The following is a 144,179-nucleotide window of genomic DNA, read 5'->3' on the forward strand; positions in this document are numbered from 1 at the left end:
AATAGGCCCCCAACACAAACATCATGACTCACCCTCAAGTCACTTAGCAGGCACGAATATCTTTGCACGAAGCCCTTCCATCTCGAACCGTATGACTACAATGTCAGCCGTGCACTAAGCTTCCACCTGCTTCGTGTCTTCCACTGTCCGCTCGGTCACTACTCTTTCATTATCAGCCTGAAGCTTTTGTTGCATTTATTGCAGAGTCGCAAGCTTGCTTTTGATATTCCTGTCACTGCGTAAGCCTCATTCAGTTAGGGCTTTAGTCTTGCCTTCAGCACTGCTTCCTTGTATAATGATGCATCCACCTATTCCTTTAGCTGCTTGGCCTCCTACAGCTTGGCTACTCTTTGTGTCAGTGCGACGATTCGCACTGTGCCCTTAACCTCATCGTAGTGCTGTTGTAGCTCCCGCACTTCCGTCTCTAGCCTCTGTACATTGGGGTCCTCATACAAGTTGTTCAGGACCTCAAATGACTATTCAAACAACTACATGCAGTCTGCTACTACATTGTCCACCTCCTCGACTGCTTTCTGTGACAGCAATCGCTCATTGTTCCTTTACTTCTGGCGGAGTTGAAGGACGGGCCCTCAACTATAACTCTGTAATTTGCAGGTTCAACTCCAACTGAACCTGCGCCATCTTAGTCTGAGTGTCACGCAGCCCTGTGGCCAACTTGCGGATGTGTACCTCAATTGGCTCCTCCTCCAAAATGGCCAACTCTGGGACCATTTGGTAGGCCTCCTCAACGATCTGCAAAATCCGTTTGCTCTGATTGGTTGCCTCAGTTTTAGTGGCGATGGTAGCATTTATCTATAGGGCCATCTATTAATTTTTGATTCGTTGTTCACTGATCACTTGGAGGGCGCGGTGCTCTCGGGCCCTTAGCTCTACAATTACTCCATCCTGCAAGAGGTGGAGTGCTTCACATAGGAGCGCTGCTAGGTTCAACCCAACTCCCTTTAAGGCGTTGATAGTGGGCCTGTCAGCCTCATTCTTTGTGGTCATTGCTCCATCCCAAAGCACTATCGCACTGGAAGTCTTCATGCATAGCATATTGGTAGCCTCTGAAGTGTCGATATCCAGGTTGGTAGACATTGTGCTAGCCTGCAATGCGTGGGTCTGCGTATATAGCATATCCATGTGGCTTATTCACTGGATATAGCATATCCACGCAGCTTCTTCACTGGATATAGTGTATCCGCATGGCTTCTTCACTGGATATAGCGTATCCGCGCAACTTCTTCACTGGATATAGAATATCCACACGGCTTCTTCACCAGTTTAAATTTTTCTTTCATTGATTCTGCAAGAGCCTGCTCGCCACCTTTTCCACCAAAGATCATGGCTGGATTCTCTCCTGTATATGGCAATCGCGTTATCTAGTGAATCAACCTATCCATGAAGGGTATTAACTCCTCCAGCCAGAAACACCCATCATGCACCAAGCACATCAGCTGCTTGATGACCAAAACTGTCACTGGTGTATGGTTGTAGTGCGACACCCAGAGTAGGTTGAGCAACCCTGCCTTTTCTACTCCCTTGAGCCACCTCCGCGGCTCCAATGCGGTCATTCCCAAATTCGTGTCAATGATGCGGCACATCAGTTGCTCGGTCGCCAGGTGTGGGAACTTCTCATGGTCCACTAAGTCCCAATCTTCAAGTTTCAGCAGCAGCACTCATGCCAAGCGCGGAGTGTTAAAAACAATGTCGTTTGGCAACAGAGGGGTTAGCAGGGGAGTCTTACTCTCATCAATGTCCTTTAGCACCTTGGACTTAGGCTTGCACAGAGGGACATACTTCAGTAATCGAGTAATAGGGTCCGCACCCTAGCCTTCAACCTCCTCCACTTCAGCTCCCACATCCTCATCGTCCATCGAGATGTCTTCAATGTCTTCCTCCTTTGGTTCTAAGTTTATGGCCTTGCCTTTCTTTTGTGCAATAGGCTTCGGTGGGTTTCTTCTTGGTGATGTGCACACCGGTATGGCAAGCTGCTTGCCCTTCTTATTCTTCGTGGTTTCCTTGGTTTGGGTTGTCTTTGGTCAAGGCATCCCCGACGATTTAGGGACCTCCGCCAATACTTCAACCACTTCCGGAGAAGCTACTTCTACCTATATTTCCATTTCCTGTGTCGGCTCCTCTACTACTTCCTCAGTATTTATAACTTCTGCGAGTGCTGACATAACACTTTCTAACAGTGCTTGTGTCGTCTCTAGCAAGTTTGAAAATGGGGGAGTCTCTTTGAAAGTCTCAATGAATTCTCAGTTGATGGGTGCCTGAGAGCTCAACAACTCAATTCTTAAAATGCCAAGTGTTTTTCGCTGGATAGCCACTTGTAATTTATAGGGAATTTTGAATTCAAATCTGACCATTCCCCCCAAATTCAGTCCATTAATGCTGAATTGGCAACAAATTTTCAAGGATTTGAGCCATAAATTTCATCTTAAAGGCTGGCGGCCCACTCCATTTGGCCGCATTTCAACCGTAAAATCATGAACAATGACCTTAACGGTCACTTTCTGGCCGACCTGCGTGATTTCTCCTTGGGTAGCGCATCTCCCTCCGTGCTACCGTAGACCCTGTGACACTTCCTTACTTCACACCTTCCTCTAATTGCGCAGCTCCCCAACCAGGGTAGTTTATTTTATAGTCCCACGCCTCCTTTCAGATGCCTAGAGCACTAAGACTATGCTACCTGCATCTAGTCACATGGTTAGACCGCTGGTGTATGGATTCAATCAACTGCCATTCACCTTTCCTGGGAAGGGATCTCCATTTAATTTGACCAACTATACCACTCCTCTGTCATTAATCTCCTTAATGACATAAGGCCCTAACCAGTGCATCTTGAACTTCTCTGGAAATTTATCAAACTTACTATCATATAACAAAACCAGGTCATTTACCTTAAAGGTGCACAGTTTAATATGTCGACAAGCCATGCCTTTTTGCGCTGCTTTTGGACCTGCTAGTGAAATCCAGCTAGAAATCTCTCTTCCTCAAGCTCATACATCTGTGTGAGCCTCTCCTCTAGGGCTCTGTGATCTGTCATACCTGTGAGCATTGCTATGCGTAGGCTAGGCATAATATATTCCATAGGAATTACTACTTCAACACCATAGACAAGCCTAAAGGGGGTTTGTCTAGTCAACTTCTTGCATGTAGTTTGATAAGGCCATAGTACTGTAGGTATGCGTAGGTCCCAATCACTTCACTAAGCATTGTAGACCTTGGTCAGCACGTTTTCTAGCACTTTATTGAATGTTTCCACCGCCCCGTTAGCCTGCAGGTGATAAGGTGTGGTCTTCTAGTGATATACCTGAAATTCTTCCATTAGCGCGCTAATCGTCTCATTCAGAAAGTGTGTATCGCGATCACTCATCAAGATCTTTGGACAACCAAATCACATTAGTACATGCTCAAAGAGGAACTTTGCAGCGATCGCACCTGTGCAATCCTTCATAGGTTGTGCCTCCACCCAATGAGTCAAATACTCCATCATAGTGATAATGTACCTTGCTCCCGTATTTCCTTGGGGCTGAATGGGTCCCACAAAATCTATTGTCCATTTATCAAATGGTTGCAACATCATCTATGGATTCAAAGGTATCTCATCCCTTCGTGATGGCCTGCCAGTCCTTTGACCTACGTCACACACCTTGCAATACACTTTTGAGTCCTAATGGAGGGTTGGCCACCACAACCCTGTGCGTAGAATCTTTTGCACAGTTGCTCTCCCTACATAATGTCCTCTCGTGGCGCCCCCATGAGCATCTGTGAGGATGTTGCTTCTTTCAAACTCAGGTACATATCGTCGTAATATCTCATCAGACCCCATTTTGTATAGATGCTTGACAATGACAGAGAAATATTCCATGTGCACAACTAATAGGAGCGATGATCTGGGCATAGCCTTTGATAAAATTTATGTAATACCTCGTATGTCCTAAGGTAGCGCACAACTGCTTCACACTCCTTGGCACCTCCAAGTTCAGTATCACCGCAATCTTCATTGGGTCTGCCATCAGCCCCTATCTACAAAACACACGACCCAACAGGGTCCTAAAGGGAACAAAAAATAGACACTTCTTTAGGTTGAGTGCGATCTAGTATCTTCGACAGGTATCCAACATCAGGTGCAGGCTTGCTACATGGCATTTCACTAGCCCAAACATAGTCCAATCATCAAAGTATACTTCCAGGAACTTATGAATAAACTCCTTGAACGCAGCAACAACTATGCGCGAGAAAATCGCAAGCGCATTCTTTAATCCTAATGAAATTACAGTGTACTGGAAACAACCCCACACAGTCACGAAGGTCATCTTGCTCCTATCTTCCGGCGCGATTTTGATTTGGTGGTACCCCAAGAACCTGTCAGTAAAGGAATATGCTTCTTGACCACCTACATTTTCCAACACTTCATCAGTGAATGGAGTTGGGAAATGATCTTGTACGCAAGAATCATTCAGCTTTCTGAGATCCACACATATCCTTATTTCATCCTTCTGCTTCTTCTCCTGTACCACCATAGGGCTTACCCAGTTAGATTCTTCCACAGGCTCAATGATGCCTGCCGCAAGCATCTTGTATAGCTCTAAGCAGACCTTTTCCTTATACTTTGGATTGAGATGGTAAGGTCTTTACTTAACTGGCTTCGCGTCGGGCTTCAATGTGATTTTCATAATGCCTAGGTCCCCAATTATCCCTTTTAGATCCATAAACTTGGTAGGGAATAAATCCTGGTATTCACGGAGCAATTCAATGACCTTATCCACCATCACATCATCCCAGTAATCTCCAATCTTCACGAATTTGGGCTCTGCCTCCGTACCAATGTTCACTTGTTTCGTTTTCAGCGGTGCGGTTATATCCGGATTCTCAACCTGCAGTCCTTTAACCTCATTGTGACCTTCTGTTTCAGGGATGTTAATCTTTTGAGGATCCTCCTCCTCTTCTTCAGCAGTTACGTTATAACATTCTGGTGCGTGGCTTAGCTGAGTAGCCCATTTAGGCTGAATCAGGTCTAAAGGATCCTGTGGTATCCTAAAGATTGCTGCTTTCACCTCTTGTAGCACTTCATCAATACTGTCAACCCCGTCTTCAAAATTGAATGTCATCATGAATCCTTCACGCAGGATATTCCATTCACTTGTCCCATGGCAGAGATCTATTTCTACATATCAGTTCATCAGGATAATATCCAGGGTATGATAGAAAAAGTGCACCCATTCAAGTTGGGGCTTCTCTCCATAAGCCTAGGCCCATTTGGCCAAGTGTGCGTGTGGATCATCCTACCCATCATACTTGTCTATCATTCGCATATTCGGCTTCCCAAAGAGAGTTATCATCATTCTCCTACATTCGCGCCAATCATCAAAGCTTCCCTTGTGCATACCCCACCACCTTGAGGGCGTAGTGCGTAGTGCCCAGTCAAATGCCTGGAAGCGCTACCTTTCTGGTACCTCCCTCTCAAATGAATCTAGAAAAATATCTACATCATTCAGGTCATCATAAGTAGGCATATTTCTTACCTCTGACGACACATAGTATAATGACTGGGTTGTCATGTTATAGCTCAGCGTAGTTACTTCGTGTAACCGATTCTTCCAGTGCTCTAGTTCTTCATCAGAGTCCGAGGTGCATGAACTCTTGTGATCCCATGTAATTCATCCATCCGTTGTTGGATTCACCTAGTCTTGGTTTCACGCTGTTATCTTATAGATACAGTCCAGATCGTCATTGCACTCATAATCACGGATTGGTTCAGTATAGTGCGATCCCTCAGAAGGGTCTAGGGGTACTATTACGCGTAGTGATTTCTTCTCAAACATCATATTTTGCTTCTTTATATTGATTACCTTGTTCATATCAGTAGCCCAATCAATTCCAAGGAGAACAGGATATGGGTTGATGTCGTCCACAATTTCTATTACTTCAAAGTTAACTAGCGTGCTCACACCTTCAATATCCATAGTCACCCCTTGTAGCCGCCCTATGGGGATGATCTTCTACTAATTCGCCATCCTTATCTTAATTAGAGACCATTGTAGCATGGGTCTTCCCATCCGTTCCCAAGTCTGTTTAGGTAGGACGTTTACATTTGACCCCAAGTTCAAGATAACCTGATCCATCTTATACTCTCTGATATGCACGGTCAGTCTCATCTCTCATCCCGTCCTTGTTTTATGCTTACCTATCTTTCGCACTATGCGTGGCTCACTTGGGGTGTTTCCAACGCATCTATTTATAAGCTCTTATAACCCCTTCACATCCTTACTATCGTGCAGAAACTTCATACAGGTCTCCAGGAAAGTTGTAAGAATAGAAGGGTCCATCTCCTTATTATGCTTATCCTTGCTTCTCGAGGTGGAGGCCTCAACGAAGCTCTTCTTCGCTTCCATGAAGGTTTCACATGCGCACTCCAAATCAAACTCAGTTTCCTTTGCTAGAGCTTTGTGAACCCATGTACTATCTTTTGGATGTTTCCCCTTGTCATCTCCTATTGTGATTTCTCTCTGTAGCACTATATTCATGTTTGGATCCTCTTCATGCGGCTCAGACCTCATCATCTACAAGTTCTGAGTTGACGGAGGTGGTAGCACCCCTTTGTCATGTATCCTAGCTATCAACATAGGATAGTATTCCATTTCATGATCAAACGGAGTGCAATACTTGCACGACGAACGTGTTGGGTTAGTGTAATCATTGACATAGTAGTTCAGTCCATGGGGCTAATGGAGTCAAAGAAGATGGTTTTCTAGATTTGGTTTCTTAACAGAGGATGGTTTCATAGAGCAAGGTAGTCTAACAGGGAACAAATAAAAGACTTGAAACAGATGGAATGGACTCAAATAGGGTGAAGGGCAGTTAAGAATCCTTCAGCCTATTTAAAGAGGGAAATTGGATGATTACTGATAAGGAGCAGTTAAGTATTCTTTAGCAAATAATCAGCATGAAATAATTAGGAAAGAGGAGCAATTAAGGTTTCACTGCTTATCCAAATTCTGAAGAAAACACAGAGAACAATAATGACTAAAAACAGAGTGCAATCAAGCATATTCTACAATTAAACCTTTTCTTTATCATTCATATTGTGAAACACAGATGATATAATAAACTAAGAAAACTTTAAAACACAAGATATAGAGGACTTATTGATCCAGTGGTTGATTCAAGAAATCTGTGACAAGTCCTTTGTTTCAATTCTTCATCTAATAGGCCGTGCAACAATTGATTCCAACAGCTCTTTATTCCAAAAATCAATATTACAGTGAAGTCTAGGAATCCACCCTCAATACTCCAATGGAGGGGGTATTTATGCTCAAAATTGTAAAAAAAATATCTCAGTGAGATAATATCTAGGGTGACTAATTAATAGTTTACAAGTACATAGAAACAACTAGTCTTGAAAATAGAAAAAGATAATTGATGTTGTGCTAGTCCAGTTTTTGTTGAATGTGCTGGAGGCAGGCCTTAGGATTCGGCTTGCAGCTGTCTTCTTCAGTAACTTTGCACTGGTTTCCTGTCTTAACTGCTACTCTTTAATTCTGATCTGCTACTCTTTAATTCTGCTCTGACACCTTTATTTACCTTACTGTGCTTAATTTCCCAAATTTCTCCTTTTACCCACGGTAACTGCGCAATAGGATGAATACTTGTTGTTGGGACATTGGAGGTTGTTCTGCGCCTTCTAATTCATAACATTTAGATCTTTCTGTGGAGATTGCGTTAATTGGTGTACAAATTTCTGGCCTCTGAGATAGCTGAAAAGGTACCTGTAATTGAGGAGGAAAATTGTATACTGCGGGTTGCATGGTCGGCTCAGAGTTCATCGCTATAGCTTTTTCTGGTCAGGTAGTGGCTAAAAAACTAGAGCAGGACGCTGCTTTGCATGGGAGCTCGGGGCGCAGTGTATAACAGAGAAAATACAGTTTTGCCCGTTTTATTTGACAAAACGAAGGTCGGTGGGACTTTTTGATTTGATTGTATGGATGATGTAAGTGGTACGGATGATGTCAGAAAAAGGATGGATGACATCAGCAAAGGGTGACGTGGCAGGTGACGTCAGCAAAGGACAGATGACGTCAGTAGAGGGCGGTAAGCAGTTTTTCCCGCACCGCTTTTGGGGCTGAGAAATTTCTGTCTGGGAGGGAGCGATCATACTGGCAGTGCGACGCGTGGCAGAGGTACGGGGGAAAACTGCCCTGTGATCGCGAGTTAAAAAGAGGTCAAAAGGTGGTCGCAATATTGATCTTCGACCGTTGGATGTAGCGACGGAGATCGGACGACTGACGGGTTTTGAACTTGGCGGAGAGTTAAGCAGCGGGGCCGGCATAATAAAATATGTTTTTTAATATATCGGGCACGTTTTGATTGGTTTGGGGCTTGGTTTTAATGGTCGGGGTAATGGTTATTAATCAACCCAAATGGTTGATTAATCCCTTATAGCGCGGCGGGGAAGGTTTTAAATGAATTTCAAACAAATTCATTAATCTTTTTTTTAAATGGTGTTTATGGTCGTATTCGACCGGGGGCGGGAATACATAATATTTGGTTTTTTTTTATGTATTTACATAATACGGGAAGGGAAATGACTTTTTATTTAGGATTTATATAATAAGTGTTAATCGTTAATATGAAATTGAAATGAAAGCGCTAAGTATAAAAACAATTTGATTTTTGTAGTTTAAACTTAGGCTCAGGATGACAAAGGGTTTTTATGAGGAATTTTTGCCATTTTCCTAAGTAAAATAGGGTTTTACTTAGGCAATGTTTATGAAATGAGATGAGTGGTTTATGAATGATATTAAGAACAGATCTTAATATTTTAGGGGGGAAATTAGTAAATGATTAGGGAAAAGTATGAAGGGGAGTTAGTTATGTAACCTTGCCTCGCTTGAGCTGCATCAAGTAAAATATCTGCCTGGCACTTGTGATAGAGATAAAGATTAACACATTTTTAGAGATATAATCTATCACAAGTATCATTCTGCAACACCAATCTACCTACCCTGCCTACTTGGCCTAGCATTTTTTCTTCTTTATTCGGGTGCACTTAGACTGGCAAACCCTCATCAACTTTTATTTTCTTTGCATAGTAAGCCTATCTAAGTCTGCACTTATTACATCCAAGGGCTCAGATTTAACTGTTGAGCTCCTTTTTATTTACTCTATCTATCTACTTATCTGCCAAGATTAAACAGTTTGGTCAGATTTTTATTCTCTATCTCTAAAATAGGAAATTCAAATATGAACTAGCCAAGATTACATTGTTTGGCCATTCATCAATTGTGGCATAAATTAACAAGCTGCACACAATGCTTATTGCAGAAAATGAGAAAGTAGTGGCATTTTGGACTTGCACACTTTCTTGGTATATTTTTGTTTGGGCTTCACTTCTTTCACTTTTTTGACCATTTTATTTATTTTTACCCTTTGATTTTTCTTTTAGGGCATACCCTCTTTACATTTTTTACACTTTTTGATTTTTTGATAATATGGAAAACCTTTGCAACAAGGAAAGGGATGAACATATTACAGAGCTCATCAAGTCAATCATGAAATATGACACCTATTGGTATAGGAGCATAACAAAGTCTTTGTGAGCATGCACATGAGTTGTCCCACTGATTGGGGAATTTATCCTTAATTTCCTCCACTGATTGAGGTAATAAGTATTAAGTTCTATAATGAGAGAATCAGTTGACTTAGTTCTAACTAGTCAAGTCCAGTTAGATTATTTTAACAAGTTGTTAAAATAATAAAATATAGTTTGTTAATGCTTGCATGCATGTGACAACTATTATTTTAGATAACTGAGGATTCACTCATGGATAACTGTTGCATGTCAGTTCTGTCAGAGACCCAGTTGAGATCAGATGTGGGACAGTGTACTATCAGATGCTTGGATATTTCTAGTAAGTATTCCTTGCATGGAGAAGGATCTATTATAGGAGATTGGAGGACTTGTGGCCTATATATTGAGGCCTAGGTAGTCCATGATTTTCATCTTCTGATTGAAGATCATCAGAGTACAGAGAGAGCAGGATAGCTATTGAGCTGATTCTTTTTGTATGTTGAAGAGGATTTCCACTTGATTGATAATACATGGTTGGGGTTTTATGCTGGTGCTTTCCCCTGGATATATCTTGTGTTATGTGTGATTATTTCTCTTGATCAGTTATGCATGTTTCTACTTGATGTTGCTCATGAATTCGATTATGCTTCCGCTTAATGCTTTGTAGAAGTAGAACAAGAATTATGCTTTAGGAAATTGCATATATCGGTTTGTTCTACGGGTGGGTAATTTCTACATGGTGTCAAAGCTAGCTAAATTGTAGAAATTCTACAAAATTCTACATATCCTTTTATGAACCTAGCTACCTATTCTTGCATCTTGGGCCAATACACACACCTTTGCAAGTTAGCCACTATCTTCCATACACCAAAGTTCCCTTCAACCTTGGAGGTCTAAGCCTCTTTATTCAGCTACAATTATTCACCTTTAGGAACACGTAACCTATCCATGTTGTAGAGTAACTTGTCCTTGAGATGGTATTCAATTGTGTTATCACCATCGTGCACATGACTTTGGCTCTACAACTACTGAAACACCTCTTGAAGTCCTCATTCTTTGAATATGCCTCTTTGTATGCATCATGCATGAATGACTCCATGTGCATCAAATTTCCTAAAGTTGTGATCTTTGTGGGTGGCCTTGAAATCATGTCATCCAACTTATTTTTGTTTCCCTTCTTATACTTGATCATTAAATGAAACTGTTGTAAAAACCCCATCCACTTGTATTGCCTAGTTTTTTGTAGCTTACCATAGGCTTGCAGGTACTGAGTGATTTGTGATCTATGTGAATTACCATCTCCTTTCGAATCAAATAGTGCTTCCACTTCTTCACAGTAACTGATAGATTATATAAGTATAATTTTTGTAAAAACATAGCAAAATTATATATTGGAGTTTGTAGTGCCAACTTTTCCCAAAAATTTCCTATAGAGAGCCTTAATTTGACATGTTTTCTTATTCAAGACCCAAAAACAAAATAACATGGAGGTTAATATGTGTACTTTCTGTAGAAATAATCCTTGTATTTATAATATTTTGACTTCATATCATACCATTAAACTATGTGAATGTCATTAAAAGAGTTAATCATATCTATGTTTTCTAGGGATGCTATTGCATTGAAGTTGGGCAAAGCCACAAGAGAAGAAAAAATTGATTTTACCAAAGATGTTGTGGACATGCCTAGGAAAACCTCCTTCTTCTATAGATATTCTATTTGACTTATTAGGCTATCAATTTAATCCACTTGCCTCTAGATTAGATGTTGGTTTTTAATCACTATTTTCATGGTTGTTGTGAGTTGGGTATCCAAATACAAATATCCAAAGTCAATAAGTGGTCTTGGAATTCAGTTACATTAATGATAGATGTTGGGGTAGTCATTCTTTGATTTCTTTGTCATGTTCCATGTTTATAGCTAGTTGAATGTTCCATCTCCAACCCATTTCTTTTTGCTAGCTCCATCCAAATTCATTTTCTTATAGCAATGTTTGATATTTGCCTCTTTAGTTACCATGATTGGAATGTGCAATGGATATAAGTGAAGAGGTCATATCAAGGGAAGGATTTCATTTCCGAACATTCCTTGAATTCAATTTCTTGGCATGTGAGCTAGGATAGATTATCATGAGGTTCGCATGGTTATGAATATACTACCCAACTAACTTCATGCTTATGAGATGAAATTGATAACCTATATGATCTTATTTCATATGGATTGTTTTTTTTATTCCATGTGGTTGTGATTGGATGATTCTCCATGCAGTTACAAGTGATTACCGTGTGCGATAACTAAATGACCTATATGACATTATTTTATATGGAATGTTGTCATTATTCCATGTGGTTGTGGTTAAATGATATTAGGTTTGATGTTTCAATGTGTCTCATTATTATTCACAAACACAAGTACACAAGAGAGGGGAAGGCCTACCAAGTGAGAATGATTAACTTATAACCATCAACATAATTTTATTAGGGTAGTTGGTAACTATGTTAATGCACCCACGAGCATAAGGATCAAAGGATATCAATGTGATATCCCCTAACTTGGAGTTTATATTGTAAACGTGTATATGTTGTATGTTTATTGTCTAACTTTAAAGGACCTATTTGAAAAATAGTTTATCAATGTTGTATCACTGATAAATATTTAATGTAGATATGTGATATTATGTTGTTAATAAAAATAAAAGAATCTGGAAATTAATGTTGAAGACACACTTAATTGAAAGAGACGAGGCCTCAAGTTAATGATGGAAAGTGATTACCCCTATTTATTAAGACCTAGTAATCTAATTTGAGGATTAGATTATTATTGATAATGGAAATTATTAATCAATAACTTCCCTTAAAGACAAGACATTGTCTTTGAGAGTGGGGAAGTGGACCTCATTAATGAATCATTAACCACCTATTGCCTGGTGGATGAGGTGGGGATAATTACCCAAATACCAACTGATTTGGAAGAGAAGGGGGATGTTTTTGTCTTTTGTGGTTGGAATGATTCACACATTGCAAAACTAGGTGAGAGGTAAAAGGAACAAAACAAGAAAAAGAAAAAGGACTCGCAAACTTGAGAGATTAGGGGAACTCTTTGCTGAAAGAAGTCACAGTTGGGTGGAGCCTAGTAGCTCTAGTTTTAATTTCTAATTCACTATTTTCAAGGCAGTAATTTGAATACCTTGATCTGTTATTATTTTATGAATTTAAGTTGTAATATGTTTTGTATCTAAACTCCGTACAATGAAAAAAATCTCAGAAAATAGGCTGGTAAAAAGGAAAACATTTTGAAATTATTTTATTAGAATAGTTGCATTAATTTAAGATATTTTAAATGGTCAGCACAATGAAATTATAAGGTAGTTGTTAGAGTAAAAGTTGAATTTATTTGTAATTTATTAAAAACTTATTATATGTTATGGATGCAGTGAATGAATATTTTCCAGAAGACAAAGTGTAAGTATGATAAATAGAGCTTAATGAGATGTTGATAATAAAAAATGGCTAGCTTATATTACTTTTCTTTCTTCTATGTCTAAGTCAATTATATAATTATATGACCATAACAAAAAAAGACATAGCAATATAATTATATAACCATAACAAACAAAGACATAGCAAAATCTAATTAATAGTAGTTTATTTGGGTAACGCATTAGTCTGAATGCCTTTTTGAATACAAGATACTAGACTAAAAAATAGTTATTTCTGAGATAGTCTAATGAAATATTGAGTTATGTTTAAGAAAAACTTTATCGTACAAGTAATGTATAGGAGGTCAAAAGGACCTGAAGAATTAGTAATAATTAAGGAACGAAGAGTAATTAATATCTAAATGTATAACCCATAGGATAAATAATCCTTACAACGGGTATAAAATAATCCTATAATCAATTTCTAGAAAAGATAGTAGAAATGTATACATTAAACATTTCACAACAATGTGTAGAAGATTTTCTGAACATAAAATATAAAGGCAGAAGCATAAGAATTTTTGAGGTAAACATATATAGTCATTAAATTAAAAGATCATCACATAAAGTGTTCAACAAATGTTTACATTGCTAAGATTGCAGCATCAGTGAGAGATGACCATAATAACAACAAATAACTATAATTGATGAATGTTTTTGGGTTTAGGTTACCCTTAACATATTACATGCCATGCATAAAAGCTTATAAATAAAAACTTCCTAACAAGGAGTAATTATAAGAACATTCTATTAACTAAGTATCAAAAGATAAGAACCCTGTTATCTTGTCCTCAATGAAAGAGTCGCACACAGGTAAAGTAACATCCAGGAGTTCAAGGACATATGACCTAGACAAAAGAAGTCATGATTCTCGTATGCATTAGAAAAGATCCAAATTATCTTATTAAAGGAAAATGTTTCAAAAATTTCTCGAGGGTTTTAATTTGACCCGCAAGTGTTCTAGGAGCGAATTCTTAGTTAGAGACTTGTAGAAAATAAGAAGTCGAAATTGAATAATGAAAAATAAACAGAAGACCGAGTATCCAAAATTACCTAGACAAGCAAACGTTTAAGGACACCATGCATTATCCCTGCAATTAAACCATAATTTTATGTTAAAAAACGAATTGCAGTAGAAGGAATTATAACTATCATAAAATAAAACTTTGAATGAGAGATAAGCGACTAATATGAAAAGAAGAAATACATATATTATCGTAGGGTTAAAACCATAAAGAAGATTCAACAGATTTTATATAATATATACTCCAAACAAAATATTTTATGGTCATTCTAGGGTAATTACACTAATGGTTGAGGCAAAAATTTAGTGTCAAATAACTTTATAATTAAATAAAAACCCATGGAGGGTTAGAGTTATCATTTTTAGAAACCCCATATATGATATCTCAGAATAATAGACAATGAAACCTGAAAGGAAGAATCTAAAAGTTTAAATAAATCACCATAAAAGTTATGGAAATGACCAGGAAAATCTTTAATACCCTGCATTGAATTGTCAGGGTTTATTATTTGATAATTCAAACCTATAAAAGAAAAACATTAATTCAATGTTATGATTTGAAGTTACTTAAAAAAATGTGAATGTGAAACAAGCATCGCATTGCTAATGGAAAATAAATCCAAAATAAATCCATTAAATCATTGGTAAGGTAATTTTGGCCAAAAGATGAAGCTGAAGCTGAAAAGGAACTCATAACCAAGATAGGAACCTTCTCATTAAACCTAGAAAACATGAAGGATTAATGGTTAAATTAGTATAGAAAATTACAGATTTAAAAGTATAGAAAGATTTATCAGATATGACTAAATTCCTCTAAAGAAAAATAGAAATACCTCTGTTGGACTTCCAAAAATGAATTGATGCATTCGGCATAACATTTTCCACTCTACAGATTGACGAAAGGAGATTCGTAAAACCTAGAGTCCTCTATTATCAAATGTGTAGTAAGCGCAGAAGGTTAAGGTAAAATTAGTTGTAGAGTGAGAAGAGCTCTGTCCAAAAGCTAATGAATAGACAAAGAGGCACACTAGATAAACATTGCAAACAATTGAAAAAACCTTCAAATGTTAATTGAACAAGAACACATCGTAGTTGTTGAAATTAGGGCTACACACACATCAACGTTATTCCACGTGAAGGCAGGTGGTATTCACCATCAAAGCCTAATGTTAAAGCTCCACATTTACCAAGTATTAGAAACTCATGTCACCACATTAATCATATAGTTCAATATCAAACATACATGAAATATATGTATATAAAAAGAAACAAAGACTTAATTCTTAGGAGACCAAAAAAATATTCAAGGAAAGAAGTATAATAACCAAACATCATGTTTATATGAAGTATATGCATAGACACTTAGGTGGGTAGGTGTGAATTAAATAGTTTGATAGCATGCACATTTAGCAAGTGTATCACGGGGATTAGAAGATCATTGGTAGAAAAATAAACCTTTAAAAAAACAAAGTATAACCACAATGTAGATTAAATTTTTGAGGTTTGGTCTTTTGAGGCTTTTTATATATATATAATTATAATAACCACAATGTAGATTAAATTTTTGAGGTTTGGTCTTTTGAGGCTTTTTATATATATATATATATATATATATAATTATAATAAAGCACTTAAGAATAATTTAAGCTCAGCTAACAAGAATACTTCCATAGTAAAGTGGTGAAATTGAGTGAGACAATAGCTTTTTTTATGAGTAGATTATTATATGTAACCTCAACATTGTAACAAATGATTACATTATTAAAGAAAGGTAAAGGAGTAAAATTACGTGGAATAAAACAAAGTCTTTATCTACAACATCCGAGGTTAGTTTGTAATGGTGTACTGTGATCAAAATCTATCAATAGTAAAGAGGAAAATAAGGGTAAAGTATTGTAGTATAAATGTAAACGATTATTATCTGAGTATTTCACTTTAATTAAAAAAAATATTATGGTGTTTGGTGAGGTTCATTATAATGTAGACTTATTTGGTTGGGTGGACTAATCCTTAGAACTATTGTGGGATGGAGGGAAAGATATTTTATATTCATAAAAGTTATTTTACAATGCAACAAGATAGGTCTATGCCATTGTTATCATCCCTAATATTATTTATGCATACAATAGACATAAAGGAAGAACGGGGAGGCCAAGCAAACAAGCCACAACTAATCAACTATTGTGTTAATTAGGAGGCCATATATTTTATGGCACTCTTGTTGGCAATAATCATCATGATATATTAGGACTTAAAAGGCATCTACGTATATATAACCACATTTCAACCTATAGGCAAATGTTTTTTATGGTAGTATTGATACGAATAATACTTGCTAACTCATGAAAGAAATTTAACTTTGTAAGCCAACATTAGTAAACCCATCAAATTAATGATATTAATTTTTAATATTATTATTATTATTAATTTAATATTATTAGCATTATTATTTTTTAATTTTAATTTCATTTTAAATAATTTGACTGAGTCAACATAACATTATATTACATAATATTGTACTCGGCGCAATGATTCATATATATATATATATATATATATATATATATCAAGTAGTTAAAATGTGTAATTTTGAATGTGGTAAAAAAACCTAATTTATCATATAAAAGATTTTACTTCCTTTCACTACAACTTTATTTAGCTATAACCATAATCAATAATATTATCTAAAGATAAAGTTTAAAATATAGATTTGCTTTTGCTACAATTTTATCTAATTATAGCTTACATGTATAGGGTGTCAGGGAAGGGATAGGTGGGGGAGGGCATGACCGGCATCCCACCAGGAATAAATGTGGTGGATATGGCCAACCCTCCACCAAGGTTTTAATTGCAAGCAAGTGTGGAGGTTGACGAACATGGTAAATGAGTACAATACTCTGTATAATGCATTGCGATTTGTTTAGTTTGTAGCCCATGACATTCATGCCAAGGCATCAAAGCAAAGGAGAAGGGCTCATGATGAGACTTGTGTATCATTACTAGCCTGACATGCCATATTAATTTTCATTCCAAGAAGTGGAATGTCTACGTTTGGGATGTCAATCATCCTTGGCACACTTCAAGTTCGAATTCCTGAGTTGGGATCTATTATGGCACTCCATTATTTTTTATTATGATTGTGAGGTCTTGGTTTTGGGCTTTGTTGGAGGATAATCATAGGTTCGACTATAAATTTAGTGGAAAACGCAACCCCTCTCTATTAACTAGTTGTTTCCATTTGGATCATGGTTCCACTCAGGCCTTTCTATTGATTTTATTCTCTCTCCCTTCCAGCTTTAGAGCTTGACTCTCACCTAAGATTCCTCTACTCTTGGACAATAGATTTTATTTTATGGTTTGGTATCCCCCCTACTTGCTCTCTCATCCCTTCTTCTCATGCCTCAACATTCCTCTATGTGAGTGGAATTGATGTTTCAGGAGTTTTATATAATGAACACAAGGGCTCTTACAATGTTCCCATGACCTTCACCTCTCTCAAATTTGTCCTCTCCATCTCATGCTAGAGGATATCCTTCTCACCCTGTTAGGGTCCAACCCTAACCCCATTATTTATGTAATAGGGTAGAGTCATAGTTGTAGTTAGTTAAAGAGTCAATAAAGCCCATATTAATAATTGTAAGTGGTTGACCCACATTTAAAGAAAGGGACCACAGTTAGTTGCAAATGGGCCATGGTATTAGATAGATGGTATTAAGAGAACAATGGTACTAACCCATGGTATTGCATGTATGAATCCTATATAAAGGATAGAGACTCCCCATTGAGGAGCGTCGGTCTTATTTTGTAATCGAGCCCTGCTCTATTAGAGGTTGCCCCCTCGAAGAGGCAAGTGAGCATTGCTTTCATCTCTGAATAATAAAATACCTATTGTTATTTCTCATTTTGTTCTGTGTTATGGGTTGTGTTTCTTCGTATATTTGGTATTCTGGCATCTTCTTGTAGGTCAAGAGCATAACACACCCTCAAGCTCACCATTTAAGGTCTTAGCCTATGATTCCCACTCTTTCTTTACCTCTCTAAGATTAAGTTTTGACCCAAGCATTATGTGGAAGCCCAACATGCCAAGAGAAAGAGTAAGGCCACATCGGAGAGCTACATACTCTTGAGAAATGAGCTCCCATGCCTGGTGTTTTGTGGAGGCTTCAACACGTCACTACAAAGACCTTACCCTACCTCAGATTTTGGAAGAGATAGCTGAGGTAGAGTAGGGAATCACTATGGAGATGGACTGTCTATCATACCTTTAGATTTCACGTGACTTTACTGAGTGGATACTAGATGTTGGCACATGAGGGGATGGATTAATCAACACATGCACACTATTCACATCTACTGGCACATGAAAATTTTTCTAGGGATGGTTTTCCTCAACAGAATTTGTTGGGTCCCTATAATACTAGTGATTACCCCATTACTATTATATTTGTATCCCTTATTAATATTGTTGTACCCTTATTGTCCCCATATTGTTATTACTGTGCCCCATAGAATCCCTCTATTGTTATTTTTGTGGCTTTATATTATTATTGTTAGGTTGACTAGGTTATATTATGACTCTTTAGACTCCTATATATAGAAAGGAGGTTTTGTCATTTGAATCATCCAGGAATTGTTCATTTATGTAATGTAAAGGAGGTTTCCCCCTCGAAGAGGTTGAATTCTAAGGCGTTGATCTATCTTTTCTATCTTTTTCATGAGTTGGTTTCATAACATTTGGTAACAGAGCATTGGATTCTAGGGTTTCGCTGCTCCAAACAGGTCATCGTGGCATTTTTTCTATATTTTTTTTTATGCAAAATTTCAGAAGCTAAAAAAAACCCATTTGAGAAGAAATTTCGCTGAATCTGGGGTCTGAATTTCAAAGCTTTTCATGCTATAATTGCGGAGATATGATCTGAGGAAGTTGGTCTTTTTGCAGACTCCTGAATTACATTCCAAACAGGTGACCTAGGGAAAATCGTCATAACTTTCTCTCTGAGCATTGGATTGAAATTTCATAAGAAGGTACAGAAAGAGGACAGACTGTAGTTTCTTGTATATATTTTTCAGAGCCAAAGGTCAAAACAGTGACTCGTGGCATGTCGTACAAGTTCGCTCTACTGAACTAGTCTATAATCAGGTCACTGTGGGAGATTTCACATAACTCTTCCTTGGAGAATCCAATTTGGATCACACTGGTGGCATTGGAAAGAGGACATAGAGGGCTACTGCAGGTCGCAATTTCAGAACTAGATGATCCGAAAGTACAGAGATACATCAGAGGCAATATCGAGCTCCTACAAAGTGAAAAAAGATGTGTAGATTTTTTTAAATTTTTGCTTAAGCTTGGTTTGAAAATTTATTTTGAAGGAATTCAAAGGGCATAGTAGAGCATTATTATCGGTAATTGATGCCCCAAGGAAAGAAAATGCAAACACCTAGTAAGAAACCTGAAATCTCTAGCATGACTCATGAAGAAGAGGAAGAAATGCTACATGATATATCAAAATTACAAGACCAAGTGCAACAAATGTCACACTCACAAAAGCTAATAGAAGCTAAGATAAAGGGCATGGAAGCTAAGATGGATGATTTGAGGATAGATTTGAAGACAGATTTGAAGAGAGACATGGCAGATTTGAAGACAAATTTGAAAAATTTTCTACAAGAAATACTTACTAATGGTGAAAATGTAGTAAAGAAAACTCATGATGTGAACAAAAGAAATGTTAATCATGATTTCATAAACTCTAATGTGGGATCTAAGACCCACCATATTCCAAAAATCGATATGAGGAAGTTTGATGGCAAGGATCCTGCAACATGGATATTATAAATGGAGCAATTTTTCGATCTCAATAACGTGCAAAACACACAAAAGGTACGTATTGCTTCTTTATATTTGGAACCAAATCAGTTTGTATGATATCAATGGCTTTGCTCTCGTAAACAAATTATCACTTGGGCAATTTTTATGGAAGAATTGACAGCACATTATGAGGATACAAAAAGCAACATTTTTTTAGCCAATTGATAAGTCTCAAACAAAAGGGTTCAATAATGGAGCACATTGAGGAGTTCTAAAAATTGAACATAAGGGTAAAAAATATTCCAGAGGAGCATAGGATTGATGTGTTCATAGGGACTTTAAAGGATAATATCCAACATGATGTTCACCTTTGGGAACCTGATTCATTAGAGAAGGCATTCACTTTAGCAAGAAAAATGGAAAGAAAAATTATGGCAACCAGGAAGCATACCACTCACAACTATAAAGATGGAAGTGTTGTTGCCCCTAGTCTTCCACAACCTATAAGGTTGACACCACAACAATTGGAAGAAAAAAGAGCAAAAGGGCTTTGTTACAGTTGTGATAACAAATACACTAAAGGTCATAAGTGTGTTGAGAGGAAATTATTCTACATAGATTGTTAAGAGGAAGAAGAAAAGGAGCAAGAAAGGTCAAAAGAAGAGGATATACTCTAGGAACAAAGTCTAGATAAAGAAGAAATGAATCCGACCATATCTTGTAATGCATTGGCGGGAATTACCACTCCTCAAACCATCAAGATAGAAGGACAAATCAGGAAGAAAAAAGTAATAGTGTTGATTGATTCAGGAAGTACCCACAATTTTATTCATTGTAAGGTAGCAAAATAATTGAATTGCTTCTTATATCCAGCACCAGAGTGTCAAGTGATGGTTGCAAATGGAGGAACAATAAATTGCTTTGGAAAGTGCCATAATATCAAGCTATCCATGGGAGAATATGTATTGACTAGCCCAATGCTTTCCATTCCAATGGGAGGTGTTGAAGTTGTACTAGGAGTCCAATGGCTACAATCCTTGGGTACAATAGCTTTTAATTTTCAAGAACTTTTCATGAAATTTTCTGTGGAAGGAAAGGAAGTTGAATTAAGGGGTATTGCAGGGAAACCAAGAAAGATAATCAGCTCTAACAGTATGACAAAGCTTCTAAAAAAGGAACAAAGAGGTGTAATTGCACAATTATGTTCGCTAGATGTTTCCACATTAGAATCATCTATTTCTCCAGATCTCCAAAAAGTCTTGAACAATCATTCTAAAGTATTTGAGACTCCCAAAGGTCTCCCACCTATTCGTGATCACGATCATGCTATTCATCTGATTCTAGGAAGTGTTCCTCCAAACATCAGGCGGTACAGATATCCCTATGCCAAAAAGAGTGAAATTGAACGAATGGTTGCAGAAATGCTAGAGGCTGGTATAATTCAACCGAGTCAAAGTTCTTTCTCTACTCCAGTAGTATTGGTTCAAAAGAAGGATGGATCATGGCGCATGTGTACAGATTATAGGGAGCTCAACAAGCTCACTATTAAAGATAAGTTTCCCATTCCTGTCATTGATGAATTACTGGATGAATTGCATGGATCAATTTACTTCACCAAGTTGGATCTTCGTTTAGGATATCATCAAATCAGAATGAATATTGAAGACATTCTAAAAACAACATTTAGAACTCATGAGGGTCATTATGAATTTTTGGTCATGCCTTTTGGCCTTACCAATGCACCTTCAACATTTCAAGGTTTGATGAATTCTATTTTCAAACCATTCCTTAGAAAATTTGTGTTTGTATTTTTTGATGATATACTAATCTACAACAAGTCTTGGAAGGATCATGTTGAACATGTTGACAGGGTGCTACAACTATTGGAGGAGAAACAATTATATGCAAAAAGATCCAAATGTTTCTTTGGAGTACAAGAGGTGGAATATCTGGGTCATATTGTATCTCATGAAGGAGTTAAGGTAGACCCTAGCAAAATTAAAGCCATTAAGTGTTGAAAATGCAACAAGATGATGGAGCTTAGTGGAAAGGAGTTGCCTTCACTAAGTGGGTCCGCAGGCTATTTTTGGCGCAAAGTCTATTTTTAGAATATGTCTCTTTTTAGACATATGGATCATGGTCTATGAGTTGCAGGATGCTATTTGTGGATGATTGGTCATGTTGGTAAAAATAGATGGACTTCTATTTTTAGACATATGGGTGGAGTCTATTTTTAGACTGTCAGGCTAAAAATAGAACAGTCGAATATTATTAGCTCATAATAATATTTGAACTATAAACATTATCTTATCCTCTTGGAGCACTTCAGTTTGAGCTACGGATGTAGCACATGCAGTTGTCAGAAGGAAATACGCTTTTCTTATGAGTCAGTTGAGCTATTGCATGATGGACTTCAGTTAGAACTCAAGTGGTTGAGTTTGGTGGAGTTGATTGAGGAGTTGATGGAGTTGTGTTCAGTTTGACTTGTTTAAACTAGTTGTATTTAGTCTAACTGCAAATACACTAGTGATGAGTGATGTGAATAAATTGTTAAATTAATTCACTAAATATTAACTCATAAAGCAACTAAAGAATACATCAGTTAACTTAGTGCATGGACAGTTCAGTGGAGATAGGTGTTAGAGGTGAGTGAAAGGGCAAGACAGTTGTCAGTTGTGACTATAGTTGTGCATGAGATTTGCACAATCAATGGATTGAGTAATGCCAATGAGGATTGCATGGTTCAGCCAAGGAAATACGAGTTTGGATCAACCATTCATCATTATTCTCATGCATGATTGCACAATGGAGGCAAGCAAGCAGCGGAGGAGATTTGAACCTGTGATTGATTCAGATCTGAGCTAGTTTGTGTGTAACATGTGGAGATAGTACTGAGTACTTGTGAGGAGTATTGTACTATGTATTGTTACATGTTATCAATCATTATAATATACAGATAGTGAGGGGTTTTCAGTTGTATGCTTTCCCCGGGTTACATACTGTGTTAATGTGTGCATGTGATTGATGTTTCATTGTTTTTGATGCTGCTAAATTGATGATCAAGGTAGAGGAGGTTATGTTTTATGCATGCATTCCACAATAGTGTATAATCGAAATAATCTCTGTGAATAAGTGTCATATTATTCAAAATTTCTACATGGTATCAGAGCTATTGATCATCCGATCTATTATTCAGAAAGTGGTTACATTTTATTTCTTCAGGTAGAGTCTGTAATCGGGCCAGCTAGCCTCTGGATTCATCCTTCCTTTGGAAGGTGAGATATTCGGTAAAAGCCCATACAGTCAATCTCTGTACGAGAAATACTTTGTTCTCATGAATTTTAGATCAGAAGCGGTTGAGTTTTGAGCTGGTGGAATTCGAATTTGCAGCAGTGTTTTCTTGGTGTCAACGTTGCAATGTCTTTCAACGGATTGCGATTGGAGTATGCTCTTGAAGGCAGCTCGAATTATATTGCATGGAAAGACAGGATGGAGGTGGTGTTAGATGACAATGGGCTGAAGGAGTTCATAGATGTTGAGGTCCCAAAGCCTACTGATGCTGCTGAAGTTGTGGTTTGGCAAAAGAAGACAATAAATGTCAAAGGATTTTGTTGGAGGGCGTGAAGGATCATTGTATCAAGCCTGCATGGAAAGGATTCTCCATACTTGATGTGGAAAGTATTGACAGATTTATTCCAAAGCAAGAGCGACCAGAGGAAGTTGGCGCTCAAGGATAAACTCAGAAACATTAAGTGTGAGAATGGAGACAGTATGCCCGAGTATCTCACGAAGTTCACCCAATGCTGGGATGAGCTGGGAAGTGTGGGGGTGACTATCGATGATGAGGACTTGGTGAGCTTGGCTCTACTTGGTCTTCCGAAGAGTTGGCATTCCTATCAGGACTCTATCAATGGTCAAGAGAAATTGCCAAGATGGGAGAGACTTTGGTTGGATCTTGTGCAAGAGGAGATCAGGCGGAATACAGGGACGGATCTTCATCAAGGGCAACTGATGAAGAAAATTGCGCTTTGGATGCCAAAGCAAAGAAGGGGAAGGAGAAGGGTTCTCTTTCCGAATCCAGTTCTTCCAATGATGGGAAGAAGGTTGACAAATCGAAAGTGAGATGCTTTCGTTGTCATGAGTTGGGCCATTATGCTACTAATTGCCCAAAGAAGAAATCCAAGAAGGGATCCGGGGAAGGATCTGAAGGTGAGGCACTTGCTTCACAGTTTGAGTTGGATTTCACACTCTTCGCATGCATGGTTTCATCCATGGTGGGAAGTGGTTGGTTTCTTGACAGTGGAGCTTCTTTCCACATGACTGGTGACAAGAGTTTGTTCAGTACTTTGGAGGAGAAATATCTCCAGATACTCATAGCGATGGGTAATGATGAGAAGTAAAGTGTCTCAGGTGTAGGCATGGTTATTTTTCAAAGGGAGCATGGAGCTCACCTTACCTTGACCGATGTCAAGTATGTACCAGGACTGGAGAGAAACTTGGTGTCGATCACGATGCTAGAAGACAGAGGCTATGATGTAGTCTTCAGTAAGGGAAAGGTTTTCCTTAGACACATCATCACTAGACAGGTGAAGCAGATTGGTTCACGGGTCAAGAACCTGTATGCTCTTGAGGTTTAAGATGCATGCAAAGCCTTGAGCAACGAGGCAACTGATGGAGACTTGGTGGTTGAGAGGGAGCGTATATTACCTCTCAACATGTAGAGCTAGAAGAAGTCTCAAACGATTGTGGAGGAGCCACGATTGGTGCAACAGCTTCAGGAGGTTGTGGAGCAGCCACAACAAGGGAAGCTGAGAGGAGATCGAGTAGAGACATCTACTCATGCAGAGACCTCCAGTAGGGGGAAACTTCGAGCCAGGTGGACTAAGGGATCGCATGCAGCCATACCTCCAGGTAGGAGGTGGGGTGATGTGGATTGATCGTCCCAAGGAGGAGGGGCAGGATCCTTGAGGTACCCAACCTCTTGGATGAGACCTTGCTACGGGAGCCCTGATGTGGAGTAGCAGGAACTGATTGATTGGGTAGAGACAGATGCAGGTGGAGCGGTAGAGAGAGTGACAGTGTAGGGAATCCCAGGACAGCGCATAGCTAGCAGGCTGTAGCAATGCGAGAGGCACAAGTGTTTTGCACAGTGCTAGGTGGCACAGAGAAGTGTGCAATGGTGCAAGATGCATGGAGATGTTGCAGTAGTGCAGATGTCAGAGAGGGAGCACTTGTGAGCAGTAGGTAGAGCTTCAACATCAGAGTATATTCCTAGCCCAAGAGAGTGGTCAGTTGGGAGTGTTTTTGTTCCAAGTGTTGTTGGAGCAAGTGGACTGGGCAAATGTGTTGCATGCAGAACATTCCAGAGTTGCAGGATAGGGGTTGCTGATAATCCATATCTTGTTGAGAGGGAGTGTTGAAAATGCAACAAGATGATGGAGCTTAGTGGAAAGGAGTCGCCTTCACTAAGTGGGCCTGCAGGCTATTTTTGGCGCAAAGTCTATTTTTAGACTATGTCTCTTTTTAGACATATGGATCATGGTCTATGAGTTGCAGGATGCTATTTGTGGATGATTGGTCATGTTGGTAAAAATAGATGGACTTCTATTTTTAGACATATGGGCGGAGTCTATTTTTAGACTGCCAGGCTAAAAATAGAACAGTCGAATATTATTAGCTCATAATAATATTTGGACTATAAACATTATCTTATCCTCTTGGAGCACTTCAGTTCGAGCTACAGATGTGGTACATGCAACTGTTAGAAGGAAATACGCTTTTCGTATGAGTCAGTTGAGCTATTGCATGATGGACTTCAGTTAGAACTCAAGTGGTTGAGTTTGGTAGAGTTGATTAAGGAGTGGATGGAGTTGTGTTCAGTTTGACTTGGTTAAACTAGTTGTATTTAGTCTAACTGCAAATACACTAGTGATGAGTGATGTGAATAAATTGTTAAATTAATTCACTAATTATTAACTCATAAAGCAACTAAAGAATACATCAGTTAACTCAGTGCATGGACAGTTCAGTGGAGATAGGTGTTAGAGGTGAGTGAAAGGGCAAGACCACTGTCAGTTGTGATATAGTTGTGCATGAGATTTGCACAATCAATGGATTGAGTAATGCCAATGAGGATTGCGTGGTTCAGCCAAGGAAATACGAGTTTGGATCAGCCAGTCATCATTATTCTCATGTAGGATTGTGTAGTGGAGGCAGGGAAGCAGCGGAGGAGATTTGAACCTGTGATTGATTCAGATCTGAGCTAGTTTGTGTGTAACAGGTGGAGATAGTACTGAGTACTTGTGAGGAGTATTGTACTATGTATTGTTACATGTTCTCAATCATTATAATATACAGATAGTGAGGGGTTTTCAGCTGTATGCTTTCCCCGGTTTACATACTGTGTTAATGTGTGCATGTGATTGATGTTTCATTGTTTTTAATGCTGCTAAATTGATGATCAACGTAGAGGAGGTTATGTATTATGCATGTATTCCGAAATAGTGTATAATCGGGATAATCTCTGTGAATAAGTGTCATATTATTCAAAATTTCTACATTAAGGAATGGAAAATCCCCACATCCATAAAGCATCTGCGAGGATTTCTCGGGTTGACAGGGTATTATCGCAAGTTTGTTAGGAATTATGGGAGAATAGCAGCACCTCTAACAACATTATTGAAGAAAGATGCATTTTCATGGACTCCAGAAGCAACAAAGGCCTTCGAACATCTTAACGAGGCAATGTGCCAAGCATCGGTCTTAGCTACACCGGACTTCAAAAAAACCTTTATTGTGGAATGTGATGCTTCAGGAAATGGAATTGGTGTTGTTTTAATGCAAGATGAAAGACCCATTGCTTTTGAAAGTTGTCCAATCAAGGGAAAGTTTTTACACAAAGCTATTTATGAGAAGGAAATGTTGGCAATACTCCATGCACTTAAGAAATGGCGACCCTACCTAATGGGAAGACACTTCAAGGTAAAAATGGATCATGATAGCCTTAAATACTTTTTAGAACAAAGATTATCCTCTGAAAAGCAACAAAAATGGGTCACAAAGATGTTGGGTTATGACTTTGAAATCATCTACGAAAAAGGGAAGCAAAATGTGGTGGCAGATGCACTCTCAAGAAAGGATGAGGATGTGGAAGCATTGTTGTGCGCCATTTCTATTATCCAACCAGATTGGATAAACAAAGCAAGGGAGGAATGGAAGAATGACAAAGAAGTGTGGGCACTTATTCGAAAGTTACAACAAGATTCCAGTACGTCTGATACATTTAGCTGAAAAAATGATTTGTTATGGTATAAAGATCGCTTATACCTCTCTAAGAATTCCTAGCTAAAAAAAAGATTCTTATGGAATTGCACACTTCTCCCATAGGAGGGCACTCAGGATTTTTTAAAAACTTACCATAGGGTTAAGAAGGAATTTTTTTGGGATGGCTTGAAATCAGATATTCAAAAGTTTGTGGCGGAATGTTTGGTTTGCCAACAAAATAAAGTTGAAACAATTAATACACCGGGTCTATTACAACCTTTATCCATTCCAAGCCAACGTTGGGAGGAGGTTTCAATGGATTTTATCACAGGGTTACCCAAGTCTGAGGGAAAGAGTGTCATCATGGTGGTAGTTGATAGACTTACCAAGTATGCACACTTTTGTGCATTATCACATCCATTTAAAGCCAGCAAAATTTCTACTACATTTATGGAAACAATTCAAAAGCTACATGGAAACCCAAGGATTATTGTAAGTGACAGAGATCCCATTTTCACTGGAAATTTTTGGACAGAATTATTTTCTTGTTTTGGTACTCAGTTAGCTCATAGCTCATCTTATCATCCTCAATCTGATGGGAAAACTAAGATAGTAAACAAATGTTTGGAAGGATATCTTTGTTGCTTTGTATTTGATAAACAAACATAATGGGTCAAATGGTTGCCTCTGGCTGAATGGTGGTATAACACTTCCTTCCATATAGCAACAAAAAAGACCCCATTTATGGCACTTTATGGATATCAGTCACCATCCATCACATCATATTTAAGAGAAAATTCTAAGGTTCAAGCAGTGGAACATCACATCGAACATCAACAACAAGTCCTCCAACTCTTAAAGGATAACCTTGTGTTGGCACAGAATAGAATGAAACAATAGGTAGATCAACATTGCAACAAAATAAGTTTTGATGTAGGTGATTGGGTATTCCTACGACTGCAACCATATAAGCAAATGTCCCTCAAGCAAGCTAAAAAGGATAATAAATTATCACCAAAGTATTATGGTCTATACAAGGTGTTGCAAAAGATTGGTACTATGGCATACAAATTGGAGCTTCCTGCAGCTTCTCGATTGCACCCAGTTTTCCATGTTTCATGTTTAAAGAAGGTTATAGGCGACAAGCTCCCAGTTCAAACAATATTGCCAGAACTTGACGTGGAAGGAAAAGTTATATTGGAACCGGAAGCAGTCACAGAAACAAGAACTCGACAGCTACGAAATCAATCAATTTCGGAGTATCTTATCAAGTGGAAGAACTTATCCGTTGAAGATTCCACATAGGAGGATTAGAATTTTATACAGAAGCATCCAGAACTACTCAAGAGTTGAGGACAACACTTTTTTGAAGGAGAGGGGCATGTTGGGTCCCTATAATACTAGTGATTACCCCATTACTATTGTAGTTGTATCCCTTATTAATATTGTTGTGCCCCTATTATCCCCATATTGTTATTACTGTGCCCCATAGAATCCCTCTATTGCTATTTTTGTGGATTTATATTATTATTGTTAGGTCGGCTGGGTTATATTGTGACTCCTTAGACTCCTATATATAGAAAGGAGGTTTTGTCATTTGAATCATCCAAGAATTGTTCATTTATGTAATGTAAAGGAGGTTGCCCCCTCGAAGAGGTTGAATTCTAAGGCGTTGATCTATCTTTTCTATCTTTTTCTTGAGCTGGTTTCATAACAGAATTGAAGCTCGTTAGGAGATCCTAATGATTCTAAACAAGCTACAAATAATGGGTCAAGGTTCAGATCATGTTTGGATCAAAATATTAAAAATTTTGAAGGCCACTTGGGCCTCCCTCTAAATCCAAGATACTCACCTAGGAGTAGCAAAGAGCCCATTGTTGTTGAGAAATCAAAATATCCAAAATTGGGCTAATGACTTCTTCCTACTTCATTGTTAGTTACACTTATGATATTTTCTATAGTTATCTCAATTTGGTAGTTTTAGCTAGCGTTAGGCTTGATGAATGCTATGTAGTATTTTTTGCTTTCACCAATAAAAGGGATTTTTGGATGCTTAAATTGTTATGGTTCTGCCACTAGTCTAGTTTTCCCAGTGGCAAAGTAAGCCACAACGCGATGTATATTTTCTTAAGTCTTTAATGAAATGACTCTATTTTATCGACCCTAAAAATATTATCTAATTATAACTAACATCAATGAAATTTCACGTTAATTATATTATCTAAAAATAAAACTTAAAATATGAATTTACTTATTTTAATAAATTTATTATTATTTAAATTATTAATATGAACAAAATATGTATTACAAATAACATTATGATATGAACCAAACGTATTTCAATATACACCCTATACAAATTCAAAGCTAAGTACGTTATTTTTCTTTATATGTAATTCAAATATATATTTTTTTAAATTAAGTTAAAATGTCAATAAAATAATTATTTTTAATCAATTATTTTAATTTAATAAAAGAATTATTAATAAATATAATTTTATTTTATTTATTTAATTAATAAAATCTTAACAATAAAACTTTAATTTTAAGATTTTATTTAATTTTAAAAATATATATAAATTTCAAAAAAAATTACCATTGGTAAATGTTATTAACTCAGGGTTGTGCTCTGGAGCTTCCCTATACACATTTATCTACTCTCCTATTGAACCATATCGATTTGATGGCCCCTTCGAAACCTACTCCAGGGTGGGGGTCAATCCCCTCCACTAACGCACCCACCTGATCTAGAAATCCATGCCTTCATGAGCCTCATCAACTTGCTTGGACCTCCCCGGGAGTGACCTTCAATCTCCAAATCTTTTAAGAAGTTGTATGCAATCCTGTAAATAGAGTTTCCTCCTTTAGTGCCTCATGAAGAAACCCTTTCTCTTTTCGAGCAAGGATTGGCAGGATAGTTCACGGGTCTCTGGTCCTCTCCTAAAACAGTTCAAAAATGGACAAACTTAATTGGGCTTCAAAAAATCAAGGACAAATCTCTATCCACTTATGTGGAAGGGGTTACTTCACTTTATACTTTGAATCTAAGAAGGATCATGATCCGATCTTCAAAAATGGACCATATTTCATGGATTCAAGAGGTGTATACTTAAATTTATGGATAACATACTTCGATCTAGAACTTGATATACCCAACACAAATCTGATCTAGGTATGCCTTCCCTGTCTTCCTCTCCACTGTTGGGGAGTTGGGGAGATGATTCAGTCAGAACTATCAACAATACAATCAATAAATACATAGATAAAAGTGAGCCAAGAGAAAATCTACATGTAGGCGCATTGATATGTGTAGAATTCGATCCAGGAAAAGGGCTTCCAGAGGCAGTGAAGATCAAGATAGATAATTGGACACACATCCAACAACTAGAATATGAGAAAATTCCTTTCAAATGTAAGGTATGCAATGAATGTGGACATCTCACAAACAAATGTTCAAAGAGAGAAACAGAAGAGACACAAGATGCCCACGAAGCATAATGGGAAACTATCAAGCACAAGAACACTGGAAACTCCAACAGATCTACCAAGCATGTAACACCATCTCAATATGGACCCTCTTCATCTAAATTACCACATCTCAATCATAACTCCTCGTAGAAAATCGAGACCTCCCAACCACTCTCCAGTAATCTCTTCGACTCCCTAGCCAATATACCTTTCGAACCAAATTAAGAGGATATCCATGCAAATCCCACAAATCGTGAAGAGGGAGAGATCCCTCCTCTCACTAGCCTGACGATCTAGAGAAGCTCATTGTTGCTATCTGTTTAATCAATTTAGTGTTCCTAAATTGATGTCATTAATTGTCAACCCGGGGCTCGTAAGCTGATGAAGTGAAGGTGTACTATATGTACTTAAGCAACCTCTTAGAGCTTTTTGTCGTTTGGGGTGTTGTTTGTGGTTAATTTATCTTCCTAAGATGGAGTGGTGATTTATAAACAGATGAGTGATAGTGTGTGTAAGGTGAGTTCTAGATGAGTGAGAGTGTGTGATTAGTGGTTTCTAACTACTTGCTGAAAAGGAAAAGCTTGAAAGAAATAAATAACTTGAAATGACTTGAAAGCAAAGAACCACTTTCTAATGGCATTAGACACCATTCATGCTGCTGCAAATAAAAGGTAAGAAAATCACTTTAAAAACCAATGATAATGTTTATCTCTTCCTAACTCCCTGCTTCTAACACATAGTACTGTGTAAAACATGATTAGAAAGTAGCTAAAGATGAGTTAGAAAAGTGATCAAAAATGAGAAAAATCTACTTTAAAGACTAGTTATAATGTTTTGCTCTTTCTAACTCTCTGCTTCTAACACATAGTACTGTGTAAAGCACGATTAGAAAGTAGTTAAGGATTAGTCTAAAAAGCACTCAAAGCCAGCTGTAAGTTATTAGTATTCTGATCTCTAAAAGATAAACAATTTGTGATAAAGAGATCATTCATATGTTAGCAGACAACTTTGAGAAAGTAAACTAAAAAAATCAGCTATGAAAATAAAGTAAAGGCAGCAACTTTGAATCTGTCAACTGAAACTACCACTAGATATGAAGCAAATACACAAACACAAAAACAATCCTGGGTTAAAAACCTACAAAAGAACAATGCTGATCAGCTTAAAATAAAGGCTGGAAATGAAATAACATGAAAGTGAATTAAGCTGTACATGTTTCAAGAAAAGGAAATGTTGAATGGAAAATGAAGAAATAGCAAGAATATAAACATGAAATACTATACAAGGGCAGTCATGAACAGGGGCCCTCCATTCATAATACCCAAAGAAGACTCAAGGAATTGAAAACTTCAGAACAGCACTGCTTCTATTACTCCATGTGCAGAAAATTACAGTCAAGAGTGCTAGAACAGCACTATTAAAACAGAGTCTTGGAATGCACTAAAATGATAACGAGTTCATAAAACATAGCAACTAAAAAGTAACATTAAGCGTATGCAAACGCTAGTTTTTATAGGCATCTGAAAGATGGCCTAATGCGTACAGCTAGAAACTGAAAATTAACTAATCTGTCATGCGTAATAAAGGTGCAGCAACACGTCATAAGCCTCGTGGATGAGCTGGAGGTTCTGGTCGTTATGGGAATTGAATCCAGAGTTGGATTATGTCTTCCACAACCTGCATAACACGGACAAATCACCATTTGAACTGACGTGACCCAACAGCTTACGTATCACCGTTAAGCTGCCTTTGTTGACCGTAACTTGACCCTCGTTGACCGGAGGTACAGATGACGTGGCTGGCTGAATCAATAGCACAGGAACCTCGAGCACCTTGATTCCTAAGTGCCCATGTGGCTCGTTTGACAAAATGACACGTGGAACCTTGAGATTAACAAAAAGGCTGCGGGATCATCAGATGGCTGCGGAATTCCTGTAAATATGTCAAAATCTAAACAAAACAGTCACACATTAGCAAAATTCCTTAATCATGCTTAAAGTCATCTAATGTAATGATCTGGGTTGGTTTGCAAGGAAAATGAGGCAAAAGAGAGAGATGAATGAGGGAAAACTGTAGGAAATGATGGATAATCAAGTGTAAAGTAGAGGCTCTACATACCCCCACTACGAGGGCATTGCATGTCCTCATGCAATCAAAAACATTGTTCAGTCCACCTGCTGGGATGCCTCTGCTAAGACATCCAGCCTTCTCTTCTTTCTCTGTGTGGCCACATTGACTCTTGGTCTTTTCATCAAACACCTGAATTTTAGATTGATCAAAGCTCTGTTTAATTTCCTGCATCTCTTCTTGAGCTTTTTGTTTTCCTTTTGCCACAGGCCCATATGGAGCATGGTGTTATCTTGGACCATCTTGTCCACATTGCTCTGTACCTTCAGTTTTTCATTTTCTTGTTTGATGTGGCGATTTAGTACCTCCAGCTCAAATATTTCCTGCTTCAGTGATTGGACTTGCTGCTCCAAAGGTTGAGCAGTGCTTGGACCAGCAGCTGCGTGTTCTAGCGTCTCCAGGTAATTATAAACTTTCTGCTGATCAGGGTCAACCTCTGGTGACCTCTTTGGGCTAGGCTCAAATTCAGGTTCATGTTCAAATTCAGGCTCGTGCTCAAATGGACTTTCCTCACGTGGAGGACTGGTGTCAACATACTCAGCGTGTGGAGAGCTTTTCTCAAAGTTAGGACTTGTAGCAACCTTTTCAGGTGTGCTCAAGTCAATGATGAGTGACTTTTTACCCTTTGTGGCCCCCATTTTTCTTTGTAACCTGCTACTTCTTCTCACGGTGGTGATGTTCTGTTTTTCTTTTTGTGCCTTTTGCTTTTGTTTTTCCACCTTCTTGGAAAGGGCAGTTTCATGGAGTTTGGCCATTCTTTGTGCTAAGGGTTGAGTATCTTCTTCACTAGAGTTCTCAGGAGTAGCGTAAGTTTCTTGGGCTACATCTTTGCCTTTATCTTTCTTTTGTTTCTTTCTACTCTCTTTTCTCTTTTGAGCAACTTCTTGGGCAAGTTCTGAAAGGGTTTCTGTGATGATTCTTTGAGCTGTTTGATCAGTGTCCACAGCAGGCTCAGGATCAATTTCATGTTTAGAATGATGTACATCAGTTTCTTCTTCAATCTGTTCTTGGACAGTTTCCTCTTGGACAACAGTTTCAGGGGTAGCCTCTTTTCTTTTTCTTCTACTCTTTCTAGGCACAGAGGTTTCTCCTGCTTCTTCAAAATGGTTTCTCACAAGAAATCTCTCCCAGGTATCTCTTTTTGCTTTCAACTGTTCCTCAACTAGCATCTTAACAAGACCATGATGATACAGATGTGATTCAATGTTTCTTGGGTTCCTTTGGACAATTGAACACATTTTTCTAAGACTTGAGAGTAGAAAATATGGAAGGTTAATATCTTCTCCTAAGAAATGCATCATGACTTTGGCATGGTAAACATATAAAACTCCAAACCTTCCCTCACAAGTAAAGAATTTTTGCACTAATAAAAGTAAAGTTGTCCATTCTTCCTTGACATAAGTAACAGGAATCCCTTTTGTAAAAATGCTGGTATCCATACCTGGATTCTTTAAGATTTGCTTCCACTGTTGGTCTTGTACTGATCTGTTTTTAAACCATCTTTCTCCAGTTTGTGGAAGTGAAGTGGCCTGTGCTATACTGCTCTCAGTGACTGTAAACTTCAGGTCCCCTATCTCCACTTGATTGTCTTTGTCTCTGAAGGAACGTGCAAAGGCCTTCGTAACCTCTTTGTGGTAACCTCTGAATTTCTGGATGCATTGTAGCCAGTTTTCTTTCTGCAAAGCTTCTTTAACTTGAGGATATCCCTCCAGAAATTTTGAACCCTCGGGTTCTACTCTTAAGAGTTTACCCATTGGCTCTACGGCTCTGTTCTAAAACTTTTGGAAAAAAGGTTACACGGCTTCAACAGTGGCCCTAACACAGTAAATTTACGGCTCTACTGTAACAGCCGTAACATACGGTCACTGATACCCAGAATTAGCAGAGAGGAAAAAGAAAAACAGAGTATGGCTAAGGTAGCAGCGTAGTGAGCACAGCGGAATAAGGGAACTGTGGAAATGAAACAGCGTGAATGGAATGATACGAGAGTATGAGGGTTATGAAATGATGGGTAGAAACGGTTAGGTCCTTAAGTTTCGGTCATAGGTTCACACTTGGCTGCGGGATTATGACTTAGAGAGACGTAGTACAGTAGTCTACGTCACTTAGGTACGAAAACCTTAATGGAGGAGCAGCCGCAGTTGAGTTTCAAAATCGTGTTGATCATGACCGATAAGTGTGGGGGATTCGTGGATTTTTGGTCGCATGATGGGAAAGACTGGTAATCATTACATTAAATGGCAAGAAACATAACCCCGGAAACTTTGCAAAATGAGATAACCGTAAGTTTAAGATTTAGATCATACCTCAGATCCGCGCTTGGATTGCCTTTGATCATTTTCCACTAACCCTTCATTGTTTTATTGTTGTTGCATGACTCTTTTCCACTTATTGTTGATGACTTCTGAACTGTAAATTTCTTTTCAAACAGACTGTGTTTTTTTTTTTATGCAGGTGCAGAGAGCTGCGGAATCGTTAGATGGCTGCAGAATTGCCAAACAGCTGCGGAAACTGCAGTGATACCCTCCGGCTGCACAAAACAACTTCAGTTAAAAAAAAAAAAAATGACTTTATTGATGGAATGAAATGTGATGAATGGATGGATGGATGGAAAGAAATGAGGTGGAGTGAGAGTGATGAGATGGTGAATGAAGTGGATGGAATGGCGAAATGAGATAGAAGAGAGAGAGATTTTTTTTTTTTGGAAAACATGAGGTGTCAGGTGACCCTGATTTTCACCTCAGGTTTTCTGCATGAGACTGCCAATCAGAGATTGGTTTTCAGGCTCATACATTTATTCTTTCTTTTTTTTTTTTTCTTTTTTTTTTTTTTCTCTTTTTTTTTTCTTTTTTTTTTTTTTCAAAAACCAAAGATTAGGCTGATGGAGGAGAAGAATCCTTCTCCACCAACCTGCTTGCAAAATCTTCTTTAAACAACTTGACAAACTCTTCTTTTGAGAATGGCTTTTGGTAGATTTTCAAGCGATGGCCATTCACAATAAGAGGAGTATGAAATTCATCAATAGTTTTCACTCGAACTGCTCCATTGCTAAAGACTTCATCAATCTCATATGGCCCAAGCCAATGAGTTTGAAACTTTCCTCTGAAGTCTTTGAATTTTGAATCAAACAATAGAGCCCAATCTCCTTTCTGAAACTTTCTTTCTTTGATATGACGATCATGCCATTTAGATCTTTGGTGCTGAACTAGATCGGTCCTTAGAATTGCATCTTGTCTTATTTCATCTAGCTCATTTAGCTGGTCCATTCTGTGTCTTTGGGCTTCTAAGAGGCTCATTCCCAATTGGACTGCCATCTTGAAGGTCTTGATTTGGAACTCAATGGGGAGCAGGACTTCCTTCCCATAAACAAGTTCATAGGGAGAATGTCCTGTTGTGTTCTTCCATGTAGTCCTATAGGCCCATAAGGCTTCAGGGAGCCTTTCCGCCCAATCTCTTCTATGAAGATGAACAGTCTTGGTGATAATGCCTTCAAGAACTTTATTGGTAGATTCCACTTGGCCATTGGATTGTGGATGGTATGGAGTAGATGTTCTGTGCTTGATCTTATATTCCTCCATCAGCTTCTCCATCAATTTAGATGTAAACTGGCTGCCCTGATCTGTTACAATTTCCCTTGGGACACCAAAACGAGTGAAAATATCCTCAAAAAGAAATTGAACAACTGAATTTTCAGTGGCAGAAGGCAATGCTTTTGCTTCTACCCACTTAGTAACATAATCAGTACAAACCAGTATATACTTCTTTTGCTTTGATGGTGGATTAATTGGTCCAACGAAATCTAGAGCCCATTTCTCAAAGGGTTCGATGCATACCTGAGGCTGTAGAGGCATTTCATTTGAAGGAGTTGGTTTCCCAACTCTTTGGCAGCTGTCACACCTTCTAACATACTGCTTTGCATCTTTAAAGAGATAAGGCCAATAATATCCTAGAGAAAGGATTTTATAGGCTATCCTCTTGTCAGCAAAGTGCCCGCCGCATGGTTCATCATGACATGCCTTAAGGATGTCAGGCATTTCATCTTCCCGAACACACCTTCTGATTATACAATCTAGCCCTGTTTTGAACAATTCATTAGAAATCCAAGAATAATGTGCACTCTCCTGAATGATTTTCCTTTTCTCATTAGGAAATAAGTGTAGAGGAAGCTTCCCTGTAACAAGATAATTAGCCATATCTGCATACCAAGGAGTCTTGGTAGTCACTGCAAACAAGTATTCATCTGGAAACTTATCTTCAACTGGAGAATCTTCATTAGTGTTTTGGATCCTAGACAAGAAATCAGCTACTGTGTTTTGTTTTCCAGGTCTATCTAACACAGTAATGTTGAATTCTTGTAAAAGTAAAAGCCATCTTGTAACTCTACCATTGGTGACAGGTTTGTTCATTAAATATCTTATGGCAGAGTGATCAGTATGGACAAAGGTTTCATAGCCGGTTATGTAGTGTCTAAACTTGTTGATTGCATGTACCACAGCTAAGAACTCTTTTTCTGTAACAGTATAATTTAACTCAGTGGGAGTCAAATTCTTACTTGTGTAATAAATGGCATAAGGGATCAAATCCTTTTGTCCCAAAACAGCTCCTAGAGCTGTATCTGAAGCATCAGTAGAAATGTGGAAAGGGAGTTTCCAGTTTGGCCCCCTTAAGATGGGTGCTTCAGATATTCTAGTCTTTAAAGCTTCAAAGGCAGATTGACACTCAGGATCCCATTTGAACTCACAGTCTTTGGTAAGCAATTTGAAAAGAGGGGATGCTATCTTAGTGAAGTTTTCAATAAATCTTCTGTAATACCCAGTAAACCCAAGAAAACTCCTAACATCCTTCTGGCAATTTGGAACAGGTAACTTAGAGATGACTTCAACTTTAGATCTATCAACCTTAATCCCATCTCCTGAAATATGATGTCCTAAAACAATCCCTTCAGTAAACATCATAAAACACTTTTCATGACTTAAAGAAAGATTTGTTTCCTTACATCTTACCAGTACTTTTTCCAAATTTTCCAAAGCTTCTTCAAATGTATTACCATAAACTGTGAAATCGTCCATGTATACCTATACACAATCATGAATCAGATCTGAAAAGATTCCTAGTACAGCCCTTTGAAATGTAGCGGGTGCATTGCACAATCCAAAAGGGAGTACTCGGTAGGCAAAAGTTCCCCAAGGACAAGTAAATGTGGTTTTGTCTTGATCTTCAGGTGCTACCTGAATTTGATTATACCCACTAAAACCATCTAAGAATGAGAAATACTTTTTACCTGCTAAAGTGTCTAGTACCTGATCAATAAAAGGTAAAGGGAAATGATCCTTTAAGGTTGCCTTGTTCAATTCTCGATAATCAATGCAAACTCTCCATTTACCATTCTTTTTGGGCACTATAACCAAGGGAGAAACCCATTGGCTATCTAAAACGGGGTAAATGAAGTTTACCTTGAGCAATTTCTGGAGTTCTTCTTTCACGATTTCCCTAAGGTTTGGATTCATCCTTCTTTGTGGTTGCCTAATAGGTCTGTTGTTTTCTTCAATATAGATGTGATGAATACAAGTCTTAGGATCGATTCCTTTCATGTCAGTGTATTCCCATGCAAAGGCAGTGGAATGTTTTTGCAACAGTTTGGTTAATTCTTCTTGTTGTGGTCTTCCCAAGTTTTTGTTAATGTTCAATGTTTTTCCTGGAAGGATTTCAACTGTAGAACTACCAAACTCTTCCATTGAGAAGAGAGACATCTGTCTAGAGGAGAGATATTCAATGTCTGCATCTAACTGAAACTGTGTAGAGTCATATTCTAAAGGTATTTCAAAATTTTCTAATGTATTTAGAATTTGACTATCCTCACTGATTTCAGAGATGGTTAGAACAGGTTGAATAGTATCCTCATCATCAACCCACTCATCTTCTCCTATTTCTGTTATTGCCTTTGCTGGAGGATACAAGTTGAATTTCTTGGTGGAATTACCATCTGATATATACATGTCCCTAGACCTACAACTTATGAAAGCGTCAGCTGTGGCCAGCCAAGGTCTTCCTAAAATAAGAGGATGTCCTCCTAGATTATTCTTGGGAGTTAAAATCATAAAATCAACTGGATATTCCCAAGAATCTAAGGAGACTGGAATGTCTTCCAATACACCATCAGGTTTAATGATTGATCTATCTGCAAGCTGCAGCAAAGTAGGTGTAAAGAGAAGGTTAGGAAGCTTTAACTGATCCATGGTCTGTCTACTCATGATGTTGATCGCGGCTCCTAAGTCAATCAAAGTATTTAGGATTTCAACCCCATTAATATGAGTTTTGACAATAGGGCTACCGGGATCCACATATTTTTGCATGGTAATCTTACCCATCATTATGTCTGCAATTTTTCCAACTAGATGTATCCTTTTAGTATCTCTGGTTCTTTTTCCTGTTTTCTTCAAACTCAACTCCTTTATTGTCTTCGCTAGAATGGGAATTTCTTTAATGGCTTGTAACAAGGGAATCTTGATACAGACATTCTTCAATTCATCTAGGAAACTATAGTCAGGCACCCATATCTTCTTTTCCACCCCTTTGTCAATTTGCAATCTTTCAGGAAAAGGAGGTGTAGCTACAGGTGTAGGTTGCTCAACTATGGGAGTTGTAGAGGTTGATTCTTTTTCTTTTTCTTTTTGGATATTTTGGTTTTGAAGTGATACTTCAGAACCTTTATTGACTTTGAGAGATTCTTCCTCAGAAATGCTTGGTTGTTGAACACTTGTAGAAGGTTGATCTAAGATTCTACCTGATCTGAGTTGTACTTCATTGAGAGGAACAACCATATAGGTAGGGAATGGTTGACCTTCCATCATGTAAGCATTTTGAGGGTTCCTATTATTTGGATTTGGTAATCGCTGAGAGGGAAGCTGATTTGATTTCTGCTGGGATTGAAGCGATAGTTGAGAATTTTGATTTTGTGGAGGAGGTTGTTGTTGTTGAGGGTATGGCAATGATAGTTGTTGACCTTGATTTGGAAGTTGTGGGGCTTGTTGATTCTGAAATGATAGAGGATATTGATAGAATTGAGCAAATTTCCCATAAGGATTTTGCATGCTTTGCATCCATGCTTGAAAAGCATTTTGAGGTTGAGGCCAAGGTTGTTGCCAAGGATTCCAATTTGGTTGGGATTGAGAATTCATAGAGTTGTTAAACCCTTGATTCTGTTGTCCTTGCCAAGGTCTACTTGCAATAAAACAGAGAGATTCAAGTGTATCTGGATCCTCTTGAAAGACTGCTTTGAGGCCAGGAATTGAAGGACAATCCTTGGTCTCATGAGTTTCTGAGCAAATTACACATGTTTCTACAACGTGTGCATCTAAGGGACATTCCCTTAAAGCATGTTTCTTTCTACACTTCGGGCAAAAGATAGCCAAAGCCTCAGCTTCTGCTTTTTGTTTATTGTGAATCTTAAGGGTATCAAGTTGTTCACTAAGACTCCCTAAGATGTCAGTTTTAAATTCATCAAGCATACTGCCGATTTCAGCCCTACTTACTGATCCTGTTGCAGATTTATTTGCCCTAAGGAGAGAAGGATCTCTAGGCCCTTTTTGAGTTTTTGATTTGCCCCTTGAGAGATGGATACAGAGTTCTGCTATATCATTGAGTGAAAGTTGAGAAATATCCCCTTTCCCCATCATGTTTAAGATGTCTATCCATTCATCCCTAATGGCTTTTAATAAGAGGGCTTTTAAGGTCTCTTCATCCAAGGTACTCATTTTTGCTCTTTTCAAGTTATATTGAAATCTTTCAAGTAAATCTTCTAAGCTCTCATCTTCTTTTTGTATCATTTTAAAAACCTCGTCCTTGTGATTAGTAGGCATACAATAATCCAAATACCTATCCAAATATGTCTGTTTCATTTCATCCCAAGTCCTAATGGATTGAGTGAGTAACCCCATGAACCATTTCAAGGCTTGATCCTTCAGTGTTGAAGGGAATAACTTGAGTTTCTGAGAGTCATCCAGGTAGTCATAAGTTCGACACACCACTTCAAACTCAAATAAGAATGTTTCAGGGTCCTCAGTCCTTAACCCATGGAAGTTAGGGAGGACAGATGGTGATATGTTTTTCATGGTGGCTCGGGAATCCTCATTAACAATGGGAAACCCAAATGAATTATCCCCATCTCTATTTCCTCCTCCAAGGGGACCTCTTCCTCCATTATTGTTATTGTTGTTTCCTCCTCCTCCTCTACCTCTACCTCTACCCCTACCACCTCCTTCTTCCTCTGCCATGATGATTCTCCTAGGGATTTCAAAATCTTCTGGTTCCTCTACAAAAGGTGAATGAGAAGAGATTTCTCCTTCTTCTTCAGATGATTCCACTTCCTCAATTACAATTCGTCTTTCTGTAGGAGAAAGAGAAGAGTCTCTTCCTGGTTCAAATTCAATAGAAGGTGTAGGAGAGTCAACTCTTGGCTCTTGAATTCCAGGAATTCTAGGACTAGGAGTTTCGGTTGGAGATAAGGGGGGTGTCTCTTGTCTATCCCTTGAAGCAGATGGACTTGTAAAAATCGAACTTCGAGCTCTAGCTAAAAACCTTCCTCTAGAATCTCTAGCTCTATGCATGTCATTTTTTATTATTTTTCTTCAAGTCAAGTTAATAGTTCTTTTTCTGATCTTCCAGTTCACTCTAGGTGCAAGAAGAGAGCATACTCAAGAAACTACCAAATCAATAACTTTCTCTTTTCTGGTCCTCCAGATCACCTTGCAGTGCAAGAGCATACTTTGATAGGTTATCAACTTCTTTCCTTGAAATTTTTATGTTTTTTTTTTTTTCTAAGAATATGGCTACTTAATTTCACTTCCCCGGCAATGGCGCCAAAATGTTTAGTCAATTTAGTGTTCCTAAATTGATGTCATTAATTGTCAACCCGGGGCTCGTAAGCTGATGAAGTGAAGGTGTACTATATGTACTTAAGCAACCTCTTAGAGCTTTTTGTCGTTTGGGGTGTTGTTTGTGGTTAATTTATCTTCCTAAGATGGAGTGGTGATTTATAAACAGATGAGTGATAGTGTGTGTAAGGTGAGTTCTAGATGAGTGAGAGTGTGTGATTAGTGGTTTCTAACTACTTGCTGAAAAGGAAAAGCTTGAAAGAAATAAATAACTTGAAATGACTTGAAAGCAAAGAACCACTTTCTAATGGCATTAGACACCATTCATGCTGCTGCAAATAAAAGGTAAGAAAATCACTTTAAAAACCAATGATAATGTTTATCTCTTCCTAACTCCCTACTTCTAACACATAGTACTGTGTAAAACACGATTAGAAAGTAGCTAAAGATGAGTTAGAAAAGTGATCAAAAATGAGAAAAATCTACTTTAAAGACTAGTTATAATGTTTTGCTCTTTCTAACTCTCTGCTTCTAACACATAGTACTGTGTAAAGCACGATTAGAAAGTAGTTAAGGATTAGTCTAAAAAGCACTCAAAGCTAGCTGTAAGTTATTAGTATTCTGATCTCTAAAAGATAAACAATTTGTGATAAAGAGATCATTCATATGTTAGCAGACAACTTTGAGAAAGTAAACTAAAAAAATCAGCTATGAAAATAAAGTAAAGGCAGCAACTTTGAATCTGTCAACTGAAACTACCACTAGATATAAAGCAAATACACAAACACAAAAAAAATCCCGGGTTAAAAACCTGCAAAAGAACAATGCTGATCAGCTTAAAATAAAGGCTGGAAATGAAATAACATGAAAGTGAATTAAGCTGTACATGTTTCAAGAAAAGGAAATGCTAAATGGAAAATGAAGAAATAGCAAGAATATAAACATGAAATACTATACAAGGGCAGTCATGAACAGGGGCCCTCCATTCATAATACCCAAAGAAGACTCAAGGAATTGAAAACTTCAGAACAACACTGCTTCTATTACTCCATGTGCAGAAAATTACAGTCAAGAGTGCTAGAACAGCACTATTAAAACAGAGTCTTGGAATGCACTAAAATGATAACGAGTTCATAAAACACAGCAACTAAAAAGTAACATTAAGCGTATGCAAACGCTAGTTTTTATAGGCATCTGAAAGATGGCCTAATGCGTACAGCTAGAAACTGAAAATTAACTAATCTGTCATGCGTAATAAAGGTGCAGCAACACGTCATGAGCTTCGTGGATGAGCTGGAGGTTCTGGTCGTTATGGGAATTGAATCCAGAGTTGGATTATGTCTTCCACAACCTGCGTAACACGGACAAATCACCGTTTGAACTGACGTGACCCAACAGCTTACGTATCACCGTTAAGCTGCCTTTGTTGACCGTAACTTGACCCTCGTTGACCGGAGGTACAGATGACGTGGCTGGCTGAACCAATAGCACAGGAACCTCGAGCACCTTGATTCCTAAGTGCCCATGTGGCTCGTTTGACAAAATGACACGTGGAACCTTGAGATTAACAAAAAGGCTGCAGGATCATCAGATGTCTGCGGAATCATCAGATGGCTGCGGAATTCCTGTAAATATGTCAAAATCTAAACAAAACAGTCACACATTAGCAAAATTCCTTAATCATGCTTAAAGTCATCTAATGTAATGATCTGGGTTGGTTTGCAAGGAAAATGAGGCAAAAGAGAGAGATGAATGAGGGAAAACTGTAGGAAATGATGGATAATCAAGTGTAAAGTAGAGGCTCTACACTATCCCTCCTCCTCCATCCAACCCCCCTGTCCCCGATCCTCCTTCCTCTGGTCACTCCATTTCCCTTCTTGAGTCTTCCTATGCCTAATCAAATCCCCTTGAAACCTCCTTTGCAAGGATTTTAACCATAGACAAATCTAAAGAAGCCTCGGTACCTCCATAAAATTAAAAGAGATCAGGAAGGAAGTCAAACAAGGAGATATAGGATGAAGCAACATAAAAATATATGGCAGTGGAAGTCTAACAACCAATGAGCACATATCTAGATAGAGGAACAACAATAAAGGAAATGCAGACCCAGATAGGGAGAGGTAAGGGCTCTGCCATCCCCTCACGAAGAAAATAATGAATTTAGTCTCCTGGAATTGTAGAGGTATCGAGCACATTTCCAAAATAAATGCAATCAAATATCTTATCAGATCAGAAAACCCAGAAATCGTTCTACTCCAGGATAGCGGGTTAAGCAAAGAATAAATGGAATTAGTAGTAAAAATAAGAAATAACTTCAAAGAAGCAACAATCAATGCAAGAGGATCGTTAGGATGCATGTACACTATCTGGAACTAGATGATAATGGACCTACAAGGTGTCTATAAAGAACAACATTGGATGAAGACTAATTTTCAAATAAAGACACCAACAAGAGCTACAAAATACACTACATTTATGCCCCTGAACACTACATAGACAAATAAAACTTCTGGAAATCCTTAGCAGATCAATTAGTAGCAACAAGTAACCAAAATGCTATAATTGGAGGCTATTTCAACTTAGTTATGAATGATGGAGAAAAGGTAGGTGGCTCCCATCTTTTAGATCCAAGAAAGGACAAACTTGAGACCATAATCAAAGAGAAGAATCTACCGAATATGACACCAAAAAATAGTAAATTTACTTGGAGCAATAGAAGGAAAAGTCCGGGTAACATAAAATAAAGGATAGATCATCTTTTAATTTAGGAAAGCTTCATGGTAGGAGTTGAAACCTCCTTATTAAAAATCCTCCCAACGGCAACATTGGATCATAATCCCATTACTCTATCAATAGGCGAAAACATAAATTTCGAGCCACTTCCTTTTTACTACAATCCATTATGGTCTACTACAGAAGACATGAAACAACTGATGAAGATCACTTGGAAAACAAGAATCAACGGATCACCAAGTTACATATGGGAAACTAAGTTAAAGCTGGTCAGAATATCACTCAAAGAATTGGAAAAATTGAGCTATAAGGAACCAACACAAGAGAAAGTAGAGCACAAAAAAAGGTTGAATATGCACAAGTGAGGATGGAAAACGAAGAAGAAACTAAAGAATTACAAATCAAGGAAAAAGAGTTATATTAGAAGATATATCAAGCTAACAAGAAAGAATAAGAGAGTTGGGGGATTAAGTCTAGAAGCTTGTGGATACAAGCTAGGGACAAAAATACAACGTTTTTCCAAAATTAAACCAAAGCAAGAAGAATGAAAAATCGAGTAGATGCGATAATTAGAGAAGGAAAAATATCCATTGAAGGATAAGAAGCGATCAAGATGGAAGCATACCAACACTACAAAAGGTTACTGAAAACAGATTTAGAGCCCAATAGTTTTGCAGATTTCCTAAGAACAACTCCAAATATGGTAACAGAGGAGGCCAACACAACACTAGAAAAACCAGTGGATGAAGAAGGATTGCAAAAGGAAATTTGGAGTCTACATCTAGAAAAAGAGTCGGGATCGGATGGATTCACCATAGCTTTCAACCACACATATTGGGAGCTCATCAAGAAGGATTTGCTCAAGATAATTCAATGGATCCAAACCATGCGCAAAATAGGAGTTAATACTAATTCTACTTTCCTTGCTTTGATTCCAAAAGAATCAAGGCCCACTTCCTTTAATCGTTTTCGTCCCTTTTCCTTGTGTAACTCCTCCTACAAAATAATAACAAAAATCCTTGCAAGTCAACTCAAAACCCTACTTCCTTAGTTGATCCCTGAAAACCAAGGTGGATTTATCCAAAAAAGGCAAACTGTGGATAACATTCTCCTAGTACAGGAAGCCATCCATTCTAGCCTTTAGAGAAGAATAGGGCTTCATTATAAAATTGACATGGAAAATGCATTTGATAGGATCATACACTCATTTCTTTTCTGAGTTTTAGACAAAAAGGGTTTTGCTAAGGAATTCATCGATCTCATCAAGGCATGTATCCATAAGCCTTGGATTGTTCCTTTGATAATTGGAAGACTAGTGTAATTCTTTCAGAGTGGCCCATAGTTAAGACAAGGTTGCCTTATCTCCCCATTCATATATGTCATAATGGAAAAATCACTCAACAGGAAACTTGAGCATGATAGACAAAGAGGGTTTCGCATTGGAATTCAATATAGTAGAGCTAGTAAAATCATGAACCACTCCCAATTTGTTGATGACACTTTGTTCATGGGTGGAGCCTCTCCCATAATTGCAAGAATATTTAAAACTACATTGGATCAATTCTTGGAATCTTCAAGAGGCCTCCTCAACAAGTTAAAGAGAAACATGCATGGTTGGAACATTCCCCCAAGATTTATTCAGTGCATATCTCGAATATTTAGAATACCTTGCAAAGGACACACTTCAAATAATCAGGTATGCCAATCTCCAAGCAGACTATGAAAACAGGGGTATGGGCAAAGGTCATGGATAAAATGAAGCGAAAAATCCAGCACCAGGGAATGTAATGGCTAAATCTAACACACAGGTCATCTTAATGAAATCAGTATTGTTAACCCTCCCTTTATACCAATTCACAATTTTGCAAGCCCTGAACAAAAACCAGAAAAATTCAATTTTCTTAATTGGAAAAAGGTAGCAACACCTAACAACCGAGGAGGAATAGCCATTAAACACACGGGGATGATGAACTTATCCCTGGCAGAAAAAATCACTTGGAATTTAAAAACTGAATAATCAACATGGTGGAAGAAATTAAAATAAAGGAAATATATGAGCAGTTAATGACATCAACTCCTCCAAAGTCAGATTCCTAACAGACCCTGCTCACAAATCTAGAAGATATGCAAAAGAACCCTCCCACTCATACAAGCTCACACTTATAGAATTTTAGGGGAGGGAGAAGAAATAAACCTATGGAAAGAAATTATTATGAGTAAACCAAAGTTATCCACCATTATAGAAATCCAACATTTAAAATATTGGCTTGTAGGAAAATGCATCATACATTTGAACCAAATATCAATTTGGGACTAGAAAGATAACTCCTGGAATGGTTGGAAACCCCTAGCAATGACACCTCCTAGTTCAGCATCATAAAGGAACAATGCCAATATAGTTCAATCTACATGATAACTTCAAATGGATTTTGATAGGAAGGGATTGCATTATAAGAGGCTATGATGCATTACAAGGAGAATAAGAGAAACAACCCATTTGGCCTCACTGGAAAGTAGTTTGGAAGACTGAAAGCTTGCCAAAAATCAAATTATTCATATGGACTCTACTCAGGGGGATGATCCTAACTACTGTTCATCTCAGAAAGTATGGCATACAAGGTCCATGTATGTGCCTGCTGTGTCTGAGTGTAGAGGAAACCATCCAACATTTGTTCCTCTCATGCACATTCTCCAAAAATTGTTGGAAGACCATGTTTCATCCTCCCATGTGCAAGTAAACTTCAAGTTGAATGTCGATGATTTATTCATGCAATGCAACTCAAAATACCCCTACTCCCTCAAAATAAGAACCTGATCAAGTGATTTTGGAATAGCCTTCCTGCATTTCTATGCTGGAAAATCTGGCTAGATAGAAACAAATGCAATTTTCAAAATAAGAAACTAAACCAAAGGAGGATAATTGCTAAGTTCTAGGGTCTCTCATCCGAAGCCACACAATCAATAGGTAATATCAAGTTAGACCAACAAAGCTTGCAAGTTGAAGAAAGGTTATGGTTTAGATTTGTATTGGACACGATGCATCACAACACCCATAATCCTTTGAGAAGTCGGCCCAACCTTACTAATTGGAAAGTCACACAGAAGGACATGGAATTCATAGATTGGTTAAAAGAACACAAGTGATGTTGTCTTTTCTTTAATGGGGCATCCAAACACAATCCTAGAAGAGACGAAATAGGGGGAATCATCCTTGATTCTAAGGGAAGAAGAAACAACCTCCTACAAATGGGGAATGGGTAGCAAAACAAACAATATAGTAGAAGCCTACGAGATTCTCTTGGGAATTCATATCCTTCGTGACCTTGGCTTCAGGATCCCCATTGTGGTAACTGATTCTGCCATACTCTCCAATAGATGGCCAAAGGTACAAGGCCCAAAAACATTGACCTTCGGCAAATTGTGAAAAAGATTCAATGCCGACTAACATATCTGGAGGAGGCACCCTTTTTCGACGTCACAAGAGAAAATAATGTTAAAGTTGATGAACGGGAAAACAACACAGGCAAACGGCCCCAAGGAGAAGGAAAGATCAACAAAGAGATATGATCCTTGCAATTCCCTTAAATGTATTTAGAACACAAGCAAGCCATGATAATAAACGTTATCCCTTCCAAAACCAAGATGGATCTCTTAAAAAATGACGACCTGCACAATCCAATAGATAATCAACAAATCTTCAAGGGAAATTTTCCTATCTCCATGTGGATTTACATGTCTTTAGAGGATGATTTGCACAGGAAACAGTACCACTGGCAACACCCAAGGCAAATAACAACCTCCCTCAAACTAAAAGAGTTTTCTATCAATCAAGATCATCAAGGATAAGCTCGATTTCCTCAACAAAATACGCAAGTGGTATGTATTTTTGTAAAATGCATGATGAAGTGCAAGTATATTTACTTATTGCACCAATTTGTTAGAGTCTACATAGTCAATGCCATAGGAAATGCAGGATTTAGTCTAATCTATGTAATAGTAGGAAAATATAGGCAAGGAGATCTAACACTAGAATTCATCTCCACTCGACAAGGATCTTTGTATCAAGGTTTATCGCCTTTCTTTTAGGCATGAATATAAGACAACTTACATTGTTAATATATATATATATATATATATATATATATATATATATATATTTCTACACACACACACACACAAATAAATTTTTTAATTAAAAAACAAATTAAATTATCGCTTCTTTTTGCAAATCTATCAATTTTATTGATCCATAAAAAATGAATTACATCACATCACAATACATCCATGTTCCCTTAATCACACTACACAATATTACATTTTCTTTCCTAGGCTTAGGCTCTAGGATTATACATTGGCTTGTCTTTCTTGCCTTACCTCTTCCAAATGTCTATCCAACTTGTGGGATTGTTAGAGACAACCACCTCCTTTCCTTGAGATGTTTCCATTTCTAAGTGCTCTGACATATTTGTTGGATCCTTGTCACTATCTGAATGGTCTAATTTGTGGGTACATTTTTTTCCCACTCTTTGCAAATGCCAAAATTATGGCTGAATTTTGTGCCATACTAATTGACGATTGAGCTTCCTCCCCTGGTGGTTGATATGGCATATCATGAGTCTGAGTTGGGTTTGTAAGAGAAGTGTTGTCATCAGGAGTCTTTGGTTATGAGAATTACTCAACCTGTGAGCCACAATGGACTTAGAACCATTGGGTCCTTTTGGATCTTTCCATCCATAATTTTTCTTCTTGGCTTCAAGGTGCGAAGAGGTTCCTTGTGAATATGGGAAAACATTATGTAGGTGTCCAGGTTGTTGGCAAGATCTACAACGAAAAGTTGTATTTTCATAATCCACTAGTTGGGAATAAACCTTATCTCCCCATTTAATGAGGATTTTATCCAACAAACCTTTATTGAGGTCCACTTCAACACAAATGTGAATGAATGTGTGAATTCCTTTCATAATCCTTTCCAAATCAATCTTGATGAAGCGACCTAACAAATTTCCCAAATCTTCTAAGATAGTTGGATGTGTCAAATGGATGGGAAAATTGAAAAACCTCACCCATACTAGAGATGCCAAAATTTGACATAGATAGAGGATTAAAATCCAGAAACCAGGGTAGAAAGGAGAGACCAAATCGACCCCAAAATCAAGGTACATGATAAAAAACCTTTTATTGGTCCTTTATCTTCTAAAAAATAACAATAAAAAATACTTTTAAGCATAAATGTACCACAACATCTGTAGACCAATTCTAGTGAACACACTCCTCGAGAGTTGATGAAGAAGACCAAAACCCATTGAAATGACATCTACACTTTTTGTTCACAATTTGTAGCTATGAAAGTGGATCCAATATTTTTCACCTCAAGAGAGGGGGTTTCAACTCACTGCTCCACCACAAATGTAGATCCATAGAGATATTTAGAGTTTGGCAAAGGAGGCCTTGGTTTCAGAGCATCTTTAAACGATCTTGGTGGGGTTGACGTGGATGCACCTCCCCCTTTGGCTCCACCTCTAATTCTTGCAACCGTGTAAATCATGGAATCCTTGGAAGTGCCATATTCACTGAGGAGCTTATGATCTTGAAGTTGTTGTCCTTCATGAAGGACCCGAAAGCATTCACGATGAATTTGCATCTTCTCTTGTACCCTTTTCAAAAGCGAGAAAACAAGATCTGAGTTCGAAACTTGCAAACAAAAAGATTACTGTGAAATTGGTTTCACCAAGATCGAGAAACTCTCTAGGTCACTCAAACATGGAAAATTTTAATGAGCTAATTTTCCATGTTAAAAAAAAAAATATTCGCCAATTTCCATTTTTCCTAAAATTGATTCATCCAAATTTTATACAATAAAATTATTTTACATTGAAAATCACCAAAAATTTATAGAGACTATCACTGAAACTTTATAAAGACTATATAAAATCATTAAAAATTTGAATGCTTTTATAGAAATATCACAAAAAATTTTCAATTTTCATAATAGGGATTAATAAGATTCGCCAAAATTTCTAAACATTAAAATAAATTATTTGAATTTAAGCTTTTGTAATCCATAGTCTAAGTTTATAAAAATATTTTCGGAAAAAATCACATCATAAAATTTTTGTCGACGCCTTTCAAACCAACGAGTTTGGTTCATCGTTGGTTCGAAACGCTACAAAGATTTTATGATGTGATTTTTTCCAAAAATATTTCTATAAACTCAAATTAAAATAAATTTCTATCTTTAAAATTTTCCATTACTATAAACCCTCTATTTCTAAACTACCATTCTTGAAACCCTAACCAAATAGTTTCGCACTTAAAATATCTAATAATTAAATTATCGCATTTTTAATTTAATACACTTGAACAAAAATGATCAATGATCACGATCTTTAAGGATCAACCCCATTACCGTCATATTCATACCCTCAACATCTAAGTATTTCTATATTAAAGCCAACATTCTGGAGTTCAAGTTTGTGTTTTTTAATTTATATGATGAACTTTTGAATGGTGAGAGAGAAACTTTATGGTCAACTTGGTGGCCAGGCTGAATCAGGTTTTAAAAAGTCAAATAATGAATATATCAATGGCATATAAAATTTAAAAATTATTATTTTATAGAAAATTTATTTAATTAATTTGTATTTAATTTTTTTATATAAAATAATAATTATTGCTATAACACCGTTAATAATAAATTATTATATATATGAAAATAATTATGTATTTCTACTAAATTGAATATGACGAATGAATTTATTAGTTTTCTAAGTTAATGGTAATTTTTATGAGTTATATTGGTATTTAATAAGGACAAAGATTTAATCACAAAAATAAAACAACTAATAAAATATTACAATGTTGAATGTCATCACAAAAAATAAGAAATATGATTAATTAATATTATATATATATATATGTTTTATTTTTTATTAATATATGTATGTGTGTGCTTAATATAATAATATGTCATTTTAAATTGAAAATATGGACCAAAAACTATAATTCATGAAAATGGTAATAATAGAAAAAGAAGAAAAAAACAAAAAAACAAAAAGTTAAATAAAAAAGAAATAAAACTAAAAACAAAAAAATAGTAACTAATAGAAATGGAAGTTGATAAACAACTCATAAGAAGACATCAACCAATCACTTTACAAATAGATAAATTTAAATAATAATAAAAAATAACAAAAAATGAATTCCCAATGTTAAACTATGGATAAGTGACAAAAAAATTTGGTCAAAGAAAAACTAATAAAATTCAATGGTAAACTTTCTATTTTTTTTTATTTTTTTTTTATTATTATTATTATTATTTTCTATTATTTTCATTCTCATGATTTTTTTTTTCCTTCATATTGTCAATTTATGATGACTTATTATTATATTCAAAACATATTTTAATGAATTTAATTATAAAAAATTATATATATTGATAAAAAATAAAACACACACACACTCACATATATATATATATATATATATATATTAAATTTTATATACGTTAATATAAATAATATAGTTAATCATATTTTTTAATTTGTAATGATGCCATTCAACAACAAAGTATTTTATTAATTGTTTTATTTTTTGATGAAATTTTTATGTTTTTATTATTTTTTTAGTTTAATTAAATTATATTTAAGCTAAGCTTCAGGTACTAGATACATAGTACATGTGGAGTTTAAATACAACATAATTAAACTAAAAAAATATAAAGACAAAAAATCATTACAAAAATAAAACAACTAATAAAATACTACATTGTTGAATGCCATCACAAAAATTAATTGAGTAATATGATTAACTAATATTGTTTAACATATATACACTTTAATATATATATGTATGCGCGTTATATATATATATATATATATATATATATATATATATATATATATATATTATCTTAAATTGAAAATATGGAGAAAAACTATAATTTATGAAAATGGAAATAATAGAAAAAAACAACAAAGTTCAAAATAAAAAAGTTAAATAAAAAGGAAATAAAATAAAAAATAAAAAATTAGTGACTAATAGAAATAAAAGTTACTAAACAACCAAGAATAAGACCCTAACCATTCATGTTGCAGATAAATAAATTTAAATAATTAAAAAAAAAAGAAAAATCCAAAAATATAATTAACTAATATTATTTAACACACACATATATTCTATTTTTTATTAATATATATAATTTTTTATAATTAAATTTATTAAAATATGTTTTTAATATAATAATAAGTCATTTTAAATTGAAAATCTCAAGAAAAACTATAAATTGTTAAATGATAGAAAAAGGTAAAAAAAATAAAAAAATAAAAAAATGAAATAAAATTAAAATAAAAAAATTAGTAACTAATAGAAATAGAATTTATTAAACAACCTATAATAAGACCTCAACTAATCACCTCTCGCATATAAATAAATTTAAATAATAATAAAAAATAACAAAAAATGAATTCTCAATGTTATATTATGGATAAGCTACATAAATTTTTGGTAAAAAAAAACTAATACATAATCAAAAGTAAAATTGAATGTTTCATACCATTCTACACATATATTATAACGGTTTTACTAGAATTTTAAAAAAGTGAAGTGAGAATTACAAAGAAGCTTGGTTAATGTGACATATTATGTTTAGTTGGAATTATTTATTTATATTTTTTATTTTTATTTATGTATAGAAATAATAATATCTATTTAATAAATAGTGAACTAGCCGTAGGTAAATTAAGGTATCTATTTTAAGTGAAGATAGAACTTTTCTATGGCATGACTCAACAACACTATAACAACACCCATACCCTTTACGGAATATTTTTCTAACAAGTAGCTACAATTGCATCCCCATATATAGCGAAAATGAACCCATAATTAATTTCTTTCAACCATTTATAATGTGACAGAATGAATTCATAATTTTTCTCGCCCATTTAAAGTCTGACAAAATGAACCCATAACTTCCCCTTCTCTTTATATAACTAGAAACTTTGGCCTATCATCAAGCAGATTTGAGGAAAGGGAACATCCCTGGATGCACATGCACTTTTTTTAAGCAGGGGGAATCAAACACACCCTCATGTGTGACCTTCTATAATGGACTAAATGGGAACCTAGTTAGTTCAATGTAAAGGATGTGAGATGTTCACTTGTGTCTTTTTTAACAAAAATTCATTTCATTCATGCACCTTACACCATGAGCATTTTCCCTTTGTAGCTCTAATAGGCAAAGTTGGCAGTTCAAACCCCTTATATTCAAGAAAAGGACTTGAAATGGATGCTAAAAAGGGTTCATTAGCTTAGTAGAACAAAAAGATATGTGTATTTATGCTCATGTTAGATTACTAACTCACACAAACTCGATATTAAATTAATTAATCAAAATATTTATCTATTTTTTACTCAACTATATTTTGATATGATCAATAAGAATATAAGAGTTGAAATGCATGTTAATAGATATTTCAATAGAGACTATTATAGTCCTTTTTTCAATAGGCAAAGATGGAACAAGTAACTAAAGATACACTTATTCATTTTATTTTGTGTGTTACGATAGTAACTATATAACATTAAACTTTTTTTCAAGAATAGATGGATAGAAAATACCATTTTTTATGTATGTTAAGAGTACTTGAAGATCTTATCTTCAGTTCTCCAACTCTCTTCCTCTACCTATCCCAATAGTGCATTCCAACTATCGTTGAAATAACAAAAAAGCTTATTTTTTATTATTCATTATATATTCTAATATGAAAGCATGGGGTTTTAAACCTCTTGTTCCTCACCTACCTCGACCACCAAGTTGGAATTGTGATCTATCTATTCATTTATGGGAGGTGATTCAAGTCCACTCATTTTCTCCTCTCTTCTTGAGAATCCATACATCCCAATGGGATGCTAACTTTCAAGTTCAACTTAGATGTGGGAAATGTAGCATCTAACCTAACAATGCATCTAAATTGACCAAGAACTACAAGATCACCCTTCTTAATCTAGGTAAAATTTCCTTAAGCTTCCTTTCAAGAATAACATGAGATTTTCTCACTCAATTTAATCTATAATGAGATTAGATTCACAAGAAGATTAGAATACTTGGTGTAAATAACTATGATCACTTCGATCCTACAGAAGTCAGTATGAATGACCCCCAAGTTAGTGGAATGTGGTGTATTCCCCATCTCCCTCCTTTGAGAGTATGCTTTAAGGATATTAGAGTGTTAGGGATTGGGAATGTAGGTTGAACCTCCTTATCATACATATAAGAAATGTTTGTGTAGGGTCTCAATAAATAATATAGTGTGGTACGGTATCAAAACACCCATGTCTAGGTGACCTCCATTTCTACCCATTTCTTAAAACATATAATGAAAGTACAAGAAAGATATGTGGAGGAATAAGGCAACCAAAAAGTTGGGGAGGAGGATAGGGAGAATACTCCAATCATTTTTCATACCTTGGAGAACTAGAAGCTCCATTTATCGTACTAGGCTACTGGGTGTTTTCTTTTCCCTTCCTAGAGTCCAAAGGTAACCTTCACCTTACGCGCAAGGATTTACATTATTTTCTAATTGTGGGTTCTATATCCAATTCCATCCACCAAGGGCCCATCCATATAGGTAGGCAAGAGTGACTGTTGTTATCAACAGAGTTGCGATTGAATATATGTGCACATTAATCCAATTAGATATATACATAGTAGTTAATAATATATACACATGGTTGCAAATCTATGTACCTACATCTTGGTCCTTTCTTCCCCAACTCAATTGTTAAATTGCTTTATCAAATTTTTTGAGAATTTCATGGAGGGGACTGGTGGGCTCCAGTATTGCAACAATAATGCTGCAACTCCTGGGACTCCCTTCTTTACTTTTATCAACCCGGTAGTTAGTAACAAACTTGGAAGCGACGGTGCTATATGCACAAGTACTAGCTCTTGCCGCAGGCTGTCACTGGATCAGCTAGCACAAGTCCACTAGGAGCTTAAGCCAACTTCTATGAGCTCTTAGAAGAAGATTTTAACTATGATGGACGAAAGTAACTCAAAGGAAGCTAATCTACTTGTAGAAAGAGGCTGAAAGCTGAAAGGAAATGCAAGCCCTAGCAAACCCTAGTTTTACTGACTACCCCTACTGGTGCAAAAAAAGAGAGGATGAAACTACAGAAAGGGATGCCATTGACTCTTAGGGAGGTAAAGTGCATGTGTCTAAGCTACTTTTGAAGTGAAATCTGAAAAGGAACATCTTTTTTTATTTTTGAGTGATTTTGTAAAAATCATATGTGCATGTGCTTTAACTGTTTTTAACTGTGCAGAGGTTGATTGGCGAAAGGAAATGGGGTAGGCGCTTGCAGGAGGTTGGGAAGGTAAGAAGAGGGCCTAAGGGGTCCCTAACACCCTTCCAGAGAGTTTCACAGTGTTCAAACCTTGAAAAACCACTCACATGATCTTCTACAGGAAGTCTGCAGGGGTTCTACAAGATGTTCTACAGGATGTTCTGAAAGGGGATTTTGAAGGGTTGATGGTGGAAGAAAGGTGAAAAAGTGGAGATGGAGGTTGGATGAGGATGTGGAGGGGTCTAGGACCTGGCAAATGAAGCTGAGAAGTGATGAGGATGGTTGGATTTGTTCAAGGATGGATAAAGCAATGTTGCACAAAAATATGGAAATTAGGTCAAAGTGAGAAAATGTGGCAAACGAAGGGCAAGAATCTGAGTTAGGGGATGGAGCAGGTTGCACTGATGGAGGAAGGGTAGGTAGGGAGGTATCACAGGTGTTCTGCACACTATTTCTTGAAACTGACCAAACAAAGACCATGCAAACCAAATATCTAGCTATTCTAACCTACTTTGACCTAGGAACTAGCAACCATGATGAACAGAAATTCATTAGTAGAAAATCATTTAAAATAACTATGAAAACCAAGAAAGAATGGATCTAAGCATGTGATCACATCTGGTATCAACTTTTGCAACTGAGAAACTAACACTAGCAATTGCATGAAGAAGCAAGAACAATGTTTTTGTGGCAACAAGGACACCTTGGTCTCAACTCATGGTCTCGAGGAGGGAGAGGTGAGATCCAGGGTTGCTTGATGGCCTTTTTCGAAGATATTCTCTGTTACCAACCTATCAAATCACTCTGAAACATGAAAAGATTTTTCAATCATCAAAAATGACCTAGGTAACAAAGCAAGATTTGAATCTACTAGCATAAATTATTTTATGAAGACAGCAAAAACATATAACAGTACACAAAGGAAGACCTGGCACTTGGGTTGGGCCCAACCCCAAGAGCTACAGGTTCCTAAGAAGAAGCTCAGAGCTGATGCGAACTGAAACTGATTTCCATTACTCAGAAAATAACCATGTCACAAATTTTATTTTTACAGCAGAAGCTCCAAAATGAGCTGAAAGGCAGAGCAGCACTAAAGTGCAAAATACAAAATGTTCAAAAAGTAAACTACGAAGGCTAGAAGCCTTCCTACTTATGCACTATGAGGACCTCCAACAGTCCTCCTTAATTCAAGGGGCTTGGCTGCTCAAAACTACAAGTACTCAGCCACTTCACAAAAGCTGCTCGGCTGCCCTTGGAAATCAACTTCGGTGGGCTGCTAAACTCTGAGTTGATGGTGGAGAACTCGAGGAAGGGCCATTTAGTGTAGGAGACACCCTTCCTATGAATCCTCAGCCTTGTTCCCTCATATTTGGCTGTCAAATGGCTCATAAATGCTTGACCTTGGTCCAAAAGTTGTCCAAAAATCTGCAATAAACACGTATTAGCCTTCATGGTCAAGTGACTATTCTCATTCATCCAATTAACATAAATATACTCAAAAGCATGCATAAACTATGAAGAATGGTGGATTTATGGAGAATAATAGGAAAAATGAGCCCAATAAGTTACCCATTTTTGGGGCTCATCATCACCCCCCTGCTAAATGGGTTGCTCATCCTCTGAGCAACTAATCCAGCTCATCATCTTTGATTGCTTTGACTGCCTCTCTCACATCCTAGGCCTTCGAGGTGATGTCTTCTTCTCGGTCATGAAATCCTGCTTTTCTTTCTACTTCCTCCCACTGCCTGTGTTCCTCTTCTTCTTTGACTCCTTCCAACAGTCCTAAAATCAAGGGAGGACTGAACTTTAGGCCGATCCAGTTGGCCTGCAGATTTTGCATTGACTGTTTATAGAGGGGTACCCTTGCCAAGGCCTCCCCAATCCTAGTTGGGGAGTGTTATTCTCTTATTTTCAGACGGTGGGGTGGTGTGTTCCACCTCCTTGTGCAAGCATGAATGTAGTTATCCCCCAACAGTCTTTCCATGTCCTCAAAGTGAGCAATGGCTTGAGCTTGTCATTCAATGTAATCTGGTAAAACCTGAGGGTTGTTGGCCAGGTGCTGATGGGCATATAATAAAGCTGATGTATCCTTTGGTTCTGCCCTGATCATGAGTGGTTCACTTAGCTCTCTGTTCATAATATTTTGAATCTTTGTTGCCCTCTTTTCCTCATGATTTAACCAACAGGCCATGGCCATAAGTTGCACATCTCCCAATGTAGCATTGGGGTCCCACAGAGTCATGTTTAGAAGGGCCAAGTTGTGTAAATAGAATTTGGATAACTTGGCCTTATCTTCTGCTGAGCTGCTGTCACACAAAGTCATGAATTGATGGTAATTTTGAAATGGAATGGTGCCCCTTTGGGCCAAGGTGTTAATCTGGAACTGCAACCATTTATCTTTAAGATATAAGGCATATGACTTGGCAAGTTGCCTACACTATAAGGCCTCTATTGCCCAGCTGGCCATGCAGGCCAATTGGGCTTCCTTCTCTTGTACCTGTTGCTTTAGAGACTGTATTTCCTCTGTTGCCTGTGACTCCTTCTCCTATAGTTGTTTTGTTAGTGCCTCAACCTTAGCCTGCAGCCCATCCACTCTTTGTTGTTCATCAGAGGTTTCTTTGTCTGTTGGAGGCTTTTCCTATTGCTGTTGTTCTCCTAGAATGGAGGGCCTGTCTTCCTTATAACGTCCCTGTAGCCGTAGCTACTGTTTCAGCAGCTCGTTCTCTTCCTGTAGTTTGGCCCTTTGACTGCTTCCCACATGCTTCACCATGGCCAATTATTTCCTTGATTCCTTGAGTTGTTCTTCTAGGTGGCCTATGTCTGCCACACCCTTGGACTTGGCAATCCTCATCCAAGTGTGAGTCCTAATTCTTTCTTCTTCCAGTGCAAAGAAGAGTGGCACCGCAAATTTCTAGGGAATTATTTTCTCGACTTCTAACAGGTTATAGTATGAGCCCAAGCTAGGCTGAGGGCTTGGTTCCAATATTTCCTCTGTCTTTTCTTCTTCCTATGATTGTTTGGCCACCTTTTCCTCCAATTTCTCGGTCTCTTTTAGCTTAGCCTGAGTTTCCTGTAGAGATTTCTCAGCTTCCTGTAGAGCTGTCTTTGAGTCCATCATCTTAATTCTCTCTCTCCAGGTGGAGGTTTTTGGGCTTCCTCGTTCATAGGTGACGGATATCTTTGAAGGAGACCCTTCTTTTGGTTTAGGTGTTGTGTCCTTAATGACAATTGGCTCCTTTGACTGTGGCTGGGGTCTGCCCACTTTGATCCATGTGCTCCTCCTTGCTTTAAAGTACATGGAGGTTTGCCTCTTTCTCTTCCCTTTTTGTTTTGGAGGTGTGCTTAAGGCGGCAAGCATAGCTTCTGCCTCCCTTGCCAATATTTCAAGTGATTTCTCCTTTTGTTGTTCTTTTTCCATGCTTCCTGTAGAAGTCCCTGTGTCAACTGTTTCTGTCTGTATTGTGGCCATTTCAGGATGTGTCTTTCCCTTTTGTTTCTGTGTGTCTACTTTGGCTGTGACAACCTTCATTTGGGGTTTTTCTGCCTTCTCTGCTCTCCTCTGCATTCTCTTTTCCCTTGGTGTTTGTGTTGTTGTTTCTTCCTCTGTTTTAGGCTCAACAATCTGGCCCTTTCCCCCTTTTTCTTTCTGTCCTTGTTGTGCTTGAATGTCCTGTGTTCCTTCACCATTGGTTTTCTTACCTTCTTCAGTGTGTTCTCCCTCCTCACTGCTGGATGAGGTGATGTCTTTGGCCAGAATTCTAATATCGTCATCTCGAGACATGTTTCGGAAGATTTCCCAAGATATGGGGACAATGTAGGTGTGCAGGGCATCTTCCACTAATAGCTTGATGAGCCCATGATGGGCCAACTGATCTGGGATCCCTTCATTTGATTTTGTACCACATTCAATTAGTGACTGAAGAAGAAAATAGGGGATGCTCAGTTTCTTGTCTGGAGGTAAATAAATTCCATGTCGTAGTTCACATAGCAACCTGAAATGATAACCATAGACAATGCTAAACCTCCCTTCACATGTAATGTACTTCATAATTTGGAAACTAACCTCACTCTAGAGAGGAGGCAAGCTGGTTCTTCGAACCACGTTTTTGTCTTCTACATGATGTTCCTCGGGTAGGAAGAATTTTTTCTTTGCAACTTGGCCCAATGACCTCTCTTCTTTGCTCCAAGGGAGCCCTAATGGTAGACCAGTAACACGTCTGATGAGCTCAGGGGTAAGTTCTAGGGTCAAACCCCTAAAACTAACTGTGGCCTGTTTCTTTGATTGAGGTCTCAGGGACATTAAGAATTCCTCCATTATCTCCTCGTCATGACCTCAAATTTTGTCAAAGATTGACATCCAATTGGCTAGGGTGAAAAGGTCCACCACCTCAGGATGCTCATGCAATTTGTTGGGGTCCGAGGTTTCTTTCCTTATGAATCCCCCTAGCATGGTGAGAGTGCTCTTTTTTATGCTTTGATCAGAAAAAGGAATGCTGTTTATGGTTTTCCCCCTGAACTCAAGAAGGGATTTCTCGGGTATCCACTATTAATTAGCAACTATTCCCTAGTTTTCAAGACTGTTGTTGCCCAGAACTTGGTTGTCTATTTATGAAAGGAAGAATTTTGTTTCTACAGACAGAGTACAGAGCTCAATTTTTCTTCTCAGCACACATACAGATATACAAATTCAAAATTTTTCATACACAGGCTAGCCCCCACAGTTGCATATCTTCCCTACAGGAGAATTTTAAAAATAGGAATGTGGAGGAGAATCTTGATGCAGAAACAACTGAGAAACCCAGTGCAACACACAGGCAAACGTTTTACTTCCAATTCATAGGAAGATTTTTCTCTAGTTTCCCAATCTGATATCGTTCAATTCAACACCTTTTCAAATCATACCATGCATTGAAGAGTTTTTCAAGCCTACCTCGTTTGGAGCTCCAAATTCGACGAAGAAAAATCCCAGGCTTCTCTGCTCTGGAAAGCTGTGCAGGGTTTCCTGTAGAACCCTTCCTATAGAAGACCCCCCGGTTCCTGTAGAATGTCTTTGTGCCTTTGAGCAAGCCTGATACGCTGGAGATTCTTGAAAACAGGTAGAAAAACCGGTGGAGGATGACTGGTTAACAATTTTTAGAAGCGAAGGATGCGTACTTTAGTCGAGGACGTTGCAAGTGCAAAATGAATAGAAGGTGGTGCGAGTTTCAGCCGAGCATCTATTGACTGCGGCGTTATTCGTGGTGAGGGGATGAGGTGGCCGGACTGAACCATTGATTCGACGTCACGGCCATAATTTCTCTGCGTGTTTCTGACCGCCATCACCTCCCCTCTGTTGTTAACTGTTGCCACCACTACCAGTCCCGACGATTTCTTCCTGAATGGACACTCCAAATGTGTTGGTTGCACACCTCGTCGGCAATTTTGAATGTAGTTGGCTTGTTCGGATCCCACGAGGCTATGTAACTAGCCGAGGGTGGCCAGTTGACTGGCCACCGATTCCATTCAATCCGAACCATTTCCATAGGCATGCAACTCTTAAAATATAGTTTATGCAATTGACGAATGAGTTTAGACACTTACTTGCATGGTCACGGCCGCATTATGTAGATTTTGGGTCTTGGAACCACTCCTTCGGTTAACTGTTGCTTTGTGCACAGGTGTTAGAACCCATTCCTTCCTTCGTTGATGTTGCATGCACGGGTTTTGGAACCCATTCCTTCGTTTGCTACCACTGCATGCACAGGTTTCACTTGGCTTCGACTACTGACGATATTTTCTCGTTCGAGATGAGCCCTTTACATGTTCCCTTTGTCATTTTCGACTGTCCCTGTCTCCAGAGTATGTCTCCCAAAGGGATTCACTGCTACAGGATTCCTGTAGGATGTCCTGTAGCTGCTTCTCCTCTTGGGATGCAAGCTTACATGAGCAAGGCTATACTGCTATCGAGGGTTTCGGTTGACGAGGAGTCCAGATGGAGATTGACAGGTATGGTAAGTGAAAAAAAACTGCTCTTGATTTGTCAATAAAAGGTTTCATTGGCAGTATGAGGAAAACAGGGTTTTTTTTTTTGTGTGACTGTGCAGGAACAAATAATAGGATGGGTGCAATGGAGGTGTAAAGAGATGAAATAGGGTGACATGTGGTGATGGATAGAAACAAGGGTGTTTGCAGGCCTAGCAGGCAGATTCTAACCTTCGGATTCCCTTCCAAGATCAATTTTGGCCTGTCTGAAGGTTCTACAGGATCTTCCTGTAGAAGACATGGAACTTCCTGTAGAAGGCCCAGAACTTCCTGTAGAAGGTGAAATCTTAACCCGAATGTGATCAAATACTAGGAAAGGGGAGTGGTCATGGAGGAAGTGTCTGTGAGGGATGCTTGCAGCCTGTTGCTGACCTCTGTCCTTGTTTTATGTGACCCTCCTAACATACAATTATTCAATAGAAATTAGGCCTTTTTTTTTTGTTGCGACAGCTGGGGCACCTCCAGGAGGTTTTCACCCTCACCGTCTGCCCCGGGCACCTCTAAGAGGTTTTCACCCAAGGATCTTTTTATTCTTTTCTGTTTTTTTTTTTTTTGACGATCAAGGTGTGGGTGGATTAGAGACAGGGCCCTGCTCCACTACTAGCACTGATTTATCCAGAGTTTCAATGAACTCCTGCTTGGAAAGGGGCTTCCTGTAGATATTCAATGAATGCCCGTTGACGAGCATGGGGATGGCTTATTCATCAATGGTATTGATAAGGACTGAACCATTATCATTGAATTTCTCCACTGCATATGGTCCCAGCCACCTTGTCCTCAGCTTCCCTTTGAAATCCTTATATATTGATTCATATAACAGCACCCAATCTCCTGGCTGAAATTGCTTTTTGTTAAGGTGTCGGTCATGCCATATCTTTCTCTAGAGTTGAACTACTTCTGAGTGGAGGAGGGCCTGCATTCTCTATTCATCTAATCCATTCAGCTGTAGTAGCCTTTCCTGTTGCGCATGGTTGAGATCCAAGTCCAGCTGAGCTGCCAACCTTAATCTGTTGTACTCGAACTCTATGGACAACATAGCCTTCTTCCCGTAGACCAGCTCATAAGGTGTGAAAGCTTTTGTGGTTTTCCAAGTGGTGTTGTAGGCCCAGGTGGCCTCAACCAAGCAATCTGCCCAATCCTTTCTGTTGTTGCTCACCACTTTAGTCAAAATCTCTTCTAAAGCCCTATTAGTGACTTCCACCTGCCCATTTTCTTGCGGATGATAAGGGGTGGAAGTTCTGTGCTTGTGATGAGCGAGCAGGTCTTCAATCAGGTCAGAGGTGAACTGACTTCCTTGATCTGTGACTAATTCTCTTGGGTATCCAAACTTGTAGAAGATAGTTTCCCTTAAAAACTCAGCCACTTTTTCTTCTGTCGCTGCCTTGATTGCCTTTGTTTCTGCCCACTTTGTTAGGTAGTCTGTGCACATAATGATATAAGACTTTTGCTTTGAAGGAGGGTTGATAGGACCCACAAAATCCATGCCCCACTTCTCAAATGGCTCGAAAGTCACTTGAGGTTGGAGGGGCATCTCATCCCTCGGAGTCGGTTTCCCCATCCTTTGACATCGATCACATTGGCTGATGTATCTTCTGACATCTTGATGAAGAGTGGGCCAATAGTATCCTGCCTGTAGAATTTTGAAGGAAGTCCTTTTCGCTGCAAAGTGGCCTCCACAGGGTCCATCATGACAAGTTAGGAGAATGTCAAAAACTTCCTCCTCCCTAACAAAACACCTCAGGATCTGATCTGGGCCGAGTTTAAACAAGTTGCCCTCAATCCCAGTAAAGGGGGTACTTTTCCTCACAATTCTGCTCTTCTCTTTTGAGGATAGGTGTGGAGGGAACTGTGCTGAGACCAAGTAGTTTGCTATATCAGCAAACCATGGAGAGAGTACTGAAATAGCAAGCAGGTGTTCATCTGGCATCTGGTCATCCACCGTCCCTTTTTCACCTACAGGCAAATCTAATCTAGACAGAAAATCAGTAACAACATTTTCCTTTCCTGGCTTGTCAACAATGGTTAAGTCAAATTGTTGCAATAAAAGTAACCATATAATGATACGAGCATTCACCTCAGGTTTATTCATCAAATACCTTATCGCATCATGATCAGTGTGTACAAATGTTTGATAACCAGTGATGTAGTGTCTAAACTTGTTTAGGGAATGGACTACAGCTAGGAGCTCTTTCTTGGTCATAGTATCGTTTAATTCTGCCTTGGACAGGTTTTTGCTGACAAAGTATATGGCATATGGTATCTTCTCTTCAACTTGTCCTAAGGCTGCCCCTATGGCTTTGTTCGAGGCATCAACGTGGATGTGGAAAGGTAGGGTCCAGTTGGGAACTCTCAAGATTGGGGCAGTTACCAGCTTATCTTTCAACTCATCCAGAGCCTCTTGGTAGTTGTCAGTCCATTTAAACTCAACATCTTTCCCCAAAAGACCAAACAATGGCGAGGCTAGCTTACTAAAATCTTTAATGAATCTTCTATAGTATCTTGCCAAGCCTAGAACACTCTGAACATCTCTTACCTTTTGAGGAGGTGGAACCTTTTGGATGATAGCAATTTTGTTAGGATCCACCTGTAATCCTTGCTGAGAGATTGTATGACCTAGCACAGTCCCTTCAATCATCAGGAATTCACCATTTTTAGGACTGAGGGACAGGTTCATTTCAATACACTTGGTTAAAACTTTTCCCAGGTTAGTCAATGCTTCTTGGAAGTTGGACCCATAAGGATTAAAGTCATCCATATAGATTTCTACCGAATCATGAACCAGCTCAGCAAATATGCTCAGTACTGCTCTCTGGAAAGTGGCAAGAGCGTTGCATAGCCCAAAGGGAAGCACCGGGTAGGAAAAGGTACCCCATGGACAAGTGAAAGTGGTCTTATCTTGGTCTTCCGGGCTGATTTGGATCTGATTATACCCACTGAACCCATCTAGGAAAGAAAAGAACTTCTTCCCTGCCAGCCCATCTAGCACTTGATCTATGAAAGGCAAAGGCAAATGGTCCTTCTTGGTGGCTTTGTTAAGTTCTCGATAATCTACACGGATTCTCCACTTCCCATTTTTCTTGGGCACAAACACTAGAGGAACATTCGCTGTCCGAGATGGGGTAGATGAATCCTGCATCCAACAACTTTTGCAATTTTTCTTTAACAATGTCCTTAAGGGCTGGATTCATTCTCCTCTGAGGCTACCTGACTGGTTTACAATCCTCTTTAATGTAAATGTGATGGGTACAGATCAACGGATGGACTCCTTTCATCTCCTTATAGCTCCAAGCGAAAGCATCCAAATGGCGGTTCAATAAGCTACACAGCTCCTTCTCCTGAGAGGGAGATAAGGATGAGATGATCTTCAAGGTTCTTTCAGGGCCAAATTCCACATTCTTAACTCTAGGAGAGGTTGCATCAGCCACATAGAGGTCCACTTAAGCGCTGGCTTGGGTACCTTCCACCAACTCCTCTAATGGCAGCACACCAGGAGGTGGATTTTGAATCAAATTCTCAATTAGGTCATCCTCGGTTTGAGGACCTCCCCAGGTGGCTTCCACTGTGCACACTGGTGCAGAGTGGACTTCATCCTCATCTTCCTCCTACAACTAGAGAGGTAAGTCATGTTCTAGCAGAGGTTGGGCAGGAGGCTATAAGACTAGCTGTTTGGACATATTCTTGATGGTCATGCTCCCAGCTTGACAATTGATGTAAGCATCCGCAATAGCTAACCAAGGCCTTCCCAAAATGAGGGGGTATCCAGTGAGTTTTGCCTTTGGCTGAAGGACCAAAAAGTCCGCAGGGTACTCCCAAGAATCAATAGAGACCAGGACATCCTCCACAATCCCTTCGAGAGTCACGGTGGAGCGGTCTGCTAACTGCAGTACTGTCGAGGTCTTTCTTAAGGAACTCTGAAGGTTGAGTTTGAGCATAGTGTCCCTGGTCATCACATTAATGGCAGCCCCTAGATCGATCAGGGTGTGGGGGATTATGGTGCCATTGATGTGGACATCAACTACAGGACTCCCAGGATCCAAATATTTTGGACAGATTATTTGCCCCAACATCAAATCGGACAGTTGTCCTATGACATTGATAGTCGGGGCATCTCTCTTGTGCCTGCCTGGGTGCCTGAAACACTTCTCCTTGATCAATTTTTTGTAGATTGGTACATCTTTTATGGCCTAGAGAAGTGGGATTTTCACACACAACTGTTTAAGTTCTCCCAGAAGTTCAGTCTCCTCTGGGTTTGGTTGCGTGGCTACTATTAGTCTCTCAGGAAAGGGTGGAATGGCTTTGGGTTCACTTTCCTGTTTCCCTTCCTCATCCTCCAGGGGAGGAGGTTGGCGATCTGGAAGGACCTTTCCAGATCGAAGGTTGATCTCTTGAATCTCCACAACATAGGTAGGGCATGTCGTCTCTCCAGTGTATACCTATTGGGCCTGTCTGTCGTTGGGGTTTGGGTTCGGTTGAGTAGGCATCTGGGGTTGTCTTGGAGGAGCAAGAGATAATGGTTATGGTTGAGTAAGCGGTGGAGGAAAAATAGCGGGAGGAGAGTTGTATTGGGGCCTACACCCAGGTTGAGGTGCATTCCATTGAGGTTGTGGCTGAACATGAGAGTGAAACGAATGAGCAGCAGGTTGAGTATGGTATTGAGATGGATAAGACCAAGGAGGAGGTGCGGACTAGGAAGGATGAGAAGGGGGGCCCCAAGGAGGCATGTGAGCAGATTGGTTGGGGTTGTAATAAGTTTGGGATGTCCCTTGCATCCCCTGCTGGTAAGGTTTGGATCCATGCAGCCTCCTTTGGTTGAGGAAGTAGAGTGGTTCAGTGGCTCCTTCAGCCCCTTGGTACATGGCTTTAAGTCCGGGTAAGGTTGGGCATTGGTTTGTGGGGTGGTCTTCCTCACAAACGAAACATACCTCCACTGAGTGCAATGGACATTCATTCTTAGGATGCTTCCTTGTACATCTGGGATTCAGAAAGTATCCAGTTGCATGGCAATGGTCTGTCTCATCTCACTTTTGAGGTCTTCCATCTGATTTGCAAACTCATGCTTGGAGAAGGTGGCACTAGCTGAAAGTGTATTCCTCCTACCTCTTTTCCATACTGCCCTAGAGTGGTTTCTAAACACAGTCCTTATGTCCTCATAAGGTAGTTGGTAGATGTCTCCTCCAGCTAGCAAATGGAGGGTATCTAGAAGGTATTCAAGGACTCCTAGGAGCAAAACCAGCTTCAGAGATTCAGGTCAAGTGTGCACCTAGCCCTTTTATAACTAAGTTGGAACCTTTCTTCATAGTCTTCTAAAGAATCATCACTTCCCATGGTCATCCGAAAGATCTCTCCCTTTCTTTCCTTTGACCTACAGTAGTCCCAGTATTTGTTGTTAAAGGATTTCTACATCTGAGCCCAAGTTGTGATACTGTTTCCAGGTAACCCCATGAACCATCGTAGTGCTGCATCCTTGAGGGTAGAGGGAAAGAGTTTCAACTTTTGCTCGTCTTCTGCATATTCATAAGTTCGACAAAGGACATCAAACTCAAACAGGAAGGTATCAGGGTCTTCAGTGGTCAATCCATGGAAGTGAGGTAAGGCTGAGGGACTTATGTTTTTCATTTTCATGTCCTCGTTGGTCTCTCAGATGGGAAAGGCACCTTCTATTCTCTCGTCATCTCCTATACCGTTTCTATGTTCAGCCATGGTCTCAAGAGGAATTTTTTCTTGCTCTTCTTCTGTTATAGGATCTTCATATATCTCTGGAGGTTCACCTATAGGTTCTTCTGGATCACTGCCACCGAAGAAGAGAGAAGGGTGACTCAGTGATGTGGTGGGGGTGTTGGGTAAGAATTTCCCTGTATTGTCTCTGTTCCTACGAGGCATGAAATGGAATATTTTTGGTGGAGTTTTGGTGTTTTTTATGCTTGTACTTGCAAAACTGAAAGAGATTGAACTGAAACTAACTAAAATATATCTTGCTAAAATGAAAATGCAGAATTGAAATGAAAGTAGGAAATGACTAATCTATGTTGCAGAAATGAAATGCTAAGCTACGCTTGCAGAATTGAAATTGCGGAATTGAAATGCTAATCTATGAAAGCGGGAAATACCTAATCTATGCTTGCTGAAATGAAATGAAAGCAGGAAATGTCTAATCTACTTTTACGGAAATGAAATTGTAGGATGGAAATGAAACAACTACTCTACGCTTGCTGAAATAAACTACTTAACAGAAGATTGAAGTAGAAAATAGAAGAAAAGCAGCAATCACAAATACTCTGACGCTTCCCCAGCAACGGCGCCAAAAATATGGTGGGCTCCAGTATTGCAGCAATAATGCTGCAACTCCTGGGACTCCCTTCTTTACTTTTATCAACCCAGTAGTTTGTAACAAACTTGGAAGTGACAGTGCTATATGCACAAGTACTAGCTCTTGCCGCAGGCTGTCACTGGATCAGCTGGCACAAGTCCGCTAGGAGCTTAAGCCAACTTCTATGAGCTCTTAGAAGAATATTTTAACTGTGATGGATGAAAGTAACTCAAAGGAAGCTAATCTACTTGCAGAAAGAGGTTGAAAGCTGAAAGGAAATGCAAACCCTAGCAAACCCTAGTTTTACTGACTACCCCTACTGGTGCAAAAAAAGAGAGGATGAAACTACAGAAAGGGATGCCATTGAATCTTGGGGAGGTAAAGTGCATGTGTCTAAGCTACTTCTGAAGTGAAATCTGAAAAGGAACATCTTTTTGTATTTTTGAGTGATTTTGTAAAAATCATATGTGCATGTGCTTTAACTGTGCAGAGGTTGATTGGCGAAAGGAAATGGGGTAGGCATTTGCAGGAGGTTGGGAAGGTAAGAAGAGGGCCTAAGGGGCCCCTAACACCCTTCTAGAGAGTTTCACAGTGTTCAAACCTCGAAAAACTGCTCACGTGATCTTCTACAGGAAGTCTGCAGGGGTTCTACAAGATGTTCCGAAAGGGAATTTTGAAGGGTTGATGGTGGAAGAAAGGTGAAAAGGTGGAGATGGAGGTTGGATGAAGATGTGGAGGGGTCTAGGACCTAGAAAATGAAGCTGAGAAGTGATGAGGATGGTTGGATTTGTTCAAGGATGGATAGAGCAATGTTGCACAAAAATATGGAAATTAGGTCAAAGTGAGAAAATGTGGCAAACGAAGGGGAAGAATCTGAGTTAGAGGATGGAGCAGGTTGCACTGATGGAGGAAGGGTAGGTAGGGAGGTATCACAAGTGTTCTGCACACTATTTCTTGAAACTGACCAAACAAAGACCATGCAAACCAAAATATCTAGCTATTCTAACCTACTTTGACCTAAGAACCAACAACCATGATGAACAGAAATTCATTGGTAGAAAATCATGTAACTTAACTATGAAAACCAAGCAAGAATGGATCTAAGCATGTAATCACATCTGGTATCAACTTTTGCAACTGAGAAACTAACACTAGCAATTGCATGAAGAAGCAAGAACAATGTTTTTGTGGTAGCAAGGACACCTTGGTCTCAGCTCATGGTCCCGAGGAGGGAGAGGTGAGATCCAGGGTTGCTTGATGGCCTTTTTTGAAGATCTTTTCTGTTACCAACCTATCAAATCACTCTGAAACATGAAAAGCTTTTTCAATCATAAAAAATGACCTAGGTAACCAAGCAAGATTTTAATCTACTAGCAGAAATTATTTTATGAAGACAACAAAAACATATAACAGTACACAGAGGAAGACCTGGCACTTGGGTTGGGCCCAACCCCAAGAGCTACAGGCTCCTAAGAAGAAGCTTAGAGCTGATGCGAACTGAAACTGATTTCCATTACTCAAAAAATAACCATGTCACAAAAAAATGTTTTACAACAGAAGCTCCAAAATGAGCTGAAAGGCAGAGCAACACTAAAGTGAAAAATACAAAATGTTCAAAAAGTAAACTACGAAGGCTGGAAGCCTTCCTACTTATGCACTACGAGGACCTCCAATAGTCCTCCTTAATTCAAGGGGCTTGGCTACTCAAAACTGCAAGTACTCAGCCACTTCACAAAAGCTGCTCGGCTGCCCTTGGAAATCAACTTCGGTGGGCTACTGAACTCCGAGCTGATGGTGGAGAACTCGAGGAAGGGCCATTTAGTGCAGGAGACACCCTTCCTATGAATCCTCAACCTTGTTCCCTCGTATTTGGCTGTCAAATGGCTCATAAATGCTTGACCTTGGTCCAAAAGTTGTCCAAAAATTTGCAATAAACACGTATTAGCCTTCATGGTCAAGTGACTATTCTCATTCATCCAATTAACATAAATATACTCAAAAGCATGCATAAACTATGAAGAATGGTGGATTTATGGAGAATAATAGGCAAAATGAGCCCAATAAGTTACCCATTTTTGGGGCTCATCAGGGACACCCCCCCAACCACATCTTACTCTCTTTTCCCTCACAATTTAGAATCACTTTTCATAATCCTAAATTAAAATCATTGGTTTCCTCTCTCTTTAGATCAAGAAACTACACCACTCTTTACCCCACAAGCCTTATACAATGTCATTGAATAATTCCCAACTAAAAATTAGTTATAACACCAAATCACTCTCTTTTGAAGGTTTCACCTCTAGTTCAAAGCACCAAATTTCTAGTTAGGGATATAGGGAACCCAAGTATAGAAAAAATAAAAAAATAAAAAATTCTAAAGAAATAAATAGAAGAGTAATTATGCTCCATGATGATAGGTGGTGTCTAAAGACATTGCTATAGCACTTAAGCATAGTGCATTGTCACCAAATCATCATAACGCATGATTTGATAATAATTAATTCGATACAGGGTCCTTTTATTTATATTGTCCATAAATGACCAAATTCCTTGAATTGTGGAAGATTCAGTCCACAAATGATGTCAACAAATATAACTATTTCTATGAAATCTAAATGATTTCATCGTCTAATTGACTATTCTAGTCAACCAAATTCTCATTGGTTAATCAATTACCTAAGTCGACTTAACTGTCTATTCAATTCCTTTCATGAATCAATCAGCAGTCCCGCTAGTCAACCACTCGGCCAACAGTCCCACTAGTCGACCACTCAGTCAATAGTCCCGCTATTCCACCACTCATTCGATTGGTCACTAGTCGATTACTCGACGAACTTATTGACCACTCAATCGACTACCTCGCTAGTCAACCATTCAATTGAATGTCTCCTTTTAGTCAATATTTGATTAACCATCTCCATAAATGTAAAGGTTTGATGAACCAACATAACCTTAGGTTCCAACATTTCCTCCCTCCTTCTAAAATCCACTTAGGTGAATAACTCCTTTGGATGAGCAAAATGGGTCCTAGATGTGAACATAGTGAAAGGGGGCACAAATCATGCCCTAATCTTTGGTGAGATAATAGCTCTAGTAGGTAAGTCCAAGTTTTTAGGTAGGAAATACCTTACTCAATTTCATATTGTGGCTCAGCTAAGAAGAACATTATTAAGACAAGAGTTGGTAATACTTTAATGGTCTTAAGAGGGAGGCTTGGGGTTTTATTCATTATCTTGCAACCTTTTGGGAAAAGCCTCTCTTTAAGCACAACAATATGATGAAATTTATGAGTTGCGTTTAAAATGGATTTATTATCTATCAACAACATCTATGATAGAATGAATCATGGAAGCCTAAGAGATTATAATTTACCCTATGGTAAATGTTAACAATTCAAATCTACTTACTTTTAACACATGATCCTAGTCAATAAAATAATAATGGTAAAATGGCACAAGAGAAACAAACTAATCTATAACAGATGAAAATGAGTTTTAAGTTGAATAACATTGCAATTTCTTCTCCATCTTCTATGTTCAAATTGAAAAATACCTTGTAAAATCACGAGACTAGTCAAAATGAGCTTATATCTCTAGTTTCTATAATTATTTTTTTCTTATAGTTATTATTACCTTTTCTTTCATCTTGCCTAGTAAACAATGTTATACATGAATCAAGTTCCTTATCAACATTAACATTTACAACTTGATCATGCCTACCCAAAATAAATATGCATACTTTACTTTCAATGTCCTTGTTAAAATTTAGCACGGACATAATAAGAATTATGTAAATGACTAAAATTGTTATGAGCTTTAAAAAACATTTAACAAGACCAAGGTGTTTATAACTTGAAAGTTTATTAATAAAATCTAAAATTTTAATTAATCCATGTCTCATCAATAATATTTCATTACGATTTCAACTAACCATATTTTATTGATCATAGTTAAGAATACTTGTTAGACTGATAGGAGATAAAAATGGAAAAGTGTTTGAAGCAAAAAAAACTATAATAAACATTTACTATTAAAATCATAATTGAGTTAAACATTATACAATATCATTATGATTTCAACTCACCCATATTTTATTGGGCATATTTCATTATCCTTGGTAGACAAATAAGAAATAAAAATGGAAGTGTTTATATATATATAAAATTAATTATAATTGGGTTAAACATCACACTATTATTATGCTTGCTTGCTAGACAAATCAGAAATAAAAATGGAAGTGTTTATATATATATAATTAATTATAATTGAGTTAATGGAAGTGTTTATTAAGATGTACTTGTTTTATTTTCCTTTAAATAAAAATAAAAAATATAATTACACGAACCCTAACGATAAAGCACTTAGATTAAGCTAAATATTTTTAAAAAATTAAAATGAATAACCAAAATTACATTGGTAGGAATGATAGTATAATAACATTAATAATAAAGGAATAATACTCACTTCAAAACTCAATACCAATGTTTTTATTAATGGGACATTATACAGGGAAATATTGTTAAAATTTAAAAACCAAGTAGATTATAAAGTTAAGCTATACCAAATCAAAAGTTAAATTATCATGTAAGCCATAATTGATGCAAGTAAATGTCACTTAAAACTCATCATCGAGTCATAATGTAAGAAAGGCTTTTGGAAGAGACCCTCAATTGAAGGTACATGTCATCTAGAGAAGCTAATATCACATGCAAATTCATTAAAAATCATGTACGAGGACAAACGAGACTAAGGCATGACACAAGATGGTATAAGAGAAAAGGAATATTGGTTCAATATTAAAAACAAAGGGCATAAATGGTAGTTACATTTTTATATAAAATTAAATCCTGTAATAATTGTTATCACATTCCATTTTCAATGCAAGAATGATAATGTACACTATGTTTGGATCATATATACCAAAGAATCTTGAAGGAAAGACATGAAGAGGAGATTTGGCATATTGAGTGGAACGAAGAAGTTAACAACATGTGCATATTCAACAACCTTGTGTTGAATGTGATCTCTATTCCAAATACTTGATCATGTATGTATGTAAGGGGTTTACAAGCCAATTTAATTAGGTTGATTTTAACAAACTTTATATGAATTAAAACAATTTTCAATTTTTATTAATGATATCTCAAGGAGGGTGCTAAGAGTGAGTGTTTCCCCTCCCTTTTTTTATAGTGTCATCTCACAAAAAAGGGGCTACAACTCCCATTATACTTAGAAAATTACATATGTTTTTATCATTTTATCGATCATGGCACGCAACTGACACAATGTGAAACGCCATTTAAATATTATAGATGACATAGACAGGTACATAAAGACTTAATAAGATAATTCTATTAGAAAAAATTAACAGTATTGACCGCAATTTAACCTTTCTAGCCAAAATATTAGCCAACGTCTACTTATCCTTAGATGAGGATAGTGACTAGCCAACACAAATTCTTGGAGATTCTACCCAATAGTTTTTTGAATCACTAGTTTTTTGCTTGTAGCACTAGTAGTCTCTTTTGTCTTCTCATGTTGATGTATGTCTAGGTCTAGCACAACCAACATATTTTTATAAGTTTCTATTTACAAGATGCTCTAGTAAGATGAAGTCTTAGCAACCTCAAAACTCCAAATTTATGTTACTGGTATAGTTCCCCTTCAGGAAGACCAGTAGCAAAAATAATTGGTCTATGTAATCCTCATTTGACGTAATGCAAAGTGCCTAACTTAAAAAAAAGAAGAAAAAAAAAGTATTTATTTTGATGATAGATCACATTAGTTTAGTTTGAAATTTTGATTCAAAAACGAATGCAATGAGTTAGGAAAAATCATCAAATAAAGAAATAATGTGTAACTCCCTAACCTTTAATCCCCCATTGATGTTATAATTAATTATTTTAATGATGCCTATATGGGCAAGTAAATGTAAAAGGGTTAAAACAATGAGAATAATTGTAATTATATTTTTAATAACGAGTGATGAAGAAGTGGAGCCTTGATATGGATAATGAGAATCCATGAGAGTGGAAGAAAGCCAAAAAAATGGATTTATGTAATTAATCATTTCCAATAAATTATTTTGCCAAGGCAAATATTCATAAAGTTTAAGATTGTCAACTTTCCCAAGAAAATATTTAGTGGGAAGGATGTGGTAGCAACTTCCATATTTATGGAAGAAATTGGGTTGTACTCCATTTGTCTATCCAAGATATGGGAAAAGTACCATTCAAAGACTTTTGGTGTCTTAGCAAAATATTTTTATTTAACCATAATTGGCATATCATACAAGAAATTCATCAAGGAAGATGAAACCCATGGAGGAAATTCAAGGAGAAAAGTGCTCACAAGCAATCATTGGTGTGTGTGAGAGATAGAGGACAAGGTATGAATCCATGAGAAAGAGTATAGGAGGCTCTCATGTGGAAAGAAAACCCCATGAACTAGAGAAACCCATGGAAAGAGAGGCAAAGACGCATGAGGGTCTTGAAGACTGTGGCTCTAGAAGGTGGCAGATGTAATTCCCACTCCCTAATTGTCATGCCCCAAGAGACATCACACAGTTTTAGGCACACTATGATCTCTAGCTGTGCAACACCAACATGTTTCTCCCAAATGGACTTGACCACCTGTTATAGTTGCTACAACCCCCCTCCAAAATTGTTTTCATGCTTTAATTTTGGAGCCTCCATTTGGTCATGAGAACTATCATTTTAGGATACCAAGACTGATCTGAAATGGAGTAGATTAGTAATGATGTGCTAATTCCCCATTCAGAATAAAACCCAAGATCATTATCATTTGCTTATCAAGTGCTTAAGGATTCACCATGTTTTCTTAATTAACTGATTCCCTTAAGAGTTTCTTATGAAAAATGTTATAAACAATTTAACATAAAACATATGATGAACAACAACAAATAACAACAAAGAACATCAAAATACAACACACAACACAAATATTTGATGAGGATCTCACCCCTCATGGGCTATATCTCCTTGGTCCAGCTTCCAATGCTTGGGCCTCTTTATTATGCTCAAAATTACAACAAAAAAGTGTTTACAATGCTCAAATGCCTCTAAAACCTGTCTCAATGAGTTCAGAATACTCAAAAATGGCTATCTAGCCTCTTTTTGCATCCAATTTGGATAATACTTGAAGAAGTTATGACTTCTCCTAGTTCTCCCACTATTTGTTCCACAAATTTCTCCAAAACCGACAGAAACCCACAAATTCCTTCCAAAATCTGCTAACTGAGCGAATATTTCGCCACGCAATGAGCTATATTGTGTCGGCCATATCACAAATAGCAATCGACATAAAAACCCGACAGATGGTCTTGTAAACTAAGCGATGATTGTGCGATGCGATATCAACGGACCTGACGGGAACTTTAGACTGTGGCTCATAAATGTATCATGTCCGGGATCTTATCGCTCATCACAATCAGCGAGGTTTGGTGGGCTTAAGGTCCCATTAACACGACAAAATGTTGCGATAATGATATCGCGGACCCGATGGGAGTATAAACTGCAACATATAAAATATCGCGTCCAGGGTTTTATCTGATCCAGATCTAAACACGAATGCAACAAATTAGAGATATAACCATAAATACTAAGATGCAGTAGAAATAACACTTCATTTCATTAATATCAAATACTGAAATATGCTTATAAATAGAATGGAAATAAAACTAGCTTGAACGATAGTAGCTTATCTCTGAGAAGAGATGTGGCAGGTACATGCCTTTGAACTGTGTTATAATGAGGCTCAAAGGCCTGTTTATTGTTGAGAAACAATGGAAAACCCTAAACATCCAAAAACCCTAGGAAATCTTCTACTGTGATATACCTCTTATAGGTCGCCATAATGGCCATCTTCAAGAATCTGTCAACGACCACAAAAACACAGTCGTTTCCATGCTTAGTATAAGGAAGGCTTGACATGTAATCCATGGAGATGGATTCCCAAGGTTGACTAGGGGTAGGTAGCAGATTATAGAGACCTTGCTTCTTGATGGTTGGTTTGGCAATGGCACACGTAGTGTAGGATCTGTTGTACTTCCCAACATCTTGTCAAAGATTCGGCTAATAGAAATACTTCTGTAGTACTGCCACCATTTTCTTGACCCCGAAATGCCCAGTGGCTTGACTGTAGTGTGCTTCCCAAATCATCTTGACTTGCTCGCTTGAAGGAACAAAAAGGTGTCCCAGGTGGCATAGGAGGGCATCTTGGAGGTGAAAATATGGAACTTTCTGACCCTTCAAGAGCGTCTGGTATGTGTGGTCGAATTCTGGGTTGCTTTTGTAGAGAAGTGGCCAATCAGAAGTCTTGTGCCCACAAGAGTTGAGCATGGTGGTTAACGCCATGATCAGTGGTCGGTTGAGGAAGTCTGCAACATTATTGGTGCTTCCCTTCTTATACTTGATATTCAAATGGAACTGTTGCAGGTGTGTGGACCACTTCTGATGGCGATCATTCTGCAACTTCCCTTAAGTCTGTATGAACTGTAGGGGTTGGTGGTCTGTGTGGATGACCATTTCCTTCCCCAAAATGTAAGGCTTCCATTGTCGATAGGCTTGCACAATGGAATACATCTCTTTGTCATAAGTGGGATACTTTTGAACTGTGTCTGAAAGTGTCTCACTGTGATATGACACTGGATGCCCCTGTTGAGTAAGGACTGCCCCAATAGCATAGTTAGAGGCATTTGTCTCAATATTAAATGGTTGTTGCAAGTCTAGTAAAGTGAGCATTGGTGTAGAACAGAGGCAATGTTTCAACTCTATGAATGCCTTCTGTTGCGATTCAAACCAATATTTTTTTACTTTCATTCCTCTCTTGGTGACTTGACTCAAGGGCCAAGTGATATGAGAGAATACCATCGTGAACCTGTGGTAGAAATTGGCAAGACCCAGAAAGTTGCGGAGCTCTGTCAGAGTCATTGGAGCTGGCCAATCCTGAATGACTTGGATCTTGGTTGGATCCACATGCACCCCCCGTTCATCAATTATGTATTCGAGATATTGAACTTGGGTGATGCCAAAAGTGCATTTCTCCAAATTGGCACACAACTTGTATTGCCGCAATGTTTCGAGAACCTGTTGGATGTGGTGGAGGTGCTCTTTCCAATTTTGGCCAAAGATCAGGATTTCATTGAAGCATACCACTACAAATGAGTTGGTGAATGGCCACAAGATGCCGTCCATCGGCCTCATGAAGGTTGCAGGAGAATTTTTCAACCCAAAAGGCATAACCAACCATTCGAAAAGGCCCTCCTTGGCTTTGAAAGAAGTCTTCCACACATTGGAGTGTTCGATAGGTGCCTGATGATATATGGACTTCAATTCGATCTTTTCTGAAATATTTTCCGCCTTTGAGTTGGTACAGAAGGTCGTCAATCCATGGGATCGAGTACCTATTCCAAACAGTGATCTTGTTCAACACTCGATAGCCAATACAGAGTTTCCAAGTCCCATCCTTCTTCTGTACCAACATGATCGGCCTCCCACAGGGTGATGAACTCGGCCAGATGTGACCATTATGTAGTATCTCCTAAATATGCCTCCTGATTTTGTCATTCTCCAAAATGGATCACCAATAGATTGGCCCATTGGCAACAATGCACATGGGGTCATATCGATGGAGTGCTTAACCTAACAGTGTAGAGGCACCCTCGTGAGGGAGCTGAAGATGTCCTCGTACTCCTCCATGACCTTGTCCATCTATTGCTATCATGTGGAGCAGCCCTGTCTAGAGGTCGTGGCCACCATCTTCTTCTTTCCCTAATGGTGTATCACTAGGAAAAAAGATTTCCTGGTTTTGGAAATAAGCTTACTGCATTGTTTTGCAGTAACCAAAGAGATGGAGGTAGGCGGTTCTACCTCTGTTATCCTGTACAACTTATTTCCCAAAGTAACAATAACAGTGTGAGGCCTTGAATCATACACATCATGTCGCTTCCACAAGTATTGTTGGCCTAATAATACATCACAAACATTAAGGGGAGCAACGTCACATAATACCTCATCCGTGAAGGGATTGATGCTGTACAGATGGTGAATCCACCTAATGGTGTATGGTTGTGGGTGTGCTATGGTTGGTAAGCCCAACCGCTTCGCGACCTCTGCCGAAATGAGGTTCTTTTGGCTCCTACTGTTGAAAATGAACTGTAGCAGGTAACCCTTTACCCACATTTGGGCATGCAAGAGGCGCTCCTCCTCCTCTGGATCTTTAGGTTCCTCCTTCTAGATCTTCATGGTGGAAACGGTTGTATTGGGCTCTGCATCAATAATTTTATTCCCTTTGTCATTCCCCTCGTCGGGTTCTGACTTAGATTCAGAGCATGCATCTAATTCTGAAGCCTTGAGCTCGACCATTACTGACTGCTTGGCTTGACACTCACTTGTGTTATGAGTAGAGCTCTTATGGAAATCACACCACTTTCGCATGTCCTTCTTTGGCTTCGCGGTGTTGTTCTTTGCTTGTGGCTTTGGTGGGTTGTCCTGAGCTGCCCTACCTTGGCTTTGTCATTTTTTTTGTGGTTTGGGGGCACCTTTCCCTTGCTTCAGATTCACAGATCCAAAGTCTTTCTTGTTATTTTTAAACTTCTTCTCGATCTTGACAATGTATCAGTACGCCGTGCCAAGTAAGATGTCCAGGAACTCCATCTCGTCTTAGATGTACCTGTGCAGGCAGCCATGGTACTTGAGTACCAAATGTTTCTCAGAATCCTTGATACCCAACTTTGTGCGAAGGGTATGAAAAAAATTGGTAAGCTTTGGCACATCTTGGTCCCTTCCTTGCTGCAATGTTGTCCACTTTATGTATTTATTCTCATAGCTCCCGACAAGGTAGTACTGCTCCTTCATGACATGTTATAGATCTAACTTGAAAATATATGAGAAATAGAAATAATCCCAAGAATAACAAGATCTGAATATAGAAATGATTCTTTATTAATATCAAAACCCTTAAGATAGGGCAACACCATACATTCACTCCTTAAGGAAAGAGAACACTCCACAAGCCATATGCTTGTTCATAAAATAATCCTTGACATCTCTCCATGTGGAGTCTCTAGCCTCTATATAGGCCTCATACATACAATATCATGGGTCATTACCATGGTTCCCTCATACCATCGAACTAATACCCTGGGCCCATTACCTTATTACTAACTACTTGTGGTCCCTTACATGATACAGGTTGACCACCTTATTTATTACGATGGCCCATCCCATTATTCCCTTGGGTACCTCCCTTTTTACCCCATATTATCCCCCCTAGGTATATAACATTCCACCCCCCTTAGCATGTTTCGTCCCCGAAACATGGGAAGAACATAAATAATAAGATCTACTCAAAAGAGTAGTCCACTGGTACCATGCACGTGCATCTAGCCATCCAAGAGAAAGGTGAACCCTCGATCTCGCTAGTGCCTCGCTCGCTTGAGATGGAAGTTGATCGTGGCAGCTCTTCTGTGTTGATGTGTAGTAGGTGGTTCTTTGCTCCGCTCTATTTGTCATGCGGGGGTTGTTGTCCTTGTGGCTAATTGGTTGCCATCTTGTTGGTTGTTGTCTTGCAGGGTGATGTGGGTGATGATATGTTCAAGTTTTAACCCACAATGTCTTTTTCTTTAATTCACCCTTTACTAGAGCCTGATTGTTATCTGGTGCATGTTGGGGTGCTTGCTCTGGTGTCTTATCTTCCAATATTACTTCAACCACTGAGCCCTCATCTGATGTATCAACACTTGTAACCTTGTCTGCTTCAGCCTCTGTTTGTGTTTGATTGTCAATCATCACTAGCTCATCATCTGATATGTCAGTCCTTGGAACATCTTCTACTTCAGCCTCCATGTACTCTACCTGTTTATTGATGGAAATATCCTGTAATGTAATTTTCTTCTTTTTATACTAGAGCTTTAGGAATTTCTTCTGCACATTAATATTGATAGTACCCACAGATTCCATCCAAGGATATCCTAAAACAACATCCATATTATCCACTCTGAAGTATAAAAATCACCATGAAACACATACTTATCCATAGAAATTTTCAAATCCTTATACACTTGAACATCCTCATCATCCACCTGTGTGTTTTCAATGTGTTTTGCTGGAACTTGCAATTTTTTTGCCAAATTAACATTGATAACATTATGCTTGCAACTAGGATTTATAGAAACAATGATCTTCTCCTTTTGAATCAATCCATGAATCTGTAATAAGGATATACCAGTAGGAAATAACCCCACATGTTTCCCCTTATCTTGTTTTCTATCCTGAGACCATTTGTCCATAAGGAGTTTTTCCAATTCTTCATTCGAAAATTTGGACAAGTCTTTGATGCCAAGTGAGTTCCACCATATGGCGACCTTTTCTTTCAAACCAATTGGTACTATAGAGTTCCAAAATACCCCATATATGCTTTTTAGTTTTTGTATGAATCTTTCAATAGTAGGGCTATCATCTTTTCCTGTAAAATTTTCCATGAAGAGGGTTTGAGAAAAATTCACTTGGCGAAAATTTGAAACGGCCACAATTCTGTCAATATTGCTCAGAATCTCTATTATGACCTGTTTTCGGAAATGGAAAAACCATTCTGCATCTTTCCATGTGATAGAAATCTTGAGCCATACACTGGAATTTCAGATCTGCACTGCAACTCTCTCGCCATCACCAAAATTTCTGAAAAAGAGCTGATTTTAAATCAGCGATATCTCCCTCATCTGGACTCCGATTCAACTAATTTTTTTTTTTGAAATCGGGTATTTTTTCACAAAGAATCCAGATCTGCAATTAGATTTTGTAGATCTTACACTAGGATGTCTAAATCTGTGCCGCAATCTCGCTGCCCCGAAAAATTGTCTGCAACACCATTGATTTTTAGATAAGAGATATCTCCTTCATCCAAACTCCGATTCGACCGATTTTTTTTTTTGAAATCAGGTATTTTTTCACAAAGAATTCAGATCTGCAATTATATTTTGTATATCTTAGACCAAAACGTACATATCTATTCTGCAAACTCGCCGACCCAAAAAATTTCTCCACTTTTGCCCAAGAAAGTGCTATGATACCACTTGTTATAGATTTAACCTGAAAATATATGAGAAATAGAAATAAACCCAAGAATAACAAGATCTGAATATAGAAATGCTTCTTTATTAATATCAAAACCCTTAAGGTAGGGCAACACCATACATTCACTCCTTAAGGAAGGAGAACACTCCACAAGCCATATGCCTGTTCATACAATAATCCTTGACATCTCTCCATGTGGAGTCTCTAGCCTCTATATAGGCCTCATACATACAATGTAGAAATTTGAATAATATGGCACTTATTCACAGAGATTATCCTGATTATACACTATTGCTGAATACATGCATAATACATAACCTCCTCTATGTTGATCATCAATTTTGCGGAATTAAAAACAATGAAACATCAATCACATGTGCACATTAACACAGTATGTAACCCGGGGAAAGCATACAGCTGAAAACCCCACACTATCTATATATTATAATGATTGAGAACATGTAACAATACATAGTACAATACTCTTCACAAGTACTCAATACTATCTCCACCTATTACACACAAACTAGCTCAGATCTGAATCAATCACTGGTTCAAATCTCCTTCGCTGCTTGCCTGCCTCCACTGCGCAATCCTGCATGAGAATGGATGAGAATGGCTGATCCAAACTTGTATTTCCCTTGGATGAACCATGCAATCCTCATTGGCAATACTCAATCCACTGATTGTGTAAATCTCATGCACAACTATAGTCACAACTGACAGCTGTCTTGCCCTTTCACTCACCTCTAACACTTGTCTCCACTGAACTGTCCATGCACTGAGTTAACTGATGTATTATTTAGTTTCTTTATGAGTTAATAATTAGTGAATTAATTAATAATTAATTCACATCACTCATCACTAGTGTATTCTGCAGTTAGACTAAATACAACTAGTTCAACCAAGTCAAACTGAACACAACTCCATCAACTCCTCAATCAACTCCACCAAACTCAACCACTTGAGTTCTAACTGAAGTCCATCATGCAATAGCTCAACTAACCCATAAGAAAAGCGTATTTCCTTATAACAGCTGCATTTGCCACATCCGTAGCTCGAACTGAAGTGCTCCAAGAGGATAAGATAATGTTTATAGTCTAAATATTATTAAGAGCTAATAATATTCGACTATTCTATTTTTAGCCTGGCAGTCTAAAAAATAGACTCCGCCCATATGTCTAAAAATAGAAGTCCATCTATTTTTACCAACATGACCAATCATCCACAAATAACATCCTGCAACTCATAGACCATGATCCATATGTCTAAAAATAGACATAGTCTAAAAATAGACTTTGCGCCAAAAATAGCCTGCGGGCCCACTTAGTGAAGGCGACTCCTTTCCACTAAGCTCCATCATCTTGTTGCATTTTCAACATACAATACCATGGGTCATTACCATGGTTCCCCCATACCATTGAACTAATACCATGGGCCCATTACCTTATTACTAACTGCTTGTGGTCCCTTACATGACACGGGTTAACCACCTTATTTATTACTATGGCCCATCCCATTATTACATTATTCCCTTGAGTACCTCCCTTTGTACCCCATATTATCCCCCCCTAGGTATATAACGTGACATACTGGAACGAATTCCAAGTGGGTGCAGCTAAAAAGAGTGAGGTCGTACTTTCATCCTTCTACTCACAGTAGGTTTCCCACCAGTCCTTAATGTGGGGGGTGACTTTGAGAAGATCAAAAGTAATATTTTCTTAGCTGGAAAAATCATGAACAAAAAAATATCCTTCTAGTAGATTTAACCATTTAACTATGACATCTGCATCTATTTGGCCTTCAAATATGGGAATGTAAAAGTTTACTTGTACCTTAAAAGGATTGGAGCCTCCAGAGTGGCTGCTGGATGTGGATGCGCCACCGGTGGGCAACCGTTGAAGGATCTGGGAAAAATTATCCATCATCGCATTCCTTTATTTCTTAAGGGCCTCCTCGAACAATATTTTGACAGGATCTCCTTCCCCCTTGACTTTCTTTTCTTCCCCCATGGGTGGACGTCGGGGTTTGCAAGGCTGATCTTACAAGGTTAAACTAGATCGAGCCCTAACTCCTTATAACCCGACCCATGCAAAGAAAAACAGAGAAAGAGCAGATTGTTCTGATGCCACTGATTCGAAATTAAATAGGAATGAAACACATTACAGATATAACCATAAATACAAATATGCAGTAGAAATAACATTTCATTTCATTAATATCAAATACTGAAATATGCTTACAAATAGAATGGAAATAAAAGTTTCTCAGGCAATGGTAGCTTATCTCTGAGAAGAGATGTGGTGGATACATGTCTCTGAACTGTGTTACAATGAGGCTCAAAGGCCTATTTATTATTGAGAAACAATGGAAAAATGTAAACATCCAAAAACTTAACCCTAGGAGATGAAGCACCAAACTGGTAAATTGGTACATCAACTTCCCAGGGTCATAACTTTGGAATACGATCTTCATTTGACATGCACAATACCTCATTAGAAATATCTATCCAAGGAATACAAATTTTGAATGACCAACATTAGTCAAGCATCCATGTTGGACCCAATTCTCCAAAAAAAATCGCTTAGGGCCTCAAAACGACTTCGGAAGTTCAAGACTCGAAAAATGCCAAAAATAGTAAATTGTGCTACAAATAAGGAAATTGAAAAACTTAAAGAAACAATGGTGGGGGTCCAAGTGGAACAAGTGGGTGGCCACCAATATAAACCTGGATCATTCCTCCCCCCTTAGGAAGCAATGGTCCCAATTGCGTTGAGTTCCTCCATGAGATGAGGAAACTTCTGCTGAACTTGGTCCCTGGTGAGCCACTTGCCCTGCTGAAGAAGTTGGCATGCTTTGACAACTCAATATAGTTTGATCTTTTGTTGTTGGGTGTTCTTGATCTGCGTGTCCATGATTCAATAAGTTTTGGCTTGTTCCATGCAATTTGGATTTAACTTTGTAGGTGTGATATGTTCTGCAATGTTTGATGTGTTTAACAAGGGTGGGAAGTATGGTCAAAGGTGGTCTGCATTGAACAATGGGTGCAGGCCAAGGAATGAGGGAATGATGAGCTCAAATGGATTGTCTCCCATAGCCTTTGTAATGGTGTAAAGACCATATTGGAGTGGTTTGAGTTTCCGATAGGCTCTGGTAAGGCGTTTCTTCTACAAATGCAACTAGACTTTGTTGCCCACCTAAAACTTGTGTGGTGCCTGATGTTGATCATGTTACTGCTTTTACTTGGCATTTGATTTCTCTAAAATGTCATGGACCTGCTAGCAGATATTTTGGACATGCTCGATGAAGTTGTTTGCCTTATCGACTTTTGACTGCATATGAGATGAATCTTTCTGAGTAGCTGCAAATGGTATGGCCACATCAATGGGACATAGTGGTTGGAATCCCAAGCCCACCTGAAAAGGGTTGTGGCCAATCGAGCTATGGAGAGCCTGGTTATAGTTTTGATAGACGTAGGGGAGGCTCTCATCCCATGTTCATGGATTGTATGAGTTGTACATACGCAAAATGTGTAAAATCATCCTGTTGACGACCTTTCTCTGGCCATCAATTTGGGGATGGAAAGTTGTGGACCTAGTGCGCTTGGTGTCTAACATCTACCAGAGGTTGGACCTAAATGCACTGAGGAACCTGTTGTCTCGATCTGAGATGATAGACTGCGGGATCCCAAAGTGTACCCACACTCATTCAAAGAATAGTTTAGCAGTAGCTTCTGTTGTGATATACTTCTTACCGGCTGCCATAATGGCCATCTTTGAGAATCTGTCAACAACCACAAAAACACAATTGTTTCCATGCTTATTAGATGGAAGGCCTAACATGTAATCCATGGAGATGGATTCCCAAGCTCGACTAGGGGTAGGAAGCAGATTATAGAGGCCTTTCTTCTTGATGGTCGATTTGGCAATGGCGTAGGTAGTGCAAGATCTGATGTACTTCCAGACATCCTTTCAAAGGTCCAACCAATAGAAATACTTCTGCAGTATTGCCAACATTTTCACAACCCTAGAATGCCCAGCAACCTGGCTGTAGTGCGCTTCCAAAATCATCTTGACTCTCTCACTTGAAGGAACACAAAGGTGTACCAGGTGGCATAGCAGGGCATCTTGGAGGTGAAGATATGGAACTTGTTGACCCTCCAAGAGCATCTAATATGTTTGGCTGAATTCTGGGTTGCTTTTGTAGAGAAGTGGCCAATCAGAAGTCTCATGCCCACAAGAGTTGAGCACAATGGTTAAAGCCATGATCAGTGGTCGATTGAGGAAGTCTGCAACATTATTTGTGCTGCCCTTCTTATACTTGATATTCAAATGGAACTGTTGCAGGTATGTGGACCAATTCTGGTGGTGATCATTCTGCAACTTCCCTTGAGTCTGTATGAACTGTAGGGGTCGGTGGTCTATGTGGATGACCATTTCCTTCCCCAAAATGTAATGCTTCCATTATCGGTAGGCCTGCACAATGGAATACATCTCTTTGTCATAAGTGGGATACTTCCGAACTGTGTCTAGAAGTGTCTCCCTATGATATGCCACTAGATGTCCCTGTTGAGTAAGGACTACCCCAATAGCATAGTTAGAGGCGTCTGTATTAATCTCAAATGGTTGTTGCAAGTATGGTAAAGTGAGCACTAGTGTAGAACAAAGACGATGTTTCAACTCTGCGAATGCCTTCTGTTGTGATTTAGACCAATTTTTTTTTGCTTTCGCTCCTCCCTTGGTGACTTGACTCAAGGGCCAAGTGATATGAGAGAATCCCAACATGAACCTGCAGTAGAAATTGGCAAGACCTAGAAAGCTGCGGATCTCTATCAGAGTGGTTGGGACTGGCCAATCCTGAATGAATTGGATCTTGGTTGGATCCACATGCACCCGCCGTTCATCAATTATGTATTCGAGGTACTGAACCTAGGTCATGCCATAAGTGCATTTCTCCAAATTGGCACACAACTTGTGTTTCCACTGTGTTTGGAGAACCTTTCGGATGTGGTGGAGGTGCTCTTCCTAATTCTGGCTGAAGATCAGGAAGTCATCGAAGTATACCACTACAAATGATTTGGTGAATGGCTACAAGATGTCATCCATCAGCTGCATGAAGGTTGCAGGAGCATTCGTTAACCCAAAAGGCATAACCAACCATTCGAAAAGGCCCTCCTTAGTTTTGAAGGCAATCTTCCACACACCGGAGTGTTTTATTGGTATCAGGTAATATTCGCACTTCAGGTTGATCTTGATGAAAAATTCCCCCCCCCCCCCCTTGAGTTGGTCCAGAAGGCCGTCAATCCATGGGATCAGGTACCTATTCTGGACAGTGATCTTGTTCAACGCCGGATAGTCAATACAGAGTCTCCAAGTCCCATCCTTCTTCTGTACCAACACGATCAGGTTCCCACTGTTGGAAATAATACTGAGAGGGGGGAGTGAATCAGTATTATCTAGCAATTTAATAAATCTTCCTTATTTGATCTTTGAATTATTTTAGCATGTTAGTACCATAAAATAATGAGCATGAAAAACAGATAGTCACACCAAAGAACACAAGATGTAAGGTGGAAACCCAATGTGGGTGAAAACCACCTGCTGCAATATGTCTCTATCTTCTTTCAACTTAGAAACTTCTTTTACAATGATTTTGTACTGGTGCAGTCCTTTACCAGTACGCAGGCTGCAACCTGCAGAGAGCTACAACTCTCTCTCTCTCTCTCATTTTCCAGTCTACTCCTGGAAGGGAGCTACAACCCCCTACTTCTTTTCATAAAGCATCAGATAATCAACAAGTACATAACAGATATAGATCACTACAGATATTAGATCAGCAACAACAGAACTAACCCAGAACACCTTATCAATAGAGAAATTCAATCAACAGAACATCTTAAAACAGAGACGCAGTTTTTCTTTCTGTGGCCCGCGACCAGACGCCGTTAACCTTCTGCTACTCTGCGTCCACACGCAGATTTCCTTCTGCTCAGCTGCGTGCCCACGCACTATTCCTTTGACTGCTCTGCGTTCTGTTGCTTCAGGGACGCACCCAAAGATACTATCGCGCTGCGTCTTTCGCTACAGAGACGCACCTGAAAACACTATCGCACCGTGTCCTTCTGCTTCAGAGACGCACCTGAACCTTGATCGCCCTGCGTCCCCACGCAGGTCTCTCTCTACTGTGCTGCGTCTCGGCGCACTTGCCCTTTACAGTACCTGCGTCCCGGCGCACTTTTCTTCCACTGAACCTGCGTCCCTTCAGATATAAATGATATGAGGACTTCAAGACTAACCCAAACAGTCAGATCTACAGATCTGATCATGCGCCATAGAGATCACAGTCCATTAGAAGATTCGCCCTCTTAGATCTGGACTAGATCTCACCAAATAAGATATTCAACCAAAGACAATGCTCAATCCAAATGAACTCCTTTGCTTTATATAGGCAAGCTTCTCCCCAAAACATGGAACAATACCACGAGCCGACACCATAGAAACACAAAACTGTCGGCTAGATACCACACAAGAAACCCCCACATGCTTTTTCTCTGCCTTGAAATGTGTGCACTGGGTGGACGCACCCCCTGAACGGCTGGCCAGCGTCTCTGGACGCGGACCCTGCATGGTGTACCTGCGGGTACGCACCTCCTGAACTGGTTTCCTACGTCCTTCTTAATTTTCAACAAACTGAGAGCCTTGCCACTGGAGTTGCCATCAAGTACAACATCTGTAACATACAGTCATACCAGAAAACATAATGCCAACAATCTCCCCCTTTGGACTTGATGGCAACCTTACAAACTTCAGCTTCATTCTCCCCCTTTGACATCAAGGGCAAAGGGTATTCTCCCCCTAAGCTCATGCTCCTCCAGATCTGCAACAAATAACCAGAGATCCACCATGAAAGAGATAGAGACATATTGCAGCTATTTCCAAGATCTCCTTCTCCATAATGCCAACAATGCATTATGTGCTCCCCCTGAGCCTGTACCACCAATAAGAAGATGCTCAACAATAAGATGATGCATCAACAACCCCCAGCTTTTGCCTGAGGTATTCAAACGTGTCCCTGGGCAATGGTTTGGTGAGAATATCAGCAACTTGTTCCTTGGAAGGAACATACTCCAACTTGACTTTCTGTTCAAGCACTTGTTCCCGGAGAAAATGGTACTTGATTGGTATGTGCTTGGTTTTTGAATGCATAACAGGGTTCTTTGAGATGCTGATTGCACTTGTATTATCACATAAGATGGGGATTGGTGGTGTACAAGTGATTTGAAAATCCTGCAAAGTCTGCATCATCCAAAGAAGTTGGGTGCAACAAGATGCAGCAGCAACATATTCCGCTTCAGCTGTAGACAAGGCGATCGAACTCTATTTCTTGCTGAACCAAGATACCAGTCTGGAACCCATAAAGAACGCACCACCACTTGTGCTTTTCCTGTCATCCACGCTTCCGGCCCAATCTGCATCTGTATAAGCATGAAGAGAAAGATCTGTATCTCTAGGATACCATAAGCCATAATTTTGAGTCCCTTGAAGATATTTGAAGATTCTCTTTACTGCCTGAAGATGAGTCTCCTTCGGATTTGCCTGAAATCTTCCAACTATTCCAACTGCATGCATGATGTCCGGTCGGGTACCTGTCAAATATAGTAAACTTCCAATCATAGATCTGTAGGTTGGTTGATGTACTGCTGCAGATTCATCATTTACACTGAGACTACATCCTGTGACCATGGGTGTACATACTGGTTTTGCATCTTCCATGCCATATTTCTTCAAAATCTGTTTGAGATACTTGGTTTGAGATAAAAAGATTCCTCCTTCCTTTTGTTGGATTTGCAAACCAAGGAAATATGTCAGTTCTCCTAGCAAGGACATTTCAAATTCTTTCTGCATGACCGAGGCAAAACTTTGACTCATAGCTTCTTCATTGCTGCCAAAAATAATGTCATCTACATACACAACAAGTATTAGTAATTTGTCATTTTCAACTTTTATATACAGATTGCTATCTGCTGAACCTTTTGAAAAACCTTGTTGATGAAGATATTTGTCCAACCGGTAGTACCAAGCCCTTGGAGCTTGTTTGAGACCATAGAGAGCCCTTTTCAATCGGCATACAAGATTTGGATCATTTCCAAGAATGAACCCATCTGGCTGTTCAACGTACACTTCTTCTTCCAAGTCTCCATTCAGAAAGGCTGATTTCACGTCCATTTGAAATACTTTGAAGTTTTGAAAACTTGAGAGAGCAAGGAACATTCAGATGGCCTCAAGTCTTGCAACAGGAGCAAAAGTTTCTTCAAAGTCTATTCCTTCTTGCTGTGCATACCCTTTACAAACAAGTCTGGCTTTGTTTCTAATTACTTCTCCATTTTCATTCAATTTATTTTTGAAGACCCATTTTGTTCCGATAACATTCTTATCCTTTGGTCTAGGAACCAGCTCCCAAGTGTTGTTCTTTTCGATTTGCTCAAGTTCTTCATCCATTGCTTTTACCCAACATTCATCTTTGCATGCTTCTTTCACATTTTGTGGTTCAGTAGAGGATAGTAATGCCAAATAGCTTGAGGCTTCTGCAACTGTTCTTCTTGTTTGTACACCTGCTTCTTTCTGCCCCACAATCTGAGATTCTGGATGATTCTTCTGAACATATCTGGATGGAGTTTTCTCTTCTATTCTTGTCTGCTCCTCTGGTTCTTCTTGAGGTTCTTCTTGAGGTTCTTCTTCTTCATCATTCTGTCTTTGAGGGTAGCCTTCATCTTCTTCGATATCTTCCCGATGTACTTGCCTAGGAATGTATCCCTTCTCATCAACCACCACATCAATGCTGTCAACAATTCTGCCAAGTCTTTTATTGTAGCACTTGTATGCTTTGCTATGTGGAGAGTAACCAAGAAGAATGCCTTCATCTGCTCTAGGTTCAAGTTTGCCAAGCTGCTCATCAGTATTCTTGATATAGCATTTGCTCCCAAAGATTTTGAAGTGCTTTACCGAAGGAGTTTTACCACTCCAGAGCTCATGAGGAGTTTGAGTGCTGTTTACCCGGACATTTGTCTTGTTGAGAATAATAACCGCAGCATGTGCAGCTTCACCCCAGAAAGTTGCGGGAGTTCCTGATTCATCAAGCATAGCACGAGCCATTTGTTGGATTGTTCTGTTCATTCTTTCAACAACTCCATTTTGCTGAGGAGTTCTAGCTGTAGAGAATTCTCTCCTTATGCCATGTTCATCACAGAAATCGAAAAATTCATTTGAAGTAAATTCCCCACCTCTGTCGGATCTGAGGCACTTAATTTTGTGACCTGATTCATTTTCAACCAAGGCTTTGAAGGATTTGAATTTTTCGAAAGCTTCATCTTTGTGCTTCATAAGTCCTAACCAGACAAACCTGGAGAAATCGTCAATAAATAATATCAAGTATTCCTCTCCTCTAGGTGTTCTTTTCCTGAATGGACCACATGTATCTGTATGTACTAGCTCAAGAGGCATGCTAGCTGATCCTTCCTTCTCTGGAAAGTTAGTCCTGGTTTGTTTTCCAAACTGACATGATCTGCATATGGTGTTGTCAGGAATTTTGATATCTGGAAGATCGCGAACTGCCTGATATTTGCATGCTTTCCTTATTTGTGAGAAGCTTAGATGTCCCAACCTTCGATGCCATAACCAGTGCTCTTCATCCTTGCTCAGATAGCATTGTTGTTGTCCTTCTTCAAATATGTACAGATTATTTGGAGTTCTTTTGCCTTTGAGTACTGTTTTACCTGTATCAAGATCACGAACAAGACATCCATTCGATCTGAAAATAACCTCGGTCCTTTGATCACACATCTGGCTGACACTTAGAAGATTATGCTTCAATCCATCAACATACAAAACATTTCCAGCCTTGACCTTTCCTTTTAACTGAGCAATGCCTTTTCCTTTTATAATTGCAGGAGTATCGTTTCCAAAAGAGACTTTCTTTCCTTTTTCTAGAACAGAATAAGATTCAAGTTTTTCTTTATCACCTGTCATATGCTTCGAACATCCACTGTCAATGTACCATAGATTTTCCTGTCCCTCTGCATAAAATGCTATTCCACATCTTTCTGTTTGAGGTTCCTTTATTCTCCATGTTTTGGTGCTTGAGGCTTGCTCCTTTTTCTGCTGAAACCTGCTCCGCATTCAGATTCTTCATGACCAAAGTTATTGCAAATAGAACATTCGACTTCATTTTCAAGAACCGAAAAGTTGTTATAGGTCCTTTTTGTTATCCCTGTCATACTTCTTTGTTTTTGAGCTTCCCTAGTCATGATTGTTTTATATGCAACACATTGAGCTGCTTTGTGACCAAAATTATGGCAAGAAAAGCATTGTCCATTGAAGAAGCTTCTGCGGTTATTGAATCTACCTGCCAACTGATTGTAATTTCTATTTTCATCTATTCTTGAACCAAACTGAGAAGATTTTACCTGTGGCTGGTTGTAGCTTTTGTTCACCCTTAAGATGGATTGCCCCTGATAGTTTCTGTTTGTATTTTGTCCCTGCTTTACCTGATTATCTTCATTGTTCTTCTGCTCATTTCTTCTTGCCGCATCAAGATAACTTTTTGAGGTGGATGCTTGAGAGGTTTCTCCATTGTAACCCAAACCTGTCTTGTTTAGAGGAGACCGCTGCACATTGATAATCTCATCCAAAGTTTCAGATCCTTTGACAAACTTAAGATTAATAGCTTTTGTTTTCTCAATTTCTTTTCTGAGTCCAACAATTTCACCTTCTAGTTTTTCAAGATGTTTTTCTTTTTCATCAATTTGAAATTGTAGAGTATCAATCATCACATTCTTTTCTTCTATACATCTCTTGAGTCTAGTAATTTCATCATAGAGGTTATTCACATCTACAACATCCTCATAATCATCATCTTCAAATGCCATTAACAACTTATATTTATTACCTTGTTCATCTTCATCACTGTTTGATAAACCATCACTATCTTCATGGGTGTAGTAGCTTTTCTTATTTGCACTTTGTTTCTTGTTCCATCTAGCAGGTTCCTTTCCTTTATCCTTATAAGGACATTTTGCAGCATAATGACCTACTCTTCCACAAGCAAAGCATTTGAAAGGTAGCTTACCTCTGAACCTTCCAGAACCCCTTTGAAGATTTCTGACAAAATTTGATTCTTCTTCCTCTTCTTCTGGAACATGGCTTGCTTCATAGTAATCTTCTTTGCCTGATGCCTTAAAAGCAGCTTCCCTTCTGTCTGATGGACCTCCCTTTCTCATTTCATAAGCAGTTAGAATTCCATGTAGCTGAGACATAGTGAGAACACGAAGATTTTCCTTTTCTTCTATTGCAGATACTTTAGATTCAAACTTGGGGGATAATGATCTTAGAATATTTTGAACTACTATAGCCTCTTTTATTTCTTCACCCAAATTTTTCATACAATTAACAATCTCATCTACCCGAAGAAAATAATTAGCAACACTTTCATCATTATACATCTTGAGAGTCTCATATTGAATCCTGAGAGTTTGAAGTTTAGCTTGTTTTACCTGTTCATCTCCTTCATAGCTCGTGACCATTTTGTCCCATATCTCTTTTGCTGATTTGAAGTGCATTACCTTCATGAATTCTGTTTGGGATATACTTCCTAGTAGAGTACTGACTGCTTTTGCATTTGTTTCATACTTCTTTTTCTCAGCTGGATCTGTAGGAGTAGCTGAAGGAAAAGCATAGCCTGTTTCTACAATGTCCCAAACTTCTGTACCAAGAGATTGAAGATATGCAGTAACTCTTACCTTCCAATAATTGAAGTTTGTCCCATCAAAAATCGGTGGCCTGATTGATGCTTCTCTGTCGTAGTTGCTCATGATGAACGATCTACCTTCAAGCGATCAAGCTTCTCTGAAGGACCTGCTCTAATTCCAATTGTTGGAAATAATACTGAGAGGGGGGGGGGTGAATCAATATTATCTAGCAATTTAATAAATCTTCCTTATTTGATCTTTGAATTATTTTAGCATGTCAGTACCATAAAATAATGAGCATGAAAAACAGATAGTCACACCAAAGAACACAAGATGTAAGGTGGAAACCCAATGTGGGTGAAAACCACCTGCTGCAATATGTCTCTATCTTCTTTCAACTTAGAAACTTCTTTTACAATGATTTTGTACTGGTGCAGTCCTTTACCAGTACACAGGCTACAACCTGCAGAGAGCTACAACTCTCTCTCGTTTTCCAGTCTACTCCTGGAAGGGAGCTACAATCCCCTACTTCTTTTCATAAAGCATCAGATAATCAACAAGTACATAACAGATATAGATCACTACAGATATCAGATCAGCAACAACAGAACTAACCCAGAACACCTTATCAATAGAGAAATTCAATCAACAGAACATCTTAAAACAGAGACGCAGTTTTTCTTTCTGTGGCCTGCGACCAGACGTCGTTAACCTTCTGCTACTCTGCGTCCACACGCAGATATCCTTCTGCTCCGCTGCGTGCCCACGCACTGTTCCTTTGACTGCTCTGCGTTCTGTTGCTTCAGGGACGCACCCAAAGATACTATCGCACCGCGTCTTTCGCTACAGAGACGCACCTGAAAACACTATCGCGCCGCGTCCTTCTGCTTCAGAGACGCACCTGAACCTTGATCGCCCTGCGTCCCCACGCAGGTCTCTCTCTACTGTGCTGCGTCTCGGCGCACTTGCCCTTTACAGTACCTGCGTCCCGACGCACTTTTCTTCCACTGAACCTGTGTCCCTTCAGATATAAATGATATGAGGACTTCAAGACTAACCCAAACAGTCAGATCTACAGATCTGATCATGCGCCATAGAGATCACAGTCCATTAGAAGATTCGCCCTCTTAGATCTGGACTAGATCTCACCAAATAAGATATTCAACCAAAGACAATGCTCAATCCAAATGAACTCCTTTGCGTTATATAGGCAAGCTCCTCCCCAAAACATGGAACAATACCACGAGCCGACACCATAGAAACACAAAACCGTCGGCTAGATACCACACAAGAAACCCCCACATGCTTTTTCTCTGCCTTGAAATGTGTGCACTGGGTGGACGCACCCCCTGAACGGCTGGCCAGCGTCTCTGGACGTGGACCCTGCATGGTGTACCTGCGGGTACGCACCTCCTGAACTGGTTTCCTACGTCCTTCTTAATTTTCAACAAACTGAGAGCCTTGCCACTGGAGTTGCCATCAAGTACAACATCTGTAACATACAGTCATACCAGAAAACATAATGCCAACACCCACAGGGCGATGAAATTGGTTGGATGTGACCATTCCACGAAAGCTCCTGAATCTGCCTCTTGATTTCGTCATTCTCTAGAATGGATCACTGATAGATTGGCCCAATGGCAACAACACACATGGGGTCAAATTGATGGAGTGCTTGACCTGATAGTGCAGAAGCACCCTTGCGGGGGAGGTGAAGATGTCCTCGTACTCCTCTATGACCTTTTCCATCTATTGTTGTCATGCGGAGGGGCCCTGTCTAGAGGTCGTGGCCACCATCTTCTTCTTTCCCTAAGGGTGTATCACAAGGAAAAAAAATTTCTCGGTTTTGGAAATGAGTTTACTACATTGTTTTGCAGTTACCAAAGAGGTGGTGGTAAGTGGTGCTATCTTTATGTTGGGAGAGGGTCCCCTAAGGTAAATTTTGGGGCAAAAGCTGAAGTTTTGGGGCTGAAAGCCCAAGCTTTTGTATATCAAGAGTAAAGTCTCCGCAAGATTTGGTCACAAAATGCATAGATGTAAAGTGTCATAAATGGTTTTTACCCTTGTTTTATGTAAGATGTGTCGGCTTTAGAAGATCTACCCATGGTTTGTGGACCATGGGATTGTATAAAAAGGAAAGCCTTAGAAGAGTCTAAGGTAGTAGTTTTTGGTAGTGAAATATATGAATGTAGTGGGTCAATAGAAGTGACGAGCAAAGAATCTTAGAGTAGAAGAGAGACTCTACAACTATGTGCATAGAGGCCTAGAGTAGAGTCCGCAACTGAGTACACGGACCCCTGCAGCTGAGTGCGTAGGGTAGTTTGAGTTTGTAAGAAGATCTGAAGCATTAATAAAGAGATTTTTCTAGAAATATCTATGTTTTGTCCTTTTATTTCTATTATGAATGAATGTGATTACGTTATTATGGATAATGGGTTTATGATTTAATGTTGTATTGATGTGCGAATCTATATGTTCTCCATTGTTATACGAACACAAGTCACAATATTTGTTTACACGAAGAATATCTTAATGTATGTTAAAATTATCAGATAATGAAGCTGATCTGGGTAAATACAGAAGTAGAAGCAATCTCAGAAGTGTGTAAGTAGTTGATTCGCCTGTTTAAGGTCCACGAAAGACAATTGTAGACCTTTGTGAAGGTCTAAGTTGATTAAGAGATTATACTGATAAGCCCTAAAAAGCTTATTGATCTATGTGAAGGTAGAGTTAGGGCACAAAATAACATTACACTAATCTCTGGGTGCGAAGACTTGGTTCTAGCATCCCCCCATACTGCTTTAGGTGAGACTTCAGTCTGTGCTTTGTGGATTGATGCCGAAAGGGCCAGTAGTGTAGGGATTTGTTTGACAAACTTAACGTTGAACCTAGGTCAAGACCCCCTAAGCCAACAAATGGTTCCATTGTCGGGACCAGGATTTGCATAAAGAGATGTGTGATGTCGCATCACTGGAATCAAACAAAGAAAGAAATTGAAGATTGGTTGGATAGAAAGATCCATGAATGTGCAGTGCAAGAGAATAGGAACCCACGATTCCCTCACCTAGCTACTGATAATTTCATGAAGCAAGTACTCTACAAGGAGTCTGGTGTCACTGTGGTGGAGCTGAAGGAATGGATTCGCAGGGTAAATAAAGCAAGATTGTTGAACCTACTATGGGTGCCCCATTACCACCATGCTCCCATAATTTTGATTGTTATCAAACAATTGTTGTGCTTGTGGTTGGAAGAGTTGATACTAATCACGGATATGCTGATCCATCCGATCATCTTGCTACCACATTCAGGACTGAATTTGGCCAAGGAATTTGGTGGAAAGACAGGCGAGCACAGTCTTGCTAAGAGGATGAAGGACAAGTTCAAACTTGTCAAGAAATCACACGGGTATTCCATTTCTAGCATTACCAAACCTGCAGTGAAGGTGGCCACCCAAATTTTGGCTGGCAAGATAATGCGAAAGTGCCGCGCGGATGAGGTGCCGACACCTGTGGTTTCATTAGAAGCTCAGTGTGTGGAGGGAATACAGTTCAAATCTGCACGCTACATGTGTAGCAAGTTCCTCGCGAACTACAGGGAGGCACAGGACCAGAGCAAGATGTTTAATTATTCATTTTTTTTACTTTCAATTGTGCTGGTCACATGGAAGTTGATAGAGGACAACCAATTTCCTCCTATTGAAATAGATTTGCCAAAAGTGGTGAAATTCACATCGTTGTGAGCTACCAAGGACGCTGAGTGGGTCCAAGAGAGAAAAGTGTTTTAGGTATTGATGGAAATGAGGATTAATATGGCCATCAATCGGAAGCCACGTTGTCACCAACCAACTTTAAGTAGTTGTCTAGGTACGTGGAGTTCAAAGCCAACCTCTACTATATTTCCATTCAGGTGCAAAAGGATTCAGAATAGAAGTGGTATGATTTATTATATCTAGCGATGGATGATGTGATTACAGTAGTCCTCGAGTAGTGGCTAGAATACTGGCGCACAACATTAGATTTGTCCATTGGGACTAGTAAGTCTACGAAAAAGCAGAAAAAAGAAGCGGCCTGATTGATAGTTCAACAGTTGGCTGAAAAGAGAAAGAAGGAGACTAAGGAGAAGGCACACGTAGAAGCGAAGTGCGCTGCCAAGGAACAAGCAAAGAGGGAAGAGCATGGCTATGAGAGGAGCCAGAAATCCCCTTCACCACGGATGGAGGAAGAAGAGAAATCAGAATAGGGCGGTGGAGATCTGGAAAGCACTCCCTTTCGGGTGAAGAAGAATAGGGAATAGTTAAAATAAGGACTGTAGAAGAAGAAAAAGGCCTCTAAGTTATCACTCGACCTAATCACCTTGACAAAAGGTGACTTAGACAACATTGGTGACAAGGTAAGGGATACGACTGCAGAACTGCTGTAGCAGTTTGAGTAGCAACATAAGCAGGCACTCAGTGCCATACAGACGGGTCTGTTCGAGCTGCAGATCCAAACAACCAGACTGTAGGTAGGTGCAAGACAGAGCAACGCGACATCAACTAGTTTTGCATTGGGGACCACTCAAGCCACAGAGTTGGTTCGATCCTTACATCTCCGGGCAGTCACGCTTCTAGATGGAGCTCTGAGCGCGAAGGTAGAAGCTGACAAGGCTACTGTCAGGATGCTGAGGAATGTTGGCCTCAACTTGGCCGCGCTCCCTAGTGAATTTATTCACACCCTACAAGCAGGCGTGGTTGAGGAGCTTAAGGCTTGAGAGCAACGTGCGTTGAGCATGATCAGTGAGCAGAAAATAAACAACAAATAGATATTCATTGAGAAGAAAACCATGCTAGAAGCCTCGAAGAAGGTTCATGAGAAGAATGAGCACACCGCAACAGTAGTAGCCGAAGCATGTAGAATTGTTGGGTGTGGAGCATGATCATCATCCTAATTTAGAGGTCTTTGTTTCAGTTGGATGTATACCCTAGGAAGATTGTACACCCCTCCATGTGGGGGGGTGTAGGGGGGACGTGTCCTTCCCATGGGGGTTCGCGGGGGGGGCATCCCCCTTGGTTGGGGGGTCTGGGGACCAGCGGTCCCCTGGTAGGGGTTTCGGGGGCAGTGCCCCTGAAGCTAAAAATATATGTAAAATTGCCTTGTAAAAGTATAGTAATTTCTAGTCAATCTGGGTCGTTCATTAGGCCAATGATCCGATGGTAGAATTTATGTTTAGTTTAGGGTTTTTTTCCCAATAAGGAAACCCCTATCTTTGTATGAGGGCATTTGTATTAAGGTTGTGGAATATATTTGTATTCTCGGAGTGAGAAATAGAGAGTTCAGACAGTGAGAGAAAATAGAGGATATTATAGCAGATCTACTGTAGGTTGTGTCTCTTCATTTTTCTGGATAATAGAAAGGAAGGACTAGCTGTTCTGAGTGGACGTAGCCCAAACTAGGTGAACCACGTATATTTGTGTCTCTCTAGATTTATGTGTTTGTGTTTTTCCACATATTATATGTCTTGCATTTCTCTGTCATATATAATATTTTTCTAACAACTGGTATCAGAGCCGAAGGTCTATTTGGCTGATAAAATCGTAGGAAAGAAGGGTTTCTCATTCGAGTGGGAGCAATGGTGGAAGATGGTTAGTTTAGGGTCGAGAAATTTAACGACCAAAACTCCCTGCTATGGAAGATGTAGATGGAAGATTATTTGTATTAGAAATATTAGTACCTACCATTGAGCAGAAAAACAAAGATGCTGACGAATATGACAGATGAAGAATGGAACATTCTAGATAGAAAGGCACTCAGAATAGTACGGTTGTGCCTCGTAGCAACGGTCACCTTCAACATTTTGAAGGAAACAATGAAAGAGGGTTTGATTCAGGCGTTGGCGAAACTATATGAAAAACCCTCGGCCTAAAACAAGGTATTTCTTATGAAATGGTTATTTAATATGAAGATGTCAGAAGGTGGATCTGTTTCAGACCATTTAAATGATTTTAATACAGTTACAAGTCAGTTAAGTTTTGTAGGGGTAAACTTTGATGATGAAGTTAGAGCTCTGTTATTCTTGTGCTCATTGCCAGAAAGTTGGGATGGTTTAGTAAGTACTTTAAAGTTTGATGATGTTGTCAGTACTATCCTTAGCAAGGAAATGTGATGGAAAAGCTCCAGTGAGACATCGGGTAATGCTTTGAGTGAAAAGTCTAGGGGAAGAAGAATGGAAAAAGGAAAGAGCTTAGGATATCACAGTAAATCAAGGAAAGGTAGATCCAAGTCCAGATTAGGGATAGTGTGCTGGAAATGCGGAAAGAAAGGACACCTGAAGAAAGACTGTAGATCTTGGAAGGGAAAAGAAGGAGATGCACAGCAAGAAAACAATCATGAAGCAAATGTGACAGGTGAGGTGTTACAATATTCTTTGATTCTTTCTTTCAAAAATATTACTGATTCCTGGGTGGTAGATTCAGGGGCCTCATTCCATGCCACACTTGATAAGAAATATTTTCATGACTATGTTCAAGGATATTTTGGACAAGTCCATTTGGGTGATGATAAACCTTGTAAAATTGTTGGAATGGGTAAGGTTCTTGTAAAACAACAGAATGGAAACCAATGGCTACTAAAGGAGGTAAGGCATGTTCCAGATATGAAGAAAAATCTGAATTCAACAAGGCAGTTAGGCAGTGAAGGTTGTGTGACAACTTTCACAAATAAAGCTTGGAAGGTCACCAAAGGAGCCTTGGTAATAGCAAAAGGCGAAAAGGTTGGTACATTGTATTTATGCAATGGTATTTCTAACTTTGTTAATGCTTTAACTTCCAAAGGAGCAAATGTAGCATTATGGCATCATAGGCTCGGACACATGAGTGAGAAGGGGATGAAGATTCTTCACTCAAGGAATTTGTTATCGGGTTTGAAGAATGTTGATTTGGACTTCTGTGAGAATTGAATTTATGGAAAACAGAAGAGAGTCAGATTTCTCAAAGTTGGGAAAGAAAAGAAGAGTGAAAAATTAGAGCTTGTGCATACAGATGTATGGGGACCTGCTCAGGTATCATCTCTTAATGGCTCTCATTATTATGTTACTTTTATTGATGATGAAACTAGAAAAACTTGGATTTATTATATTCAGAATAAATATGATGTATTTAATACTTTCAAGAAATGGAAAGCTTTGGTTGAGATTGAGACAGGAAAGAAATTGAAGTGTCTCAGATCAGACAATGGAGGTGAATATTGCAGCAAAGAGTTTGATAGGTATTGTTCAGAGCATGGACTTCGCAGAGAGAAGATAGTTCCAAGAACACCACAAGAAAATGGTGTGTCAGAAAGGATGAACAGAACAATCATGGAGCGTGAAAGGTGCATGAGATTGCATGCAGGATTGCCTTTACAATTTTGGGTAGATGCTGTAGATACTGCTGTTTATCTAATAAACAGAGGGCCTTCAAGTTTGTTGGATGGTGATATTCTAGAGGAAGCATGGACAAGTAAAAAGGTAAAATACTCCTTTTTAAATCCTTTTGGCTGTGAGGCCTTTGTCCATATTAATAAAGAAAATAGAACAAAGCTTGAGGCAAAATCAAAGAAATGTACCTTTATTGGATATGGTGTTAATGATTTTTGTTATCGCTTATATGATTATGAAAATCACAAAATCATTAGGAGCAGAGATGTAATATTCAATGAAAACGTCTTTTATAAGAATCAGTTGTAGGAAAAGAAACAGGAAAAAGAAAACAAGGAATATACAGTTCTTGATGGAATCACTGAAAAAGTAAAGGTGCCTAAAAATAATAATAATCAACAACCACAACAACAACAACCATCACAATAGCAACAGGCACCCCAAACACCTGAAAGTGGTGTTAGAAGATCTACCAAGATAAGTATACCTGCTGAATGATACTCTCCTTCATTATATTATTTATTGTTTATTGATTCTGGTGAACCCGAATGTTATGAAGAAGCAATGCAGGTTGAAAGCAGGAAGAAGTGGGAGCTAGCCATGGAATAAGAGATGGACTCCTTAATGCATAACCAGACTTCGGACTTAGTCATGTTTCCTGCAGGTAAAACTACATTGCAGAATAAATGGGCTTATAGGCTGAAGGAAGAAGATGGAGGAAAACAGAGGTACAAAGCTAGACTTGTGGTGAAGGGGTTTGCACAGAAGAAAGGTATTGATTTTGATGAAATATTTTCTCCTGTTGTTAAAATGAATTCAATCAGAACTATTTTAAGTCTAGTAGTAGTTCATGATTTGCATCTTGAGCAGTTAGATGTAAAGACAACCTTTCTCCATGGGGATTTGGAGGAAGAGGTATATATGCAGCAACCACAAGGATATGATGTCAAAGGAAAGGAGAAACTAGTGTGCAAATTGAAGAAGAGCTTGTATGGCTTAAAACAGGCTCCAAGGTAGGGGTATCTAAAATTTGACAAGTTCATGTCTGAACAAGGTTATACTAGATGTCACTCTGATCATTGTGTTTATCTTAAAAAGAAAAATGATGGTAGCTATATTATATTGTTATTGTATGTAGATGACATGCTTGTTGTAGGGTCTAACATGCAGGAAATAAATGTGCTCAAAAGAAAATTGGAAAATTCATTTGCAATGAAGGATTTGGGAGCTGCAAAACAAATCCTTGGTATGAGAATAACTAGAGACAGGAAAAATAGCAAATTAAAATTGTCTCAGAATGAGTACATACAAAAGGTGTTGAAAAGATTTAATATGCACAATGCAAAACCAGTTAATACACCTTTTACTAGCCATTTCAAACTTAGTAAGGAGATGTGTGCAGTTGGAAGCTTAATGTATGCAATGGTCTGCACAAGCCCTGATATTACACATGCAGTGGGAGTTGTAAGCAGGAACATGAACAATCCAGGAAAATAACATTGGATGGTAGTGAAATGGATTCTTAGATATTTGAGAGGTACCACAAATCAAGCATTATGCTTTGGTGGTTCAAACATTTCTCTACAAGGATATGTTGATGCAAATATGGCAGGTGACAGAGATAACATGAGGAGCACTACAGAATATGTATTTACTGTAGGTGGAACAACTGTCAGTTGGGTTTCAAAAGTCCAAAGTGTTGTTGCACTTTCAACAACAAAAGCAGAGTATGTTGCTAATACAAAGGCTAGTAAAGAAATGATTTAGTTACAAAGGTTTATGGATGAATTGGGTAAGAAGCATGATATGGGCACATTATACAGTGATAGCCAAAGTGCCATTCATCTTGCAAAGAAATCAACATTTCATTCTAGGACTAAACACATACATCTCAAGTACTGTTTCATACGATCAGTGTTGGAAGATGGAGAGTTGAAGCTGGAAAAGATACACACTAGCCAGAATCCTATAGATATGCTAAGAAAAGTTGTAACCAGGGAGAAACTGAGAATATGCTCAGTTTTAATTGGTCTTCAAGGATGACGATGAAGATGAGAAACAACCAGGTCCAAATAGGAGTCGTTTTAGAACAAAAGAAGCAGCGGTGGAGTTGCCACAATCATTCTCCAAGTGGGAGATTGTTGGGTGTGGAGCATGATTATCATCCTAATTTAGAGGTTTTTGTTTCAGTCAGATGTATACCCTAGGATTATTGTACACCCCTCCATGCAGGGGGGTGCGGGGGGGGACTTGTCCCCCTTGCGGGGGTTCGGGGGGGCCATCCCCCCCAGCTGGGGGATCTGGGGGCCAGTGGTCCCTCGGTGGGGTTTCGGGGGTAGCACCCCCGAAGTTAAAAATGGATGTAAAATTTCCTTGTAAAAGTATAGTAATTTCTAGTCAATCTGGGTCGTTCATTAGGTGGATGATCTGATGATAGAATTTATGTTTAGTTTATGCTATTTTTCCCTAGAAGGAAACCCCTCTCTTTGTATGAGGGAATTTGTATTGAGGCTGTGGAATATATGTGTATTCTCAGAGTGAGAAATAGAGAGGTGAGACTGTGAGAGAAAACAAAGGATATTACAATGGATTTGCGGTAGGTTGTGTCTCTTCATTTTGCAGGATAATAGAAAGGAAGGATTGGCTGTTCTGGGTGGACGTAGCCCAAACTGGGTGAACTACGTATATATATGTCTCTCTGGTTTTATGTGTTTGTGTTTTTCCACATATTATGTCTTGCATTTCTCTGTCATATATAATATTTTTCTAACAAGAACCGTTCCAGAATTGCATATCCTAGAAGAAGCGTCGGTGGAAGCCAAGATTCAGAAGTTGGCTACAGGTGTGCACAACACAAAGACTGAGATGGCCAAGGTTTAGTTTGAGGTAAACTTGAAAATTACAGAGCTTGAGTTGAAGACACAACCTTCAACTCCACCAAATGTCAAAGAACAACATGAAGTTGTTGTGAGGGATGGAGTCGGTACGGTAGATGCCGCGGTGGCGGAATGCACTAGGCTCTTCAAGAAGTCTATGGAGCTAATCACGAGTATGCAGGAACATCCTAACTTGCATAGGTTGAACATAGAGGCCCGAGAACTACAATAGTAGTATGACAAAGTAAAGGCAACAATGGGCATCGTCACTGTCACACAGAGATTGGCAAAGTTGCAAGAGGCGAAGTAATTACAAGAACAGGTGGAAGCAGCGCAGTGGAAGGTGGCAGTCCTCAAGGCCAGATTGGGGCTTTGGTTGGAGGAGGCCTATGTGATCTCCACCACCATCGAGGAGAAGTTGGCCAACCTGAAGAGAACATAGCAGAAGATCCAAGAAGATAGCGCAGGACCAACAGTTGAGCAGCAGTGGCACAAGTGGAGCTGGGAGGTCTTTGCAGTAAGATCTTCGTGTCAACAAAGTGACTCGAGGGTGAGTCATGATATTTGTGTTGGGGGCTTGTTGGGATAGGGTCCCCTAAGGTCATTTTTGGGGAAAAAGCCCAAGTTTTGGTGCTAAAAGCCAAGTTTTTGTATATAAAGAGTAAAATCTCTGCAAGATGTGGTCATGGAGCGTATAGATGTAAAGTATCATAAAGGGTTTTTACCCTTCTTTTATGTAAGATGTGTTGGGCTCTGCATCAATAATTTGCTTCCCTTTGTCATTCCCCTTGTCGGGTTTTGACTCAGAGTCAGAACATGCATCTAATTCTGAAGCCTTGAGCTCGACCATTAGAGACTGTTCGGCCTGACACTCACTTGTGTTTAAACTTCTGCTCGATCTTGATGATGTATCGGTATGCCGTGCCACACAAGGAGATGTAAAAAAACTCCATCTCGTCCTAGATATACCTATGTAGGTAGTCCTGGTACTTGAGTACCAAATGTTTCTCAGAATCCTTGATACCCAACTTCGTGCGAAGGGTATGAAAAACATTGGTAAGCTCTAGCGCATCTTGGTCCCTTCCCTGCCGCAACGTTGTCCACTTTATGTATTTATCCTCATAGCTACCAACAGGGTAGTACTGCTCCTTGATGGTATCTGGGAATGAATTCCAAGTGGGTGCGGCTAAAAAAATTGAGGTCGTACTTTCATCCTTCTACTCACAGTAGGTTTCCCACTAGTCCTTGATGTGGGGGGTGGCTTTGAGAAGAGAAAAAGTAATATTTTCCTAGCTGGAGAAATCATGAACAAAAAAATATCCTTCTAGCCTCCACAATGGCTGCTGGATGTGGATGCGTCACCGGTGGGCAACCGTTGAAGGATCTGGGCAAAGTTATCCATCATCGCATTCCTTTGTTTCTTGAGGGCCTCCTCGAACAATATTTTGATAGGATCTCCTACCCCCTCATCTTTATTTTCTTCCCCCATGGGCGGCTGTCAGGGTTTGCGAGGCTGATACCACTTATTTGAATTTAAATAGGAACGCAAAAAATTACAAATATAACCATAAATGCAAATATTCAGTAGAAATAACACTTCATTTTATTACTATCAAATACTGAAATATTCTTACAAACAGAGGGGGAATAAAACTAGCTCGGGCGATGGTAGCTTATCTCTGAGAAGAGATGTGGTGGATACATGCCTCTAAACTATGTTACAATGAGGCTCAAAGGCCTATTTATTATTGAGAAACAATGGAAAACCCTAAACATCCAAAAACCTAACCCTAGGAGATGAAGTGCCAAACTATGGGCCGGTTTGGGTAAATTGGTACATCAACTTCTCGGGGTCGTAACTTTGGCATACGATCTCCATTTGACACGCACAATACCTTGTTAGGAAGATCTATATGAGAAATACTACTTTTGAATGACCAACTTTAGTATGGCTTCTATGATGGTCCGAATTTTCTAAGAAAACATCGCTTAGGGCCTCAAAACGGCTCTGGAAGTTGAGGACCCCAAAAACTTCCAAAAATAGTAAATTGTGCTACAAATAATGAAACTAAAAAACTGAAAGAAACAATGGTGGGGGTCCAAGTGGAATAGGTGGGTGGCAACCAATATCCACGTGGATCATTCCTTCCCCATTAGGAAGCAATGTTCCCCATTGCTTTGAGTTCCTCTATGAGATGAGGAAACTTGTGTTGAACTTGGTCCCTGGTGAGCCACTTGTCTTGGTGAAGGAGTTGGCCAGCTTTAACAACTTGATATAGTTGGATCCTTTGTTGTCGAGTGTTCTTGATCTACGCATCCATGATCCAATTAGTTGTGGATTGTTCCATGCAATTTGGATTTAACTCTGTAGGTGTGAGTTATGGTGGGAAGTATGGTCGAAGGCGGTCCACATTGAGCACTGGGTGCAGGCCAAGGATTGGGGGAATGATGAGCTCAAATTCATTGTCTCCCATAGCCTTGGTAATGGTTTAAGGACCATATCAAAGTGATATGAGATTCTGATAAGCTTTGGTAAGGCATTCCTTTTGCAAATGCAACCAAACTTTGTCGCCTAACTAAAACTTGTGTGGCACCTGATGTTGATCATGTCACTGCTTCTACTTGGAATTTTATTTCTCTAGAATGTCATGGACTTGGTGGCGGATATGTTGGATGTGCTCATGAGGTTGTTTGCCTTATCTACTTTCAACTGGAAATGAGTCGAATTTGCCTGAGTAGCTGCAAATGGTATGGCCACATGAATGGGATATAATGGCTAGAATCCCAAGCCCACTTGAAAGGGTTATGGCCAGTCGAGTTGTAAAGAGCCCGATTATAGATGTCCTGGACATAGGGGAAACTCTCATCCCATGTGTGTGGATTATTTGAGTTGTACATGTGTAGAATGTGTACGATCATCATGCTAACGACCTCTGTCTGGCCATTAGTTTGGGGATGGAAAAATGTGGACTTAGTGAGCTTGGTGTCCAGCATCAACCAGCAACTCAAACAAAATGTACTGAGGAACCTGTTGTCTTGATCTAAGATGATAGAATGTGGGATCCCAAAGCGTAACAACACTTATTCAAGGAAGAGTTTAGTAGTGGCTTCTGCTGTGATATTCTTCTTACAGGCCGCCATAATGGCCATCTTCGAGAATCTATCAATGACCACAAAAACATAGTGGTTTCCATGGTTAGTAGAAGGAAGGTTCGACATGTAATCCATGGAGATAGATTCCCAAGGTCGACCAGGGGTAGGAAATGGAGTATAAAGGCCATGATTTTTGATGTTTGGTTTGGAAAATGGCACAGCGAGTGCAAGATTTGATGTACTTCCTGAAATCCTGTCGAAGATTTGGCCAATAGAAATACTTCTGCAATACTGCCACCGTTTTCTTGACCCCGAAATGCCCAACAGCCAGACTGTAGTGCGCTTCCAAAATAATGTTGAATTTCTTGCTTGAAGGAACACAAAGGTGTCCTAGGTGGCATAGTAGGGAATTTTTGAGGTGAAAATCTAGAACTTGCTGACCCTCCAAGAGCGTCTGGTATGTGTGACTGAATTCTGGGTCGCTTTTGTAGAGAAGTGGCCAATCACAAGTGTCATGCCCACAAGAGTTGAGCACGATGGTTAATGCCATGATTGGTGGTCAGCCGATGAAATCTGCAACATTATTGGTGCTGTCCTTCTTATACTTGATATTCAAATGGAATTTTTGTAGTTATGTGGACCACTTCTGATTGTGATCATTCTGCAACTTCCCTTGTGTCTGTATGAACTACAAGGGTCATTGGTTTGTGTGGATGACTATTTCCTTCCCCAAAATGTAATGCTTCCATTGTCAGAAGGCCTGCACAATGGAATACATCTCTTTGTCATAAGTGGGACACTTCCAGGCTGTGCCTAAAAGTGTCTCACTGTGATATGCCACTGGATGCCCCTGTTGAGTAAGGATTGCCCCAATAGCATAGTTAGAGGAATTTGTCTCGATCTCAAATGGTTGTTGCAAGTATGGTAAAGTGAGAATTGGTGCAGAGTAGAGGCGATGTTTCAACTCTACGAATGCCTTCTGTTTAGATTCAAACAAAAATAATTTTTCTTTCTCTCCTCCCTTGGTGACTTCACTCAAGGGCTAAGTGATATGAGAGAATCCCAACACTTACTTGTGGTAGAAATTGGCAAGACCGAGAAAGTTGCGGAGCTCTATCATAGTGGTTGGGGCTGGACAATCGCAAATGACTTAGATCTTGGTTGGATCCATATGCACCCCCCATTCATCAATAATGTATCCCAGATACTGAACCTAGGTCATGCCAAAAGTTAATTTCTCCAAATTGGCACACAACTTGTGTTTCCACGGTGTTTGGAGAACTTGTCGAATGTGGTGGAGGTGTTCTTCCCAACTCTGGTTGAAGATCAGGATGTCATCGAAGTATACCACTAAAAATGAGTTGGTGAATGGCCGTAAGATGTCACCCATTAGCCTTATGAAGGTTGCGGGAGCATTTTTCAACCCAAAAGGCATAACCAACCATTTGAAAAGGCCCTCCTTGGCTTTGAAGGTAGTCTTCCACACATCAAAGGGTTCGATTGGTGCCTGGTGATATCCAGACTTCAAGTTGATCTTACTGAAATATTCCCACCCCCTTGAGTTTGTCCAAAAGGTCATCAATCCATGGGATGAGATAACTATTCTGGACAGTGAATTGCTCAATGCTCGATAGTCAATACAGAGTCTCCAAGTCCCATCATTCTTCTGTACCAACACGATTGGGCTCCCACAGGGTGATGAACTCAGCCAGATGTGACCATTCTGCAACAGCTCTTGAATCTGCCTCTTGATTTCGTCATTCTCCAGAATGGATCATTGATAGATTGGCCCATTAGCAACAATGCACCTGGGGTAAAATCGATGGAGTGCTTGACCTGACAGTGTAGAGGCACCCATGTGAGGAGGTGAAGATTTCCTCGTACTCCTCCACAACCTTTTCCATATTTTTTTGTCATGTAGAGGGGCCCTATCTAGAGGTCATGGCCACCATATTCTTCTTTCCCTAAGGGCATTTCACCAGGAAAAAATTTTTCCAGTTTTGGAAATGAGCTTACTGCAATGTTTTGCAATAACCAAAGAGATGGTGGTAGGTGGTGCTACCTTCGGTATCTTGTACAACTTATTTCCCAAAGTACCAATAACGATGAGGGCCTTGACTCATACATTTCATGTCGCTTCCACAAGCATGGTTGGCCTAATAATACATCACAAATGTCAAAGGGAGAAATGTCACATAATACCTCATTCATGAAGGGATTGATGCTGTATGGAAGGTGACACTACTGGCTCATGCGAAGATCTCGTCCTTGGTGAAGCTGCCCAATGGTGTACAGTTTTAGGTGTGTTGTGGTCGGTAATCCCAACTGCTTCACGACCTCTTTCAAAATGATGTTCTTGTGGCTCCCGCTGTTGACAATGAACTATAGCGGGGAACCCTTTACCCACGTCTAGGAGTGGAAGAGGCACTCCTCCTCCTCTGGATCTTCGGGTTCCTCTTTCTGGATCTTCATGGTGGCAATGATGGTGTTGGGATCTACATTGATAATCTTCTTCCCTTTTTCATTCCCCTTGTTGGGTTATGTGATGAGCCTCATCATTGGGTAATTATATGGGCCTTAATGCACCTCCTATCTAGGAAAATCGACTCTTCTCACAATTTATTACATGTTTTGATTATATTTTGTTTAATGAGATGAGTTAAAGTGGGATCTTATGCCCGGTGGACTAATATGCATTGAATGCAGGTTTGGAAGATAAAATCAAGGAATTTTGGCAAGACTAAGGTTTGAAACTCGAATGGGAAAAGGGAGAGAGATTGTAGGAGGTAAATCCTCCTCATTTACTCCTCCCCCATTCGAATGTTCCTCCATTAATCACATCAACTCAGAGTGCAATCAACCAAGTCATGAAGATCAAAAGGCGGTTGAGCAAGTGATAAACAAAGAGTTAGTTCATCTCAAGTTTGGTAGCTGAGCCTCCCTAGATTTAAGGAAGTCATTGGGGACTTCAGTTGTATAAGCAGAGAGGCGTATAGCCTCATTAAGATTTGAATTTTTGAGCTCCAGACTTGTGGAAGACATTGATGTAATTTTCTGTTTTGATAATGAAAATGAGCTTTTTCTTGATCCAACACTGAGTTAACTTGAAGGGCTGAAGTTCTTGGGTTAGGGCCCAACCCTAGTAGCAAATTATCCTCTTCCTGTATCTGTATTCTTGGCTTAGTTTCATAGATTCATGGTTAAATTGTCTCTAGAAGTATTTCATTGCAAGTACTGTGGATTTGATTAGTTGTTTATTAGTTTGATTCCATTTGTTATTTACTTCAGTAGCAGGTTAGAAGGGATAAAAGGAGCACCATAAAGCTATCAGTAGGTGTCTTGGCCTCACCTCTTCCCTTAGGGATCATGATTTGAGGAAAAGACCCTTATGCGGCCCCGAAACGACATATTTTACTTTTCTCATAAGATTTAGAGTTTATTGTACTTGAACTAGCATTTGATCATTTTTGCAAGTCTAGGATTCAATTACCATCTCTTCCATATTCATTCTTACAGTAGATTTCATCCATGATTCCATTTCATTCAGCAATTTTCCTCATGCATGAAGTAGACAGCTAGTTCATTAAATTTTGCCTTTCTAGCTTGTTACAATTCTTCTTATTTACATGACTTTTTGGCAATTATAAATGTTTGATGCAAAGCAGGTGCTTCAGAAATCTAAAGATATCTCATAGCAGGCAACCGCCCTCCAACTTCATCCATCCATAATCATTCCTTTCTTTCACCAATATCTTCACCAATCTCATCATTTTACATAGAAATTCCTCCAAGCATGTTGAGTGAATCCAATCATCTCCTAACCTTGGTTTTGAGTTCTAAGTGATCCTAGGAATTTTCTCACTTCATTCCACCCATCCACCACCTTCCCTAAGCCTTCCATCACCTCCAACAACCATCATTTTTCTCTCGGTTGTATCTTGTAGAAATACAGGGAATCTTGTCGGTTTCTAGTACATCCTGTAGGTTTTCCTGTAGTGGTCCGTTTTGAGGTCGAATTGAGGGAAAAACTATAGGAAGTGACACTAGGTCACCCAAGGGTCTCTCAAACCTTCCAACCATATCCTAAACCTCCCAACCATCCACTAGCATCACTAATCCACTTTCCACATCACCAAAAGAGATTAGGGTTTACACTTGATTTTCTAAAAAAAGAATAAAAAGAACAAAACATATTTATTTCAGTCCTTTACATGCACAGTAGTAATGTATGATGTCTTGAATTTCCATGCTTTAGATAGTAGCATTTCATACATGTTGTCTTGGCATTCTTGTAAAGCATAGTTTCTCAGCAATTAGAGAATGCTATGTTTTCAGGATAGGATTTCAGTCATTTTCCTTATTTGTAGTAGACAAGATTTCTCCTAGAGTAGATTTATTTTTCTTTAATGAGAAATCAAGCTTCTTCTGAATCCATATAAGTCTGGCTTGAAAACTATAGTGGTCTCTCGCCAACTAAATAGTGACAAAAGGCAAAACCATCACTTTTACTTATGTATACAACATTGTCACCTCCAAGTTTGTATGAACCCTGGGTCGATAAAGTAAAGCTGGTAGTTCCACGAGTTGCAACATTCTTGCTGCAGTACTGGTGCTCATCACTTTTTGGAGCCATTTCCAGGGAGGTGTCTGAGTAATATTTGGTTACTTCTTTCTTTCTTCTATTTCTTGTTTCTAATATTCTACTCTTAGTTTCATTTCTGCAAAAGTAATTTAGTTTTCTTCCTTTTTCATTATGCATTCTTTGCTTTCCTTTCCATTCTGCATGTAAGATTTCAATTAAGTAGTTATTTTTTCATTTAGTCAGTAGTTTTCATTCAGTCGACAATTTCAATTCTGTAATTACTTTCAAAGTTTGAAAAAAACACAAAACCAAACAAAAACATTTATTTTCATTCCTCGTAGGAAGACGGATAACTTAGGGAAATTTTTTCCAAATACCCCCACTGATTCAAATAGCCAACCTTCCCTCTTCTTCGGTGGCTGTGAATTAGAGGAACCCTTAGGTGAGAAACCAAACATATTTGAAGAACCTACAGGGGAATAAGAAGAAAGAGAACCCATTCCTACTGAACCTATGGTTGAAAACAGAAATGAGAGTGGAAATAGAGAAAGAGTTGAGGCTGCCTTCCCCATCAAGGAAACCAATGGGGATACTAAGATAAAAAATATAAGCTCTTCTGTCCTTCCTCATTTCCATGGCCTGACCACAGAAGACCCAGACACTTTCTTATTTAAGTTTGCTATCATATGCCGAACCTATGACTATACAAATGATGAGAAGAAGTTGAAACTATTTCCATCGACTCTCAAGGATGCAACTTTGTGCTGGTTCATGGGTTTACCTAGAGACATCATCACAATTTGGGCTCATATGTAGCAAGCCTTCAACAGCAAGTGTCGAGACTACTATAGGTCTAAAGACACTAAAGAGGAAATTTTAAGGATGACCTTAGGCAATGATGAATCCCTAGAGGATTATGAAGAAACATTCTAGCTTAGCTACAAAAGGGCTAGGTGCACACTGGACCTTGAGTCACTGAAGCTGGTCCTGCTTAGAGGATTAAGGGAAGACCTTCTGGATACCCTACACTTATTATTAAGAGGGTATATCTACCAGTTACCCTATGAGGATATCAAGATTGTCTTTAGAAACCATTCTAGGGCAGCCATGAAAAAGGGTAGGGGTAGTCAACCTATGGTCAGTCCATCCTCTTCCAATCCATCCATCATGGGTGAAATTGGAAATATGCTGGAGGATTTAAAAATGCTGCAAACCCATTCCCTACAGATGAACACTGTGCATATTAAGAGAAAGTAGGAGGAAGCAGAGAGAGCCTTGCCATTTTTTGTCCTAGATGAACCAAGAGTCACCCTAGGAACGAATGTCCATTGAATTTTATTGAAATTTGCTTAGTCCATGAAGAAAACCACTCCACAGACAAGTGCCCCTCTTTACCTGGACTCAAAGATGTATATCAAGGAGCTAAAGGGATCATTGAGCAACTCTGTTACATAAACGAAAGGAGACCTCATGGGCCTAGGCCATACCAGAAAGGCATGCAAGGGTCATCCCATGCATATTACAATCCCAACTAGACCACATCCATACCTTCTTGGGGGCCCCCTACTCATCCTTCATGGTCTACACCTCCTCCTTGGTCCTTTGCACCTCAATATCATTCCCAGCCAACCAACCAGTCATTTCAACCATATGCTCCGCCACAACCTCAATGGAATGCACCGCCTCGGGGTGGAGGTCCTAATACAACAATGTTCCAATGTTATTGCCTTCACCACATTTCCAACCACAACTTTTACACTCTGCTCCACCTAAACAACCACGAATGCCTGCCCAACCAAATCTAAAGCTGAACAAAGATAGGCATAACAAGTATACAGTGGAGAGACATCATATCCAGCTTATGATGTGGAGATTCAAGAAATCAAATTGAGATTTGGGAGAGTAATCTCGGACAACCAACCTCTACCTCCACCTAGGGAGGTTGAGGAAGAAAGAGGGAAAAGCATGCTTAATGTAAATCCATCATCCTTTCCTAAGAGATTAACCCAACCAATCTAGCCTACCCCAGAAGAGATTGAACTTATGGGAGAATTAAAAAACCTATGTGTCAAAATTCCACTTCTCCAAGATATTAAGGATGTACCTATTTAGAACAAGTTGATTAAGGAGAAGTGCTTCAAGCATCCAGGGAGGCGAAGAAGAGATGCGCCTACCATTAATGTCATTGGACAATTGTCCGACTTAATGCTAGGGCAGGTAATCTGTCCAAAGTATTTGGAACCTGGAAGCCTTGTAGTAGATGTGCACATCAATGGCACCATTATACTACACAATTTTATCGATCTTGGGGATGCCATTAATGTGATGACCAAGGACACCATGCTCAAGCTCAATCTCCAAGGTTCATTAAGGAATACCACAATAGTTCTGCAACTTATAGATTGCTCCATAGTGACCCTTGAGGGGATTGTGGAGGATGTGATGGTCTCCATTGATTCTTAGGAATACCCTATAGATTTCCTAGTTCTCCGGCCTAAGGCTAAGCTTACTGGTTACCCTCTCATCCTTGGGAGGCCCTGGTTAGCCACTGCTGATGCTCACATTAGCTGCAAATATGGAAATATGACCATCAAGAATGGGCATATGTCCAATCAGTTAGTCCTATACCCTCCTGCTCAGCCATCTCTAGAACATGAATTACCTTTATGGCTAGAAGAGGAGGAGGAAGATGAAGTTTATTCTTCCCAACTCTATACTTTAGAAACAACCATGGGAGGGGGACAACAAGATGAAGATTATTTGATCAAACACATACTCCAAAGTCCAACTCCCAGTACATTTTCTTAGAAGAAGTAGTAAAGGAAACCCAAAACAACCATCAAATTGATCTATGCTTAGCCGATTCCAACCCTATCCATGACAAAACATAGAATTTGGCCCCGAGAGAACTTTGAAAATCAATCCATCTCTTTGTGTTCTCCAAGAAGAAAAGTTGTGCAACATGCTAAAGGAACATCTGGATGCCTTTGCATGGAGTTACCAAGAAATGAAAGAAGTGCACCCCTCGGTGTGTACTCACCATATTTATATCAAGGAATGTTGCAAGGCAGTCTCGCAATCCCAAAGGAGGATGAATCCAACTCTTAAATATATAGTCAAAGAAGAACTGCAAAAACTACTAGATGCAAGATTCGTTTACCCTATCTCAGATAGTGAGTGGGCCTCTCCTTTAGTGTTGGTTCCAAAGAAAAATGGTAAGTGGAGGATTTGTGTAGATTGCAGGGAGTTAAACAAAATCACAAAAAAGGACCATTTCCCTCTACCTTTCATCCACCAAGTGCTAGATTGCGTGGCAAGGAATTTTTTTATTATCTTTTCTAGATGGATTCAACGGGTAAAATCAAATCTAGATCAGCCCAGAAGACCAGGATAAAACTACCTTCACTTTTCCTTGGGGTACTTTCACCTATAGGGTCATTCCTTTTGGCCTATCTAATGCTCTTGCCACTTTTCAAAGAGCAGTCCTGAGTATCTTTGCCAAGTTAGTCCATGATGCGGTAGAAATCTAGATGGATTATTTCATACCTTATGGAGGTGATTTCGAGGAGGCTATGTCCAACTTAGGTAAGGTTCTGCAAAAATGCATTGAAATGAACCTATCTCTCAGTCCCGAGAAATGTGAATTCTTGATGACTACAGGGACCGTGCTAGGTCATTCAATATCTCAACAAGAATTGCAAGTGGACCCAAACAAAATAGCTATCATCCAAAGGGTCCCACCTCCACAAAACTAGAGATATATCAGAAGTTTCCTAAGGTTAGTTGGATACTACCGAAGGTTTATAAAAGACTTTAGAAATTTGGCTTCTCCTTTATTTGGGTTATTGGCCAAAGACTCTGAGTTTATATGGTCAAAAAATTGTCAAGAGGCCCTAGACACACTGAAGAACAAGTTAACCACTGCACCAATTCTCCGATGCCCACATTGGTCCCTTCCTTTTCATATTCATGTTGATGCCTCACATAAAGCCATAGGAGTAGCCCTAGGCCAAATAGATGAGAAATTGCCTTATGCCATTTACTTTATCAGTAAGAATCTGTCAAAGGACGAATTGAACTACATAGTGACCGAAAGGAGCTCCTTGTTGTTGTGCATTCATTGAACAAATTTAGGAATTATATTACAGGCTATCAAACATTTGTACATACTAACCATGCTTCAATCAAATATTTAATTAATAAACCTGATGTGAATGCCCGGATTATTAGATGGTTACTTTTATTCAAGAAGTTTGATCTAACTATTGTTGATAAGCTTGGAAAGGAAAATTTTGTTGCAATTTTTTTGTCCAGATTAACTTTTCCTGCAGGTGAAGAGGGAATGGTTGATGATCAGTTACCAGATGAGCACTTATTCTCCATTTCAGTTCTCTCTCCATGGTTTGCTGACATAGCAAACTATTTGCTCTCTGCACAGTTCCCACAAAATCTGTCCTCCAAAGAGAAAAGAAAGATTGTGAGGAAGAGTGCCCCATTCACCTGGATTGGGGGCAACCTCTTCAAACTTGGCCCAGATCAAATTCTGAGAAGATTTTTCAGGGGGGAGGAAGTCTTTGACATCCTTCTGATATGTCATGATGGGCCTTGTGGAGGTCACTTTGTAGTAAAGAGGACACCATTTAAAGTATTACAAGCTGGGTATTATTGGCCCACTCTTCACCAGGATGTGAAAAGATATACTAGTCAGTGTGATTGGTGCCAAAGGATGGGAAAGCCTACTCCAAGAGATGAATTACCTTTGCAACCTCAAGTGACTTTTGAGCCATTTGACAAGTTGGGTATGGACTTCATTGGACCTATTGACCCTCCTTCCAAGTAAAAGAAACATATCATTGTGTGCACTGACTATCTGACTAAGTGGGCTAAAATCAAGGAAATTAAGGCAGAAACAGAGGAGAAGGTGGCTGAGTTCTTAAGGGAGAATGTATTTTACAAATTTGGGTACCTTAGAGAATTGGTCACTAATCAAGGTAGCCAGTTTACCTCCAACATGATTGAAGACTTTCTCAGCCAGAAAAAGATCAAGCATAGGACCTTCACTCACTATCACCCACAAGCTAATGGGCAAGTGGAGGTAACCAACAGAGCACTGGAGGAAATCTTGACCAAAGTGGTTAGTAGCTGCAACAACAATTGGGTAGATAGACTAGTTGAGACTACCTGGAAAACCACCAATGGATCCACACCCTATGATCTGGTCTATGGGAAAAAGGTCCTGTTGTCCATTGAATTTGAGTATAAGACATTGAGGATGGCAACCCAACTAGATCTAGATCTCAACAGTGAACAAAAAGAGAGGTTGCTCTAGTTGAATGGTTTATATGAGTTTAGAATGCAGGCCCTCCCACACACAGAGGTAACTCAACTTTAGAGGAAGATTTGGCATGATAAGAACATTAAGGATAAGCAATTTCAAGAAGGTGATTGGGCTTTGTTATACGATTCCAGATCTAAGAACTTTAAGGGCAAGTTAAGGACAAGATGGTTAGGGCCTTATCTTATCAAGGGATGTCATGATAATGGTCCAGTGCATATCAGAACCATAGATGCAGAGGTCATTCCTTTACTTGTTAATGGGCACAGACTGAAAGTTTACAAGAGGCCATTGTCAAAGCAAGGGTTCATTGATGGTATCAATAAAATAGTGATGGTGTAGGAGCAAGTTTCAATTCCTACCTCATCAAGTCATTGAGAAAAGAAAAAAATAAAAATAAGGACTTAGGTGAAAACCTCCATGAGGCGCCTAAGTCCCACTATTGGGCTGAAAACCTCTTGGGGCGGCGCAATGGTGTCAAAAAAAATAAAAAGATCTCTAGGTGAAAAACTCTCTTGAGGTGCCCCGAGCAAGCAGCTAGAATGAAAACCTCTTGGAGGTAGGCTAGTTGTTTTCAAAAAAAAAAATGAAAAAGAGAAAAGAAAAAAATCATGAAAAAATTGTTAGCAAGTCAACAGGAGGACGATCAGAGAGAAAAGGAGAATCAGAAGGGACCTATTCCACTCACATTTTTATTTTTCCATCCATTATCTTTCATCATTCCACCATTCCTTTCATTTCTTCACTCATTTGCCTCAATTTGCAAGGGTACTATGTTTTCTACAGGATTCCCTATAAACCTACATGATCCCCTGAAAGCCTATAGGATGATCCTGTAGGAATTACAGTTGCTTTGGAATCCTAAAATGAGTAACCCTAGGGCAAGGAAATGACCTGCCATGTCAAAAAATAAAAAACCCCTATATCATAACTTCATTACCATACCATGATCACCCCTGCATCCATAAAAAAATAATCAGTTTTCAAAAAAAATTCACAGTCTTCAAAAGAAAACACAGAGGAAAATGAAACGAGGAGAAAAAGGGAACATCACCTAAGTGTACTTCTCATTATTTACACTCCTTGACCTCCTCTCTATCCATGTCATCATCCTCAAAGTACCAACAGAAGAAATTATTAAAAATTCTGAGGGAGAAGTAGCTACAGGACATCCTATAGGAAATCTTGTAGTAGCCTATTCCACAGAATAAAAATCATGAGTAGCAGCAAGCTTCCAGCACGAAGATCCAAGGGAAGAATAAGCACCATCATCTTCAACACCAGGTACTTTTAAATCAAGGGAATCATCAGAAGGCAATAAAAAATGAAGGAAAAATAACATGGAGCCAACACACAACAAGCACATCTTGTCTTCAAGAAACTACAGCAAGGTATTAGCACCACAGGTAAGTACATGGAAAATTTTAGGGGCTAATGTAGTGGGCTAATTTTCCATGATTTTGCCACAAAAAAGATTCGCCAATTTCCAATTCGCCCAAATTTTAGGCCAACATTATATAGAAACTACAGCATATTAGGGATCAGTGAGATTCGCCAATGTTTTAAACTTCAAGAAAATTTTCCATGGGTAAGTATCTCACTTCACTCCCTCATTTTCATTATGTTGTCAAAATATGTAAAGGTTGTGAGTGAGTTGGTTTATAAGTGAAAGGTCGCTAGTTAACTTGGCCACCTTCGTTCAATCGACAAAGACAAAACAGGCGATCCTCCCACAAGTGGCAGCAATCAAGTCAAAGAAAAGAGGAGGAGGAAGGTAGTTAAGGTTACGGATGCCCGAAGTGGGAGTTGATTACGAGGAAAGGGTAATGATGAGGTGGTAGTGGTGACCAACTGTCCAAAAATAGAAAAAATCATACCTTGGTTGCGAGCACACCACCTCACTCAACTCGACCATAAGAGGAAATAATTGTTGATCCCCATGCACCCAAGCATTCATCTCCTCTAGGTTTACTCTAGCAAAATCGCTCTTGTACACAAGCAACCTAGTGAAGAGAAAAATTCCATCTTTCTCCCACACAGGACTTCCTACAGGCTCACACAGGAGTTCTAACATGACTACACAGGAATCCCAGAGGATACAGTCAGATAGTCTATAGGATTGGCCGAGAGTAGTTTTAGAAGGGAAAACCAGGGGTTGGCTACAAAAAACACCATGAGGAGGTAGGCTTTGCATTTCCTTCCATTTTTCCAAGTGAATAAAATATAAAATCCCCTAGTTTGAGTGAATTTGATAGTTGTGTAAGGGAATTGTCTCCTCAAGTATTTTAGTCACATTTCCTCCTGCATTAAAATTTTTATCCACCATCTCTTCTCCTTCAAATTCACCAAACAAAATGACAGGAGGATTTAATAGAAGGGAGCCCATTAACACTGTGAGGATTCACAAACACCCTCCTGTGTTAGAAATCTTCACGAGGCATAATTGGATGGGGTATTTTGAGAAATTTAGGGGATTTGATGATGAAGTGGCTCGAGATTTTTCTCTCTCCCTCATTCCACTAACCAAAACCCATGCCACTGATGTGGTGAGAGGCCTCTTCATAGAGCTCACCCCTGAACTCATAAGAATAATTACCACACTTCCCCTAAGAGTGCCTTGGAGAAAGGAAGACAAGGGAGATAGCCAGACTACTAAGAAGAAGTTCTTTTTAGAGGGAGAGGAGCCCATTGAGGACAAGAATGGAGTAAGGAGAACAAGCCTACCATACCCTTGGAATGAGGTAAGCTACCACCTTATAAAATACATATTATGTGAAGGTAGGTATAGTGTGGTTTATGGTTATCACTTTAGGCTCCTTGAAACACCTCCACACCACAAGCTCATCATACCGTACTTCCTTCTAAAATCACTGATAGATACAAGCATAAAGGTGCAGGAGGGGAACCTCCAATAGTTATCCCACCATGGGTTAATTAGAATCATCATATAAGATGCCCTCCAAAACCTCAGAATTCCTATCCAATGGGACATTTTCAGAGACTTGCAGATAGATGAGGATATCAAAGCCCTCACATATGATATTAACCCTACTGTCAGTGAAAAGGATGAAGAAGAGACAAAAATAGATGGAGAAGAAGCAGAGAGGGATGAAGAGGAGATAGATGAGGATGAAGAGGAAGAGAAAGAGAAAGAAGGTGATGAAGAAACAAAGGAATATGTCTAGGAGGAAAATGATAAAGAAGATGAGGATATAGAATAAGAAGAAGAAGGGAAAGGCATAGGTAAAAAGGGAAATGGAAAAGAGGGGGTAGAAGACAACGAGTAGTCACCTAGGGTGTCTCCAGAACCCAATGAGAGAGAGGCAGCAATTGCCCTCACTGCCCTTAGCACCCCTATCAAACAAAAAGGAAAAAGATAGAGGCAAATCCCCTTATACTTCAGAACAAGGAAAAGTACAAGGATAAGGTAGGGAAAACCCCAAACTCCAACCAAGGTTCCCATTGTTATTGAGGACTCACCTAAATAGTAGGAGAAGATGGATCCTCTTATAAAAACTCAAGAAGAAGGATCCTTAGCACAAACCTCCCCTAAGTCTCATATCACCTATGTGAGAAGGCCTATAGCCAGGTCTACCTCATCCAAAGGAAAATACATCCTACAGGATACACATCAGGACCTATAGGAAGCAGAGGTAGTCCTACATGAAACTCTACTAAAACTACAAGAAACTCAAAAATTAGATCAGGAAAGAAGTAAGTAGCCAGAAACAAAGAGAGAGGACCCAGAGCTAAGGGAACCTAGTCGTCAACCTAACATTGACTCCTACTATAGATTTACTGGGGGGGGTAGGGTCATTCCACAAAACTTTTACATTCCATTATTCCTTGAGCTTGAGAAAGAAAGAGCCAGAACTCATAGATGGATCAAAATTTCCAAGTCCAAGGGAGTGGAGGACATTGGTCACATGGAGGAGAAGATCAAAGAGATGGGAAGGGAGCTAGGTAGCTTGAGGGATAGAGAGGCCATGATGAAAAATAAGTTGGAGGCGGAAAATGAATGGTTGAAAGGACATTTTCAAGAATGAGAGAATCAATTGGCATCCATGGCCAGTCTATATTTGGAAGCAATCCAGTGCAGGATGCCAGCTAAGTCCTATGCACTATATCTTAAGGAATAGTTGCTGCAGTTCCAAATCAAGACCCTAGCAAAGAGAGGCACCATGCCATTCTAAGATTATATATAGTTCATTGATCCTTGTGATCAAAGTACATTAGAGGATAGGGCTAAGATTTTTGAGTTCTACTTGCATAACATGGCTTTGACGGATATGAATGTATGGGACTCTAATGCAAAGCTAAGGGATTTACAATTGATGGATTTGGCATCATGGATGAACCACGAGGAAGCAAGCGTTGCAGAAATGAAGAGGATATTGGCAAAGGAACAAACATAGCCTATTATGATCAGAGTTGAGCAGTCCAATCTAATGACTATCATTAGCGTGTCATTAGCACACATAATTTAATTGCAAATGATCCTCAACTTGCACCCAGGTATCTTGCTACCCAAGAGCAAGCCATTACACATTTTGAGGAAATTTTCAGATTGTTAGAGGATGACAGCATGCAACATTGCCTAAGGAGATGGAATACTTTGCCATAAATTTTGAAGATTAGAGAGTACCACTCTCCTCAAAGGATGAGAGAAGCACTGAACATGACACCCATGTACAAGCAATCCATCCAAAGGCTCAAATTCAATTGGAATGGCTTGAGACTCAGTCCACCATTGCTCTTGGGGATGGTAGAAGGAAGGAAGGAAGAAGAAGAAAGAAAGCAGTGGGAGGAGGTAGAAAGAAAGGTAAGATTCTATGCACAAGAAGAGGAAACCACACTAGAAGCATGGGATGTCAGGGAGGCCACTAGAGCTATGAAAGACATGGATATTGATTAAGTTGCTTAGAGGATGAGAAACACTTTCAGTAGGGGGTGATGATGAGACTCTTCATTGGGTAATTATATGGGCCTTAATTCACATCCTAGCTAAGCAAATCAACTCTTCTCACAATTTATTACATGTCTTGATTATATTTTGTTTAATGAGATGAGTTAAAGTGAGATATTATGCCTGGTGGACTAATATGCATTGAATGTAGGTTTCGAAGAGAAAATCAAGGAATTTTGGCAAGACTAATGTTTGAAACTGGAATGGGACAAGGGAGAGAGATTGTAGGAGGTTAATCCTCCTCATTTACTCCTCCTCAATTCGAATATTCCTCCATTAATCACATGATCTGGGAGTGCAATATGCCAAGTCATGAAGATCAAAAGGCAGCCGAGCAAGTGATAGACAAAGAGTTAGTTCATCTCAAGTTTGGGTGCCGAGCTTCCCTAGATTTAAGGAAGTCATTGAGGACTTCCATTGTATAAGTAGAGAGGCCTAGAGCCTCATTAGGATTCAAATTTTTGTTGTAAAAACACTAGTTATATTCGAGCTCCAGACTTGTGGAAGACATTAATGTAATTTTCTGTTTTGATAATGAAAATAAGATTTTTCTTGATCCATCACTGAGTTAACTCAAAGGGCTGAAGCTCTTGGGTTAGGGCCCAATCCTAGCAGCAAAGGCTCCTCTTCTTGTATCTATATGCTTGGCTTAGTTTCATAGATTCATGGTTAAATTGTCTCTAGAAGTATGTCATTGCAAGTACTGTGGATTTGATTAGTTGTTTATTAGTTTGCTTCAATTTGTGCTTTACTTCAGGAGCAGGTTAGAAAGGATAAAAGGAGCACCACAAAGCTTTTAGTAGGTGTCTTGGCCTCACCTCTTCCCTAAGGGATCATGATTTGAGGAAAAGACCCTTATGTAGCCCCAAAAAGATAGATTTCCATTTTCTCATAAGATTTAGAGTTTACTGTACTTTAACCAGCATTTGATCATTTTTACAAGTGTAGGATTTAATTACCATCTCTTCCATCTTTATTATTACAGTAGATCTCATCCATTATTCCATTTTATTCAGCAATTTTCCTCATGCATGAAGTAGACAACTAGCTCATTAAATTTTTCTTTTCTAGCTTGTTAGAATTCTTCTTGTTTACATGACTTTTTGGCAATTATAAATTTTTGATGCAGAGAAGGTGCCTTAGAAATCTAAAGAGATCTCATACCAGGAAACTACCCTCCAACTTCATCCATCCATAATCATTCCTTTCTTTCACCAAGATCTTCACCAATCTCATCATTTTACATAGAAATTCCTCCAAGCATGTTAAGCGAATCCAACCATCTCCTAACCTTGGTTTTGAGTTTTGAGTGATCCTAGGCATTTTATCACTCCATTCCACCCATCCACCACCTTCCCTAAGCCTTCCATCACCTCCAACAGCCATCCTTTTGCTCTCAGCTGTATCCTATAGAAATACAGGGAATCCTATACGTTTCTAGTACATCCTATAGGTTTTCCTGTAGTGGCCTGTTTTGAGGCCGAATTGAGGGAAAACCTCTAGGAAGCCACACCAAGTCACCCAAGGGTCTCCCAAACCTTCCAACCATCTCCTAAACCTCCCAACCATCCACCAGCATCACTAATCCACTTGCCACATCACCAAAAGAGAATAGGGTTTACACTTGATTTTCTAAAAAAATACTAAAGAGAACAAAACATATTTATTTTAGTCCTTTAAATGCACAATAGTGATGTTTGATGTCTTTAATTTCCATGCTTTAGATAGTAGCATTTCATACATGTTAGCTTGGCATTCTTGTAAAGCATAGTTTCTCAGCAGTTAGTTAGAGAATGGTGTGTTTTTAGCATAGGATTTCAGTCATTTTCCTTCTTTGCAGTAGACAAGATTTCTCCTAGAGTAGATTTCTCTTTCTTTAATCAGCAATCAAGCTTCTTATAAATCCATAGAAGTATGGCTTGAAAACCCTAGTGATCTCTCACCAACTGAACAGTGACAAAAGGCAGAACCATCACTTTTACTTGTGTATAGAACACTGTCACCTCCATGTTTGTATGAACCTCGGGTTGATAAAGTAAAACTGGTAGCTCTAGGAGTTGCAACATTCTTGCTGCAATACTGGTGCTCATCATTTTGACTTAGAGTCCGAACATGCAACTGATTCTGAAGCCTTCAGCTCAACCACCATTGACTGCTTGGCCCGACACTCACTTGTGTTGTGAGTGGAGCTCTTATGGAACTCACACCACTTTCTCGTGTCCTTCTTTGGCTTCATGGTGTTGTTCTTCACTTGTGGCTTTGGCGGGTTGTCCTGGGCCACCCCACCTTGGCTTTGTCCTTTGTTCTGCAGGTTGGGGGCACCTTTCCCTTGCTTTGGATTCACAGATCCAAATTCTCGCTTCTTCTATTTAAACTACTGCTTGATCTTAACAACGTATCGGTACGCCATGCCAAGCAAGGAGATGTCTAGGAACTCCATCTCATCCAGGAAGTACCCATGTAGGCAACTGCTATAATTGAGTACCAATTGTTTCTCAGAATCCTTGATACCCAACTTCGTGCGAAGTGAATGAAAAACATTGGTAAACTCCAACACATCTTGGTCCCTTTCCTGCCGCAACACTGTCCACTTTATGTATTTATCCTCATAACTCCCGACAGGGTAGTACTGCTCCTTGATGGTATCCTAAAATGAATTCAAAGTGGGTGTGGCTGAAAAAAGTGAGGTCGTAATTTCATCCTTCTTCTCACAATAGGTTTCCCACCAGTCCTTGACTTGGGGTCAGCTTTGAGAAGCGAAAAAATTATCTTTTCTTAGCTAGAAAGATCATGAACAAAAAAGTATCTTTCTAGAGTAATAAACCATTTATCTATGGCGTCTACATCTATTTGGCCCTCAAATATGGGAATGTCAAAGTTTACTTGTACCTTAAAAGGAGTGGAGCCTCGGCCCTCTAGAGTGGCTGCTAGATGTGGATGCGCCACCAGTCCTTGTTGGGGACATGCAAAGAAAAATAGAGAAAGAGAAGACCACTATGATACCACTAATTCGGACTTAAACAGGAACTCAACAAATTTTAGATATAACCATAAGTACAAAGATGCAGTAGAAATAACACTTCATTTCATTAATATCAAATACTGAGATATGCTTACAAACATAATGGAAATAAAACTAGCTCGGGCAATGGTAGCTTATCTCTAAGAACTATGTTAAAATGAGGCTCAAAGGTCTGTTTATTATTGAGAAACAATGGAAAACCCTAAACATCCAAAAACCTAACCATAGAAGATGAAGCGACAAACTATGGGCCCCGTTTGGGTAAATTGGTACATCAACTTCCTAGGGTCGTAACTTTGGCATACGATCTCTGTTTGACACACACAATACCTCGTTATAAATATCTATTTGAGGACTACAACTTTTGAACGACCAACATCAATATTTAACCACTGCTGGTTACAATTTTCCCAAAAAACATCGTTTAGGGCCTCAAAATGGCTTTGGAAGTTCATGACCCAAAAAACTACCAAAAATAGTAAATTGTGCTACAAATAAGGAAACTAAAAAATTGAAAGAAACAATGGTGGGGGTCCAAGTAGAATAGGTAGGTGGCCACCAATATCCACCTGGATCATTCCACCCTCCTTAGGAAGCAATGGTCCCCATTGCATTGAGTTCCTCCATGAGATGAGGAAAATTCTACTGAACTTGGTCCCTGGTGAGCCACCTGCCCTAGTTAAGGAGTTGGCTTGCTTTGACAACTCAATATAGTTGGATACTTTGCTGTCAGGTGTTCTTGATCTACGTGTCCATGATCTAATCAGCTGTGTCTTGTTCCACGCAATCTGGATTTAACTCTGTCGGTGTAAGTTGTTCTGCAATGTCTGATGTGTCCAACAATGGTGGGAAGTATGGTCGAAGGAGGTCCACATTGAACACTTGGTGCATGCCAAGGAATGGGGGAATGATGAGCTCAAATTCATTGTCTCCCACAGCCTTGGTAATCGTGTAAGCACCATATTGAAGTGGTATGAGTTTATGATAGGCTCTAATAACGCGTTCCTTATGCAAATGCAACAAAATTTTTTGCCCACCTAAAACTTGTGTGGCACCTGATGTTGATCATGTCACTGCTTCTTCTTTCCATTTTATTTTTCCATAACGTCATGGACCTGTTGGTAGATATTGGTGGGCCCCAATATTGCAGAAATAATGTGGCAACTCCTGGGACTCCCTTCTTTAATTTTATCAACCCGGTAGTTCGTAACAAACTTGGAAGTAACGGTGCTATATGCACAAGTACTAGCTCTTGCCGCAGCTGTCACTTGGTCAGCTGGCACAAGTCCGCTAGGAGCTTAAGCCAACTTCTATGAGCTTGCAGAAGAAGCTTTTTAATTGATGGATGAAAGCTAACTCGAAGGAAGCTAATCTAATTACGAAAAGAGATTGAAAAACTAAAGGAAAATGAAAACCCTAGCAAACCCTAATTCTACCCGCTAGTCCTACTGATGCAAAGGAGAGAATGAAAACTACTGAAAGGGATGTCATTACTTCTATGAAGGTAAAATACATGTTTCTAGACTACCTCTACCTGAAGAAAACGTCTTTTTGTATTTTTGAATAAGTTATTAGAATTATCATGCATGTGCTTTTAACTATTTGTGACTGTGCAGAGGTGGATTGGCAAGAGGAAATGATTGGAAGAGGTCAGGAAGGTTCAGAGAGGGCCTAAGGTTCCCTAACACCCTTCTAAATAGTTTCACAAAGTTTTTCCATCAAGAAACCTCATTCGTGAGCTTCTACAGGAAGTCTGCAGGGGTTCTACAGGATGTTTCAGGAATTTCTAGAGGATCTTCAGAAATTTCTACAAGATGTTTTAAAATTGGATTTTGGAGGATGGGTGAGTGAGGGAAGATGCATGAATGGATATGGAGGTAGGATAGGGGTCTGAAGTGGCCCAGGGACTGGTGGATGGAGTGGTGAGAAGGTGTAGATAGCTAAGTTGGCTCAAAGAAGGCTTAAACAATGATGTACAAAAACTAGGGTTATGTGAGCAAATGTGGCAAACGTGAGGTAAGGATTCTAAGTAGAGGGTGGAGTGGATGGTGCTGATGGAGAATAAGCAGAGGAAGGAGTGGTACAGGTGCTCTGCAAGTCGTTTTTCCAATCTGAACCAACAAAGACTTGTAAATTCAAAAACCTCGTTTTGTTGACCTAATTTGCTAGCTGTCAGTAAAGAGAATGAACAGAAGTGTGACCTGCAATGAAACCATGTATTTTAACTCATGCAACTAAGTGGACGAAATTCTGAACTTGTAACCAACTTCTACACATGAAGATCAAACACTAGTGATTGCATGGCAAAGCAAAATCAGTGTTTTTGTGGGCAGCAAAGTCATCCTAGTCACAGCTTCTGATCCCACTGAGGGAGAGGTGAAACCACAGATGTTTGTTGGCCCTTTTCTTGAAGCTTTTTTTGTTAACAACCTATCAACTAAATCTGAGCATGAAAAGCTATTTTACTCATTAAAAACAACCTAAATAATAAAACAAGGTTTAAATCTAAATAACATATTTTATTCTAAGAATGCAGCAAAGACACATGAAAGTAAACAAAGGAGGTACTGGGCACTTGAGATGGGCCCAACCCCAAGAGCTACAACCTCCTAAGAGAGATTTAGATCTGGTGCAAAGCTAGATTCATCTTTATTGATCAAAAGAAACGTTACATTCCAAAAACTGTCCACAAGGAGAACTTGAAAATGTGCTGAAAGCAAAACTAATCTACTGCCTAAAAATCGAACTACAAAATGACTACAAAATGAATACAAAATGACTAACTCAAATGAGGCCCTAAGCCCTCTTATTTATACAAATTGAGGACCCCAACAGTCCTCCTAAACTTTAGGGACTCGGTTTCCCAAAACTTGTAGTTAACAGCAATCCTACTTGACTTGCTTGGCTACCCTTGTGGTAATTGATTTGGTGGCCCTTGAACTCTGAGCTGATGATGGAGAATTCGAGGTAAGGGCCCATAAATGAAGGGGACACCTTCCTACAAATCCTCTCCCTTGTTCTCCCACGAATTTGGCTGCTAAGAGCTCATTAAAACCTTCAATTTTGTCTCCAAATTGAGCAAAAAGGCTACACAAAGCACACATTAGACTTTTTGGCATAATGACTAACCCAATTCACTCTATTAGCATAAATATAATAAAAAAAATGCAATAAACTAATGAGAATGGTGGATTAAGTCAAATTAGGAGGTTGAATGAGCCCATATAATTATCCATTTTTGGGGCTCATCATCACCCCCCTACTGAAAGTGTTGCTCATCCTCTGAGTAACCAATCTATCTCCTCATATTTGATGGCCCTGGTGACCTCTCTGGCATGCCAAGATTCTAAAGTGATGTCCTCTTCTCGGTCATGAAACCATGATTTTCTCTCTGCTTCTTCCCACTACCTGCTCCTTTTCATAAAGAATTCTCAGCTTTGGTATGATTGTGCAAGTATATTCAATCAGATGGTGGCAATGGTGGTGAAAGGAGATGAAACCAGTGGATGATGGATGAAAAGAGTGGTTGCATGCCTCCTCAACAGACTTCAAGCTTCAAATCCCTCTCCATAATCGATTTTGGCCTGTCCAAAGGCTCTACAGGATGTTTCTGGTAGAAATACAGAACTTCCTATAGAAAGTCCTGTAGCTTCCTGTAGAAGGTTGAACCATGACTAGATTGTGTCTGAAACCTGAAAAAAATGAGTGTTCATGGAGGGGATGGATGTGAGGATGCCTGGGAACTTGGTAGGGACCCTTTTTCTTGTGTTGGGAGACCCCGTTTCCGCATTGTGTTCCTGCAACCTGCAACAATTTCCAGGGATTAAACTTGTTTTTTCACTCTGTTTCTTCCTTCTTCTTCTTTCTTTCTTTTCCTCTTGCTTTTCCTGTGGCTTCCCCTGTGATGGTTTGCCCTAGGTTTTCTCTCCCTTAGCTTCCTTACCCTTAGTTTTCTTCTCTGCCTCAATATCTTGCTTCCTCATGCTCTGTTTTGGCTTTCTTCTCATCTTGCTTAGTTTTTGCCTTCTCTGCTTTAGTCTTTTTCTTTTCTATTCTGGATCTTCCTTCTCACCTTCTGTTTTGATTTCCTCCTTGGTTTCAAGTCCTTCTTTCTCCATTTTGGTCTTTTCCTCTTTTTCTATTTCCTCCTCATCTTCTCACCTTCTGTTTTGATTTCCTCCTTGGTTTCAAGTCCTTCTTTCTCCATTTTGGTCTTTTCCTCTTTTTCTATTTCCTCCTCGTCTTCCCCTGCCATATTTCTAAAAATTTCCTTGTCATGATGTGTGGTGACTGCTGGAAATGTTCAGATGAGGAGGGGGGAAACAAACTTTCAAAACTGGAAATAGAGAAATGGCTGAGGTTTGTATTTCTGGAGTCAGGAATTTCTCATGTTCTTCTTTTTCACAACATCAATTTGCAATTTTTCCTCGAATTGTTTCCAACTTGAATTTGCTTCTCGTTTTTTTTTTTTTTTTTGAGAAAAATCAATACCTTTGACAGAACAGAGGATATTTATAACACAAGGTTTTGCTTCAGAGAGTGGACAGTCTTGCAAATTTTGTTTCTCATAGGTTGGCTTATATGGTTGCATCCTTTTTTCAAAAGAATGTGAGAAAGGAAAAGGCATATTTCGGATGCAGAGGAGGAAAATGGAGAGACTGTGTATAACCCAAAGGAGGGAAAAAACACAGGCAACATTTAAGCTTCACTTCCCTTTCTTTCAACCCAATATTGTGTTTTTAATCCTCCACCTTATATAAATATCATATGCAGAGAATTTTCCTGAGCCTACCTCATCTGGAGCTTGAAATTTGCCGAAAATCCCACGTTTTCTTTCTGCATGGTTGTTTTCTACGTTTCCTGTAGACGACTTCCTGTAGAAATGCCTGTAGAGCGCCTCTGCACCTCTGAGCGAGCCTAATACGCAGCAGAATCTCAAAGACAGGTAGAACAACTTAGTGGAGGACTATAGGTTAACCGATTGTGCACACTTCAGTTGAGGATGTGGAAAGTGCACATGAACAGTAGGTCATCAGTTTCAGCTGAGCTGTCTTTAATTGCTGCGTGATTTGTGGTGAGGTGGCAAAAACATGTGTGCTGGCTTTTTCGAACTGCAGTGATTTTATGAACTGCATGTCTTCTTCTATCTGTTAATCATCTGATGTCCTGTGCGCTGGAGTTCAACACGTCCACCACTGCCTGTGTTTTTCAACTTCCACGTGAATGACTTATACATGCATGCTGCGTGATTTTTGCCTGGATCAGTGCAATCGAATATGGCTAGCTTCCTGGCTGAATCCCCCCATCTCATTCGTTCATGCAGTGCTTAGATTAGATTCATGCAATAGAGGAACAAGTTTTAGTCACGTACCTGAAGTCAAATGGTTGTTGTGAGGTGCTTTTTGCTGCTGCATGCATCTGTTTCGCTGCTGCATGCCTGGATCCTTTGTGCTATAAGCTCTTTGCTATCTGATGTGTGGTTATTTTGCTTTTGCAGGTATCCTCTAGCCGGATCTAAGCTGCAGGAGTTCGCTTCACGTTCAAATCTGCACCCTCAAGCTGCTGCTGCTGAATTTTCACAGGACCAAAACTTGTTTTCACCATTGCTCCTGAACGATAGATCGGATTGATCTGAAACTTACTAAGCATGTTCCTATCATCATTATGCACCTCCCACAGCAAAATTGCGATCAATGGATGCACAAATTTCAAGAAAAATGGAAAATGGCTGAAGATTTCAGAGATCAATTTCTCGGAACCCGTGCATCAGAATTGGCTGAAACTGCTTGGGTAGGTTACTATCACCCATATGCATCTCCCCATGAAACAGGTTTTGAAACGGATGCACGGATATGGAGAAAATGCAAAAATGGCTGAAGGTGATGGAGGCTGATTTCTTGGAACTCGTGCACCGGAATTGGCTGAAACTGCTCAGGCATGTTGCCATCTCCCCTGTACAATTCCCCATAAAATGGTTTTTCAAATGGATGCATGGTTTTCAAGTTAGGGCAAAAACAAATTCTGTTCTATGTATTTTTTTCTTCAAATCATTCTGCAAGTTTTTGCATGGTGAAAAAGAATGAGCTTGGGCTGTGATGCAGGCATGGAGATGATGGAGGAGGAGTTTGAAAATTGTAGGAGGACTTCCGAACTCTTGAGGAAGCTACCATGTTCGCCAAACTACTTTTTTCAATCCATTTTTAACTTCTTGTAATTTCTACAGGAACTTCCTGTAGAAAACACAGTTTTGAGGAAAGAAGCACAATGACATGGAAAAAATGATGGAAAAGGGTGAGGGATGGAAAAATGGATGTGTGCAGGCTTCATGGACATATTCCCAGCCTTCGGGTCCTCTTCGGAGATCAATTTGGGTTTTTTGTAAGCTTCCTGTAGAAGACATAGAACTTCCTGTAGAAAACACAGTTTTGAGGAAAGAAGCACAATGACATGGAAAAAATGATGGAAAAGGGTGAGGGATGGAAAAATGGATGTTTGTAGGCATAACCAATAGATTCCAAGATTTAGATTCCCTTCCAAAAGCGAATCTGGCTCGCTTGAAGGTTCTATAGAATGTTTCCTGTAGAAATACAGAACTTCCTGTAGAAGGCACAAAAATTCCTTTGTCTTTGTTTTGAGTGATCCTCCTAACCTACAATGTCCTTCTTGCAACTTGCAATTATCCAATAGAAATTAGGTTTATTTTTATTTCTCTTTTTCTCCTTTTTTTTTTGAAAAACAACTAGGGCGCCTCATGGAGGTTTTCACCCTAATTGCTTGCCCTGGGCGCCTCCAAGGGAGGTTTTCACCCAGAGATCTTATTCTCTTTTCTCTTTTTTCCCAACCCATTGACCGCCTCATGGAGGTTTTCAATCAATGAGCCAATCTAAGGCTCCTCCGAGGAGGTTTTCACCTTAGATTTTATTTTTCTTCTTATTTTCATTTTTTTTTCTTTTTTCCTTTTTTCTACCCTACCCTACTTGAAAAACAAAATCATTTTCAAGTATAAGAATACTTCCAATGGAGCCATGTGCACATCGAGATTAGAGACAAGATGATGTGAAGGCTCGAAATGCATGCTTTGACAGCTATCCAGATTTCAGAGACAAAATGATCTGACTTTGAAGGGATCAAACATAGCTGAGGAAGAGAGTACTGCTACAACTTAGTGACTGTCTGGAACCATGTCTCAATATAACTTTGATATCCTTGGTCCTTTTACTGATCTGGATCATTCTTCATGTCACCTTCTATCATGACCTTCTCATCTTCCTCTTTTTGCTGATATTTCTCTTGAGTACATCGAGGATTTGATGGTAACCATGAGGGAACTCTCTCGATCTCTGATTCTAATCTCTTCTCTTCATCAACTGCAGCCCATGGTTCTTTGATCTCCTCTTTTGAATCTTCTTTTGCCGGATGTGGTCCTTCAATGATTTCAAGATAATCTCTTTTTTGCAATGCTTTTCCTAAGCTATGGTGAAGATCATTAAGCTCAAGAGGAGTCATTTGGACATGTTGTGCCTCAGCTTTGCAATTAGCTTGAGCTATTCCAATGTGCGGGTTTGGAAATGGCGGTATGGGTAGTTGAGTGGGGGTGTATATTTGAGATGGATGTGGATGGGGTTGTGGTTGGGCAAGCATTTGGGGTTGCCTTGGTGGAGCAGGAGGCAATGGTTGTGGATGAGCAGGTGGTGGAGGAAAAGAAGCGGGAGGAGTGTTGTATTGGGGCCTCCACCCCTGATGAGGTGCATTCCACTGAGGCTGTGGCTGAGCATAAGAGTGAAATGAATGAGCAGCTGGTTGGGCATAATATGGAGATGGATCCGACCAAGGAGGGGGTGTGGACCAGGAAGGATGAGCAGGGGGACCCCAAGAAGGCATGAAAGTGGCTTGATAGGGGTCATAATAGGTCTCAGATGTCCCTTGTAGTTCCTGCTGGTAAGATCTAGGTCCATGTGGCCTCCTTTGGTTCATATAATAGAGTGGTTCAGTGGCTCCTTTAGCCCTTTGATAGGCAGCTTTGATTCCGGGCAAGGAAGGGCACTGATTCATAGGATGGTCTCTTTCACAAACAAAACACACTTCTATGGAGTGCAATGGACATTCATTCCTAGGATGCTTTCTAGTGCACCTGGGACAGAAGATGGCCAAAGCCCTCTTGGCTTCCTCTTGCTTCCTTTGGATCTGCAAGGTATCCAGTTGCATGGCAAGAAACTGCCTCATATCACTCTTGAAATCTTCGATCTGATTTGCAAATTCATTTTTGGATAAGGTACTGCTCCCAACATTTCTGCTTGTAGCCATTCGCTCCAGAGGAATGTTTTCTTCTTCTTCTCCCCTAGAGGTTCTTTAAAGATGCCTTGATGTCCACCTAGGGCTTCTTCTTAATCACAACCATCGAAGAAGAGAGAAGGTTGGCTGTGTGAAGCAGTGGGGGGTGTTGTGAAAATATTTTTCTAAATTATCTCTACTCCTACAAGGCATGAAAGGAAATCTTTTTGGTTGTTTTTTCTTTTTTCTGCTTGTACCTGCAAAAACTAAAATAGATTGAACTGCAACTAACTATCTTGATGAAATGAAAATGCGGAATTGAAATGAAAGGGGGAAATGACTAATCTATTTTGCTCAAATGAAATTACAGGAATGAAATGCTAGTCTACGCTTGCGGAATTGAAATGCGAATCTACGCTTGCAGAAATGAAATTGTGGAATTGAAATGCTAATCTATGAAAGCGGGAAATGCATAAATGAAATTGCATAATGGAAATGAAATAAACTACTTAGCAGAAGGTTGTAGTGGAAAATAGAAGAAAAGCAGCAATCACCAATACTCTGATGCTTCCCCGGCAACAGCGCCAAAAAGATGGTGGGCCCCAGTATTGTAGCAATAATGCGGCAACTCCTGGGACTCCCTTTTTTAGTTTTATCAACCCAGTAGTTCGTAACAAACTTGGAAGCGACGGTGCTATATGCACAAGTACTAGCTCTTGCCGCAGCTGTCACTTGGTTAGCTGGCACAAGTCCGCTAGGAGCTTAAGCCAACTTCTATGAGATCTTAGAAGAAGCTTTTTAATTGATGTATGAAAGCTAACTCGAAGGAAGCTAATCTAATTACGAAAAGAGATTGAAAAACTAAAGGAAAATGCAAACCCTAGCAAACCCTAATTCTACCAGCTAGTCCTACTGATGCAAAGGAGAGAATGAAAACTACTGAAAGGGATGCCATTACTTCTATGAAGGTAAAATACATGTGTATAGACTACCTCTACCTGAAGAAAACATCTTTTTGTATTTTTGAATAAGTTATTAGAATTATCATGCATGTGCTTTTAACTGTTTATGACTGTGCAGAGGTGGATTGGCGAGAGGAAATGCTTGGAAGAGGTCAGGAAGGTTCAGAGAGGGCCTAAGGGGTCCCTAACACCCTTCCAGAGAGTTTCACAAAGTTTGGCTATCAAGAAACCTCATTCGTGAGCTTCTACAGGAAGTCTGCAGGGGTTCTACAGGATGTTTCAGGAATTTCTAGAGGATGTTCAGAAATTTCTACAGGATGTTTTAAAATTGGATTTTGGAGGATGGGTGAGTGAGGGAAGATGCATGAATGGATATGGAGGTAGGATAGGGGTCTGAAGTGGCCCAGGGACTGGTGGATGGAGTGGTGAGAAGGTGTAGATAGCTAAGTTGGCTCAAAGAAGGCTTAAACAATTATGTACAAAAACTAGGGTTATGTGAGCAAATGTGGCAAACGTGAGGTAAGGATTCTAAGTAGAGGGTGGAGTGGATGGTGTTGATGGAGAATAAGCAGAGGAAGGAGTGGTACAGGTGCTCTGCAAGTCGTTTTTCCAATCTGAACCAACAAAGACTTGTAAATTCAAAGACCTCGTTTCGTTGACCTAATTTGCTAGCTGTCAGTAAAGAGAATGAACAAAAGTGTGACATGCAATGAAACCATGTATTTTAACTCATGCAACTAAGCAAACAAAAGTCTGAACTTGTAACCAACTTCTACACATGAAGATCAAACACTAGTGATTGCATGGCAAAGCAAAATCAGTGTTTTTGTGGGCAGCAAAGTCATCCTAGTCACAGCTCTTGATCCCACTGAGGGAGAGGTGAAACCACAGATGTTTGTTGGCCCTTTTCTTGAAGCTTTTTCTGTTAACAACCTATCAACTAAATCTGAGCATGAAAAACTATTTTACTCATAAAAAACAACCTAAATAATAAAACAAGGTTTAAATCTAAATAACATATTTTATTCTAAGAATGCAGCAAAGACACATGAAAGTAAACAAAGGAGGTACTGGGCACTTGAGATGGGCCCAACCCCAAGAGCTACAGCCTCCTAAGAGAGATTTAGTGCTGGTGCAAAGCTGGATTCATCTTTATTGATCAAAAGAAATGTTACATTCCAAAAATTGTCCACAAGGGGAACTTGAAAATGTGCTAAAAGCAAAGCTAATCTACTGCCTAAAAATCGAACTACAAAATGACTACAAAATGAATAAAAAATGACTAACTCAAATGAGGCCCTAAGCCCTCTTATTTATACAAATTGAGGACCCCAACAGTCCACCTAAACTTTAGGGACTCGGCTGCCCAAAACTTGTAGTTAACAGCAGTCCTACTTGACTTGCTTGGCTGCCCTTGTGGTAATTGATTTGGTGGCCTTTGAACTCCGAGCTGATGGTGGAGAATTCAAGGTAAGGGCACATAAATGAAGGGGACACCTTCCTACAAATCCTCTCCCTTGTTCTCCCACGAATTTGGCTACCAAGTGCTCATTAAAACCTTCAATTTTGTCTCCAAATTGACCAAAAAGGCTACACAAAGCACACATTAGACTTTTTGGCATAATGACTAACCCAATTCACTCTATTAGCATAAATATAATAAAAAACATGCAATAAACTAATGAGAATGGTGGATTAAGTCAAATTAGGAGGTTGAATGAGCCCATATAATTATCCATTTTTGGGGCTCATCAGATATGATAGTTGTTCTCAATGAATTTGTTTTCCTTATCAAATTTTGACTGGACATGAGACGAATCTGCCTAAATAAATCCAAATGATATGACCACATTAATGGGACATAGTGGCTGGAATCCCAAGCCCACCTAAAAAGGGTTGTGGCCAGTTGAGCTGTGGAGAGACTGATTACAGCTGTGCTTGATATAGGGGAGGTTCTCATCCCATGTGCATGGATTCTTTGTGTTGGACATGTGCGGAATGTGTGTGATCATCTTGTTGATGACCTCATTCTGGCCATCAGTTTGGGGATGGAAAGCTATGGATTAGTGAGCTTGGTTTCCAACATCAACCAGAGACTAGACTAAAATGTACTGAGGAACCTGCTGTCCCGATATGAGATGGTAGACTATGGGATCCCAAATTGTACCCACACTCATTCAAAGAAGAGTTTAGCAGTGACTTCTACTGTGATATTCTTCTTGCAGGTCACCATAATGGCCATCTTTGAGAATCTGTCGACGACCACAAAAACATAGTTGTTTCCATGCTTAGTAGAAGGACGACCTGACATGTAATCCATGGAGATGGATTTCCAAGGTCGACTAGGGGTAGGCACTAGAGTATAGAGGCCTTTCTTCTCGATGGTTGGTTTAGAAATGGGACAGGCAGTGCATGATCTGATGTACTTCCCGACATCCTGTTGAAGATTCGGCCAATAGAAATACTTTTGCAGTATTGCCATAGTTTTCTCGACCTCGAAATTCCTAGCAGCCCAATTGTAGTGCATTTCCCAAATAATCTTGACTCGCTCAATTGAAGGAACACAAAGGTGTCCCAACTGGCATAGCAGGGCATCTTGGAGGTGAAAATCTGGAACTTTCTGACTCTCCAAGAGCATCTGGTACGTGTGGCCAAATTCTGGGTTGCTTTTGTAGAGAAGTGGCTAATAAGAAGCCTCGTGCCCACAAGAGTTGAGCACAGTGGTTAACGTCATGATCGGTGGTTGGCTGAGGTAGTCTACAACATTATTGGTGCTACCCTTCTTATACTTCATATTCAAATGGAACTGTTGCAGCTATGTGGACCACTTCTGATGGTGATCATTCTGCAACTTCCCCTGCATCTGTATGAATTGTAGGGGTTGGTGTTCTGTGTGGATGACCGTTTCCTTCCCCAAATTGTAATGCTTCCATTGTCAGCATGCATGCATAGTGGAATAAATCTCTTTGTCATAGGTGGGATACTTCTAGATTGTGTCTGAAAGTTTCTCACTGTGATATGCCACTAGATGCCACTATTGAGTAAGGACTACCAAAATAACATAGTAAGAGGAATCTATCTCGATCTCAAATGGTTGTTGCAAGTCTGGGAAAGTGAGTACTGGTGCATAGTAGAGGCAATGTTTCAACTCTACGAATGCCTTCTCTTGAGATTCAGACTAAAAGAATTTTTCTTTCACTCCTCCCTTGGTGACTTGACTCAAGGGCCAAGTGATATGAGAGAATCCCAACACGAACCTGTGGTAGAAATTGGCTGGATCCACATGCATTCCCCGTTCATCAATAATGTATCCAAGATACTAGACCTGGGTCATGCCAAAAGTTCATTTATCATAATTGGCACAGAGCTTATGTTGTTGCAGTGTTTGGAGAACCTGTCGGATGTGGTGGAGGTGCTCTTCCCAACTCTGGCTGAAGATAAGGATGTCATCCAAGTATACCATGACAAATGAGTTGGTGAATCACTGCAAGATGAGATCCATCAGCATCATGAAGGTTGCAGGAGTATTCATCAACCCAAAAGGCATAAAAAACAATTTGAAAAGACCCTCCTTGGCTTTGAAGGCATTTTTCTAGACATCGAAGGGTTCGATTGGTACCTAGTGATTTCTGAACTTCAAATCGATCTTGTTGAAATATTTTTCCCACTTGAGTTGGTAGGAAAGGTCATCAATCTATGGGATCGGTACCTATTCTGGACATTGATGTTGTTCAACACCCAATAGTCAATACATAGTCTCCAAGTCCCATCCTTCTTCTATACCAACACGATTGGGCTCCCACATGGCAATGAACTCAGTCGGATGTTACCTTTCTGTAACAACTCCGAAATATACCTCTTTATTTTGTTGTTCTCCAGAATGGATCGCCGATAGATTGGTCCACTGGGAAATGACACACCTGGGGTTAGATTGATGGAGTGCTTGACATGACAATGTAGAGGCACCCTTGCGAGGGAGGTGAAGATGTCCTCATACTCCTCCATGACCTTGTCCATCTATTGTTGTCTTGCGGAGTAGCCCTGTCTAGAGGTCTTAGCCACCGTCTTATTATTTTCCTAAGGGCGTATCATTAGGAAAACAACTTTCCTGGTTTTGGAAATTAGGTTACTGCATTGTTTTGTAGTAACCAAAGAGATGGCGGTAGGTGGTGCTACCTCCGGTATCCTGTACAACTTATTTCCCAAATTCACAATAACAACGTGAGGCCTTGACTCATAGACAACATGTCGTTTCCACAAATATGGTTGGACTAATAATACATCACAAACATCAAGGCGAGCAACTGTCGAGCTATAAAAAGGGTCTCTTTCACCTCTAATTACCTCACATTAGTTTGTTAATCCAGGAACGTTTTGTTATTTCAAAGAGTGTCTCAGTCTGAGGCTATCATTTTCCAGAGTAATGCTAGTAGTAAAATGCTCAAAAATACAAGAGTAAACGAATGCTTGTTTACATCAAACTACTTTTAAAGACTAAACCATGCATTCAGAAAACTAAGCAATTTATCAGTCAAGGGTTCAGTAGTGGTAACTCATCCCTTTGTAAACTGATGGGCCAAAGGAAATCAGGGAACAGATCATTGATCTAGGGGCTGGACAGTAAATGTCAATTCCCGCTACAGTCTTAGATCGTTATTCACACCAAAGTGACAATAACGCAAATGACAGGAAATGGAATGGCAGATAAGAAATGGAACAACAAATAAGAAATGGAACAACAAACAGGAAACTGTAACAACAATTAAGTCTAATAAGCAACAACACCTTAGTCTACAAGATCAAATGCAATAATTGTGTCCTGCAGGAATCAAATGGCAATCCTCCACTTCTAAGGATGAATTGAACAACACACAAAAATGGAACAACACTGATTAATAATGGACTATAGAATAGCACTTGAAAGCCACTAATATATGCACATGGCACACCTTAATAGTAATCTGATTCTGGTAATCTGGTTGTCAATCTCAGTTATAAAGAATACGACTATATTTCAGAATGGAACAACAACATCTACAGATTCAACAATCACAAGGGAACATAATCCTTAAGACGAGTTCAGTAATACCAATGAATAAGTGTACACATAGATACTCTGTAATTGAACATCGACAATATTCTATAAAGACCGACAATATTATATCATCACTTAAAGGAAGAGTAATACGTTGCAAAGTTAATACAATGGTTCTGTCTTCAGAAACTTTAATAAATCAAACATAACAGAGCGTGTGATGTAAACTAACAGAACATATCAGATTACCAAATAACGTTGATGAGCAAACCACGCATAAACCAAAAGTAATAGTACAGGAGCAAGTGTTCCTCCAGGGCTAGGCCCTTAGCCTCCAGGGGTACACTACTTGAAGTTATTCTAGAATCGAAGATGAAATATCAACCGAGTTTGTATTAATGCATAAGATAAAATTACAGTGGATCACTTCTCAATCGAGATTCGATGATCAAAGTCTCAACTTTAAGAGAAATTACATAAAAACATAACAGACTCCCCGGGCTAACAATGCTGCCCCTTTTTATAATGGTGAAGGCAGAGATGTCTAGGTGCAAAAATAGTTAAAGCAGCGATCCCTCAGGATCAAAGGATCCTGAGGGATTCGCCGAACTGTTAGTCCTCAGTTATATCTTTACTTTCTTGCACCAAGCAGATATCTCCATTTCCTTTCTAGGGCTGATATGCTTTGATTTGGTTTGCCTTGTTTGCATACGGTTCCCCGTCAAAGGGACAATGGTTAACCTGGCCTTGTCCTTTCCTTTGGAACGACAGTCTTTCGTTTTTCCTTCTTCCTGCATAAGAAAATGACAATTGTCAGTGTTTTTGATTTGCACATTAATCTTACAGGTTTTATTACAATTCCTTATCATCTACCTAGTTCATGATGGAAAAGGTTTGTAAGTTTTAATGAAAAGATGCTGGAATAATCATCAAAAACATACCTTCTTTAGTACTCCACACACCCCCCTGCTTACCCTTTTTCATGCCCTCATGAAAACATTGTAGTTGACATGTAAGGCAGTGAGAGAGTAGGCTGGAGATGGAATCTCATGTGGAGGTCTACAACCATGATGCATAACTAGGTGTTCAAAAAAATGGCCTGTCTGACCCTCAGGCATCTCGTACAGGGCTTGGTATCCAGGTGCAGGGTGCCAAATAATTGGACTCCAGAACCTATATCCTAACTAGGATGGTCCTGCCCTCAAAATGGTTTTGCCATAGAGGTGCAAGCGGTTGGCGGCTAACTTAAAATTTTCATACTTAAATGGTTCCCTGAGTTGGATATTTGGATTAGAGATCTAGTATCGAAATTTAGCCACATCAATGGCAAGGTCTTTAATAGTGAAAAAGTATTCTATTCCCTGCCGATTGATTGCTGTATGAATGGGTCCTAATGCTTCAGTTACACCTGGAGTCCCCATGAGGTTGCTATGTTCCCTCCACAACTGTACTGGATCCCTAGGCTCAGCTCTTACTCACAAGTCTAATCTGTTTTCTTGCCTTTGGAAAGCATTATAGGCTTTAAGCCACTTAATTTGATTAACCCCAAATGAAATAAATGCCTGTAATTAGATATCCCCAACAAAAGGGCCGGGGTTCAGCTCGGTCTCCTGGTCTAACACAAGGTTATGCAAATAAAACTCACATAGTAATCTTTGAACTTTTACCCCGTAGTGCTTACAACAGTGTATAAAATCATCGATGGTATTAATTTGTATAGGGGCGTCTGCTTTAAGAGCCTTTATTTTCAATTGCAAATATCGTTCCATTAAAAACAAGGCATAATTCTTAGCAGGGGCTCTACATGCTAGGATGTCATTGTACAAAGAACATAAGGTATCCATCTGCTTGATAACTATATCTAACCTACAAGTTACCTTCGTGACTTTCTCTTCCTCCCTTTGCCACCCTTCAAAGGCCTGGCTTTTGGATAGATTGACATTCCTTAGCTGTTGCTGTAATTCTTCATACCTCTCTCAAGAAACCATTTGTTCTATGAGCTTTTCTGCTGCTTGCTAAGCTTGCGTCAAACCCTCTCGTAGGGTTACCGTCCTTGGATCACTATCCCACATGGTAGTGGAGACCGGGAGGTTTACTTGAATCTTCCTATTACGTTTTTCGTGGTTCGCATTCCTTCAGCGGACTGTGCCTCCATCTGTACTTCTTTGTCATAGGCCAATACATTATGGGTAACAGTCAAATACTGTTCCTTTTGATTTTGAATAGCAGACTGCTCCTCAATAACATTTGGAACAGCAGACCGCTTTTCGACAGGGTTTTGAACAACAAGATGGAATTTGGTCATTCGAAACTTTTTCTTGAGAGGTTTTGCTGTAATGGTTGCATGTCTCCCCCCCCGAATTCATTTTTACCCTTTTTCTTGTTTTCAAAATCCTGATCTGCTGTCGAAGTTGAACTATTACATTCAGTAGTCTTTGTTGTTCTTTCCGTAATCTCTTAATTTCCTCAATTTCCTTAGAAGGAACAACAGACTATTTATTGCAGCTTAGACTATGATCTGGATCAATTCCCTGATTTTCTCTTTGGGGTGCTTCTTCGTTGCTTTGCTCTAGTTGCTCTTGGGCAAGAACCCTAGCTGGTTCTATTATTTCTTGGGTGACTTATTTTTCTGCCTCCCTTTCTTCCGGAATTTCTTTTGGTGTAGTCTCGCTAGGAACGGATTGTTCCTATTCTGCATCACTTCTCTCTCCTGTCATATTTTCATCATGAACAGGCTGACTCTCCTCTTCTACCTCCTTGGCATGTAATTCTTCGGGTGCATTTCTATCCTGAGCAGAGCGTTCTTTTGGTTCTTCTTCAGCATGGAGATCTGGTGGGCTGCAAGGTTGGCCATATTCGCCCATATCGGCCAAAATTTTGGCCAATTCATATTCTCCCAATGGATTTTGCAATGTGTTGCCTTCGTGCTATTCTGTTTCCTTCTCCTGCTCAAGTTGCTCGGTTTCTTCCTCCATTTATCCTTCCTCATTTCCCTGCATTCCTTTCTCATTGTCTTCTCCTTCTAATCGTGGGGGTTGCTCATCCCCTGAATCGTTTACCTCTACTGGTTGGCTGGTATCTCCTTGGGAATTTTCCATCCTCCCTTTAATCTGTGCTAATTGGACCGATTTCCTTCATTTTTCTAGATGCTCAGGTGTACTGGTGGCATGTTTACGTTTTGGGTATGGTGTGGTCAATCCCCCATATATCATGGCAATTAGCTCTTCCCAGCTGCTATGTTGCTGGGTAAGGCTATGGCTAACTATTAACCGTATCAACCCATGGTGACTAACAACTGATTTTACATGCTGTGCCTTTTCATGCTCCATGCAACGTCATGAAGTAATGAATTCAAAAATACAGGTAAGTTTACATAGCATTTTTGCTTTAATACGGCTAATAGTTTAAGGTGTCATGGTCTTACCACGTCTTTTCTGCCTTCACAGGTGATGTAGCTCTGAATAGTCTTCGCCAATTCCGCCCACGGTTCTCCTAATGCTGCTGGTAGAACCCTGTTTCCTCTAATTGTCAGGCTCTGGCCTTCCTCCTGGAAGGTTTCTATGATCTTCTGCAATCTCTCATTCTTTAATGTCCATACGAGTCCAGCGACTGGTAGTCCCGAGACCTCTGTGATTATGTCATCGGTGACTGCTATGTGTCTCCCCCTCACCGTGGAGTGATCCTCTTGCAAGTTCTGCAAGAATTCAATTGCTACAGTCTCATTGGATTCCTATAAGCGATTGAGATACGTTAACCATCCTGCTCTTGCCAGGATTTCTCGTGCAGCATCAGAGACTGTTAACACCTATGGCTCTCTCTGAATCGATCTTCCTCCCATGTTTGTGGTTTCCCTATAAAATCTCAGAATTTGACAATGGAACAACAAGCTGTTCACGCTGTTAAAACACAGAGAAACTAATAGACGTAGGACTTGCTCAAAATCTAAAGGGCTTTACTAATGCCGCAGAGCATACTATGGAAATGGCTTAGGAATAACAAGCCATGCAAAAATAAAAAATAGTATACCGTTGAGCCATGCTATTCCCAAGTACGCAATTTACCGAATAGTGTTCTGACACATAATCTAGGGAATGATGAGGTTAACCTCCCCCCCCGCAATGTGATAGGCTGTCCCGGCTGTCAAATAAAGGAGCAACTGCCAATCTACCCTGTAACAGAGTCATAAAGGAACAATGTATGGCAATATGACATGTTTACAAAAGTAGCAAGTTACTGAAATCGAGGTGCAAGGTCAGATTGCCCAATAAGTGAGAGACTGCTGTGATATGATGCGAGGCTGGGAAGATAGGACAGATGCCGTGCATACAAAGTGTCATGCAGTCATTGTCAACTTTTCTGTCATGATTGGTGATAATAGTTTTACATGCGTTTTATGGTTCGGGAAATAATATACATTCCTCTTATGTGATTTATTACTAAGGTATAAGAAACAGAAGGGTGCTGATAATTACCTATTGGTGTAAATAATGTGACTTCAATACCATTAACAGTGCTCTACTGCCAACAAGTGTCCATAACCTTGGCAGAGTTTTTTATTGCACCCTTGGAACCATGATCCTTTGTGTATGCTTAGGAAATGTTGTGCGATGTCAAAATGTAGGCCATTATGGTGGATTGGTGACTAGTTAGCCATAATGCCATTCACGAGGAAGGAGCGAAAGGTAGTCAGTCTGGCTCGTGATGAGACCTCCTGTTCCAAGGGTTCTTAATTTGATATACCTTTTGTACCATATCCCTGGTGTGGTGGCCATAGCGGGAATGCCACTTCACTTTCTTCCTCATGATCATGGTAGGCTGGCTCTTAATGAGACCCCCTATCCTGCATTTGACAACTTATATAAACAAGTAATTAAAATATCATTGTTTGCTCTTTTTTTTTTTCATAAAGTACTTTCCCATTTATACACAAAGGGTGGCTCAACACTCCTTAAGAGTAGGAATGGTGGAAGAAGTCTTAACATCTCAATAGGAACATATAAACCCTTTGTTCTTATTCCTAAATAATAATCAAAGAGGATTAAAAGGAACCAACATGATAAAGATAACCAATCATAGCAGAGTTAGTGGAACAATGACAGCAAAAGATAATGGGTAAGTGTGTCCTTCCTCTGTCCTCTTACCAATTCAGACCAATTTCTTATAAAAATAGCGATTTTATAATTCACTGATTTCAGTATGTTGTGATTTTGTATTCATTGCATAAGTGCATACCTGTGTTCCAAAAGACTTGAAAGAACAGGAACAGTAGGCATCCTTAATTTAGAATAGCAAGGGGAGCAAGCATAAGTAAAAGGAATACATGGATGTTGATGTTTCAAAAAGGAAGAGCAAAAGAATACAAGTGGTGTTCATTTTGGAAAAAGGAACAACAAAGATCAAAAAATGTTGTTCCTTTGGAAAAGGAACAGCAGAAAACACCAATGCCGTTCCTTTGGAAAAGGAACAACAAAAATCGAAAATGTTGTTCCTTTGGAAAAGGAACAGCAAAAACACAAATGTCGTTCCTTTGGAAAAGGAACAGCGGAACACACAAATGCCATTCTTTTGGAAAAGGAACAACAAAAATCGAAAATTCTATTCCTTTGGAAAAGGAAAAGTAGAAAGCACAAATGTTGTTTCTTTGGAAAAGGAACAACAAAAATCGAAAATGCTATTCCTTTGGAAAAGGAACAACAGAAAATAGAAATGCCATTCCTTTGGAAAAGGAACGGCAAAAATCGAAAATGTTGTTCCTTTGAAAAGGAATAGCAGAAAACACAAAT

Source organism: Pinus tabuliformis, chromosome 2_2, assembly GCF_031772625.1.
Source record: "Pinus tabuliformis cultivar Carrire ecotype Pingquan chromosome 2_2, CPIR1, whole genome shotgun sequence".
NCBI lineage: Eukaryota > Viridiplantae > Streptophyta > Pinopsida > Pinales > Pinaceae > Pinus > Pinus tabuliformis.